At 43.8% G+C, this 144,179-nt stretch overlaps 1 protein-coding gene across 1 annotated transcript; it reads right to left on the bottom strand.

Moving 5' to 3' along the window:
* Positions 1-32,225: 32,225 nt before the first annotated feature.
* CACNG3 (calcium voltage-gated channel auxiliary subunit gamma 3) lies at positions 32,226-143,645 on the bottom strand. Its single transcript, XM_003418821.4, has 4 exons — positions 143,435-143,645; positions 46,071-46,154; positions 38,121-38,261; positions 32,226-32,771 (listed from the first exon to the last, which is right to left on the bottom strand). Exons 1-4 carry the CDS (start codon positions 143,643-143,645, stop codon positions 32,260-32,262), a joined length of 948 nt encoding a protein of 315 aa, XP_003418869.1. The 3' UTR covers positions 32,226-32,259.
* Positions 143,646-144,179: the final 534 nt, after the last annotated feature.

The following is a 144,179-nucleotide window of genomic DNA, read 5'->3' as shown; positions in this document are numbered from 1 at the left end:
TCATATAATAGTCGTCCTTTTGTGACTTATTTCACTCAGCATAATGTCTTCAAGTTTCATCTATATTATAGCATATAAAACCCACCATATATCTGGACTTAATTTCTCTTTATGGCTGAATAATATTTATTGTATGAATATACCACATTTTGTTTATCCATTTATTTATCTGTCGATAGACACTTGGGTTGTTTGTACCTTTTGGCTATTGTGAATAATGCTGCAATGAACAGCGGTGTACAAGGATCAGTTTGATTTCCTGCTTTCGATTCTTTTGGATGTATACCTGGGTCATATGGTGTAAAATGGCAGTAGTAGTCACGTCAGTACTGTCTCAATTTGGGGGCGGGGGAGGTGATGAGAATCACCAAGAGCGCAAAGGTTAGACATAACTCCACTCCCCAACCTTTTTACCAATTCTGACACCAGCCGTCCCTCCACAGCACTATCTACTTCTCTTCTGGGTTCAATAATCTGTTGCAATGGGCATACAGAACTCACAGACCATACTTACAGTTAAGTGGTTTATTAAGGAACAGGGTGCAACTTGGGATCAGGATCTACAGGCTACAACTCAGATATTAGGATCTGGAATCAGGACGGCAAAGTCTCGCTTCTTTGATGTGGGGCAACTCTCTCAGCCCTTCTTGACCATTCAGGCCTTCTCTCAGCTTCCTGGGGACAGGCTCTTGGCTTTGCTGCTTGTTGCCACAGGCTCTGCCACTGGGCCCCTTCAAGGCCAGTCACTATCTTAAGTGTTACAGCTTTTAATCCGTGTTACAGCTCTTTTAGGAGGTTCCTTGTCTCCTCTCTCTCTCTCTCTCTCTGTGCTTCTCTTCCTGCTTCATTTTATCTCAAAAACCTCTATGGGGCTAGCTGCTTAAATATACAAACTCCTTGTCAATTTCAAGGCATGGCACGTCCACCAGGGCCACAAAATGACCAATCACCTTTGGATAGGCCACAGACACTTCATTGCATAGTAGGTTACAACTCACCTCATTTGCATAACTATTGACCAATCTCTGCACAGTGCATACCAATCACAGGCAGGCTGCAGCCCAGGACCAGACAAAAAGTATCAAACCAAGTTGTTTACAGCTTACCCAAGAAATGTCAGTCGACATGGACAAAAGTAACAAACCCTCTGGGGTAGAAAACTAAAGCAAAGGTAACTCCCCAGGGCTTAGGGAAAAAAATTTTCTAAAGTTGTTTTTTCAACGAACCAGGGCAAAAGGCCACATAAAGGAACCTATTTCACCACAATCCACTTCTGGCTTCTTGCCATGAGTCCTTACACATATGTTTTACTAGTCAAAATAAGTCATTAACCATTAGTCCATCAGTCGGGCAAAAACCCTCAGGGTGACGTCACTCACGTGCCAGCCACTCAGGACTGCTCCAGGTATCCATCTGATCTGGTCAGGTTCTCCAAAAGGTCATCACGGCTTCACCCTTTCTGGCCTTTGATAAAATTTAACTTAGAGAATATTATTCCTTACTCTGACCCTCTCAAGGTATTAGCATAGTAAAACCTTCAAGTAACATTAGGTTTGGTCACTGTACTCCAGTCCAGCAGTGCCTCTCCCTTAGCCCACTCTCTCACATTTACTGCTTCTACAGTTATAGCTTTTAAATCACAATTAACCCTGTTAACAGTCAACACTCATGAGTGAATCATATAATTCTATCAACACCTGCCCCCACCCTCTCTTCCCCAGACCCATCAAGAAAAGAGGAAACTATTCAGTGGGGATCTTCTCTTGTTCCTGTCATTCTGAGTGTAAGCACACCCATGAAATTGTATAAGGCAGCCACTTTGTGCCTTTATCTTCCTCCATTTTAGACAGCCACTGTTTAAATTGCCCATCCTTATCAAACCTATACTCTGAGTAGACAAGCATGTTCCTTGGTCTGAAGAATCTTCTGTTCTGGTTGTAACTTTGAGTATCTGCAACCCAACCTGGGTGTCAAACATCTCTCTCTTCTCCTTTTTCCCAGGGCCAGGTCACCTCATCCCCATTCAGTTGGGGTCAGCTCATCCTTAGCCATCCAAGCAAGGTGAATAGTACCAGTTGTAGGCTTAGGAGTCCACTCACCTTTCTGCACTTTGGAAAAGCGAGCCCCTTCTCTCTCTCTCATCCTTAACCCTCATGGGGTAGGTCAATGTGTGCCAAAGGAACATGTCCAAACTTAGCCCATCTCTTCATCACTACATCTCCCTCACCTCCACTCATCTTATGAATCCAGGTGGTCACCTCAAATAAGCATACCGAGCTATCTACTTGCCGGCTCCCATTAACCTCCAGTCGTGGAAGGGGGTTCTTCTGCTTTCCGGCTCCCATTAACTTTCAGTCCTGGAATGGGTACTGACATGTCCTATTCAACAAACCCTTCAGATTCCATAGGGCTGTGCCCCACATGAACATCCTTTTACTGTTCATTCACAGAGCAGCTCTTTGGTCAATTGAGCCTTCAATGATTGTGGTACTCTCAATCAAAGTCCAATATAATTGTCTCTCAGATACAAATCTCCTGATATCACAGGCTTTTGGCATTAGCCCCATTTATTATTTCCCCTTTTAGCATATCCAATCAAGTATTGCCTGAGGGGTGGAGTTACACACTGCTTTTTACAGTGCCAAATATTCACATCTGTTTTACAATACCAGGTAGGGAAAACATCCCTTTAGTCAGACTAATATAGTACATTCACATAAACACATAATCTTTTTAAACATTCCTGTTTCATCTTCTGTTTTCCATCCTCTGATTATCTCACCCATTTGTAAGAATTTGGCCTTAGGTGTCTAGCTGGGCTGAACCAAAAGACCCTGGCCACCTATTATTCATCTTGCTTAACCTGTTGGGCTTTCACCCCAGGCCACTCCAGATGCAGCTTTCCTAGCCACTCCTGCAGCATAACATCTCTTACTTTCCTTTTAGCCATTACAGGTAGCAGCAACCAGAATTACCACCCAAGAATCAAAAGTTTCTCATCCCATGCCTGTTCATCTTTTATCCTCTGTCTTGGTCATCTAGTGCTGCTATAACAGAAATACCACAAGTGCATGGCTTTAACAAAGAGAAGTTTATTCTCTCACAGTGCAGTAGGCTAGAAGTCCGAATTCAGGGTGCCGGCTCCAGGGGAAAGCTTTCTCTCTCTGTTGGTTCTGGAGGAAGGTCCTTGTCATCAGTCTTCCCGTGGTCTGGGAGCATCTCAGCACAGGAACCTCAGCTCCAAAGGACACACTTTGCTCCTGGCACTGTTCTCTTGGTGGTATGAAGTCCCCATGTCTCTTGGCTCACTTCTTTCTTTTATATCTCAAAAGAAGTTGGCTTAAGACACTATCTAATCTTGTAGATCTCGTCAACATAACTGCCACTAATCCATCTCATTATATCGTAGTGATAGGATTTAAAACACACAGGGAAATCACATCAGATGACAAAATGGTAGACAATCATACAATACTGGGAATCATGACCTAGCCAGGTTGACAGATACTTTTGGAGGACACGATTCAATCCATGACATCCTCCAAAACCTCATGTTTCCATGAGTCAGGAGCCATTGCAATGAATCCCACCTCTGTCACCAATTATAAAATGGTGGGAGTAGTAGTAGTAGTATGATCAGTACCTGTCTAACTTCAGGGGGAATACTGTGAATCAAGATCAGCCCAAGGCTGATCCCTATGAAGGAGAGGTCAGACATATCTCCACTCTCCAACGTTTTTACCAATTCTGACACCAGCCATCCCTCCCATGGCACTCTCTACATCTCTTTTGGGTTCAATAATCCATTGCAATGGCCACACAGAACTCACAGACCATACTAACAACTAAGTGGTTTATTAAGGAACAGGTTACAACTCCGGATCAGGATCAACAGGCTACAATCAGGATCAGGATCAGGAAGCATGTATGCAAAGCCTCCCTTCTTCAGTGCAGGACAGCTCTCTCAGCTCCTGTCAGTCATGCAGGCCTCCTGTCAGCCCCCTGAGGACAGGTTCCTCTTGGCCATCTCAGGACAGGCTCCTCTCAGCCCCCTCAGGACAGGCTCCTCTTTGCCCTACCACCTGTTGCTGCTGGCTGTGCCACTGGGCCCCTTCCAGGCCTGTTGCCGTCATCAGTGTTATAGTCCTTGACACGTGTCACAGCTGTTTTAGGAGTTTCCTTGCCTTCCCCCCCTCTCTCTCTGCTTCTCTTCTGCTTCTTGTTTCTGTCTCACAAAAACCTCTGTGGGACTGGCTACTTAAATACATAAACTCCTGGTCAGTTTCAAGGCACGGTACTCCCACCAGAGCCATGAACTGACCACCATGGCACTCCCACCAGAGCCATGAACTGTGTAGGCCACAGACTGTTCATTTGCGTAGTAGTCTACAACTCACCTCATCTGCATGGTTTATTGACGAATCTCTGCAAGGCGCATACCAATCACAGGACAGGCTGCAGCCCAGGGCCAGACAAAAAGTCAAGTTGTTTACAGCCTGCCCAGGAAATGTCAATCAACCTGGACAAAAGTAACAAACAGCTCTGGAGTAGAAAATTGGGACAAAGGTAACTCCTCAGGGCTTAGGGGAAAAATCTCTCAAGCCATTTTTCCAAAGAACAAAGGTAAAAGGTCACATAAAGAAACTAATTTTACCACGTATGGTAATTCTGTGTTTAACCTATTTACATTCCCACTAGCAATGTACAAGTGTTTCAATTTCTCCACATCCTCTCCAACTGGAAGAGATCCATATCTATGCCTATTCCAAAGAAAGGTGATCCAACAGAATGTGGAAATTATCTAAAATATCACTAATATCACACACAAGTAAAATTTTGCTGAAGATCATTCAAACATGGTTACAACAGTACATCAACAGAGAACTGCCAGAAATTCAAGCTGGATTCAAAAGAGGATGTAGAATGAGGGATATCATTGCTGATGTTAGATGGATCCTGGCTGAAAGCAGAGAATACCATAAAGGTGTTTACCTGTGTCGTATTGACTATGCAAAGGCATTCGGCTGTGTGGATCATAACAAATTATGAATAACATTGGCAAGAATGGGAATTCCAGAACACTTAATTGTGCTCCTGAGGAACTTGTAACAGATCAGAGGCAGCTGTTCAAACAGAGCAAGGGGATATTGTGTGGTTTAAAGTCAGAAATTGTGTGCGTCAGGGTTGTATCCTTTCACCATACTTATTCAATCTGTTTGCTGAGCAAATAATCTGAGAAACTGTACCATATGAAGAACATGGCATAAGAATTTGAGGAAGACTCATTAACAACCTACCATGTGCAGCTGACTCAAACTTGCTTGCTGAAAGTGAAGAGGACTTGAAGTACTTACTGACGAAGATCAAAGACTAAAGCCTTCGGTATCGATTACACTTCAACATAAAGAAAATAAAAATTTTCACAACTAGACCAATAAGCAACGTCATGATAAATGGAGAAAATATTGAAGTTGTCAAGGATTTCATTTTACTTGGATCCGCAATCGATGCCCATGGAAGCAGCAGTCAAGAAATCAAAAGACCCATTGCATTGGGCAAATCTGCTGCAAAAGATCTCTTTAAAGTGTTAAAAAGCAAAGATGTCACCTTGAAGCCTAATGTGTACCTGACCCAAGGCATGGTGTTTTCAGTTGCCTCATATGAATGCAAAAGGTGGACAATGAATAAGGGAGAAAGAAGAATTGATGCATTTGGATTGTGGTGTTGGTGAGGAGTATTGAATATACCATGGACTGCCAAAAGAACAAAGAAATCTGTCTTGGAAGAAGTACAGCCCGAATGCTCCTTAGAAGCAAGGATGGTGAGACTAAGTCTCACATACTTTGGACATGTTGTCAGGAGGGATCAGTCCCTGGAGAAGGATGCCATGCTTGGCAAAGTAGAGGATCGGCGAGAAAAAGGAAGACCCTCAATGAGATGGCTCGACACAATGGCTGCAACAATGGGCTCAAGAATAAAAATGATTGTGAGGATGGCACAGGACTGGACAGTGTTTCTTTCTGTTGTACATAAGGTCTCTATGAATTGGAACCTACTTGACTGCACCTAAGAACAACAACAACACTCTCCAACACTTATTTTTCTTTTTTTTGAGTGAGTGTGAAATGGTATCCCATTGCATCTTATATCTTTAACCTCTCTTTGTAATTCAAAATCTAGAGTTTCTATTTAAAAAAAAAAAAAGATGGGAAGAAGATAAAACCAACCCTGTTGCCATCAAGTTGACTCTGACTCATGGCGACCCTGTGTGTGTCAGAGTAGAATTTTGCTTGAAAAGGTTTTCGGTGGCTGATTTTTCAGAAGTAGATTGCCAGGCCTTTCTTCCGAGGCTTTGGGTGGACTCGAGCCCCCAACATTTCAGTTAGCAATCAAGGATGTTAAGCATTTTTGCCTTCGATAAGTGCCAGTTATTGCAGGTGACACTTTTTCTTCTCTCTGGACATATTTTAGGGCTTTTTGGAGCCTGGTTTTGCAGTGATTAAGAGCTCAGCTGCTAAGCAAAAGGTTGGCAGTTTGAAGTCACCAGTTGCTCCTCAGAAACCCTATGAGGCAATTCTACTCCTACGTATAGGGTTGCTATGAGTTGGAATAGACTCCACAGCAACAAGTTTGTTTTTCTTTTTTTTTTTGGATTCTTGATGTTAACAATTTTTCCGATGAGGCATCTGGGTGTGGGATTCTTATATTGATCTTATCAATAATTTAGCCTGTGAGCAAACACAACAGCTTCTCACTGGCTACCAAAAGGCCTGGCTTAGTTGTCCTATAAAAAAAGCCCACTGCCGTCGAGTCGATTCCGACTCATAGCGGTTCTACATCCCCAATCAGTTACTTTGACTAGTACTCCCGGCCCGACCCTGGCTCTTTTCTCCATTGACTCTGAGCTGGGCACTCCCCTGACAAATCCCTACTCTTTTGGCAGATCTTCCTGCATGTTTTGAGGTGATGGTTCCTCCAGTTTTGTTGCTCTGTAGCTTGTACCCCGTCTGCTTCCCAGATTTCAGCTTTGACTTAGGTTTTCTGGCTCTCTGATGGTATTATCTTGTTTTGCCATGCTGATATAGATTTGGTTCGATGGGATCTAGGGTAAGAAGGATATGGGTGTTTATGCTCAGTTCGTCATGTGAGCCAGTCTCCAAGGGGACTTTCTAATATGCCACTTATGAATTTAGTACAGAGTATGGTACTTGGTTCATTGTAGGTACTCAGAAAGTTATTTGCAGAATAAATCGAGGAAGCCATGTGTGGTAGCAAATCTTCCAGACACTGTAGAGCTCGTCATTGACCACTGTAATATAGTGTTCAGAAGTATGTGCTGTGGAAATAAATGGACTTTGGTATGAACCTGGCTCAGCCACTTGTGAGCTAGGTGACTCTGAGCAAATTACTTGACCCCTCTAGGCCTCAGTTTCCTCATTCATAAAATGGGGATGTTGATAATTCCCACCTCATGGAATTGTTATGAAGATTAAATGCAATAATGCACACACAGGGCTTAGAATAGCACCCATTTCAGATCCAAAACATTTCTGAGTCGCGTGATCTGGGGTACTTACACTCCTACCAGCTGTCCTCCCTCCCTCAGCATCTGTTTCCTCATTCACCTGTACCTGTCTGCACTGTATACCACCCCCTCTCAGCCTCTATGTGCAAAGTCTCTCCCTTCCAAGCAACCCAGAAGCTCACCACACAGTATTCCCTTTAATGGGCCTTAATAAAAACCCTTAACCAAGCCTGTCATCACTGTCAGTAGGAGGTGAGCAAGCAATTAGTATTCCTTACTTAATGGGCCAGTATTTTTCTCAGGGCGCCAGTACCAATTAGAAGATGGAAATAAAGTTTTAATCTTATTTCCTGATGGACATGCACAGTGCATGTGTGGTAAACACCCTCTCTCCAGGAGACCATGTAGAGGTATTTGGGAACACCTTTATCTGGGGTGGTCCTGGGTCAGTAACATAGTGGTCATCATCCTATAAGCCGGGCTTTAGAAACACAAATGCTTATTGTGCTCTAAGAGGGGCCAACTGAGCCTATCTGGGCGAGGTTTGGCCACCTGGAGATATGATTCTAGAGAGATATGATTTCTAGAGAAAAGAAATACTTTGTTGTGTGACATTGAGTCGATTCTGACTCTTAGTGACCCTATAGGACAGAGTAGAGCTGCCCCAGAGTGTTTCCTAGGCTGTAATATTTCCCGTGCAAACCCTGGTGGTGTAGTGGTTAAGAGCTACAGCTGCTAACCAAAAGGTCGGCAGTTAGAATCCACCAGGTGCTACTTGGAAACTCTATGGGGGCAGTTCTGCTCTGTCCTATGGGGTCGCTATGAGTCGCAGTTGACTTGATGGCAATGGGTTTTTGTTTGTTTGTTTGTTTTTAATTAAATCTTTACAGTACCAGATTGCCAGGCCTTTTTTCTCTGAGAAGTAGCTGGTGGGTACAAACCGCCAACCTTTCAATTAGCAGCCGAGCACTTCATCACTATGCCAGCAGGGCTCCTTAAGAAGAAATATAGAAGATGCATTTCCAGCAATTTAGAAAGCATCACATACTAGAAGATGTCTAAAAATAGAGAAGATGTATTTCTGATTAGATGAAAGAAAGCTTTTTGCAAATATTTATTTAGCACCTACTATGTGTTTTTTGTGTGTGTGTTGGTCACTCATCTAGGTGCCAGGATTACAGCAAGAAATAAAAGAGATCAAAATCTCTCCCCTCATGAAACTTGTATTCCAGGTTAAGGATAGCAGGAAACCAAGAGGCCAGAGGAGTTTGTTTGGGGTTGAAGAACTGTGGAGATGAGCAATGAAGATGATTAGTATTTTATTTTTTAGATATGAATTTGCACAAAAAGATAAAAGACCTTGGATTCCAGAACTTGATTGGGGAAGAGAGTTGCAAAATATGGTGAGCTCATTCTCAGAGAGCGTGGGGAGGAGGGGCTGAGAGATTCTCCCCAGCTCCTAGGCAGAAGTTGGGGAGGGATAAGGTTGAGCAGGAGTTGTTGAACAAGAGGAACAAGAGGAGTTTGGTGACCGGAAGTAGGTTCTGAAGGAAGACTTAATGAAAAGTTGATGGAAGTGGGTTGGTATGAGCTCGCAAGTGCACTTGCCTTGCTGGGGTCGTGGAAGCCAGAGGAATACAGGGCTTTAGGATGAAGGGAGACACAGAATAATATATTGTTTATGGGCATGCGCTTTGAAATCAAGTAGACCAGGGTTCAAGGTGGGTCTGCCACTTGCTGTGTGTGTGACCTTGAGAAATTTTTCCACTTCTCCGATGAAGACCTCAGTTTCTTCATTTCAAAGTGGTGACCGTACTGTAGCTTTTTGTACAGATTTAATAGGGTAATGTATGTATGTATGTTTTAGTTACATGTCATAGCGACCCTATAGGGCAGAGTAGAACTGCCCCCTTAGAGTTTCCAAGGAGCACCTGGCGGATTTGAACTGCCGACTCTTTGGTTAGCAGCTGTGGCATTTAACCACTAAGCCACCAGCGTTTCCGTTAGTAACATGTACTTGGTATTATTATTATTATCCTTATCCACTGTTTGCAAAATGTCTCTCTCCTAAATTGCCTCTCCGCAGACTGAGTCACAGCTGTGTCTGGAGAGTGAGGAGAAATTCCCCTCTTCCTCCTCAGACTGTGGGGGCCACGGTCCAAGGGGTGAGCTGTCCAGACATCCTGGGTCACTAAGAGTCCACTCCAGCTGGTCAGGGGTCCTGGCTGCCTCGCTGTGTCCTTGCACCACGAGGCCTTTTCTCACTTTGTTTTTAAATATTTCCCGAAGCTCTAATTGCTACACTTCCTCAAATGTTTTTAATCCAGGCAATCAGTGACTACTGCAATTAAAAAAAAGAGGGCCTAATTACCATCGGCATTCTTCTCTCAGAAACCACCATTGGAAGAGTCACAAATAAACCTTAATGAAGACCAAAGATCTTTCTCTAGTCTAAAGCCATTTGTAATCATGATCTCTTATTGTCAAAGCCAGCAGGCAGAGGAGTCCTTTGAAGGACTGTTACATATTCAGCAGCAACAGCAGCAGCAGCAGTAGCAGAGGCACTGTGGCTCGGAAGGCTGGAAGCAGGCAGGCTTGGGGCTGGGAGGCTGTGGCCCGTGCTGGTGGCTGCAGAGTTTGCCCTCAACCTCTTGGTGTTGTTGTGCTTTATTTATTTGGTTGATAAAGTCTTTTAAGTCACTTTAAAAAAAAAAAAGTTATTGAGATGTAGCATAGGAATTGGTGAAATGCACATATCTGAAGCATTAAATTTGGTGAATTTTAAAATATAGATAGACCCCGTGTAACCATCACCTAGATTCAGATATAGAGCTTTTCCAACATCATGGAAGGCTCCTTCATGCCTTTCTATGGTGCATCGGTCAGGGTTGAATTAGAATCTCCGTGAGTGTTATGGAGTAAGGGATCCTTACAATGGTGATGCAGTGGTAGATACCTCTCCTTCCATGCGAGAGACCTGGGTTCGATTCCCAGCCAATGTACCCCATGCACAGCCACCATTCATCTGTTAGTGGAGGCTTATGTGTTGCTATGATGCTGAACAGGTTTAGGCTGAGCTTCTAGACAAAGACAGACTAGGAAGAAAGGCCTGGTGATTTACTTCTGAAAATCGGCCAATGAAACCCTATGGATCACAGTGGTCTGATCCAGCACTGATTATGGGGATGGTGCAGGTTCAGGCAGCATTTCATTCTATTGTGTAGGAGATTACCACGAGTCGGGGTTCACTCAACAGCAGCTAAAACAACAACACAATTATGGGAGGATCTGGGGGGAAAAAAAGGTCCATAAAGGTCCAAAAAAGAGAGTAGGGGGATTGGGAAAGGTACTCACTAGCTGTTCTGAAGCACTGGTATGTGTCAATGAGTCAGAGGATGCAGGGTAGCCAGGAAGTTGGTCACATCCAGCTGTAGAAGTGGGACCACAAAGAGGGCTAGTGTAGAAGCTCATGGAAAGTTGTTGGCTCTTGGTAGTTCCTACCTCTGCAAATTCACAGCAAAGCATCTGGTGGTGGATTGGGGTCTGGGGTCACTGTTGGTCATCAGGGCCAGCATTCAGAAAGAACAGCTGGAGGCAGCATGGGAAGAATAAAGACAAATTGGAACCTGCCAGCACCTCTGCACCTCTCACTGCTTGAAACCAATGGCGACCTTCAAAGCACACTGGCTGCTGCTTCGCTTCCACCTCCCATATCTCACACAACTTCTTACTGGCAACTATAACCTGGAACCACACAGAGAAGGGGATTCTGGGAAGCATAACTCCAAGTGTAACAAGGTGACAGAACAGTTCAGCACATATGGAACAATGCTTATGTCCACTAAATGTGGCTCATGGGGTTGTATTCTCTAGCTGTGGGGTTGTCACCCTCTTGAGAAAGTCTTTATATTCTGGCTCCATGACACCTACTATAGTATATTTCACAGAGTTGGTCAAGGGAGGAGACCTCTAGCTGCTCCTCATCCCCGTCGCCATGTCTCTTCAAGATAATAAAATATTACTTGAATTAGTCAGATTCCAGGATACTGGGCCACATTTACGAGTGATGAAGCCTGCTTTTGTGTTGTAAGGCCTAAGATTTCAAGTACTACCTTGACATCTTTGAGCTTTGCAGGGCTCCAAAGACCTAACTGTGAATTCCCTTGATCTTGCCAGATATGTCCCCCACCCAGCGGGAAGGGCTTTACCTGGATTATTTCCCTATTAGCTGGACCAGTGCATTTCACTCAGCCCTCAGTCTAACCGGGTTCAGTTCCCTACCAGCCCACAGAATCGTTCAAACAAACCAAGCACAATCTCCTGTGGGAACCAGGGGGCATCCTACCTTCTTGTTACTACAGTTCACCTCTTGCAGCCCCTGCTGGTTCACTCTCTTCCTGAGTGCAATCCCTGTGTAGACCTACAAGGTATGCACTGTCCTTCTCCTCTAGGCTGTGAGCTTAAAGGAGAGAATAACTCTTGGGTGAATCTTTGGGCAGAAAAAAGGATGTGGCCATGGGTTGGCAAGGGATGACTACCTGAACCAAATCAGCCACAGAACTTCTCTGGTATCTTCCAGTGGGATGGTGGTAGTGCTGATGGAGTGTGACAATCTTGGTTGAGCTCAGCTCTGGTGGAGTGGGGTTCTCCGTAGAACTGTCATCCCTGAAGTTGAAGGGTTATCCTGACTCTTACAGGGAGCTAGGCCACTGAGACACCATGGCAGCTGGGGTCAGATGAAGGCCAACAATGTGTGACACCAAGGAGGAATGTCAACAGTGGGTAGGTGGACACCAAGGCATGGAAGCTGTTTATTCTCAATACTCTCCTTATCCCCCAACTCCTTGAAGCCTGCCCACTGACCCCACATTTCCTTTCTTTCAAATCTGCTACTCCTCCTCAACAGACAACAAAGCCCCAGCCCCAAGCTAATCTCACATGTTGTAGAATCTGCCATCTCATGTGTCTACTGAATAAGAAAAGATTTCTTCTCTGCTCTTTTCTGCTGGTGGGAAGGGACAAGCTCTGGTCTTCATTTTTACTGGCTTCATGAGGGTGTGGGGAAACCAACAAAAAAAACCCAAACCCAGTGCCGTCGAGTCGATTCCGACTCATAGAGGAGGGAGTATTTCTACTTCAGATGTGGTTTCTTTTCTTCTAAAGTAATTGAAATCAGGCACTACTCTCTACCCTGAGGATTCATTTCCTGTTAAAGACCACCCCCATTTAGTTAACCTAAAAAAAGCTATACAGAGGAGACCTGCGAAAAAGGAGGTAAGTGTGGGCTCAAGCTAGCTCTAAGTTATTTGGAGAATTAAAAGACTTATTACTGTACTTGTTGTTAGTTGCCATTGAGTGGTCTCTGACTCTTGGCGATCTTATCCGTAACATAACAAAACATTGCCTAATCCTGCGCCAGCCATCTTCACTGTTGTTGATAGTTTGAGTCCATTGTTGCAGCCGCTGTGTATTTTGAGCGTGTTCCAACCCTAGGGGGCTCTTCTTCCAACACTGTATTGGACAATATTTTGTTGTAATCCATGTGCTTGGTAAAGTAGAGGGTCAACGAAAAAGAGCAAGACCATCAATGAGATGGATTGACACACTGGGTGCAACAATGGGCTCAAACATAGCAACGATTGTGAGAATGGCGCAGGACCGGGCAGTGTTTCATTCTGTTGTACATAGTCACTATGAGTCCGAACTAACTCGAGGGCACCTAACAACAACAACAGTCCATAAGGTGTACTTATTATGGTCCAATGTTAGGAAATATTTCAAATTGTTCATAGCTAACACTAACAGAATTATTGCAGAATATGAAAGTGTTAACATTTCAGAGGCCTGATGCTATCAGGGCCTAATAGAAGTTATGAGGAAGCTTCATAGTCAGATAGACGTGGAATGAACTGGGAAGCTTTAAACTCTTTCCTATGTGTTCAAAGCAGATGCTGACATTATCTTCTCAAGGTGGAACAGCCTCTATTTGCATAATGTCTTTCCTTTTTTTTCCTTCTGTTGTCCTAACTAATTGCTTTCAAATATTCAGCCTCTGCTATTTCCCTTATCTTTCTTGCCAATAATGATTTATGGCTCTCTTCTCTTTTGATATGTAAAATGTAGGTAGGCTGAAATGCTTCAAAGGCACTCAAAACTGGGAGGGCAAAATTGACTGTGTGCAATGCTAGAGAGTGAATCAGGATCGGGAAGAGAGAAGCCGGTTTCCTCTGGCTCCCTCCTTAATGTTTCATTCTGTGATGGGAGGGGTGAGTTTGAAAAAAAAAAAAAGATTCTGATATTTGGGTTTTAAAAATGCACATGGAAGTTCCTCTTGGACTGGAGATTGACTGCTTCCTTGTGGTTAATAATATCATCTAAGTGTCTGTGATTCAGCTGTTCTGCCTTCTCTAAATTTTCCTGGAACCTTAAAGGGCAAGGATACTGGGAAGAAGAAGCATAGGACTAGTATTGATAAGCATGTAACAAGTTTCATTTACTAAACACTGACTAAGGGCACTGACTATGTGTGAAGTACATCATGATGCAGGCCACACCCTAAATAAGTCATTGTAATCTCGGGCTATTGTTAAGTTTTCTTCACAAAGGTAGGCATATTTCTAAGTTCATATTATGAATGCTTATATGTATGTATTTTAAAAGCAGATTAGTGACATACCTTATGGGATTTAAGAGCATTATAGAAACATAAAGAACAAGGGTCATAACTTCATTGGTGTCTCATTCCTCAGGGATCACAAACAGATGGTGCAGGGCAATGGATTTTCTTTATATATAGTCTTTCTGGCCCTGAGTTTGTAGTTCTGCCAAGATGATTTTCTAGACCATAACCTTGCAAAGGGATTGGACAATTCGCCATGCAAATAAGGTATGTAAAACTCTTGTGGGGACTGGCCAATTACCACACAACTAAGTGACCATGGCCTACCTAGGAGATTGGTCAGCTTTGCCATCTTTCTAGGCTTAAAAGGACCAATTCCACAGAGGTTGACGGTGACCTCACCACCATCAAGAACAGCTGGGAGAGGAGCATGTCCTTTGGGCTTGGAGTCCCTGTACTGAGAACATCCTAGACTTAGGAGACAGAGCTGTAACACTGGAGAAGGTAAGAAACAGCTGCAGTGGGCTTCCTGGCCCATGAAACAAGTTGGCTGTGATGGGCTCACCAACCCACAGAGTGAGAGAGCTGAGCATGTTCGGGTCAGAGGCTTGCTGGTGGAGTGGGGTGCCTCTGGGCACTTCACTGTGAGCCAAAAGGGCTGTAACATTTGCTAGAGGGAGGCCTGATTGCAGGCATGGCTGAGATGGAGCTGAGAACTGTCTTGGTTGGAAGCTTATCGACAAACTGTATACTGTCTCCCGAGTTGTTCCTGTTACTTCTAAGTTCATCCTGATTCTGGATTGTAACCTGTTACTTCCCTAATAAACTCCATAATCATAAGAATTGTCTGTGAGTTCTGTGTGGCCATTGCAACAAATTATCAAACCTAGCAGAGAAGTAGAAACTGCCACGGGAGGGACGGCTGGTGTCAGAAGTGATAAAAAGGGTTGGAGTATGGAGGTATGTCTGCCCTTACTTCAGGGGCATCAGCCTTGGGCTGATGGTGATTCTCTCTTCTCCCCCTGGAGTAAGGTGAGTCCTGAAGCTACTACTATTACCACTACTACACTTTTACAGATGGTTTAGCATCATCCTGTAACACACCACCAATATGGGACCCCAGGATTCTCCTTTCCTACACACTTTTCCCTACCACCTGTCTGTCAGGTTGTCATACTGTGGTGGCTTGCATGTTGCTATGATATTAGAAGCTATGCCACTGGCATTTCAAATACCAGGAGGGGTAGGCGGAGCCAAGATGGCGGACTAGGCAGACGCTACCTCGGATCCCTCTTACAACAAAGACACGGAAAAACAAGTAAATCGATCACATACATAACAATCTACGAACCCTAAACAACAAACACAGATTTAGAGACGGAGAACGAACTAATACGGGGAAGCAGTGATTGTTTCCAGAGCCTGGAGCCAGCGTACCAGTCAGGTACGGCACAAGCACAGAGAGCTGCTCCACCCCCCTGAACTAACCCCGGGAGGGAGACCAGCCGGGTCGCGTGGGCGGCGTGGGACGCAGCCGGTAGGAGAAGTCCCCGGGAGGCAGTGACTGGTCTTGGAGCAGAAAGAGCAGCGTCCGAGCCGGGGAACCGTCCCGCAGGGATTTGGACTGGATGCAGGTACGGCATAAACACGGAGAGTTGCTCCACCCCCCTAAACTAACCCCGGGAAGGGGACCAGCCGGGTCGCGCGGGCGGCGTGGGCCGCAGCCGGTAGGAGAAGTCCCTGGGAGGCAGCAACTGGTATTGGAGCGGGGAGAACAGCGTCCCAGCCAGGACACTCGGTCACGGCACAAGCACGGGGAGCTGCTCCACCCATCTGAACTAACCCTGGGAGGAGGCCTAACTGGTTCTCAGGGGCGGCACTGCCACGCGGCTGTAGGGACGAGAAGTCCCCGGGAGGCAGCGACTGATTTTGGAGTCGAGAGTGCACCGTCCCAGTAGGGGAGCCTTGACGCTGGGCGTGGGGCTGGAAGCGGAGGATCTGACCGTGACTCCAGTGGGCCAGACCCCCCGGGGGCAATCTCCACACAGCCAGCACACATAGGCAACGCGCCCCGCGGGAATCTCAGATATAATAGTCATTCCAAGCAAGACAAGCAACTCTGGCTATATTCTGAGGTGCTACTCTCCTATCTCTCTGTTCCCTCCCTCACCCTCCCCAGGCGGCTTCATTAACATCTGAATAGCCTGAGCCAGAGGGAGAACTCTGATAGGGATCTGACTGCATTTTTTTTTTAGCGGATTTTCTGGAAAAACTAGTTTCCCAGTGTTGGCTCGGAGACAACAATCCATATCAAACCACTTAAAGAAGCAGACCATGACAGCTTCTCCAACCCCCCAAACAAAAGAATCAAAATCTTTCCCAAATGAAGATACAATCTTGGAATTATCAGATACAGAATATAAAAAACTAATTTACAGAATGCTTAATGATATCACAAATGAAATTAGGATAACTGCAGAAAAAGCCAAGGAACACACTGATAAAACTGTTGAAGAACTCAAAAAGATTATTCAAGAACATAGTGGAAAAATTAATAAGTTGCAAGAATCCATAGAGAGACAGCATGTAGAAATCCAAAAGATTAACAATAAAATAACAGAATTAGACAATGCACTAGGAAGTCAGAGGAACAGACTCGAGCAATTAGAACGCAGACTGGGACATCTGGAGGACCAGGGAATCAACACCAACATAGCTGAAAAAAAATCAGATAAAAGAATTAAAAAAAATGAAGAAACCCTAAGACTTATGTGGGACTCTATCAAGAAAGATAACCTGCGGGTGATTGGAGTCCCAGAACAGGGAGGGGGGACAGAAAATACAGAGAAAATAGTTGAAGAACTCCTGACAGAAAACTTCCCTGACATCATGAAAGACGAAAGGATATCTATCCAAGATGCTCATCGAACCCCATTTAAGATTGATCCAAAAAGAAAAACACCAAGACATATTATCATCAAACTCACCAAAACCAAAGATAAACAGAAAATTTTAAAAGCAGCCAGGGAGAAAAGAAAGGTTCCCTTCAAGGCAGAATCAGTAAGAATATGTTCTGACTACTCAGCAGAAACCATGCAGGCAAGAAGGGAATGGGACGACATATACAGAACACTGAAGGAGAAAAACTGCCAGCCAAGGATCATATATCCAGCAAAACTCTCTCTGAAATATGAAGGCGAAATTAAGATATTTACAGACAAACACAAGTTTAGAGAATTTGCAAAAACCAAACCAAAGCTACAAGAAATACTAAAGGATATTGTTTGGTCACAGAACCAATAATATCAGATATCAGCACAACACAAGGTCACAAAACAGAACGTCCTGATATCAACTCAAATAGGGAAATCACAAAAACAAACAAATTAAGATTAATCAAATACCAGGAGGGTCCTGCATGGTGAACAGGTGTCAGAAGAGCTTCCAGGCTAAGATAGACTAGGAAGAAGGTCCTGGTAATCTACTTCCAAAAATCAGCCAGTGAAAACCCTGCGGATCACAACAGAATATTGTCTGATATAGTGCTGCAAGATGAGCCCCCACGGTTGGACCAAACCAAAACTCAGTGCTGTCCAGTCGATTCCAACTCATAGCGACCCTATAGCACAGAGTAGGACTGCCGCATAGAGTTTCCAAGGAGCGCCTGGCAGATTCGAACTGCTGACCTCTTGGTTAGCAGCCGTAGCACTTAACCACTATGCTACCAGGATTTCCCCTAGGTTGGAAGGCACTCAAAATACACAGTGACCACAATATTGAAGTCAGGCATATCAATTATCATGCAGATAGTGCAGGATAGGACAATGTTTTATTTTATCATCCACGAAAGGCCATGAATTGGAGCCAACTCGACGGCAACTAACGACAAAAACAACACACCCTTTCCTCTTGCTCTCTGTTTGACCACTTCGGACTTGATCGGTTCTTTTAGATAGCCAAAATTCAGTAGAATGTGAGCTCCATGAGAGCAGGCACATTGTTCAATTTGTTCACCAAGTCTAGAATGCTACCTTGTTGTTGTTGTTAGGTGCCATCGAGCCAGTTCCGACTCTATGTGCTACAGAATGAAACGCTGCCTGGTCCTGTGCCACGCTCACAATTGTCGTTATGCTTGAGCCCATTGTTGCAGCCACTGTGTCAATCCATCTCATTGAGGGTCTTCCTCTTTTTCTCTGACCCTGTACTGTACCAAGCATAGAATGCTGCCTAGATCGTGATAAATGCTCAATTGATATTTGTTGAATGAGTGAATGCAATGAGCCAAGAGTCCATCTTCCCTATTTTGGATTCAGGATTTGGCTTTTAGAACTTCTCTCGTGTCGACTCCCATTTTGGTTGCCTGTCAATCAAGGAGCCTTCCTTCAATCAAGGTGTGAGCACATGACCCAAATGGCCCATCCAGAGGCTTTCTCCCAGGAATTTCAATATCTAGTGGAGTTACCGAAGACTGAAATTGACTGAAGATCATCCTGGTCTGGCTCTCTGATCTCATTTCCTCCTAGTGTCCCTCCTGCTTACTCTACTCTGGCCACACTAGCTTTCTTCTTGTCCTCAAACACACTAAGCCCCTCTCCTGCCTTTGGACATTTGTGTTTGGTGTTGCCTCAACCTGGAATGCTTTTTCTTCAGTTATCAGCATGATTTTATCCCTCATTTCCTTCAGCACTCTAATCAAAGCTCAGCTTATCAGAGATTCCTTTCCTAGCCGCCTTAAAACAGAAAATCTTCAACACTAGCACTCCCCAGCCCACTTACCGTGCCTTATTTTTCTTTACAGCACTCATCCCCATCTCACATACTAGATACGTTTACTCAATTGTCTGTTTGCCCACTAGAATGTGAATTCCACAAGGGGCAAGGATTTGTTTGGTTTACTGCTGCATATTCAGTGCCTGAAATATAGTAGGCACTTATATCAATCAGGGTTCCACCAGAGAAATTGAAAGATATATAGATAACAAAGAGTTGGCTTATATGAATGTGAAGGGTGTCTAGGTAAGTATGGAATCTGCAGGGCAGGCTGTCAGGAAGGACAGGCTGGAAACTTGGGCAGGAGCTGAAGCTTCATTTTGCAGGCAGAATTTCTTCTTCCTCAGGGAAAACTCAGTTCTGATCTTAAAGCTTTTCAACTGATTGGATCAGGCCAACATCATCAAGGATAACCTCCTTTACTTAAAGTCAACAGTTTGTAGATATCCTTCATGTCTTAAAAATACTTACATTTACACCTGGATTAGTGCCAGATTGAATAACCGAGAGCCATGGTGGTGCAGGGGTTCAGAGCTCGGTTGCTAACCCAAAGGTCAGCAATTCAAATCCACCAGTCACTCCTTGGAAACCCCATGAGGCAGGCCTACTCTATCCTGTAGGTCGCTATGAGTCGTAATTGACTCAATGGCAATGGATTTGGTTTTCGTCATTTTTTTTTTTTAACAGCCTAGCCACATTGACACATAAAACTGACCATCATAGTCCTTAAGAAACACTTGGTGAATAAATGAATAACAATAAGTTAATATTTGTTGAGCAGTTAATATGTATCAGGCACTGTTCTAAGAACTATTTATGTATTAATTAGTTTACCTTTTCCAATATACTTATGAAGTCAGTATTATTATTGTTTGTGTCAGACATTAGTGTTGTTTATCGATGGTTCCTTCTCACCTCCTTCCCCGAGTGTGGTAAGTTATTACTTTAACATCCCCTTCAAATTGGACATGGCCACATGACTTGTTTGGGTCACTGAATTATAAGCAGGAAGGATGAGAATCACTTATAGGTAGAAACGTTGCAGAGCCCACTTAACACTTCCTTTTCTTTTCTCCTTGCCATTTTGACTAGTAATATTTAGATGATGGAGCCCCTATCAGCTTGAGTCCCCTGAAGTGAACAACGGAAGCAGAGCCCCAGACGATCATGTGGGACACATAGCATGTGTTTTAAATCTGCTGATATTTTGGCGTTGTTTGCTCCTACTGTATGAAAAAAAAAAAAAAAAGTTGCTGTGGAGTTAATTTTGACTCATAGTGACCCTAAAGGACAGGGTTAAACTGCCCCATAGGGTTTTCAAGGAGTGCCTGGCGGATTCGAACTGCCGACCTTTTTTGGTTAGTAGCCATAGCTCTTAACCATCATGCCACAAGGGTTTCCATACTGTATAACCCAACCTATCCTAATTATCCCATTTTATAGATGAGGAAACAGAGCTGCAGGGAGGCTAAATAACTTATCTAAAGTCACACAAGTAAATGGTGGAAAATGGTGGAGCCAGGGTTATGAGTCCTTGCTGTCTAGAACCCTAGGATGACTCAGGTTGCCATACTTTCTAAGTCTCTGTTCTTCAGATTCTCCTTAGTTACACCAGTGGTTCTCAGTTGAGATTGGCTCCTTCCCACCCCCACCCCCACCCCCTGCTCCCCTGGGACATTTGGCAACTGGAAGACTTTTTGGTTGTCGCAACTGGGGGAGGGGGGGACTGTGCTGCTGGTATCTGGTGGGTAGAAGCCAGGGATGCTGCTAAACATCACAGAAAAGCCCTGCTCAACAAGGAATTCTCTGGCTCCAAATGTCAGTAGTGCTGCTGTTGAGAAACCCTGACTTATGCTAAATTCCTCTGTTGCTCACGTTAGCCGCACAGTTGGTTTCTTTTGCTTGCAACCAGAAGCTTTGATTGGGTTGTTATGAGTTAGTTCATTAATTAATTGAAAACAGTGGGGTGTCAGTGCTGGGAGTGGTCTTGTTTGACATTAGCCTAACTGATCTGGAAGGGTAAGTGGCGATAGCTCCACATTTGCTGACGACACTTAGCTGTGCCAGGCAGTGCAATGCCAAGCCGCTGGTGATAAGCCGCAGGAAGATATCTCACCATGCTGTGTGAGTGGGCAGAGAAGTTGCCAAGGATGAGCTTCAGTGTGGGCAAGTGCAAGGTGCTGTATTTGGCAAAAAATAATTCAGGCTATACTTAGAGATTGGAAGAGGCTGGAACAGGATAGAAGCAAAATGAATAAAACTTTAGGGGACACCAAAGAGTGATTCCCAAGCCTACACATGGGGTCGCCATGGATCAGCATTGACTCGATGGCAGCTGACAATCATCATTATCACCACCTGATTAGACTCCAGCTAACAATGCAGATTCCTAGGCCCCTGCCCTAGAAAGTCTTGATTGAAGATTTGGGCATCAGCTACTCAGTCCTGCTATTTACTGCCTACAGGATAATAGATCCAGTTTTGCTGGATTTTCTGATTTTTTCAAGAGAAGCAAGGATACTAGATTTTATGTGTAAGTTCCCATTTCTCCTTTTTTTTTAACTTTTAATTTTGATATAATTTCAAACTTATAGGAGAAAAATAAGAGGAGTATAGAGAGCCCTTTGTACGCTTTATCCAGATTCGCCACTTGCTAACATTTTGCACTTTATAGTGATAAGTTTCCGAGTTTTCAAAACACCCTATGGATCAAGCTAAACGAGTATGTGAACGGAATCTGGTTCTTAAACTGTCGGTTGTGGTTTCTGATACCTGACGCCACCTACCAATTAAGTAGGACTCACTGGGGCGGGGCCTAGGTGTTTGTATTTTTAAAAATTTCCTCTAGGTGGTGCTCACGTGCAGGGAGGGCTGAGGACCACTGGGCTGGTTCTTCAGGGTAATTCCATTTCCCTTACTGGTGATTGGCTTGGGGGTGGACACGTGACCCAATTCCAGCCAGTGAGAATAAGAGCAGAGTCTGACAAAGCCCTTCTGAGAAAGCTTTCTTCACTCTTAAGGAGATACAAGAAAGGGGCAGCTATTCTTCTGCTGGGTGTTGTTTGGATATGGTGGGAAATTGGCCTAAGCATACAAAAAAAAAAACGAAAACCCATTACCATCGTGTCGATTCCAACTCATAGTGACCCTGAATATGGCAGTGTGAAAATATAGAAAGACCTTGAGTCCTTGAATTTAATCTTTGAGCTGCTAAATTAACTAACTTTGGAGCCCCTTTACCTTGAAAGACTTCCTCTTGGGGATACCTTTTTCCTAAGCCAGAGATGGCTAGTGACCTGCCAAAGATTCATGGACACCTCATAGAATATAAAGTTATTGCTTGGAAGGAACTCTGCAGCCATGGATGACATTTTTCAGCATCCCTTCCCCTGGCATCTAAATGGAACCATGTGATTAATTATCACGAATGGAATGTGACATAAAGTGTATTATTTCTGGGCCAGGGTGATTAAGTTTAGGTGCAATATTCCTCACCTTCTTATCATCACCCCTTTTCATTCCCCTCATCTACTAGGTGGATGACACTAGGACAACTGTGAAGCCACAAAATGGCAGAGATATAAGACAGAAACAGCTTGGGTCCCTGAGTCACTGCTTGGAGGAGAGCCATCCAGGAGTGACACTCAGTCAGGTACACCTACATTGGACTTTATGTGAGCAAGAAATAAATGTTTATTGTGTTAACCCCTGAGATTTGGGGCTTTATTTCTTATGACAGCATAATCACCTCTCCATTAATTAATTAGAAACTAGTTAAGATAGAGTTGTCTGTTACTTGTAAGCAAAAGCATCTTACCTGAAGGACCAATTAAGTCTAGATAACCATCTTAAAGCTGGTTTTTTTGTTTGCTTTTGTTATGTATTTACGAAGAAGCAATTAGCACTGCATGAATTTAATCTAGCATTCAGGAGTTGCTTGCTTTCATCCTGGTGACTTGGCCTTGACAGGGCTTTTATGGTGGTTTTGAGGTAGCTTTGGTTTGAGACTAATGATTTCCTAAGGTTCAGACCCTGCTGCTTAGCTTCTGGTTCCTGGTTCTCTCTGTCTTCCAGCTCTTTCTGAACTGAACTTGCTTTGAGATTCGGATCTCCTTTCTATAAACATCCTGTCTAAATTCCACTCTAGCCAGAAGTCCTACTTCCCTAAAAGGGACTCTCAGCTGCCACCCTACAGCTGGGTGTTCCCCAGTTCTGGAGGCACAGATTCTAGTCAGTGTTATTTGGTAACTGGAAACAGACACTCACACAGGCTTGCTCAAGGAAAGGAGATATTGTTGAAGGGATGCAGAAAAAATGTGCCAGGGATTAGAGGACTGCAACTCAAATACAGCTGGCCTTGAGAAAATGGGACAGGGAAGCTATTAGAAACCAACGAAACCACTGTCTTCATCTCCCCTGTGATGGGTCTGCTTTCCTCGAAATAGTTCTTAACGCAGCCTCATTCTTTCCTTCCTTCATTCAGGTGTTTGAGCAGCTACTAGGTGAATAGTGCTGTCCTAGGCATGGAGGATTATTTACTCAGCCAAGAAGCTGGACTATATGAAGAAGCATGTGATACCAGAATTGGAGGAAGACACATTAACAACCTGTGAAATGCAGATGACACAACCTTGCTTGCTGAAGGTGAAGAGGACTTGAAGCACTTATTGATGAAGATCAAAGACGAGAGCCTTCAGTATGGATTACACCTCAACATACGGTAAACAAAAATCCTCACAGTGGGACCGGTAAGTAACATCATGATAAATGGAGAAAAGACTGAAGTTCTCAAGGACTTCATTTTACTTGGATCCACAATTAATGCCCATGGAAACAACATTCGAGAAATCAAACAGTGTATCATATTGGGGAAACCTGCTGCAAAAGACCCCTTTCAAGTGTTGAACAGCAAAGATGTCACTTTGAAGACTAAGGTGCGCCTGACCCAAGCCATGGTATTTTCAATTGCCTCATATGCATGGGAAAGTTGGACAAGGAATAAGGAAGACTGAAGAATTGATGCCTTTGAATTATAGTGTTGGTGAAGAATATTAAATATACCATGGACTGCCAGAAGAACAAAAAAATCTATCTTGGAAAAAGTACAGGCAGAATGCTCCTTAGAAGCAAGGATGGCGAGATTCGTCTCACGTATTTTGGACATGTTATGCCAGAAAAAAAACCCAGTGCCGTCGAGTCGATTCCGACTCATAGCGACCCTATAGGACAGAGTAGAACTGCCCCATAGAGTTTCCATGTTATCAGGAGGGACTAATTCCTGGAGAAGAACATCACGCTTGGTAAAGTAGAGGGTCAGCAAAAAAGAGGAAGACCCTCAATGAGAGAGACTGACACAGTGGCTCTAACTATAGGCTCAAACATAGCAACGATTGTGAGGATGGCACAGAACCAGGCAGTATTTGGTTCTGTTGTACATAGGGTCACTATGAGTTGGAACCGACTTGATGGCGCCTAACAGCAACAACAATAATATGCATAGAGGACAAAGTGGAGAACAAAACGGTCAAGGACTCTCCTCTCACAGAATTTATGTTCTAGTGGGGAAACTTAGAATAAATAAACAAACAAATAGCCCCCCCAAATAAAATATTATAGATTTTTGAGCTATCAAGGAAATAAGTATAAACTATAGGGTTGCTGAGGATCTACCACCCGTCTGTCAGTTTATTGTCCTATGGTGGCTCATGTGTTGCTATCATGCTGGAAACTATGCCACTGGTATTTCAGATATCAACATGGTCACCTCATGGACAGGTTTCAGCAGAGCTTCCAGACTAAGACAGACTAGGAAGAAAGGCCTGGTGATCTCCTTCTGAAAGCCAACGAAAATCCTATATATCACAACAGAAGATAGTATGATATACTGCTCAAGGATGAAGATAAGCCCATTCCTCCCCCCATCCCCAGGTTGGAAGGCACTGAAAATACACTGTGGCTACAACAATGGGCTCAAACATAGCAAAGATTGTGAGGTTGGCACAGGACCCGGCAAAGTTTCATTCTGTTGTACATGGGGTTGCCATGAGTCGCAGCTGGCTCCAAAGCGACGGACAGTAGCATACTAGAGACTATCAGGGGGGTGTACTTTAGACAGTTAGTGAAGGAAAGCTTCTCTGAAGAGGTGATTTGTCAGCTCAGTCCTGAGGGAGGAGAAGAAGCCAGCTTTGTGAAGAGTGGAAGAAATTTTAAGCTGAAGCAACAGCAGGTACAAAGGCCTCGAGGCAGAAATGTGTTTGGTTTATTCAAGGAAATGAAAAGGGAGGAAAGTGTGACTGGAGGGTAGATAGCAAGATGAAAAATGGCGTGGAACAAGGTTGGATAGGTCATTACTTGATAACACAGGGCCGTGAAGACCATGGCAAAAATCTGCATTTTACTCTAAGCGCAATGGGAAGCCATTCCAGGGATGTTTTTTCTTTACCAAACAATTCCTCATAACTTCAGCTTGCATTTGGCCCACTGTGGCTGCATGAGTCCCAAGAGTTCCTTATATCTTATCTGTTCTGCCAACCAGCAATTTCCTCTGTGTCTCTTAGTTAAAATTCCCAGTAGAGACCATCTAGCTGACTTAGTTTACCTTTTTGGGTGCAGTCACAAATCTCAGGCCACCAGCCACCCTGTGAATAAATTGGCTAACCTTATATCAGGTTCAGTCTTGTGATTCAGCCAACTGTGGCTGGAACAGGGCCATGTCCAGAATATGGCCAAGTCCATCTACTAGGGACTGTAGAGAAAGCATGCAGTGATACAAGCCTTTAAGGAACAATTTCCAGAGATAAGATTTAGGAAATGAGTAGTTAACAGGATGCATAATTTAGTAAACTTCTGAAGTTGTATGTTAGATTATGTCGCTTCCCTGATTGAAGCATGTCAATGGCTTCTAAAGGCGCAGGGTCAAAATTCAAAATCCTTAACATGCCTGTAACACTCTGCTCTGGCCCCATCTTTCCTCTTGAGTCTCATCTGATGCCACTCTTGCTCTCTGTGCTCCAGACTTACTGACCTTCTTTTGGTCACTCTCGCCTCAGGGCCTTGGCACATGCTGTTTGTTCCTCCACACTGCCCTCCCTTTACTTGGATATCTCCAACTCTTCCGTTAGGTATGATCTTAAATGGCACATCCTTAGATAAGCCTTCCATCAAAATTATGGACCCCTGTTTATATTCCTTTGTACTTTTTGAACTGTATTTTCCCTTGATGATATTGATCACAACTTTTTTTTCCTCTGTCTCTTTCTCCCTCCCTCTGTGTGTATATATATCTTACATATATACACACATATATATACGTATATATATACACACACACATATATACATATAAAACTTTTAATAATGCTTAGGGTATCATTTAAACACTTTCTTACATCTGAAAAAAAATATTTGGGATCTATAACTTTTCATATTACTCTCCCATCATTTTTTAAAGAGAATATTCAGGAATTCTTTTCCCCTGAAATAATCCTTCTCCCAGTACAATTTTTCTTTCTTTTTTAAATTGTACTTTAGATAAAGGTTTACAGAACGAACTAGCTTCTCATTAAACAATTAGTACCCATATTGTTTTGTGACATTGGTTACCAATCCCACGACATGTCAACACTCTCCCTTCTCCACCCTATTGCCAGCTTTCCTGTCTCCTCCTGCCTTCTAGTCCTTACCCCTAGGCTGGTGTGCCCCTTTAGTCTCATTTTGTTTTATGAGCTAGTCTAATCTTTGGCTGAAGGATGAACTTGATCACAATTATAAATGATGTTGATTTATGTGTTTACTTGTTTAGTGTTCATCTCCCAGGCTGGACTGAGAGTTCCGTGAGGGCAGTGGTCATTCTATCAAGTTTATAGTTGTTTCTAGATGTTCAATAATAAGTGCTAGGTGAATAAATGGATGAATGACTGAATGAATGCCAAGATGTGAGAGATTATGTGGCCTGAGGACGCAATAAAGACTTTGTGGAAGGCACGAGGCCTGATCTTGGCCTTGAAAGATGGATAGGTTTTGGAAAGGATGAGGGAAATTATTTCAGGCAGGGATAACATTTGTCAGCAAAGGCAGGAATTAGGAGTAATTATAGCGCCCATATGGAGTTCTGGTGGAGCAGTGGTTAAAGAGCTCGGCTGCTAACCGAAAGGTCAGCCATTTTGAATCCGCCAGCTGCCCTTGGAAACCCTAGGGGGCAGCTCTGCTCTGTCCTATAGGGTCACTATGAGGTATAATCAACTTGTTGACAACGGGTGTTACCCGTATGTGTATGAAAGTTGGATAATGAAAAAGGAAGACAGAAGAATTGATGCATTCAAAATGTATGGTGTTGGTGAGGAATACTGAATATACCGTGAGCTGCCAAAAGAGTGAAGAAGTACAGCCAGAATGTTCCTTAGAAGTGACAATTGGCAAGACTTCAACTCACTTACTTTGGACACATTATCAGGAAAGATGAATTGCTAGAAAAAGGCATCATATTTGGTAAGTTAGTTAGGTTCCCTTGAGTTGTCTCTGACCCATATCGACCCCATGTATAACAGAATGAAATGTTGCCCAGTCCTGTGCATCCTCACACTCATTGCTATATTTGAGCCCATTGTTGAGGCCACTGTGTCAATCCATCTTGTTGAGGGTCTTCATCTTTTTCACTGGCCCTCTTCTTTACCAAGCATGATGTCCTTCTCCAGGAATTGGTCCCTCCTGATAACACGTTCAAAGTAAAGTAGAGGACTGACAAAAACTAGGGAAACCCTCAATGAGATGGATTGACACAACAGTGGACTCAAACATACCAATGACCATGATGATGGTGCAGGACTGGAGAGTGTTTTTTTCTGCTATGTATGAGGTTGCCAAGAGTTGGAGCTGACTCAGTGGCAACTAACAATAACAATGGTACTTTCAGGGGAGTGTGTGGACACTGGCTTGGTTAGAGGAGAGATGTCTGTTGATAAGATCTGGAAAGTAAGATAGCCTAAGTGGGAAAGAGCCCAAATACGAAAAATGTGAGTATAAGAAATGTATTGAATAATAGCTAACATTTACGTTTCATGTACTGTTCCAAGTGCTTTATGTCTATAAACTCACTTAATCTTTACAATAAACCTATGTAGTAAGTACTATTTTTATGCCCATTTTATAGGTGGAGAAGCTGAGACTCAGGGGAATTGTCTTATCCAAAGTCTCATGGCTGGTAGATGTGGAGCAGGTATCCATACCCAGGCAGATACAGCCGCAGAGTCTGTGTGCTTGAATGTTATGCCAAACTACCTCCCTTTTCCCCAAAATACGAACAGAGAGATGACATGGGAAAAGGTCCACTCCAGGGACCGCACAGTAGGGAGTCATGAAAGAGATACCTGGAGTTGTGGTCTTGGAGATTGGTGATAGAAGGCTGTTGGCCAAAAAATGAGTGAGCTGGGAAAGAGAGTTGCATTTGGGAGAGAAGGAGATGGAGAACTCAGGGACAGTGCTCCATGTTTGAGAATTGTGACTGGGAAAGCTTAGTGAGTGGCTGTTATGTAGGAGTCAGGCAGGCATTGGTTGGAGTACCTGCTTTGCCGCTGCAAAGTTTCAACATCTGTACAATGGGTTTAACAATGGTACCAACCTCAATGGTTAGGATTCAATGAGACAAAATTAGTAAAATTCATGGCACAGAGCTAGGCACACAGGGTGAGGGCCTAGTGAATGTGAATACTCTTCCCTTTAAATGACAGGGATTGGCCACGATCCTGGCTGTGATCTGGGAGTAGTTAGATTACTATTTATGTGATACCAGCCAGCTGAGTCCACTTGAGTAGTTCTCCAGCATAGGCATTCTGAGGGCTCACATTCCAAAGCTTTGTGGGGAGCAGACCAGATGGTGCAGGGAGTCATCCCAGGGGCCGGGGGCCCATTTCTTTCCACCAGCTTTTTGGCTTTTGCAGAGGGGGCCAAAAATACTTACTTGGCCTCCAGAGCAGGCACTCAGCTAATGAAGCCCCTGGGACGGTTCTCTCCATCCCAGGTCAGCCCCCCAGATGCCACAGTTTTTACAACCTTCTAGGTCCCTGGGTGGCAGGCTGCTGCTTCTTCCTCTTCACAGTATGTGCGACCTATTTGCTCCAGCTTGCAGATCCTTCTTCCCTCTCCAAGGGTGTCTGGAGCAGCTTTCCCCCAAGAGTGGGGCAAGATGATTTGACATGATGCTCAACCACAGCATTGCAGGGCATCGAATCGCACACTGAGAAAGTTATTCCCCTTCCAGTTCTCCTTTGATTCTTCTTCTTCTTCTTTTTAAATTTACTTATTGTGCTTTAGGTGAAAGTTTACAAATCAAGTCAGTCTCTCATACAAAAAGCCATACACACCCCACCGTGTACTCCCAGCTGCTCTCTTAATGAGACAGCACAGTCCTCCTCTCTACCCTGTATTCCCCATGTCCATTCAACCAGCTGCTGTCCCCCTCTTCTTTCTCATCTCGCCATCAGACAGGAGTTGCCCACATAGTCTCTTGTGTCTACTTTAGCCACAAAGTTCACTCCTCATCAGCATCATTGTCTATCTTATCTGTCTGGGCCAATCCCTGTAGAGTTGGTTTCGGGAATGGTTCCAATCTTGGGCTATCAAAGGATCTGGGGACCATGACCGTCAGGGTCCCTCTGGTCTCAGTCAGACCATTAAGCCTGGTCTTTTTATGAGAATTTGAGATCTGCATCCCATTGTTCTCCTGCTCCATCAGGGATTCTCTGTTGGGTTCCCTGGCAGAGCAGTGACCTTGGATCCTTCTGAGTAAGTTAAGGAAAATCTCTTCTTTGGTGCTAAAATATCTTTAACACCTCTTAACACTTTGGGAATATCCTTTATTACAAAAAGTGGGTGGGCAGCCTTCAATGCAGGACAGGTAACAGTTAGAATGCAGTGTGATCACTGTGTTTTTATTCTATTTCTTTCCCCAGGCAAGTAATACTAGCTTTCTTTTAATGGTGGTGATACAAAGTTTCCTTTAAAAATATATCTACTGAAGTAAAAAGTGAGTGACTTTAAAGAAAAAACATTAGGTAATTAGATGTCTGTGAGGTATGTGGATATGAAAAACTTCACCCTTACTGTACTCAAATGACTGAGGTTTGGAAAATGCTAGAATAGAGGGGAACTCACTCAACTTAGGAAGCAGAAGCCTTGGATATAAATGCTGGCTCTGCTCACTAGCTACCTAATACACTCTCTCTGAGCCTCTATTTCCTCATCTGTCAAATGGGAATGATAATTCTTACTCCATGTGGTAATTTTGAGGGTTAATTGAGATTATTTGATGTACATACGTACATAAGAATGAAATGAATTCTCACTAGTCTGCGCTGTACTATGAAATTCACTGTGATAAGTGTGGAGAAGTTACTAGATTTCCAGGACTTCCATCCCTTAACCAAAAAACCAAACCCATTGCTGTGGAGTTGATTCCACTCATAGTGACCTCATAGAACAAAGTAGAACTGTCCCATAGGGTTTCCAAAGTAGGAGCCCTGGTGGCTCAGTGATTAAGCGCTCGACTGCTAACCAAAAGGTCGGCAGTTAGATCCACCAACAGTGCCTTGGAAACCCTGTGGGGGCAGTTCTACTCTGTCCTATAGGGTCACTATGAGTTGGAATGGACTCGATGGCAACAGGTGATCTATATGGAAGCAGACTGCCATATCTTTTTCCTTCAGAGCAGCTAATGGGTTTGAACTGGTTAGCAGCCGAGTGTTTAACCACTGCACCACCAGGGCTCCTTCCATCCCGTAAAAAACCGAAAACTAAACTCACTGCATCGAGTGGATTCTGACTCATAGCAACCCTATAGGACAGAGTAGAACTGCCCCATAGAGTTTCCAAGGAGCACCTGGTGGATTTGAACTGCCCACCTTTTGGTTAGCAGCTGTAGCTCTTAACCTCTACGCCGCTAGTGGGAATAAGATGTGAGCAAGTCACATAACCTCTCTTGCCTCAGTTTTCTCATTGGCATATCTTCTTCATGGGTTTACTGGGAGGATTAAACAAATTAATATGTGTATGACACTAGAACACAGCCTAGCCTATAGCAGCATTAGATAGCAACATTAGACAGGTGTTAGCTCTTATGACCATAGCTCTGTGCCCCCTCCTGAGGCGCTGGAGTTCTAAGTGGAAAAGCTCTTTGGAAGTGTGAAGTGCTGGGTGTGTGCCAAAAACACTCCTGGAAGTAAATATTAGCAGGGGTGACACCTATTTCTCATGCTCCCCCTGGAGCCCTCAGATCTTGTGCAAAGCAGAGTCCCCCCAGTACAAAATAGCCGACGCTTGGCTTTTATCTTTCCAAAATAATGCTCACTCTGCTTAGAATACTTCCAAAAATAAGCACATCGTTGAAAGCGTCCATACACATACATAGCCATAGTTTACAACATGCTAATCCTTTTACATGTGATATGTGTTTAAACTTCACAACTCTATGGCGGTGCGCACTATTATATTGTCCCATTCTATAGATGAGGAGACTGAGGCTTAAACTTTAGGTGACTTGCCCAAGACCCCAGAGCTACTGAGTGCTACATCCAGATTTTGAACACCAGTGAGCCTCCAGAGATTCAAGTAGTGGACCATACTGACTCTGACATTTGTGAGGAATACCTTGCTTGGTTTCAAGGGGTGAGGGGGGACCCCTCCTAGTGGTAGAGTGTGGCTGAGCAAAGCTCAGCTTCCAAGAGAGAGATGAGGCAGTTCATTGGCAGGAGAGTGAGCCTGTGTAGGAAATAGCCGGAAGAAACAAAACACTCCCAGCTCAGTTGGTTACAACAAGGCAAAACCTTTAATAACGTGTTTATTACATTAGCTGCTTTGGGGCTTGGACATCTTTGATTTCTGCTCATGTTTTTCTAACATGTAAAGGTGAATGCCTCCCTCAGGGCCACCTGGGTGGTTGGTTTCCTGAGGATTTATGTGGGTGGACAATGGGGCTAACTATGACTCACCTGATGGGCATTTAGGAATACCACCCCTGGCCACCACCCATGACTTTTAGTAAAGTCTTCTTCCAAGGAGGGAAGAATGTGGAGGTCCTCCCAGTAAAGAAGGAAGAAAGGAAAACATCTGGCACAGATACACACAGAGAATAATGACATTATGGGGTTGGCTTGAAAAGTTAGAGAGGAACAGAGGGGCTAGGGCTTGGAGGGGAGGGGGCAAAGAGTGGGAGAGGGCTGAGTCCATTTGGTTTCATTCTTTATAAAAAGTAATACCATCACTAGGACCATGCCATGCAACCTCAGAGACATCTCTGTACACTTCCCCCAAGGTTGTGCTGGGCACGGGGCAGAGGTCAGAGGTCAGAGGTCAGTTCAGACGGGCGTGGTGCGCCTGTTGGCCGGATTATTATGCAGCGACTCTTTGAACTCTTTGGGAGTGGAGTTGTGGAACTGTAGAAAAGCATGGTCCCGGTCGGAGTTGAGGAGGGTCCCCATGGTGATCTTTGAGGGGTCCCGGGAGAGGGTAAACATTGAGATGTCGGTGGAAGGGATGGTGTGGAAACCTTTGCTGATGGGGGACAGGTCTCGGGATCTGGGCTCTGTGGAGCGGGAGCTTGACCGCCTCCGGAATCTATACCTATAGGGTGGAAGGCGGGCAAAAGTAGATTTCTTCAGGAGCTCCGAGTGGGATTTGGCACGTAACTGCTGATGTTTTTCAATGTAGATGTGTACAGCGACCACCCCCACAATCTCCGCGATGATGAAAGAGAAGGCTCCAAAATAGAAGGACCAGCCATAGGAGTAGCTTTTTTTGGAGTCACGCTGCCCGGGGTCTCCAGCATTTGCTGATATATAAACAATGATGCCGATGATGTTGCTTAACCCTAAGAGAGCAGAAAAGAAAAACATATTGTTTACAAGCCTCAGCGATAACTCTCCCTGTTCATCTTGAAATATTTATAGAAAATGAAAGGAAATGGGGAGAAAGGAGAACAGATGATGGCTGGGAAATCCAGCTGCAGAGCTCTTCTTGCATGGTCTGACTCTTGAGAAATAAAGAATTCTGCTGTTCAGTCCTAGGCGATATGCACGCAACAAAAGAATACATCCTCCTCCTCCAGTAAGTGTGGCCAGAACTCAATGGATTTGTTTTCCCTGAGAAGCAATTTATCCCATCAATGCTTCATCTTCAGCCGTAAGTCACGAGGATGGTAAAATGAACAAGATACAGGTTCCTGCTCTTGAGGTTCTCACCGTTAGTAGGGGAGATGGGCATGTAAATGCAATAACAGAAGTCAGTGAGGGCTCTCCCAGAGACATATATAAAATGGTTCAGGGGCAAAAGGGGAGACAATGACTAAGCCACCTCACTTTGTAGATGAGAGGATGTTTGAGCTGCATCCTGAAAGTTGAGTGGCGGTGATCCAGGAGATGAAAGGCTATTGGCTGTGGAGTGTGAGAAAGGGAATAGAGAGTCACATACCAGAGTTCTTCTAGCTTGGGTGATTGGGAGGGTGGTGGCATCTTGAACTAAAATAAGAGAGGCAGCAGAGTGACAGGTTTAGAGAAAAGGAAAGATTTGGATATATTGGGTTGGAAGTGCTTATGGAGAGTCCAAATGGATCTGGAACTGCAGTTTGAGGAGCTAACGAACCCATGAGAAAGAAACAGTAGCTTATCAAGTCTCTCTTATTTGCACAGGATAAGATAATGCTTTAGATTAGCTGTTGTTTGAGAATTAGGAATTGGGGAACATACAGCTGTTGTCCCCAGGGGGTAAAGACTGCGTACGCAGCTTCTCCAAGGGGCAACAGAAGAGCATTGGAAATAGCTGCTCAGCCAACTGGAGAGGCATTGATTCCCCAGGGAGTGATAAGAAGACACCATAGAATCTGAGGGCCTAGGGGCTGTTCTCATCTCTGGCCACTTTTCTCACATTATTCCTCCAAAGGGGAAATGCCTTTTTGGGACCCTTTGCTTAAGGGCTTCAGCCAGAGTTTTGTGCCAACAATGACTCATGGAAGTTGGTATACCAGCTAACATCTCCTTGCCTCCAAATTTAGGGTACCTGTAGAGTGGTGCTAAATGGAGGCTATTGCTCTTGACAATTTCCAACACCAGTTGATAAATAACTATTTCTAGGAGTCTCCTGAGTCCACTCTCTTAGTGGCCCAGACTCTTCCTGGGGATCCTAAAGACGTCCCCACAGTCCAGCAACTAAAGATCGAACCTTTGCATAGCAGGGGTTGCGGGATTCTGCCCTAGTTCTACCATTCCAGTTGACTGGTGCACATGCATTGTTGGTGTTGGGTGCCCTCGAGGAGATTCTGACTCAAACAATTATGACTCAGTGACCCCCCATGTGACAAAGTAGAACTGCCCTGTAGAGTTTTCTTGGCTGTAATATTTATGGAAGCAGATCACCAGGTCTTTTCTCCTGTGGCGTCACTGAGTAGATTCAAACTGCCAACATTTCAGTTAGCAACCAAGTGTTTAACCATTGTGCCACTGGGTCTCCTTGCACATGCATTAAGGGTTGCTAATATTTTGAATATGATATTTGAGCATACACCAACTAGGACTTGCTTCTAGAAGGCAGGGCTAGGGTCTGGTTCAGCCCTTTCTCCTCTGGGCATTACCCAGCACAGGCATTCATCGGGTGGGCAAAAACCAAAACCCATTGCTGGAGAGTTGATTCCAACTCCTAGTGACCCCAGAGGACAGAGTAGAACTGTCCCATAGGGTTTCCAAGGAGCGGCTCGTGGATTTGAACTGCCAACCTTTTGGTTAGCAGCCAAACACTTAACCACTGCGCCACCAGGGCTTCTAGCAGGTGGGTGGCAGGTTTTAATTACAAAGTCAGAATATGGGCATTGACATAGGCAGCCCTGTGTCAGGCTGCAGGAAACCACAGGATGGAAAATGGCTCCTTTTCCTGGAGTGTCAATTTGGCTTGAAGATTAGTAGGGAAGACACATTCTTTTATATTGAAATGAACATGGATATAATAAGGAGGAGAAAGTGGAATTCACATGAATTTTTAACTTTCAGTGGGAGACTGACTTCAAAGACATTTCAGCTTGCTGAAGGGTGCTTCTGGCAATGCCCCCTGACCTTCTAAAGGCATGTTTTCTCACTCCTCTGCCGGCAGAGAAATCTTGGTGGCAAAGTTAGGGAAGCCCCAAAAGGAAGTCTTGCTAGAAAACCCAAAAATCTTCAAAGAGAGGCTCAGATGTCGGACCAGGTTATAGGAGGGAAGAAGCCAAGCCAGCTACCTTTTGTTGTTGTCGAGTGCTGTCAAGTCGATTTCAACTCATAGCAACCCTATAGGACAGAGTAGAACTGCCCCATAGGGTTCCTAGGCTATAACCTTTAGCTGCCATTCATAGGAGGCTTACTATGTGCAGAGGAGCCCTGGTAGTGCAGTGGGTAAGCGCTGGGCCGCTAACGTAAAGGTTAGCAGTTCGAATCCACCAGCTGCTCCTTGGAAACCCTATGGGGCAGTTCTACTCTGTCCTATAGGGTCGCTATGAGTTGGAATCGACTCGACAATAGGTTTACTATGTACCAGGCACTGTACAAAGTGTTTGTGTGCATCCTCTCAATTAATGATCACAACAAGCCCACTTTTTAAAAAATCACCCCCACTTTACAGATAAAGAACCTGAGACACAGAGAAGATGAGTAACTTCCCAAGTCTACACAGTTAGGAAACAGTGGAGGTGGGATTGGAAGGCAGGACTGTCTCTTAGCCACAGGAGAATTTAGATTTCAGTAGGAAGGCACTGATTTAGATTTCAAGAATAAGATGTGAGTGGGCAATTCCTTTCTCCCAGTCTCCAGACTGTAAGCTCCCTGAGGGACAGACTAAGTTCTTTTAATTCACCTTCTATGGCCCCAGCTCCTAGCCCAGAGCCTGACCCATAGCAACGGTGCAGTGCAAATCTGTTGAATGAGTGAATGAATTGGGTTGTCATGAAAACTAAGTGGGGCAACATATATTATAATAGCTGCTGTGTATTGTGTACTTACTCTGTGCCAGGCACTGCTCTAGGCATTTTATATATTCCAACTCGTTTAATTCTCATAACAGCCTTAAGAGGTGGGCCATTATTATCCCCATTTTTCAGATGAGAAAACCAAGGCACAGAGAGGTTAAGTGATTTATTGGCTCAAGGTTGCACATGTAGGAAGTAGTTAAGACAAGATTTGCGCTGGGCAGCCTGTTTTCAGAGCCTAGACTCTGTGCCTGGCACATAAATGGTTGTTGATGACTTGCCTGAAACCACAGAACCTTAGGTGGCTGAGCAACAAGGAACCTAAAAGGGTCTCAAAGCCGCCAATATTTCATTTTACAGGTGGAAGAACTAAGGCTCTCGGGTCTCTCAGGGATATCAGAGTGAAGGGTCTAGAGTTGGATCCCAAGCTTCTGGCTTCTTCTAAGGCTCTCTCCACTGCCCCAATGCTTTGCAGTTTCCATGTGTCTAATCTACCTGTCATTTTCAGAATATCCCTTGTGAGAAGAAAGTTGATAGTGACACACTCTTCCCTAACAACCTTCTTCAGAGACAAAATAATGACCCTCTCCTGTTACTAGAAAACCCTTATGTCCACAACACCTCATCATCCGGGTCAGTCAGAGCCCAGGAAGTCTGGACACGGCCACCAGTGACTGGAATGTGCCTCAAAGCAAAACAAGTCCCTGGGATGGCCAGCTGTTACCATCTGTCCACAGATTATGACCATAATTGCCATTGAGCTGACTGTATCGCCCTGTGGCAAGATGGAAACCTTCTCCCTGATCTGTTGCTTAAGTTGGTTCCCAGAGACTTGGAGCTCGGAAGAGTCCAATTTTCTTATTTTATAGAAGGGGAAGCAGAGTAGGGAAGGAGCCTGACCAAGGTCTCACAAGGAGCCAGGACACCAGGCTCCAGATTTCTCAACTATATTGTTATTGCTTTTACAGTGTTAGAATGTAATGTCGTGCTTTCTCTGTGCCTGGCATTCAGTCTCTTCACAACAACCCTAGGAAGTAGGTGATCGTCGTTGTTAGGTGCAGTCAAATTGATTCCAACTCATAGCAACCCTGTGTGATAGAGTAGAAGTGCCCCATAGAATTTTCTAGTCTGTAATTTTTATGGGTGCAGATTGCCAGGCCTTTCTCCCACAGAGCCACCGAGTGGGTTCAAACCACCAACCTTATGGTTAGCAGCCAGCTCAACTATTTGCGACAAGTAGGTACTGTTATTATTTCCCATTTTATGGTCAAGTAAGCCACAGTGTAAGGAGTTAGTAACTTGCCCAAGGCTGCACAGGTGGAGCCAGGATTCAAACCTAGGAGGTCTGGCTGCAGCCCCAGACTCTTACCCGCCATTTATACTCTCACCATTGTTCCCATCCCAATAAATATTTTGCCATCATGGTACAGAATTTGAATGTCTTCACCCAAAAGAGTTAAGCCCCTCCCTGCCCCTGCCGTGTTCTTTGTGCCCCTGAAGCTTTTCCTCCAGACTGCACTGATCTACCTGAAAGGGATTGGGAGAGATGGCAAAGAGATGAAAGGAGGGATGGGAACCCAGAGGAAAGAGAGGAAGAGGAGGAAAGTAGAGGGGGGACAGAGATGAGGGGTGGAGAAGGAAGGCAGAGAACAGGACCCTGTTCCCAAAGATTGTCTCTCATCCGCCTTGCCACCCTGTGCCTTCTGGTCAGGGCTGCTGTGGATTGAAAGGTCTTCCCCGAGAGCCTCTGGGGCTGCTGGCCTTTACCTTGTTCCCAGCAATGCTTTGAATGACAGGAGGATTTGAGCACTTGAAAAGCTGTAAGCAGTGGTTGACCAGCAAACACATGTCTCAAGGGCCAGAGACAATATATGAAAATGTCCACGTGAACAGAAAGTTGGACCCCTTTAAAACACTGTATCAGGCTTTCAGGCTTAATACACACACACACTGCGCTGTCCACCTTCCTATGTGCGAATACATCCTTGCATGTGCTTTTTTTAGCCAATCTCTCTTTCTCTCATTCTCTCAATTTACCCTACCACTCTGTCTCCTCCCTCTCTTGTCTCATGCTACCCTTAGCTGGAGTTTCAGCATCTTTCGTTCAAATTAAAGTCTTTGGGTCCTTACTGTTCACACAAACAGGTGGAACATTTTATTGCTTTCCTGGAGGGAATAGCATTGCCTTATCCATTTGGCCCTGGCTTTGGCTGGGTGTCTGTGCTAGATGCTCACCTGCAGAGACAAAAAAGATGCCCGCGCTGAGAATGACGTTGTGCCTGCTGCGATGGAACTCACTGGCTGCCACGCATAGCCCACCAAAGAACAGCAGTGTGACGCTGAGGATGGGGAAGACACTGGAGGCCCTCACAGCCCCTGCGGAGAGAAGGAGAAAGGGTTCTGCCTGCACCCCATCCAGCCCCCAGGATTCACCCTCCCCAGCAGGGAGCTGCTGAGGGGAAATCACACATAAATAAGTAGGAGCACAGAGCCCACACCAGCCATTGGCACGGTGCTGCCACCAGTGCAGTTGCTCAAGGCCTGTGCTTAGAAGGGAGGGGCTTAGGGTTTAAGGCTCTGCAGTCGCAGTCTGGAAATTAACTTGTGTTATTGCATGCTTGGAACCCCGATTCACTGGGACCCCCATCTCCTGCCACTCCCCACCTCTCCGCCTCCCCAGGATGGATTTTCAGCCGCCCATCCCCCTGCCTTTGCCCAGTGACCACTGCCACCATCTGCCCTTGGCCAGAGCCTGGGCATGGACACAGGAGAGTCTGGGTGGGGCCAAGCCTGGGACCCTGTGAGCATCTGTACTTACCTGTGAGTATTGCTGGGCTCAAGGAAGTATGACATGAATAACAAGCCAAAACTACCATGACAGGTCAACAGAGAGATGGCAAAAGAAAGGAAAAAGCTTTTTTTCCTGCTTTTCAAACAAGGGGCCAGGGATTTTCATTCTGTGCTGGGCCCCTCAAATGAAGTAGCCAACCCCACGTACAAGGACTCTCGTCAGACTACATGCTGTTCACCAAAACACAGACTCTTTCCTCACACACACCTAGATTTGAGTAATATGGAGTCTGGCACTCAATAGGAGTCTAATACCTGCCGTGGATTAAACTGTGTCCCTCCAAAATATGTGTTGAAACCCTATTCCTATATCCTTGAGTATAATCCCATCTGGGAGTAGAGCTTTTCTTTGTTATATTAATGAGGCCATATCAGTATGTTGTTGTGTGCCATCGAGTCAATTCCAACTCATAGTGACTCCATAGGACAGGATAGAACTACCTCTGTAGGGTTTCTGTGATGGTTAAGACTGTGTGTCAACTTGGCTGGGCCATGATTCTCAGTGATTTGGCAATTGTATAATGTTGTGATCACTTTCCTGTTGAAATCTGATATGTGATCACCCCCATGATGGAATCTGCTGAGCCGTACCGGCAGGGGCGGGTCCTGTGGTGGCTCACCGCCCCCTCAGCCTTCATCTCTCTGCCTTCTGCTGCCTACTTCCTTCCTGTTCACCTTGCAGAGGTTGTTGGCTTGTTCTGGATCCAGCAGCTGTCTCCTGTTTGATCTCTGGTTCTTGGGACTTGAGCTAGCAGCTTACCTGTCCATCTTGAGATTTGCCGATCTTCACAGCCTATGAGCCAGAGTCCTGCTCTCCAACCTGCCTATCTTGGGTTCGCCAGCCCCTGCAGCTAAGCGGCTCAGGAGAAACCTTGTGGTCTTGCCTGCCAGCCTTGGGCATTCCTTGACCATCACAACCTGTAAGCAGGCTCCCTGCTCTCCAACCTGCTCATCTTGGGTTAACCAGCTTCTGCAGCCTTGTGACTTGGGAAAGGACTCTATCCTGATCCAAGGACTTGGGATGTTCCAACCCCTACAATCGCGTGAGCTGTTTCCTCAATATAAATCTCTCTCTATATATTTATACGCATTACTGGTTTTGCTTCTCTAGAGAACCCAGCCTAAGACAGTTTCCTAGGCTGTAACCTTTATGGAAGCACATATCCAGGTCTTTCTTCCCATGGAGCCACTGGTGGGTTCGAACCACCGACCTTTCAGTTAGCAGCTCGACACTTAACCACTGCACCACCAGGGTTCCTACAGGGTCACTTTGAGTCAGAATCAACTCAATGGCAATGGGTTTTATATCAGTATAGGTGTGTCTTCAGCCAATAGCTTGTGAATATAAAAGAAGCAGGTTGGGCACAGAAGCAAGCTAGTACAAATGGGGAAAGATAGACGCCATGGAAAGATCTCCACGGGATGCTGAGGAGAATGCCAGAGAAGCTCAGACAAGGGTTCTCCCTCTGAGTGGACAGACAGAACCTTTCCCCAAGAGCCAGAGCCCTGAATTCAGACTTCTATCCTTCTAAACTCAGTGAAAATAAGTTTCTTTTTTTCATTTAGGCCACCCACTTGTGGTATTTCTGTGACAGCAGCACTAAAAAGCTAAGACAATACCTAGTTAGTCACTGAATAAACAAATGAATTTATTCATTGAACAAATATTTATTGAGTAGATGACAGGCTGGGTTCTGGGAATACAGCCTGAGGTTCCAGCCGAGATATTTAATGACCAAAGGGCACGGGCACTGCCCTCCAGAATGGATAGGGGCTATGGGCTGGCACGGGGTCCCAGGGGCTCCTGCCTTAACTCTTTAGTTGCTGGATCATGGCAATGACTGAAGGTTCCGGCGGAGGGGCCTCAAGGAGAGGGCTTATGTATTTGCAAACCAGTGTAAGAGTATTTTGGAGTCCCTGGGTGGTGCAAATAGTTTACATGCTCAGCTGCTAACTGAAAGGTTGGAGGTTCGAGTCACCAAGAGACACCTCAGAAGAAAGGCATGGCAATTTACTTCTGAAAAACCAGCCATTGAAAACTCTATGGAGCACAGTTCTACTCTGACACACAAAGGGCCACCATGAGTCGGAGTCAACTTGAGGGCAACCGCTTTATGAGAGTGTTTCACTATTTTAAAATCCAGTATGTCCAGGCCAAGTACATCAGTTGAATATTAATTCTGTATTCAGTGGTATACAGAAGAGCTGGGGTCCCTGTCCTCATGAAGTGTACCTTCTAGTAGAGACGACAGGCTGGACCAGTAGTACTGGTTGCTCTGCACCCCACATTCACTGAGTGGTTCTCTGCTGATCTCACCCTGGCTGATTCCATTTGCTACTACTGCCAGTGCTCAGACTCCAACTGCAAAGCTCTTTCCTCAAAGCCAGGCTCTTGTTTCTCTTGGTCTCAAGAAAAAGTTTTCTGAGAGTTTGGTAACCGATTTAGCCAATGGGGAAGTATGTAGGAGGGATGCAGGAGGTGAACTGAGGTGAGGTGCTCAGGGCACAGAGGTGTGAGGTGGGGTGAAGTGGGGTTGCCTCAAATTACTCAAATATGGGGCCTGGGCAGACCAGGATCCCAGATAATGGCTGTCTCTCCCACCCATGCTGTGGTGGGGAAGTTTTGGGAGGTGCTTGAGGGAGCTCTGGTGGCTCAGTGATTAAGAGCTTGGCTGCTAACCAAAAGGTAGGCTGTTCAAATCCACTAACCGCTGCTTGGAAACCCTACGAGGCAGTTCTACTCTGTCCAATACAGTAGCTGTGAGTCAGAATCGACTCCTCCATAGCAACAGGTTAACAGAGCCTAGAAATACCCTAAGGGGAGAAGCGAAGTATGGGGGAGGGAATCTAGCTGCCCTGGCTCCCTGGCGCATGGCCAGAACAGTCCCCCTCCTGGCTTCATGCCTGTTCAGTTACTCACTGCCCAGAAGTCCTCGGCCCAGGCTAGGCTTCTGGCCTGCCCTACCCTGCAGATCTCTGCTACCACACTGGCTAGCAGGAGGCAGGGCTGGCTCCATGGCTCCTTTAGTCTCCAGGTCTCTAGGGGTGGTCACATGGGCCCAGTAAAGAGCATAGATTATTTATAACTTCTAAATATTTCCACATATGGCCTGTAGATTTTCATTTGGACCCTTGGCCCAGGCTCTACAAATATTAGGGGTGAGTCTGCCTTTGGTCATTTCCAGCACCCATTTGGAGCTTATAAATAAATCTTTCAAGTGCTTGTTTGAATTATTGACAGAAAGTATTTGAATCTACAACATAAAGAGTTTAATTGATTGAAAGAAGGTGCCTCTTTTTTTTTTTATTTCAAACGATGCTTAGCCTCTGAAATGTGCTGGAAGAAAATGATCTAAACATTTAAAGCAATTCAGTTGTCTTGGTTATAAAAGTGTGTATTCAAATGCGTGGATCTGAGATATGTACAAGTGGTTGCTTCCCATGGGGTGTAGTGATCATTTGGCAACAGATTAGTGGTCAGACCCCATCCCTCACCCCACAAAAGAGACAGGAGCAGATCCTGTCAATTCTGACTACAGGTGTCCCCCACAGACAGGATGTTTCTACTGCCAACCTTTCCTAAGCGAGGCGGAGTCTACCCTGCATCCGTTTTAACCCAGCAGACATGTGGTGGCTTCAGACCAAAGAAGGTTTTATTGTCTTCCTCCTCCGTTTCTCCTCCCCAAATTCTCTGGGACTAAGTGGGGGCTCAAGGGGTGGGAACAGGAAAGCTTGTTGGCGTGTAATTCCGCCATTGGTGTCTGAGCAGGGGTTTGACCAGTCCGAACTATTTCACGGGGTGTCTCTATTCAATAGAACTTGTGGATTATCAACTCTTCTGCTACAGTCTGAGCTGTAGCTCACCCCAAAGTGCACAGGAGAAAGAGGAAATGGTAGAAAAATCAATGAGAACTGGCAGCAGGTGCATTAGAAGGGTCGGGAGGGTGCTACAGAATGTCCCCCTGGCCCTACAAGGTTGGATCAAGGACTTCAAAATTCCCAGCAGGAAACTTATGTAGTCCTTAAGGCGCCCCCTTAACCATGCCTGATTCTGTGGTCGCTAGTGAAGCATAGGCAGAAGGTAGGATAGGGGTGAGGTAGGAATGAAGGAACTGAGGCACCCCCACATTCCCAGAGGGAAGAAAAACATTCTATTGGGAAAGCAGTTGACCTCTCCAAAGAACATACTATTAGCTTTACTTTTGGGGAAATAGAAGTCACAGTTCTGTTGAGTCTCCAATGGAGCAAACTTCGAAATGTTTCATCAATGTAGAAAAAGAAAAACAAAGACCACGGACACTTTGGAAAGAAAAAAACACCATTGGCGATGACTTTGAAATCATTCTCTTTTGAGGAAGTCCAAGTAACCTGTGTCATCCCCCAAATTTTGGTCAAGCTTGGTTTATAAATGTGGTCTTTGCCCCTTTTTGAGCTGCTGGCATGAGAAATTTGTACAAACTAGGGACATGGATAAGAACTGAAAGAGAGAAGTGGTATGTTTATGCTTAAAAAGTTAGTTTAAAAAAATAACTATTCCTTTCAAGTTGGCCTCACACCATTTACATTATTATGTGACCATTGTTGTTTAGCCCTAAGTTGCCTTCGAGTAAGGTCTGTCTCTTGGTAATCTTATTTATAACAGAACAAAACATTGCCAGGTCCTGTGCCATCCTCACAATCATTGGTATGTTTGTGCCCATTGTTGCAGCTACCGTGTCAGTCCATCTCAGGGAGGGTTTTCCTTGTTTTTGCTCACCTTCTACTGTACCAACCGTGATATCTTTTTCTAGTGACTGGCCTTTCCTGATGATGTGTCCAAAGTAAGCAAAGTCAAAGTTTGGGTTATGTGATTGTTGTTGTTGTTAGGTGCTGTCAAGTCGATTCTGACTCCTAGTGACCCTGTGTGACAGAGTAGAGCTGCCCCATAGGGCTTCCCAGACTGTAATCTTTACGGGAGCAGATCGCCAAGTCTTTTCTCCCACAGAGCAGCTGGTGGGTTCAAACCACCGACCTTTTGGTTAGCAGCCAAGTGCTTTACCACTGTGCCACCAGGGCTCCTCGGATTATATGATTAGAGGTTCAAAGATGTAACCCTCCCTCCCATCTGCAGACCAGCAGGTATGAGCTGCCCAAGAGTAGAGCTAAAATGATTGTAATTTTAAAAATACTCTTCGTGAGCTCTGGGTTACAAACATAATATGAATTTGATGACTTCTTTGGGTTTTAATTTATAATCCCTAGCAGCTTAAAAAGACTTAAGTTTAACACTCTGTAATATTAAATTAGTCAGTTACTTAAAACTTTCCTTTTGAGTGAACTTGATGCTAATTGTTCTTGAAGAAATAGCTTTTAAATCTGAAACCAAGTTTTTTCTGTACTTGGATCTATGTAAGGCCCGTGTCTCCATTTGGGCTATAGGGTAGCCCTGAGTCTCAGTGGCAACAGGATTTTTTGGGTTTGGTGCTAATCATATGTAACAAATAAGAGCTAAAGTGTATTGTTTCATTATTATGTGTTGGGCCCAGGGCTGAGTGCAATGTAATTGTTGTTGTTGTTGTTAGGTGCCATCCAGTCAGTTCTGACTCATAGCAACCCTATGTACCACAGAACAAAACACTGCCGAATCCTACACCATGCTCACAATCATTGTTATACGTGAGCCCATTGTTGCAGCCACTGTGTCAATCCATCTCATTGCGGGTTTTCCTCTTTTCTGCTGACCTTGCACTTTACCAAGGATTATGTCCTTCTCCAGGGACTGATACCTTCCGACAACATGTCCAAAGCATGTAAGTCTCGCCCTCCTTGCTTCTAAGGAGCATTCTGGTTGTACTTCTTCCAAGACAGATTAGCTCATTCTTTTGGCAGTCTATTCTTTCACTATTCTTCTTCAACACTGTAATTTAAAGGCATCAATTCTTCTTCAGTCTTCCTTATCATTGTCCAGCTTTCACATGAATATAATGTGATTGAAAATATCATGGCTTGGGTCAGGCACACCTTAGTCTTCAAGGTGACATCTTTGCTTTTCAACACTTTAAAGAGGTCCTTTGCAGCAGATTTGCCCAATGCAACGCATCTTTTGATTTCTTGACTGATGCTTCCATGGGTGTTGATTTTGGATCCAAGTACAATGAAATCCTTGACAACTTCAATCTTTTTTCTCTTTATCATGATGTTGCTTATTGGTCCAGTCGTGAGGATTTTTGTTTTCTTTATGTTGAGCTGTAATCCCTACGGAAGGCTGTCGTCTGTGATCTTCATCAGCAAGTGCTTTAAGCCCTCTTCACTTTCAGCAAGCAAGCTTGTGTCATCTGCATAATGCAGGTTGTTAATGAGTCTTCCTCCAATCCTGATGCCCCGTTCTTCTTCATATAGTCCAGATTTCAGATTATTTGCTCAGCATACAGATTGAATAGGTATGGTGAAAGGATACAACCCTGACGCACACCTTTTCTGACTTTAAACCATCCAGTATCCCCTTGTTCTGTTGGAACAACTGTCTCTTGATCTATATACTGGTTCCTCATGAGCACAATTAAGTGTTCTGGAATTCCCATTCTTCTCAATGTTATCCATAATTTGCTATGATCCACACAGTAATGTAATTAGCTTATTTAATTTTCATAAAACTGTCAAATAGATAACATTATAATCTCTATTTTGGACCCAAATGAAGATAGTTAAGAGATAGAGAGGGAAAGCAGCTTGCTCAAGATCCAACCCAGGGAGCAGGGAGTCAAAGCAGACTGACCAGGTTCCAGAGCCCTTGCTTGAAGCCACCACACTCTACTGCCTCCCACGTTCCACAGTTGTGGCAGTCCGTGCCATATCCAGGTTATTACCTCAGGAAAGTCCTAAGGGGACAATGGCTCTGCCCCAATAGGACTGAAACCAAAGGAAAGTCAAACTAGGGGTGAACTTTGGTTTGTTTTTATTCTCCCAGGTCTTGTCCCTTAGGACCTTGCCTATTAGCACCTCACCCATTAGCACTTGGCCCATTAGCACCTCAAATCAACCTTCTGAGGAATGTGAAAGCTTGTATTCAAGTTGAAGAAAATTCCTTAGATTTCTCCCACGGAGACTAAAAAGAACCTTTCAGTTTTGACACTTTTTTTTTTTTGGTTTCCATTTCTGGTTCACTGAAATTAAAGAGACTTAGATATTAGATACTTGAATGTCTCTGTCTAGTAGCAAAGGTTACCCAAGCTCCTTTCTACTTTCCCGTTTCTAGGGATGGCTACTGAGGAACCTTAAATTCAGAGGCACTGGGGTGATGGCAGGGTACCCTCCCTCCCCTCACCCCAAGGGAGATCTGAGAATCAGGGAGCTTACTCAGTAAATATTCTGCTGTATCCTGTTCGTAGTCAGCATCTTCAGGGAAGTGATCAATTTTCTTGCACACTCCTCGGAAAGCCCCTGTGGAAACAAGTATGGTCCTGAGCTGGGATAGGGGACAGAGTCCCCGGGCCCAGCCTGGGTCCTCACTCCCACAATGAAGATCCTTTCCCTGGTTGTTGGGGTTGTGAATAGATGGGTCCACCAGCTGTTTTCTCTAGGGTACAAGAAAGAGACCAGTAAAGACAAAAAAAAAAGAAGACAAATTTTCTTCTTCCTAGATTTTGCATGACATTGGCATCTGCTTAGAAGGATGAAGATCTATGAAGCATAAACACTCACTGTGAGAACTGTCTCAACTTATCTTCCCCTGCCTCCAGTCGATAAAGGGCAAAGGAGGTGGAATTTAAGTATATTAATTTATCTTCCCATTTTACAGATGAGGAAACTGGGCACAAGCATTTTGCTTGAAATAGACAAATATAGAGAGACCCAGTGGTGGGAGGGAGGGGGAAAGGGAAACTCATTGCTTAGGGGGCACTGAGTTTCTCTTAATGGTGGTGAAATGATTTGGAAAAGGATGGTTGTACAACATGACAAACATAATCAATGTCACCGAATTGTACATGTAAAAACTGTTGAATTGGCTAATGTTTATACATACTTTTTTTTTTTTACCACAATTAAAAAAAAAAAAAAAAGGATCTTGCTTGAAATCACACAGGTAAATGGGAGAGCCAGAATTCCAATCAAAGCTGGCCTGAATCCTAAGTGCAGATTCCTGGCATTCAGGAGTAGCCTACTCTCTCCAGTAATGGTCATATCTGACAACAGGACCCCCTTATGTCTCTCTGCTCACCCAGGATCACAGCTCACAGTCCCTTGCTGTGTGACTCAGCCCTTCGGGAGCCACAAAATTGCTGCCGGTGCATCTTGGAGGGGACTGTCAGCATTTTGCTTCTTTTTCTTTCTTCTACATCAGCTTATCTTAACTCGTTCCAGGTGTTTGATAATCAGTAGGTGTTTGTTAACTGAAGTGGCGCAGTGGTTAAAGAACTTGGCTGCTAACTGGAAGTTCGGCGGTTTGAGTCCATCAGCCGCTTCAAGACAGAAAGATGTGCCCGTCTGCTTCCATCAAGATTTATAGCCTTGGAAATCCTTTGGGGCAGTTCTACTCTGTTCTATGTATGGTTGGATTCCACTCAATGGCAGTAGGTTTGGTGTTTTTGGTTTGGCCCTTTAAGAAAAAATTTGCTGACCCCTGGTCTAAAGGTGTCTCTGTCCTGTGCAGTAGCACAAACATCGGGAGGGCAAGGTGGAAAGCAAAGAAAAGTTTGGGTCTTCCTGGGACTGGAGGACATAATCTAGGTTGATACTTCTAACGCAGAAAATGTCGGGCTTTTAGGGCAAATCTGGGCAGCAGGATGTTCTGATTTTATGTTTTTCACCTGCGGTGTTTCATTGTCTATTTCTGCTGTATTTTTAAAAACTAAAGATGTTGCCAAAATTGAAAAATCAGAATATTTCACATGTAAACCTAGATTTTCAGTTTCTCTTGAAAAATGAGGAGCTTCTTCCCATACTTCCCTCTACACCTGAACATGAATGAGTCCCTCAAGACTGGCGTGAGCTCTCCGGTTGGCCAAAGTCCCCACCCAGCTCTCCATTACTTGCCTGGCCCTGTAGATATTAGAGCTTGTGACCCCTGACCCAGTCTTTGGAGTCATATTTCGGTGAGAATTCTGACTCAGCCACTTACTAGTGGTGGGAGCGACAGCGAATTACCTCTCCGAACCTTCATTTCTTTGTTTGCAGAATGGAGATAATAATAGTAACTTCATGGAGTTGTCATGAGGATTAATGGAGGCAGTAATAGTTACAGCACCAGCCAATATTCTAAGTACTTTATACATAACTCTTTTAATCAGGCAATGACGTGAAGCATTGAGTACAGTTCCTGGCACATAGTAAGAACTCAATAAATTGTAGCTATTACTACTGTTGTTTGGGGTAGATATTTTAGGGCCAGAAGAGACACATTGGTGCCATGGTGAGATCAAGAAAGCAATATAAAAGGAAAGGGAATTAAGAATTTCCCTGAGGAAGACTCCACACTGAAAATGAAGCTGCTGGCACTATAAGTCAAGGACTCATCACTTCACAAAGTGAACTTGGACGTTCATATAAGAAGCATATTGCTATCTCCCAGAAATAACCACTGTTTAGCATTTCTGTATATTTCCTTCCAGGCTCCCACCCTCCCCCACCACCCCACCCCCTGCTCTCACATTCAAATGGTTTTACAAAATTGGGACCATGCTGTTCTTCTTCTCACTTACATTTTTTCATGAGTATTTCCCCATAGCAGTAAATCTAAAAATATACCATGGGGTCGGACTTGCTCACAAACTGCAGAGGATAGAGCCAAAAAAGAGTTGAAAACATACATCCTGCAAGGACAAAGTCGGGATACAGAGGCAAGCACCATCCTACCACAGCTTTAAGCTAAGGCACCGAGGCAGAGAGAGAAGCAGAAACCAGGAATGAGGCCAACCAGGAAGAGGATCAGTGGTGGGTAGAGCCAGTGGTTACAGGTGAGAGGTGATTGGCACCGGAGGTAGGACAGGTATGAGAACTGGGCCGTGATGATTGGTTGATTCGGCCTTTGTTCAGCCTACTCCTTCCTTCCTGCCTGCCTTCTTTCCTTCTGAAAAATGAGGAACTCGGTCCACATTTCCCTATGGCAACAATCTTCTACAGCTGAACATGAATGATTCTTCCGTCTTTCCAGTATCAAACACCCACGGTGTGCCCAGGGCTATTTTAGGTACTGGGGCTTCACAGGGATGATCCTGGTCCTGGTCCTCAGTTGGGGTGACCGACTACAGACTATGAGTGAACATGATAACCATGCTTTGAAGGAGACAGAGCAGGGCGATGTGATGATGCCTGTGCACTGGGTGGACCAGGTGGGCAGGGAAGGCATTCCTGAGGAGGGACATTTGACATCAGACCTGAATAAGGAGAAGGAGTCAGCTATGTGATGAGCCAGGGAAAGGGCTTACCAGACAAAGGGAGCTGCTGTGCAGAGACTCTAAAGTGGGAGTGAGCCTGGTGAGTTCGAGGAAGAGGACAGAGCCAGTGTGGGGAATGAGGGCATGCCCTGGGTCCATCAAATGCCCTTCTAGCTGTTCCTTCAGCACTAGGATTCTGGAATATCTAGGAGGTTGGGTTGCACGTGGACCAAGGTCAACTCTACCTCTTGCTTGGGGCTGGGGGCATCCTGGAGGCAGCCAGGGTTACAGCAGTCTACAAGATCTACATCATACTGAATAGCTTCCAGAATGTTCAGAGAGGCAGCAAAGTGGGGAAGAAGTCGGAAAAAGGGGATTTTTGTGTTTTTAACTCTTAAAGTTCTTGTCATATCTCCGAGAGAAGTGGGGCTAATAGCAGTGCTTCCAAGTTAATTGAGCTGAGTATGGGGCTCAGTAACTCCATTCTGGGTATTTCCTTTCAGATCCCATCAGTGTGGGCCACCAGCCTGACCCCAATGCCCACCAACACTCACAAAGGGGAGGTAAGGCTGCTCGGCTGAGAATTTTTACAAACAAGTCAGATTCTTACAATCTGGAGAAGACTTAGGCTGCCTCTTCACTAGACATCCATTTGACCTCTAGAGGGATAGTGTGGTGTAGCTGTAGGAACACCAGCTTTGGAGCCACCAGATCTTAGTTCAAATCCTTCCTCCACCACTTATTTACTTAGTAGTTGGATAATCTTGGGTGAGTTACTTAGCCCCGGAGCTTTAATCTCCTCGTCTGTAAAATGTAGGTAATCTCCAGGTTGTTGGGAGTACCAAAAGAAATAATTGCAATAAATGTTGTTTATTTAGATATACTCTGTGCCAGGCATGGCCTAAAGGTTTTTGAGGGTAGGGTGAGGAGCATGGGTTCCGAAGCCATGGGTTTGAATCCCAGCTCTGCCATGTATTAGCTGTAAGACTTCGGACAAATGACTCCATTTGTGCGCCTCACCTTCTTCAACTGTAAACTAAGATATTATCCACCTTATATGAGGATTAAGGGGCCCTGGTGGCACAGTGGTTAAGCACTTGGCTGCTAACTGAAAGGTTGGAGGTTTGGACCCACCAGCCACTCTGCAGGAAAAAGATGTTACAGACTGCTTCTGTAAGATTACAGCCTTGAAAACCCCATGGGGAAGTTTTTCTCTGTCCTATAGGATTGCTATGAGTCAAAATTGGCTCGATGGCACACAACAATACAAGAATATATGAAAATCAGCAGAGTTAATATTTGTCATGTGCTTCAGAGTGATGCTTGGCACATGGTATATAAATGAATGTTAATTGAATAAATACAGTTATAGATACAGAAACTTAGGCCTAAGATCAGTCTGACTCAGAGCCTGAGCTCTTAACAAAATTACTCTTAGTATTATAGTAGTGCTGGACACCAAGAAGATGGTTAACAGAGGGCAGCTGTTGATGCCATTATTATTGCTATTTTGGGAGTTAGAGTAAGAGAAAATCAGTAGGAAGCTAGAGACCGTGTTCTCCTTTATTCCACCCTCACATAAACATATATATACATGGGCTGACCTATATATGTGGGTGCATACACATGTAGGGTCAACCTAGGTGTGGAGCTGAAGGAACCATCACCGTCCAGAGGGAATGGACCTAGACCACCCTCTATGCAAAGTTTGCCCAAGAGCCAGACCCAGCTTTTCTGGCTCATCTTGAAGACAGTTCAGCATTTAGTGGTTTTGGGTTCAAGTCAAGAAATATTGGGCCCAGAGCAGAGACGCCTGGGAAAGTGAGACTGTCATCTAAAGCTCAGTCTTTCAGGGAAATCTTGAATTGGGGGCAACTGCTCCCAGATGTCCCAGAAAGAGGGTTTTTTCCTTTCCCACCAGCTACTTCCAGCTCTGATGGGAGGGGAGGTCATCAACCAAGCCATTCAGTGGGTTTTCTAGGAGGAACCTGTCACATCCACCTTCTGTGGGTTGTGAGCAACCCACGTTGATGGGGCTGGGGCAGACTTGGTGGCTATGGATCCACTCATCTTAACAAGGGACATTGCTTCTGAGCTGCCTCTGAGCAGTTGCCGTGTGCTCGGTGTGAGGGTGGGTGCTCTAAACCAGCCCACCTAGGCCAGCTTCAGTGCCCAGAACATGCTTCGGCCCAGAAACATCTAGACACCCTTTACAGCTGTGAGTCCAGCCCTTGCAACCAAATTCCAGGCCCAAAAGCCCAGCTCAGAGCCCAAAACTACAGCCAACAAGAGACCAGGGCTCTGGGTCCAGTTACATAGGTCCTCTTTGTGATTAACTTACCTTGTTAATCATGGGAGTATTGGGTTAAGAATGTTTGGGTTTCTGGTGTTACAGCATGTCTTTCTTATCTGAACATAAGGATTCAAACTCAAAACCAAACCCGTTGCCCTGACTCATAGCAACCCTAACGGACAGAGTAGAACTGCCCCATAGGGTTTCCAAGGAGCAGCTGGTGGATTCAAACTGCTGATCTTTTGGTTAGCAGCCTTAGCTCTTAACCACTGTGCCACCAGGGCTCCTTAAACCAGTGGTCTCAATCTCAGCTGCACATTGAAATTACCTGGCAAGGGAAGGGGAGTTTGAAAAATAGTGATGCTTGAGTTTCACCCCCAGGGATTCTTATTTGATTAGTTTGGGCATCTAGGTTTTTCAAAGCTCCCCAGGTGATTCTAACATGTTGGGAGCCACAGGTTTAAGGTGAGTCTATTTAAAATAAGGACTATTAAAAACCAGTTGCCACCAAGTTGATTGCCAGGCCCTTCTTCTGAGATGTCTCTTGGTGAATTTGAATCTCTGACATTTTGGTTAGCAGCCAAACAAGTTAACCATCTGTACCACCCAGGGGCAGGAATTATTTGATTTATAGTAAATAATGAAATCCAAAGATGCACTTGCAACTTTATCTCAAAAATGAAACATTGATATATGAAAATATGTTCATTTTTTCTTATCTTTCCTAATTATGCACTGATAAAATCCCATGATGGTTCAATAGGAAATCCTTCGCTTCCCATTTGACTTTCAGGGCAGGATCATAAAGTGGGTCATATCTGCAAAAAATATTTGACCACGTCATCAGTTTTCCCAAGGGCCTCTGTAGTCCTTTGATATTCAAATGGTTTGATGTTCCTATCATGTCATCGCTCTTGTTGATTTTCTCTTCTGCCATTGTTAGCTTGTCTCCCACTGCCAGGCTCTTGTTTGCCTTGGTGTGCCAGCACTCCATCAGTTTTCCAACGCCCCTCCAGCATCCCTTTCATAAAGTCCTGCATCTTTTGCTAGATACACAATCTCATTTTGCAATCGTTTTGCCTCATATTTGCATTGTCTTGTCACATGTTGACAACAGCTGACAATTAGAAGCTGCCAGACAAAGACACCTCTACGAGCAGATCCGAAGCGTAGGGGGTGGGGTGGTATCCGATGGTAGGGACTGGTTTTGTAAATGAGCAGGTCATTAAGGCACATCTCCATATGAAGACAGTTTGCTTGTCCATGCAACCTTGCCCATCAGGGATTTGGGTAATGAATTCACAGGTAATGAGGACCCTGAACTAAACTTGGTCTCTCTGAGCAAGAAGAAACACTTGGGATATATAGCCATGATAGATCACCGCTTCTAGTAAGAGAGTCCTAGGAATGAGAGAGTTAATGAGAAATTAGCATCCTCTTCTGATGACAGAACTGTGGTGGTGGATACCCTGACTCATTCTTTGGTTCAACATATGTCTGCTAAGGTTGGCACTGCCTTGGGCACTTGGGATTCACCAGCGAACAAAACAGACTAGTTTCTGGATCTCAAGGCTGTTACATTCTACAGGGAGAGACCAGGAGTAAAGAAATCAATGAAACAAATGTATCAGTAAAGCGAAAAGGATGATTTCACATAGTCACACCAGCACCAGTTGTCCTTGAGTTGATACCAACTCATAGCAATCCCATATGTGTCAGCATAGGACTGTGCTCCATAGGGTTTTTGATGGCTGATTTTCCCGAACTAGGTTCCCAGGCCTTTCTTCTGACAGATAGTGATAAGTGTTGTGAAAATAATACAACCTGGAGATTGACTGGGTGTGGGGGAGTGGTGGACATTATGAGACTGGGTGGACAGGGAAGGTCTCTCTGAGAAGGTGGCCTGAATAACCAAAGGAAACCATACATGGGGCAACTTAGGAAGAGCATTCTGGGCAGAGGGAACCACATGTGCAAAGTTCCTGAGGAAGGATGAATCTTAGTGTATTTCAGGAACCAAAAGAAGACCAGGGCAACTGGAGCAGAGAGACTGGAATAAGATCAGGTCCGTGAATGGCAGGTACAGGGTCATGGAGGGCCTTACAGGCCATGGTCAGAAGTTGAAAAGGTGTGTACTCTATGCTTTTGGAGGGTTTTAAGCATATGAAAAACACAACTTGATTTAGAGTTTAACAAGATGTCTTTTGGATGCATGGGGCTTGCAAAGGGTCATGAATGGAAGTGCCTCTTCAAAGGGATCCTTGAAAGCCACCTTAAGCCCTTTGAGGAAACAACTGCGGGGTGGGAGCATAACATCAGTTAAGCCAGACTCCAGCCACATCCGTCCAGAAGGAGTTGCCCAGTCAAGAGAGTGTCCTGACATATGACCAAGAATGAATAAATAGGCCTGCTCTGCTTCTGAAGCACTTAGAGTTGAACATTTTGTTTGACCTGACCATTGGGTGAGTTTGGGAGGTCTGGGATAAAATGCTTTGCTGGTCTTTATTTTGGTTAATTGAGGAATGACTGGAACACTCACCCAGACCAGAGCCCAGATCCCGGCCAGTGGCGGCGAACAGAGCTAAGAGCCCAGCCAAGAGCCTGTCCATTCCAAAGATCAGCCTCCAGCCTGGGCCAGAGCCCAGAGCCCAGCCTATCAGCCTAGAAGGCAGGGCATCTTCTACTTCACCTTTAAGCCCTGACACCCCAAACAGTACCTGGTGCCTCATAGGCACTGGTGTACGATTAACCAATTAGGCAGAATAATCATGCGCTTGGGGGTACCAGCCAAGCAGGGGAAGAGAGAGAATGAATGGGAGTTGAAAATTATTTGATATTGAGAATACTTGATATTTGAATTACTTGAAAAAATTAAAAGTTTGTTGCTCTGCCTTATTTAATAGGTTGGTATTATTATTTTGGAAACCCTGTTGGTGTAGTGGTTCAGTGCTACAGCTGCTAACCAAAAGGTCAGCAGTTCGAATCCACCAGGCACTCCTTGGAAACTCTATGGGGTAGTTCTACTCTATCCTATAGGCTGGCTATGAATTGGAATCGACTCAATAGCAATGGGCTTCACTTTTTTTTTTTTTTTGAGGAGGTTTATTATTATTTTAATGTTGGATTATCTATGAGGGTGGGGTGATCACATGATCTTTTTAGGTTTTAGAGCTTTTAAGAGTCTTCTTATTCCTGCATTGGTAGGCATTAAAAGAAGTTGAGAACTCATTCCATTTCCAGCCCATGGAGGCTTCTGTGGCTGTGGAGGAGCTCCAGGGAGAGGGTTAGGGGAGAGCAAGGGCCATGTCTGTGGCCCCTTCATCTCTGCCGCTTTTACCTCCAGAGGTGCCTGCAAAAGTTGGACCCACCTATGTAAGAATTACCTGGGTCACTATGAGTTGGAATCGACTCCATGGCCTACAATGACGACAATTGTTAAACAAAAAATGTGCATTCCTGGAGCCCAAACAAAACGTGGCTAATTAGAGTCTCTGGGGATGGAGCCCTAAGGACCTCTACTTTCGAGGGATTCTAATGCACGCCAGAGTTTGTGAGCCATGCTCTGAGTGCCGGCAGGTTCTCCCACCTCTGTGTTAAGGATGCCTTTATAACTTTGGACAGCAGTTGGACACACCGTGCCACCATCACATCCACAAAGGACTTGACCTCTGTGAGTTTTGGAGACCTTAGAGGGATGACAGGCTAGGCGGCTTTGGGGGTTTGAAGGTTTTGTTATTCCCTCTAAAAACATGTGGGGCTGAGGCTTTAGGAGACTTGCTTGAGATCGTCCAACATCTCAGCCAGAAAGAGTCCTCAACCCCAGGCCCACCTGGTGAGTGCAGAGTGGGCCCACCACTTGGCCGTGGTCTGCACATAGAAGGTACAGACTTTGACATTGTTTCCAGATGTGGCTCCCTAGGCAGGCAGTGACATACCCATGAAACAGGAGGACACCCATCATGCATCTTTCAACCTAGGCCTGACTAGTGGCCCCCATTTGTTTTCTAACTCCCATGAGTCGCATGTCTTTAGCCAATGATAATGTAACATGTGGCGCTTGGGTGTTCAAAAGGTTATTTTTGTAAACCCTAGCTTGGCACGTTTTTGATTTAAAAAATTAATCCAGAAGAGTAAAATTTGAAAAACCTGGCATCTCTTAACTCTGGAGAGACCGGGGTTCAGATTTCTGTCCATTGTAAGCTCCATAAATATGCGTCGACTCAACCCACAAACCTGAGCCTGTGCCTAACGGTCTGCAGAGAGAGCCACACTTTGTGATATTTTGTGCTCCTCTGACTGTGCTGACTTGAGAAAGGGGAGACAGAGGTCCCTGGATCTGCTCCCAACTACCCTGGGCTGCTCATTTCAACCTTCATTGGTCAGCTCAGCCCGGCACTAACAGGTTTGCTCCCAAGCAAATCCATCCCAGCACTGACATTTATCCAGCGTCTTTTACTCTCTTCTATTCATTAAGCATGGGCGGTTGCCACGGCAACCATTAACTGCACCTGACACCCAGGAATAGTTCTGCTGTTTTGAGCCAACACCACAATGGGGCTTCATTCTGTGAGGTAAACGGTCTGTTGCCTTCCTCTAACTGCATGCTGTCCCCCTGGCGGCTGAGTGGCCCTCCAGGCCCCCTCCCTGGACTCAGGGCAAGGGCAGAGAAAGGTGCTGGGGTCTCTTCCCCCAGATCCTCACTCTCCTTGCCCACGGAGCCACCAGAATCTTTGCTGGTTGTGAAATGATGGTGGGTGTGGCAGGGCGTGCCTCTGGGTGGGGTGTGTCTCGGGGAGGAGTGTGCGTGACAGCTGGGGGCAAGGGTAGGGGTGTACCTACTGGGTTATCAGAGGCGGATACAAATGTCTTTCAGAATAACAGAGGATGTATATAGATCTGTGGTGGCCGTGTGTGAATGTGGCTCTATGCAAGTTTGCTGGTGAGTGTGTGTGTTCTTGTGTTTGTACAGGTGTGTGGTACGTTCATGTTTGTGTAGCACTCGGAATAAAACCATGGCCTAATGGCCCTCTGGAGTCCCTCGGTGGTGCGAACAGTTAATGTGCATTGGAAGAAAGGCCTGGTGAGTGATCTACTTCTGAAAAGTCAGCCACTGAAAACCCCTCGGAGCACAGTTCTACTATGACATACGTGGTGTCGCTGTGAGTCGGAGTCAACTCCGTGACTCCACTGATACAGGCCCTCTAGCATTTGGCCTCTTCACATCTCTCTGCTTGCACCTTTGTTCCACTCATACCCCTCACTGTGGGTGATGCTCTGAATTAGCTGTTCTCGAACTTTCACAGGCACACGAATAACCTGGGCACCTTGTTAAAATGCAGATTCTAAACCTGTAAGTCTGGGGCACAGCCTGAGAGTCTGCCTTTTCTGAGATTTCTAACCAGCTCTCAGGTGAGGCTGCTGCTGCTGCTGGTCCTCAGATCAGGCTTGGAGCAGTCAGGCCTTGCCCAGTGGTTCTCAGTCCTGGCTGACCGCAGGCTCCCCACTGACCAGGGCCCCACCCCAGAGCAGCTGAATCAGAATTTCTGGATGTGGGCACAGGCATCGGTCTTTTTCAGAAAAGCTCCGCTGGTGACTCCGACGTGCAGGCAGTTGACAACCACAGCTCTGGGTGCACTGGCCTCCTTTCAGTTCCTCCGACACACCTTGTTTTATGGCTCTCAGGCCTTTGTTTTTGCTGCACTCGCTGCCTGGAACACTCCCGGCCCTTCATGGAGCTGGCTCTTTCTTAGCATTCAGGTCTCCACCTCCCTTGAACACATCCAGTCACTGTCTTCATAAGAGTTCATGATTCTAGGTGAGTGTGCAAATGATCTTATTTATATTTATTGCCTTGCTTATTTTCTGATTTTTTTTTTTTCACTAGAACGTAAGCGCCACAGTATCTCAGACATCTTGCACAATGCTTGGTATGTGTTGTTGCTGTTGTTATCTTCCATCGAGTTGGCCCCCCGACTGAAGGTGACACCATTCACAGTAGAACAAAATGCCGTCTGGTCCTATGCCATTCCTATGATCGGTTGCAGAGTGGGCTATTTTGATCAGAGGGTTTTCTCTGGCTGATTTTTGGGAAGTAGATCGCCAGGCCTGTTTTCCTAGTCTGTCTTAGTCTGGAAGATTCACTGAAACTTGTTCGGCATCATAGCAGCACACTGTTCTCCATGGACAGGTGGGTGGTGGCTGCACATGAGGTGTGTTGGCTGAGAATCACACCTGGGTCTCCCACATGGAAGGTGAGGATTCGTTCAATAAGTATTTATTGTATGTCTGTTAGGTGTGATGCATTTGAGGGAATCTAAGACAAGGTGGCTTCCCATTGGATAAGGGCAGAAATCCTTGACCTAACTAGCCCTGGGCAATCTGGCCCCTGCCAGTCTTCAGAGTCTTCTTGTCAAACTCACCCTGCATAGGCTTTGTTTTTCTGTCCTGCCTCAGGGCCTTTGCACATGCATCTGTGCTGCCTCCTACATCTCTCCCTATGCATTCTCCTTTTGATGTATTCCTTCCTGTCCTTAGGATCTCACCATAAGTATGTCCTTGGGCTGATTCTGTCCAATTATTTGCTCCCATAAGACTCTGTGCTTCCAGCCTATAGGGTCACCGTGAGTCAGAATCGACTTGATGGTAACGGGTTTTTTTATTATAAAAAATTAATTATGGGTTTAATCATATGCATATTTATTCCACTCTATTCTGAATTCTAAGAGCATATTTCTTTCTTGCTCACTGCTGTCTTCCCAGTGCCTGGTACATAGTAAGCTGAATGATACGTAGGTTGTTAAATAAACAAATGAACGAATAAAGGGGTGAGTATTCAGTATTTCCTCCAAGGCTATGTTCTTCTCTAAGCTTCCTTTGTTGCCATCTCTTCACTGTTGGAGACCCTCCTTTTGTTCCAGAGCCTTCCTGAGGCCTGGGCCCTCAGCTTGCCATTTTACCTCTTCCCTCTCCCAGGTCTGTGGCTATTTTGCTTGGGGTCTATGAGCCCAGCCCACTCTTTAGAGACGTGCCTCAGTCTCCATGAGAAGGATGCTCAAGCTCACAGTACATTCACCACCACTATCCCCTTCACCTGGTAGCTCTGGCCCTAAGCCTGGAGCCTACAGTTAGAGGTCATTACTGAGGCAGGTTCAGGATCAGGTGGCAGTGGCGAAGATCAGGGCATGTTCCTCTCTGATGGACAGGCAGGCAGAGGTCATTGGTGGGTACTAGGACTCTGGAGGAGACATCCATTCTTTCTGCCTGAGGAGTACCCATTCTCCTTCCTTCTGGAAACAGTACCCTGATTCCACTGTAGAGAATGACTTCCCCAATTCAGCTAGTGTTTTAGGAGCTGACCCCATTCTCAGCTTCACTAGTGGGCATGTGATTCAGTCATAGCCAATCAGAATTCCTAGTCAGCCAGGTATAGTGCTGCCTAACGGGTTGCAGATGACCTAGATTTGGACAGTCAACATACTCTACTTTCTGACCAGATTGATTGGTGCAGGGATGACAAGCAACCAAATTGGTTGGGTGAGGATAGCCCTGGAACCTTGGCTACAACTCTTGAGAAAGAAAAAATGGTTTTTTCTATTGGGTTGCTAAGCTGGTAGGCTGGAACTAGAGCTGTCTGGGGCCACCTCTTGGACAGGAAAAGCTTGAAGGGGAAAACAACACAGAGGATGTAGAGCTAAGAGATGTCGAAGGTCTGAATCTTGATGACATCATTTGATCCCCTGGATCTAGCCACTTCTGGATTAGATAAGCCCCTGGATGTTTCAGGTACATAAGCCAATAACCTCTTTGGCTGTTAAACTGATGTTTAAGAGATGGGTTTCTAAGTGTTTTCACAAATATAGGATCACCTCCTTGGAACAGAAGTGTCTACCACTTATTAAGCTCTAACTATATAATATTCACTAGTAATAATAGTTAAAGTCTTGTTCTGTGGCAAGCCCAGTTCTAAATACTTTAGATCTAACACAATGAGGTAAGTACTATTATACTCATTTTATTAAGGTGGAAACTGAGTCATAGAGAAGTAAGTAGCTTGCTCAAGATTACACACCCAGTATATGGCAGAACCAGGATTCAAACCCAGAAGTCTGGTTCCATAGGACATGGATTTACCACCATCCTACCCTGCCTCAACCTATTCTATACTTACTGTACTAAGTGTTTGACTCATATTATCCTATTTCATTCTTATACCATACTTTGGAAATAGACCAGATGTGTAAATTGAAGCTCAGAGAAGTTAGCTCAGAATCTTGCTGAATTCACACACCTAGTGAGTTTTTTTTTTTTTTTTTTTTTTTTAGTGAGTAGCAGGTTCAGAATCTAAGGCTTTCAGAGACTTGTTTGAAGTCTTCCAACAAGTGAGCACCTCAGCCAGGAAGAGTCCCAAGCCCCTGGCTCAGCATTTTTTTCTGACTCCAAAGCCTGAGTCTTGTTCCCAGTTTCCAAATAAGCAGTGATCCATTGAGCAGCCCTCTCCCAGGCCTTCACAGACTCCAGTTCTCCACAGGCGTGTCTGTGGGCATGAGAGTTCTCAACCTTGTCATGGCCTCAGCCTATTCTCTTCTTCTTCATTTTTTTTTATCTTCAACAATTTTATTCTTCCACTTTCAAAACTTCTCCTTTGTTTTTGTTTTAAAACTTGATTTAATTTTAATTTTTTTTATTTTAATAATATTTTATTTTATTTGGTGAAAGTTTACACAGAAAATTAGGTTCCCATCTGAAAACTTCTACACAAATTGTTCAGTGACATTAGTTACATCTTTTACTATGTGTCAACATCCTCTTTAATTGCCTTCTGGCTGTTCTTTTTCCAGTACTGTAGTGTCCCTGCCCCCTTATCTTCTAATCTTTGCTTTAGAGTAACTGTTGACCTTTTGGTCTCATATAGATGGTTTTTTAATGAAGCACCATATTCGTGGGTAATATCCTTTATTTTGTGTGTGCCAATCTGTCATTTCACTAAAAGGTGACCTCAGGAAATAGTTTTGGTTCAAGGTTTAAAGAGTATCTCCTGGGAGATAGTCTCAGGGAGTCCTCTAGTGCTGATGTCCTTCTTGTATCCTTTCCTTTCACCAAGTATGGTGTCATCCATCAGAATCCAGAGCTTCTACGCCTTTCACTCAATAAATATTTCTTACATAAATGAATGAGTGTGCCCCCTGTTGAAAGGACCAGATTGACAATCAGCACCTCAAGGCAGTTACTGAAATGTCCAGGAAGCAATCTGATTCAGGCATGACTGGATCCAGGGTCTCAAATGATGTCATCAGATTTGGTCTCTCACTACCAATTCCAGCAATTATCTGAAAAAATTGCCCATTGGAGAGAACTGACAGACTCTAGAGCAAAGAAATCTTTGCCCCAAGCCCTCTCTGCAAGACTAGGCAATGCACCTAACCATTCCAGGTCCTGGTTTTCACATTTGTGAAGTAAGTATCAACAGCTCTACCTTTCCTACCTTAAGCTTGCTGTGGGCATCAGACAAGATAATGGGTATGAGGTGAATAGTAAGTGGTGAATCGCTGGCCCACAGCACAGGGACAGCACCAAGTATCACTCTCCAGGAGCAGGACTTACTGGTATGGGCAAGGCTCATGCTCAGCAAAACATTCCCAACCTGCCCCACCCCGCTTCTGGGGTCTGGCATCTGGGACTCAGGATGGGGGAAACCTGAGCTACTGAGTGAGAAGGGTCTCAAGTGTTTTGAGGAATAAAATGGAAGAAAGATATGTGGTGGGTGAATATTCCGATATATTAACTGATGTTCCTCCCAATCATTGGTCCCATGTACCTCATGTCCTTTCCTTTGCCCCAGGGGATAAGAATATCTCAGCAAGATAGCAGCATGAATGCAAGATGACCCAGATCAGATACACCCCCTTGTGGTAGTTAATTTCATGTGTCACCTTGGCTAGGTTATAGTTCCCAGTGATTTGGTCAAACACTAGACTAGTTGCTGATCCGTAATGTAATAAAATGTAATGTAATATAATCACTTTCTATAATGTAATCAATCGATCTGTTGAAACGGGAATTTTCTTAGGGTGTGGTCTGCCCTCAGACTATAAATAGGTACTTTATCAGAGGTCTTTCTCTCTGTCTTTCTTTCTCAGCTCTGCATTCTTCCCATCATCTGACCTATGGATCTGGGGATACAATTCTGCAGAAGTCTCTAGCCTTCTGTCAGCCCACAGATTTTGAACTGACCAGCCCCCACATCCCATAAGCTACCAGAAGTCTGTAGCTGCTACCTGACCTATGGATTTTGGACTGGCCATCCCCCACTGATTTTGATTTTGGACTGAGCCAATCCCTTGAAATAAATCTCTCTCTGTTTATATATATATCAGTGTCTCACTGGTTCTGTTTCTCTAGAGAACCCTCACTAAGACACTCCTCCTGCCTCTCAGATCTAAGGTGTTCCTTAAGGAAAGAAATTGGCTGAGGTTAAAGAGTTGTCCGAGATCATATTCCAGCCTTCCCACTGAAAACAAGGCTCATCATAAAAATTTATTCACTTCACTCAATAAATAGCTACTAGCCACTGTTATGGATTGAATTGTGTCCATCAAATTATGTGGTGGGCTCCTAACCCCTATACCTGTGGCTGTAATCCTATTCAGACACAGGGTTTTCCTTTTTATGTTAATGAGAGAATACAGTGTAAGGTGTGTCCTAGACCTAATCACCTCTGAGGGAGATAAAGAGCAGCATGGACACAGAGATGTATGAGCACAGACTAGGGAAGACACGTGAGGATAGCCAAGAACCCAGGAAGACGGGGGTCACAGAAACGGAGACAAGAATCTTTCTCCAGGACCATCAGAGGCAGAGAACATTTCCCTAGAGCCAGTGCCCTGAATTTGGACTTCTAGCCCACTAAAAAAAAAAGAAAAAAAAACCTGTTGCCGTTGAGTCGATTCTGACTCATAGTGACCCTATAGGACAGAGTAGAACTGCTCCATATAGTTTCCAAGGAGCACCTGGTAGATTCGAACTGCCCACCTTTTGGTTAGCAGCTGTAGCTCTTGACCACTATGCTACCAGGGTTTCATTGTGAGAAAATAAATTCCTGTTCTTGAAAGCCACCACTTGTGGTATTTCTGTTATAGCAGCGACCCAGGTAGGGTCACTATGAGTCGGAATTGACTCAACAGCAATGAGTTTGGTTTTGGTTACTACGTGTCAGGCACTGTTCTAGGCACTGGGACTACTGTTGTATAACACAGAGAACATCTCTTAGATCGTCCTAGGCAAGGGAGGGGACAATAAGCAGGTGATTTCAGACAGTGATCAGAGCTATGAAGAATTTAAAGCAGAATAGGGGCTCAGGAATGACGCCCGGTGATAACCCAAAAGGATATCTCTGAGGGAACAGAGGGGAAGAACCAGTCCCATTTTAAATCGGGGCAAACAGAGGTACTCCAGGCAGAGGGAAGAGACAGTACTGGGCCCTGTGGCAGATTCCAACGAGAGGGTGTGGCGAGGAACAGAAGGACCCAATGAGGCACGGGAGAGTAGAGGCAAAGGCCAAGAGGTGGGCTGAGGCCACGTGAGGGAGCTCGTGGGCCACGGAATGGCTTTGAGGTCTTATTCCAAGCATGATGGGAGCATGTGGGGGATTTTAAGTAGGACAGTGGTATGATCAAATGTACAGTTTTTAAATGACCCCTCAGACTACCTGAAGCTGGGGCAGTGAGGAGACCATGTAGGCGCCCCCTCGAGAGTGACGGTGACAACTCCAGAGGTGGGTGATGTGGCTGTGTTCATTTAGTATGGTATTTTGAAGGCAGAGCTGACCAGACTTGGTGTGTTGGGCGTAGGGTGTGGGAGAAAAAAGAGGATGTGAGAGTGTCTAGATTTCTGGCCTATATGACTATGTAAATGGTGGCACCAGGAAATGAGATGGGGAAACTGGGAAAAGAGCAGGTTTAGGGAGAAAAATAGGAGATAAAGTCCACTGGTAGAAGAATAAACTTATATTTCACACACACTTGGGTTTGTGGGCTGAGATCTGTGTCCTTGGGAAATATAAGCAAAGACAATGTGGGTTCAAATCCCAGCTCCACCAATTTCTGTGTACCATGAGCAGTTGCAGATCAACATGGAAGGCCTCATCCAATATTTAAAAATTTTTTTATTGTGGTGAAATACATGTAACAGAACATTTCAACCTTTATTACGTGTACAATTCAGTGACTTTAAGTACATTCACGATGTTGTACAGCCATCACCGCTATCTGTTTCCAAATATTTCATCTCCCTTAACAAAATACTCACTGCTTGAGCAGGACTCCCTCATTCCTCCTCCCACTGCCCCTGGTAACCACTAATGAGCTTTGGTCTTTATGCATTTGCCTGTTCTGAATATTTCATACGAATGGGACCAGACGATGTTTGTCCTTTTGTATCTGACTCACTTCACTCATTTTATGTTGTCAAAGTTTATCCATGTTGTAACACGTGTCAGGATGTCATTTCTCTTTATGGCCAAATAATATCCCATTGTATGGATGTACCACAATTTGTTTGTCCATGCATCTTTTGGTGGATGCTTGCGATATTTTCACCTTTTGGCGGTTGTGAATAATGCTGAGATGAATACGGGTGTCCTCATCTCATTTTTTTGTAAGGCAAAAAATACGTGTAAGCAGTTTATAAAGCCATTTATGTGAATGTTGGCCCCAGGCATTGAGCAATGTACCACCTGAGCAACTGTACATAGGTTACACATAGACTGATAGTAAAATAGGTGGATACAGATTTAGATGTAGACATAGTCATGGATATAGATATGGACGCAGATAGGTCTCTCTAAGCACAGAAAAAGGTTGGGCAGGTTATTTTCAACAGTGGTTACCTTTGCGGGTAGGGGTGGAATTAGTGTGGCAGATTGGGCGGGGGGGCTTTTGCCTTTTACTCAGTCTTTTTTAAAGTAGATTATGAGTGAGGTTTACTTTTTGGCTCTATTTTCCTGTATGTTTCAAATTTGAAAATGTTCTAAAAACAGAAGTAGAATATAAGAAATTATATATTTTCATATATGTGTATGTATATATGAAAATGATTAGCTCCTTGCTGCCTGGCATGGGGTTTGCATGCTCAATAAGAATGGCAGCTAAAGGGAAAAAAGAGGCCATCAAGAGTGTGTTTGGGATGGGGAGGAGGCAAGTCAGAAGGCTAAAAGAAACTGTAGCCTCCGCATTCACAGCTTGGCTTGGCAGTTGCTGGCACGTACCCAAGGGTGACCCGGGATTCCTGTGAAGTGCTAATGAGATCACAGAGCTGTTCACAGGTAACTTCTCAGCTGTGTTTCACTGGGGCATCCGAAGACTGTGTCCCCTCTGTCTCACCTAAGAAATGATGCTGATGGGAGAGTTTCAATCCAAGTAGGAGAGGGGGAAGGAGCCCTGGTGGCACAATGGTTAAGCACTCAGCTGCTAACCCAAAGGTTGGGGGTTTGAACCCACCAGCAGCTCCGCAGGAGGAAAGACTTGGCGATCCGCTCCTGTAAATATTACAGCCTAGGGAACCCTATGGGACAGTTCTACTTTGTCACATGGGGTCACTATGAGTTGGACTTGATTTGATGGCACAACAGCAGCAGGAGAGTGGGAGTCCTCATCCGAGCATGCAGTGGCTATGTCTGATTCTAGGCCCTTCCTCTGATACATGGGAGCTGCAGCCAGCCTGTGCTTTGAATCCAGACTCTACCAATGTGCCAGCTTTGTAACCTTGGAAAGTGACTTAACCACTTGAAGCCTCAGTTTCCTTGTCTGGAAAATGGGGATAATCATTGTACTTACCTCTCAATGTAGTTGTGAGGATTCAATAAAATTGAATAAATTAAGCATGTAGATGATGCCTGGCTCATTGAAGCACTCACTAACCCTCATGGTTTGCATTCAACTGCTAACCTGAAGGTTGGTGCTTCGAACCCACCCGCCGGTATCACGGAAGAAAAGGCCTGGCGATCTGCTTCCATTAAGATTACATCCAAGAAAACACTATGTCGCCGCGAGTCGGAATTGACTTGATGGCACCTGACAACAACAACATATTAGTACTAGTATTATTTCTAAAGCCCATAGTCCCTTATCCAAAATTCTGAAATCCAAAGGGCTCTGGAAAAAAAAAAAAAAAAAGTTTCCTGTCGCTTATTTGGCAGCAAAACTGTGAGGTCATTCCGTGAACTCATTTGGCAGCAAAACGTGAACGGAGCTGACTTGATAAACTACGCAGTCTTTACTTATCTTACTTGTTGTGACTATAAGTTTTGCTACAGAGTGATTAATGCATTTGATTACAGGGCGCTGCCCCACAGCTATAAGTCATAGATGGTAAATGTGCCCTATTGCCCTTCTAAAAGCCAAAACATCCTGAGTTCTGAAACACATCTGAGTACAAGTACCTTCCAAGTTGTATAGGGATGGTGGGTCTATGCCACCATGACTACAGCCACCACGTATTCCCCAACCTGCACACCTTTCTCTGTGTTTTCGATCACATGTTTTGGTATTTTTCCAGTATTTCTCTTTGAATCAATTCATTTTTCTTTAACTTAAATTTATTTGAAATGGAAACTTTATAACCCAACTGTAAATGGAAAGCTGGTACCGCTGGCCATAAATAGAAGGCCACTGTAAAAATAAATACAATGAAAACAAAATGATGTTATTAAATTCCAGCAAGATGCTGTGAATTGAAAAGGAAATAGCTTTCTCACCACGTGGTGAGATGTTATGTAATGTCGTGTCCGGATACCACGCACCAGTCATGGTAGGTGCCACCCAAAGCTTTGGGAGCCCCCTGCTGTTGGGGCTGTTCTGTACTGGCCTGGTAGAAGAAGGGGCTAATTAACCCCCACACCCCTTCAAGCTTGGGTGGGTGGCACAGATTTTTCCATGGCTCACAGGGCAGTATTAACAGCAGTCCTTCAGGTGATCAGAGCAGCCAGCATGTGTCCAAAGCCAGCCTGCCCCCACCTGTAACAGGAAAATTCCTCCTGAGCAGTAAAACCTCAGACCAGTGTTACTGGGAGACTTTGACTCCATAGTGTAACCAGGAGGCAGTGGTGCTTCAGTGGTAGAATTCTCACCTTCCATGGAGGAGACCTAGGTTTGGTTCCAGCTAACACACCTCATGCATAGCCACCACCCATCTGTCAGTGGAGGCTTGCATGTTGCTATGATGCTGAACAGGTTTCAGTGGAACTTCCAGACTAAAGCAGACTAGGAAGAAAGGCCTGGCAATCTACTTCCCAAAAAACCCAGCCAACAAAAACTCTATTGATACCAATAGTCCAGTCTGCAATGATCATGGGGATGGTGCAAGACTGGGCAACATTTTATCACACTGTGCATGGGGTCACCACGAAATGGGCCAGCTCCACTGCAGCTAACAATAACCACAGTTTAACCAGGAGAGGTGAGCCTACTAGTTGGTTCAGGCAGAGGGCAGGGATTTCTGGGTTGGGCACTAGGCAGGAAGCTGGCATTTGCTCATTCATTCATTTCAAAAGTATACACTCCCATTATAATGGCAACAATAAAAAACAAAACAAAACAAAAAAAACAAAACTAGAGGTGTTGGTGAGGTTGTGGAGAAATTGCAACCGTCAACCATTGCTGGTGGGAATGTAAAACTGTGCAGCCCCTGTGGAAAATAATTTGGAAGTTCCTCAAAAAGTTGAACGTAGAACCACCACACGACTCACCAATCCGAATCCTAGGTATATATGCAGAAGAAGTGAAGGCTGGAATGCAACAGAAATCTGTACACCAATGTTCACGGCAGCACTGTTCACGATAGCCAAAAGGTGGAACCAGCCAAAATGCCCATCATCGGATGAATGGATAAACAAAATGCGATACGCATATACGATGGAAAGCATTTACTCAGTGTAAACAGAAATGAAGTTCTGATGCATGCCACGACATGGGTGAACCTTGGAAACCTCGGGCTGAGCAAAACAAGTCAGTTGCAAAAGGACAAATACTGTGTGATCTCATTTACATAAGTCAATATATAGAAACCAAAGACTACTAATAGTTACCTCAGCTGCTAACCAAAACGTTGGCAGTTTGAATCCACCAGCCGCTCTTTGGAAACCCTATGGTGCAGTTCTGCTCTCTCCTATAGGGTCACTATGATTTGGAATTGACTCGACTGCACTGGGTTTTTGGTTTTTACCAGGCAAGGAAGGGAGGGGAAAAGGGGAAGTTTTTGTTTGGGGGGGGCATTTATTAATGGTGGTGGAATATTTTGGAAAAGGATAACAATAATGATGTCACAACATGCAAAATGTAATCAGTGTCACTGAATGGTAAATGTGGAAGTTGTATCAGCATGTTTTCACCACACACACACACACACACACACAAAATATACACTGAGTGCTTAGCATGTGCTAAGCATCCTGGGAGGCAGAGGAATGTTAGATGGACAATATCCCTGCTTTTGTGGCTATGGGAGAGAGAGAGAAGGAGCAAGATCATTACCTTGTGCTGTAAAGGAAATAAACAAGACGCCAAGACAGTCACAGGGCGAGGTTAGGGAAGGCTCTCAGAGAAACGGGCATCTGAGCTGAGACCAGGTGCTGAACACGAGTCAGCCACATTAAAAAGAAGCAAGCATCCTGGGCAGGGTGGCCAACAATTGCAAAAGCCCAGAGGCTGGAATCCCATCTCATGAGCCCTCCTTGAGGGCAAAAACCAAACCAAACCCATTGCCATTGAGTCAATTCTGATTCATAGTGACCCTGTAGGACAGGGTAGAACTGCCCCATGTAGTTTCTGAGGCTGTAATCTTTACAGAAGCAGACTGCCACATCTTTCTTCCCTTGGAGCGGCTGGTAGGTTCAAACCACCAACCTTTTGGTTAGCAGCCAAGTGCTTTAACCGCTGCACCGCCAGGGCTCCTTTCCTCGAGGTCAGTGCTTCTCAAACTTAGGGGGCGTGATTGTTAAGGTTGTGTGTTAACTTGGCTGGGCCGTGATTCTCAGTGGTTTGGCAGGTATGATGTAGTTTGCTCTCTCTAGATCCTACACTTGGCTCCTGTTCAGCTGACCTCCAGTTCTTGGCACTTGAACTAGCAGCTTACCTGCTGATGTTGGGATTTGTCGGCCTCTGCAGCCTGTGAGCCAGAGGCCTGTTGTCTATCCTTGGGTTCACCAGCCCCTGCAACTACATGAGTCAGGAAAAGCCTCCAGCCTGACCCATAGACTTGGGACTTGCCAGCCTCCACAACCACGTGAGCCATTTCCTGGACATAAATCTCTCTCCATATATGTATACATAAATGCTTCACTGGTTTTGCCTCTCTAGCAACCCCAGCCTAAGACAGGGAACATAGACTCACCTGCAGGGCTTCTTAAATGGAGATTCCTGGGCCACAGCCCCAGAGATTCTGACTCAGCAGGTCTGGGATGGGGCCTGAGACTCTACATTTCCACCTAGTTCCCAGGAGATGCTGCTGCTGCTGGTTCAGGGCCTTTCTTTCTGCACACCCCACCCTGTTGTTGTTAGGTACCATTGAATCAGTTCTGACTCACAGAAACCCTATGTTCCACAGAATGACACTGCCAGGTCCTGTGCCATCCTCACAATCACTACTATGTTGGAGCCCACTGTTGCAGCCACTGTGTCAATCCATCTCGTCGAGAGTCTTCCTCTTTTTCACTGACCCTCTGCCTTATCAATCGTGATGTCCCTCTCCAGGGACTGGTCCATCCTGATAACATGTCCAAAGTACGTGAGATGATTTCTTTCCATCCTTATTTCTAAGGAGCATTCTAGCTGTACTTCCAAGACAGATTTGTTCACTCCACCCTACCCCACCTTGTTTACAAAGCTGGCTCTCCAAGAGGTACTTGAGGGACGCTCTCCACCTTCTTCCAGCCACTGGTGCCACCTACGCAAACACAGACTTCCCCTGCCCAGGGTGGAGGAGGAGGTGTAGTCTCTCCAGGCTTCAAAACCTGCCAACTCTCAAGATGCGAAAACAACACTGTGTTCTCTCCAGACCTCCCTTTGCTGGAGCCTCCCCCTCCACAGCCTAAGCAGAAAGGAGAGATTCACCCTCCAAAGCAGCCTGCTTGGGCCCCACGTCTCACAATCCCTGTGGACAGTGGCTCCTGCGGTCCCTGGAGCTGACTGAAGGGTACAATCACCCTTCCTCTCCACCCGCCTCTCTCTGAGATGCAGAGGTGTCTGACGGGCTTAGGGAAAACCAGCCCAGCAGGAGAAGTAGGTGGTTAAGAGCCTTTTTTTTTTCCCCCTTTGCCACTGAGTCGACTCTAACTCATGGCAACCCCGTGTGTGTCAGAGTAGAACTGTTCTCTATAGGGTTTTCAATGACTGATTTTTCGGGTACATCTGGGTAGACTCAAACCTCCAACTTTCTGGTTAGCAGCTGTACAAGTTAACTGTTTGCACCACCCAGGACTGTGGCTAAGAGCTTAGGCACAGGAATCAGCCAACCTCAAGTTCAAACCTGCCTCTGCCTCTTCTTCCCTATGTAACCTCGGTCAAATTAGTCAACATGTTTAAGTTTGAGTTTCCTCAATGGGAAAATTGGAATGGCTAATTAAATGAGAAAATTTCAGTAAAGCACTTAGCATGTGTGATGGTTGTACGTCAGCTTGGCTGGGCCATGATCCTCAGTGGTTTGGCAATTATGATGTAGTTTGGCAGCTTTTTAATGAGGTAATCACCTCCATAATGAGATAGATATAATGTGATCACCTCCACGATGAGATCTGTTGTGAACAGCCAATCAACTGAAAGGCAGTTTCCTTGGGGATGTGGCCTGCATCCAATATAGGTGGAGTTTCTGGCAAGTCTTGCAGGCTTTTGCTTGCTCTGGATCCTGTAGCTGGCTTCTGTTCATCTACCCTCTGGTTCCTGGGACTTGACTAACGCTTACCTGTTATCTTACCTGCTGATCTTGGGATTCATCAACTTCCACAGCCTGTGAGCCAGAGGCCTGCTATCTGACCTTCCAGTCTTGGGTTTACCAGCCTCTGCAACTACATGAGTCAGGAGAAGCCTCCAGCCTGACCCACAGACTTGGGACTTTGCAGTCTCTAAAACCGAGTGAGCCATTTCCTTGACATAAATCTCTCTCTATATATATTTATACACTGCACTGGTTTTGCTTCTCTAGAGAACCCAGCCTAAGACAGTATGTCCTTGGGACATAAGATGTGTGGGCAGTCATGATGAAGATGGTTATTATGCAGGCTGGTGGGCACTGGTGGGACTGCTTATTCACAGGAGTCCATGGTTCCAGTCTAGAAAGCTGACTCTACTTGTCGTGACATCCATGTCCTGGGTATTGTAGTAGGCACTTCCCCATTATGTTATTTCTTACCTGTTTTTATCCATATTTCACTGGTGAGGATACAGCAGCTCAGGGAAGGGTGAGCCAGCCAAGTAGCCCAGCTGGAATTTGAACTCAGGTCTGTTTTCACTTCATACGGGGCCTCCATACCTTGGGGTGGGGGTATCCCTGCGTGATGCAAATGGTTAAGTGCTGGACTACTAACCAAAAGGTTGGTGGTTTGAATCCACTCAGAGGTACTTGGGAAGAAAGCCGTGGGAATCTACTTCAGAAAGTTCAAAGCCATTGAAAACCCTGTGGAGCACAGTTCTACTCCGACACACATTGGATTACCATGAGTCAGAACTGACTCGGAAACAATTGGTTGGGTATACCTTGAGGACTGCCAGACAAACTAAGCAGAACTATGTCACTTACTCCCCAGGAGCCAAGGGCTGCCAAGGCACAACCTTGATTGAGGCGAGGGCTCGGGGGCTGCTGGTGGTGGCGTGGAGCCTCGGGGTGCCTCAGGTGGAGCACTGCGGGGAGGTCTGTGTAGATGCCCAGAGCACAGTGCAGCCACAGATGGATCAATCAGTTGACGCCCCAGTGAGCAACATGGCCTCCCACTCCGTGCAGGCTCTGTGGGGATGCGGAGAAGCAGGACATGACCTTCCCGAGGGAGCTTTTGTCTCACGGGAGACAGAACACAGACTCGAAGAGTGAATCCACTTTCAGAGCCAGAGAGAACACTCAGATTCTAAGGGCTCCCAGAGGGCTGGTGCATTTGGGCTGGGTCTTGAAAGAGAGGCTGAGCCCAGTCCTCAGCCAGGAGCTTGATGTGAGGGGACACAGGGCAGGTTTCAGGAGCTGGCAGAGCCCAGACCTACTATGCCAGGTCTAGGGCTCCTGCAGGGATTGGGAGAGGAGGTGAGAAAGGAAGCCTGTGCTTGCTCTTAATACCCTGCCGGATGGGTTTGGTCAAAAGTGTTCCTGGGGTCCTCCAAATGGAGACAACCCCAAGATTATTGCCCCAGCCAGGCTCCCAGGCTACGGTACCTTGGGCAAGTTACTTGCACTCTTTGAACTTCAGTTTCCTCCTCTGTAGATTATGGATAATAATAGTAACCCCCTAGGTCTGGCATAGGATTAAATGAAACGATGCCTGTGAAGCATATAGCACATTGCCTAGCACATAGTATATGCTCAGAAAACCAAACCAGCTCCTACTGAGTCAGTCCCAACTCACGGCAACCCTACGTGTTTCAGAGTAGAACTGCACTCCATGAATTTTCAATGGCTGATTTTTCAGAAGCAAATCGCCAGTCTTTTCTTCAGAGGCACCTCTGGTGGACTCAAATTGCCAATCTCTTGGTTAGCAGCTGAGCACTTAGCTGTTTTTGCTACCCAGAGATGCCACATGCTCAATACCAAAAAACAAAACAAGAGTTGCTGAGTCATTACCGACTCATGGTGGCCCCATGTGTGCAGAGTAGAACTGCTCCATAGAGTTTTAGGTCTGTGACCATTTAGAAGCAGGTCGGCAGGCCTTTCTTCCAAAGTGCCTCTAGATGGACTTGAACCCCCAACCTCTCAGTCAGCAGTGGAACGCCTTAACTGTTTGCACCACCCAGGGACACCATATGCTCAGTAAATGCTATCAACGAAGATGATGATGATGACAACGGTGAGGGTGACGATTAGTGTAGAAAGAACTGAGGGGATAGGTGTGTTCTGACAGCCGAGCAAGTACACCTGTGAAAGCCAGAAATACGTCCCTTTCTTGGACTCAGAAAAAAACCCTTTGTCTCAGGATGAGTAGGTGAGATACAGAGATGGGTAAATTTTGACTAAAGATTCAAAGCAACTCAGCAGTATGACGGTGTTGCCTGGCCCAGGTTAAGGACTCAATGAATACTTGTTGAATTAATGGATTTCCAAAAATAATTCTGAGAGTCGTTGAGCAGGGACTGGGGATGCTGAGTTAGACAGGCAGTAGTGCCGGCAGGTGCATGGGAGGCTCCCTCCTGAAGACATCTCCTTTGGACCTTGGGGTGAGCAAGGCCACTGCCATGTTCTAGAGCTTCCCTAAGAATTCAGGCAGAAGATAAAAATACCCTTCATGCCTAGGACCAAGGAACTCATAGCCTTGCAAACTTGAGGCGTCTGGCTTCTCAAGCACCATGATGCTCAAAGCCTACAGCTCCTATTCTCTACTCCCATTACCTTTGTGGTTTTCCTGATTGTAGGGGGCTCCAGGAAGGCATGGAAATGAGGGCGTGTGGTTGGGGGGCGGTGGAGGAGGAGGCTCAAGTCCTCAGAGAGCTTGCAGTTTCAGAAGGAAGCTGCCACATGTCTGCTGGGGAGTCGGTGGGAACACGGGGACATATATATCTATACCGTGAAGGCTGTGGCAGCCCACACGCACAGAACATCTTGACGGCTAATAAGTCCTGGGGAAAAGAACAGGGCTTCATCTCAGATGTACTAGAGGCTGAGGAAGAGCCTGCTCTCTAGATTCATCCACGGGGACAGGACTTCCTATCTTTTTTGCATCATGGTGCACTGGGGCAAAAGGTCAGGGCTGCTCCCAGCCCCAGGCAACAGGCATGGGGCTCAGGTTTCCTGATCACTGGGCTGAGGGCTGAGTGGATCCATACCTCAGCATCAGGGCTGGCTTCGTGGGAGGATGACCTATGCAGTCACACAGGGCCCCACACCTAGAAGGGCCTTGGGCTTGGTTTAAGGCTCAGCTGTTCTCTCACTGTCTTGAAATTCTTAATCATTTTTAAACAAGGGTGCCATGGATTGAATCGTGTCCCTCCAAAATATGTGTCAACTTGGTTAGGCCATGATTCCCGGTACCGTGTGGTTGTCCTCATTTTGTGATTTTCTTATGTGTTATAAATCATAATGTCTGCCAGTGGTTAAAGAGAATTAGGGTGGGATGTAACACCCTTCCTCAGGTCACATCTCTGATCCAATGTAAGGGGAGTTTCCCTGGGATGTGGCCTGTACCACCTTTTATCTTACAAGAAATAAAAGGAAAGGGAAGCAGGCAGAGAGTTGGGGACCTCATACCACCAAGGAAGCAGTGCCAGGAGAGAGCACATCCTTTGCACCCGGGGCTCCTGGGAGGAGAAGCTCCTAGTCCAGGGGAAGATAGATGACAAGGACCTTCCTCCAGAGCTGACAGAGAGAGAAAGCCTTCCCCTGGAGCTGATGCCCTGAATTTGGACTTCTAGCCTACTAGACTGTGAGAAAATAAATTTCTCTTTGTTAAAGCCATCCACTTGTGGTATTTCTGTTATAGCAGCTCTAGATGACTAAGGCAAAGGGTCTCTGCATTTTTATTTTGTGTTGGACCCCATAAATTATGTTGCTGGTCCTGCTCGGGGTGCCAGTAACCCACACGAGGCATGTTTGGAAAGAAGCTAAAGAGTATTATGAGACATAATAACTATACCTTTCAGGTCAGTTCACCTTTTTTACTGATCTTGAAAGGGGTAGAAAAGTAAAGGTTTTAAAAATATAAAAGTGCTAAAACATTCTTGAAAAAACTTAAGTATAGGGACCATGAACCTTGAGTCTGGAGCCAGAGTGCCTGGGTTCAAAATCCCAGCCCTGTTGCTTCAAGCTGCGTGACCTTGGGTGAGTCACTTCACCTCTCTGAGACTCATTTTCCATACTGCAAAACTGGAGATAATATCTCCAAAGGGCTGTCGTGGGAAATAAATGAGTTTATATATGTAAGTTCTTAGAATAGTAGATGTTTCAGCAATTGCTCTTTAAAAATGAACAAATTATCATACACACTGTGATTGCTAATATTTATTGAGTGCTTATGGGTGCCAGAAGCATAATTTCATCTGATCCTCACAGCACCATAAGATACACATTATTATTATTATTGCCCAATTTTTTACAGACTATGATTCCCAGTAGTGGGAATCATAACTGAGGTACAGAGAGGGTAAGTAACTTGTACAAGGAAGCACAGCTAACAGGTAGCAGAGCTGGGCTGAGAACCCAGGTAGTCTGGCTTTGAACTTTGCACTCCTAGCATTATGTTATTTTGTGCCATCAAGTCAATTCCAACTCATGGTGACCCCATGTGTTACAGAGTAGAACTGCTCCATAGGGTTTTCTTGGCTGTAATCTTTACAGAAGCCAATCACCAGATCTTTTCTTGTGCAGTGTCTCTAGGTGGGTTCGAATCACCAACCTTTCAGTTATCAGTCCAGTGTAAACTGTTTGCACCACTCAGGGACCTCCTAGCACTATTTAAAAAAAAACCCAAACCCATTGCCATCAAGTCAATTCCGACTCATAGCAACCCTATAGGACAGAGTAGAACTGCCTCACAGGGTTTCCGAGGAGCGCTTGGTGGATTTGAACTGCCAGCGTTTTGGTTAGCAGCTGTAGCTCTTAACCACTATGCCACCCTAGCACTATACTCCTCTTTATTATGCAATTCACCAAGGCAGGGGAGGGACGTAGGAAAGGGAGGAGACACTGAGCTCAATTATGGATGAGTAGAGCTGGAGGGGCTTCTGGGACATCTGACTAGAGACTTCCAGTAGGCTGGGTTCACACTCAGATTCTTTTAAACCTGCAGCCTCCCAGCCAGGAGGCCATGGCTCCCAGTACAAACCACAGCAGGTTGCATTTCTTTACTGACTAATACAGCACAACACAGCCACAAATGTTTAGCTCCATCACTCCCTCTTGTCGGCTCTGATTTCATATTTAGAGCAAATTGGTGAAGGCTGACTTAAACATTTCTCCAAATCAACCCCAAAAGGTTCTGGTCCACGGACAGACAGATGATTGGTTATGGCCAGAAACACCCTGGTCTATGGATAGTAGTCCTGGCTTGGAGAAGCATTGCCTCCCCCTGCATCGTCATCATTTTGTTTATTTTGCAAACACTTAGAAGCTGCTTAGAATGTGCTAGCCACCTTTTAAAAGCACTTTCCATATATTAACTCATAATAACCCCATTGGTTAGATACTATCATTGTACCCATTTCACAAACGGGTAAATTGAGACTCGGAGAGGCCAAGTAACCCGCCACACATCACAGAGTTAGTAAGTGGCAGAGTGAGGATTCAAATCCAGGTGGTCTAGCTGTAGAGTGTTTGCTGGTAACTTCTGCCCAATATTGCAGCTGAAAGTAGCAACCCAAGAGCCCTGCAGCTGGTTCCCTGCTTCCCGACATAGAAAATGAGAACAGCTGGAGAAAGCCCCAAGGATCAGGCTCCTCTCTGCCCATGCTGGAGAGCTGGCCCAGAAAGCAGGACCCTAAGGAGTCCCTGGCATTTGTTCTCTTCAAGGTTACTTCCTGGAGGAGCCTGCTTCCCGTAGAGCCCAAACACCCTTAGGAAAGTAGCCCATTGAGCTGATCTGCATAATCAAGGCTGTGCATTCTGACCTCACAGCTCTGGGCAGGAGGAGGGGCAATCCAGTGCAGGGACTCTGGAGCCAGACTGCCAAGGTTCAAATCCCAAAAACCACCACCTGCTAGCTGTGTGACCTTGGGCAAATTACTTAACCTCTTTGTGCCTCATTTTCCCCCATCTGGACAATGGGACAACAATACTTAGAGGGTTGTTATGAGATCAAATGAGGTAATGTATGTTCAGTAATTAGAGCAGTGCCAGGCACAGAGTAAACACTGTCAAATCATAACTATTTTCATTCTTGGGTCTTCCCCGGTGGTGCAGTGGTTAACAGCTCGGCTGCTAACCAAAAAGCCCACAGTTCAAACCCACCAGCCACTCCTTGGAAACCCTATGGGGAAGTTCTTCTCTGTTCTAATAGGGTTGCTATGAGTTGGAATTGACTCAATGGCAATGAGTTTGGTTTTTTACCTCAGAAAAGTTGACTTTTTGACATTTTTCCCCTCACTCTTCAACATCCAATTTGCCAGCAGATTCTGTCAACTCAATCTCCAGATATGCTCCTGTTTGGAACACTTTTCTTCCTCACACTGGTCCAAGCCACCATCACCTCTTACCTGAATGGTGTCAGTAACCTTCTACATGGTTTCCCTGTTTCCATTCTTGCTTGTTCCTTTTCCAAAGTGATATTTTACAAAGAAAGTCATCCACATCACTCCCTGCTTTGAAAGCTTCAATGACTTTCCATCATATTTAGAACAACATCCTAAGTCCCCAGCAAGTACCATGAGGCTGTCCATGATCTGACCCCTGTCTATCTTCTGGCCTTTGTCTCCTACCGCTCTGCTTCCTTGGTCACACTAGCTGCCAACACACAATCTCTTCCTTGCCTCAGGCCCTTAGCACATGCTGTTCACTCTGCCTGGCACGCAATTCCTCCATATTCTCACATGGCTGGCTTTGTCTTTCTAGTCAAGTCTCGGCTCAAGTGTCACCTCCTCAGAGAGGCCCTCCTTGCCTTCCCATGATGGGGCATGATCTGATTTACTCTTTAAGAAGATTATTCTTTCTGCTTTGTGGAGAAATCATTACTTACGCAGTATGTTCTTGCACTGTTTCTACCCAGTCCCAACAGCCATCAGGCACCCCAGTGGGAAAGTACGTGAACCATGATTCATCTGCTCACTCAGTAGGCATTGTGCTAGGAACTGCATGCAAAACCAGGATGAATGAATAATGGTGCTGCCTGCCAGGAGGTCACAACCCAAGCTAGAAACTCATCTGGTGGTTTCCTCATGCTGAAAACATTTCATGGCTCATAGTTCTCTGTAAGAGTAAAGTTGCTCTAAAAGGCATCAGAATGCCTGAGTTTGAATCCCAGCTCTGACATTTACTTGCTGGGGTGACCTTGGGCAAGTTACTTAACTTCTCTGAGCCTCCCTATCTCACAGAGTTTCTTTTGGTAGTAAAAGACATTCTTTCTTCTTCCTGTTGCCATTGAGTCGATTCCAACTCATAGTGACCCTGTAGGACAGAGCAGAGCTGCCCCACAGGGTGTCCAAGGTTGTAAATCTTTATGCAAGCAGGTTACCATGTCTTTCTCCAGCAGAGCAGCTGGTGGGTTAGAACCACAGAACTTTTGGTTAGAAGGTGGGCACTTAACCACTGTACCACCAGGGCTCCTTAGTAAAAGACATAAAGTACGGGAAAGTATAAAGTATGGGAAAGCATGTTATTAGCGACCATTGAGTTGGCCTTCAACTCATGGATTGAACAGTTGTGATCCCTAGGGTTTTCATTGGTTGATTTTCAGAAGTAGATCAGCAGGCCTTTCTTTCTAGTCTGTCTTAGTCTGGAAACTCCAGTGAAACCTGTTCAGCATCTCAGCAACATGCAGGCCTCCCCTGACAGAGGGGTGGTGGCTGCAACGAGGTGTATTGATGGGGACTCAAACCTGAGTCTCCCACATGAAAGGCAAGAACACTACTGCCGAATCACCAATGCCTTCTAGTACATTTTAGGTGCTAAATACTATCTGTGTTTATTTTTTGGTTCTTTTTTCTTTATTCAAGTGCCTTAACTTTGCACATTTGGGAGGTACAGAGAATGGTTTAGTGTCTGCACTCAGAGCTGACTCCACCACTTTCCTAGCTGTGTGATCAGCCATTGGGTGTGGATGTAGGTGGGAAAGGCATGTGATCTTGGTCAAGTCAGCTCCTTTCTGCAGTCCCTCAATTTCCAGACAGGGACTCAGCTGTGAGTCACCAGCAGGCAGAGTCCCAGCAGCCAGTAGAATGAGGGCTAACGGGGTACACCCCACCCTTTACCACCCATGTCAAACAGACCAAGGTGCCAGTCCTGGCTCTGCCACTTACTAGCTGAGGTTCCTTAGGTAAGTTCAGAGGATTACTCTGAAGCCTCCTTCCCTTTGTCTTTCAAATGGGGATGAGGCCAGGAGGGGCTTCATAGGACTGGGGTGAGGCCTCACTAAGGGGGTGCAGATAAAGGCCTCGCACAGCACTTGACAGTGTTATAAGAGGCCATTATTTATGATTACTCTCTATAATAGAGCAGAGCTGTGGTGGCGCAGTGGTTAAGAGCTATGGTAAGCTACGGCTGCTAACTAAAACATCATCAGTTCGAATCCACCAGCCACTCCTTGGAAACTCTATGGGGCAGTTCTACTCTGTCCCATAGAGTCACTATGAGTTGGAATAGACTTGATGGCAACAGTTTTTTTTGTTTTATGTGTGTGTGTGTGTGTGATAGCGTAGAGCATCATGACTCATGCAAACTAAGGTATTTGTGTGGGGGGCCAGGGTTAGGAGTGGGTGGGGAGTGTCAGGAAAATTCACAGTTGGATTTTGAAGGAGCTGTCGGTACTGGTCATATAGGCAAAGGAAGGGGGCGAGACAGGTGCAAAATGGAGAAGAAATAGTTAATAGTTCAGTGGGTAGAAAGAGTCTGCAGACTGCCAGGTGGTCCTGTCTTTTGGGGCCAGTGCCCAAACACCCTCCTTCCTTATCCCACTCTCCTGCTGCACAGGAAACCATGGCCTCATAGCTTTCTGCTGGCGAAACTGCCATTCAGTGTCCTCACCTTGCTCAGCACGGCAAACTAATCAGCCAGGGGGGAAAAAAAGAAAAGCCCAGAAAGAATAGGAACCCTGGGGCTAAATATAAGCCCCAGTCAAGCTCTAAGAAACCCAAAGGGCAGTGACCACACAGTAGCTCCAAGAAAAGGCCATGGTGCGGCAATTCCTGCTAACGCTGGGAGAGCTGTGACCCAGCTGGATGAATAACACCAGGGGCAGAGACCAAAGAAAGCATGCTTGGGTGGTGCCATCAAAAGGCTCATGCCAACCAGACCTGGTAAATGCGCTCACCAACTGCCTTGGATCTGAAAGGAGGCTGAGGTCAGCTCGAAGCCAATCTCGTCTTTTTTTTTTTTCCTTTTGCTCGAATTTGACAGTTCAACCTCTGAGAGCCACAATCTCTGGATTTTCCAGAAAGGACGTGCATGGAGATTATTGGAGGAGATTAATTCATTAATTAACCAATTCTTTTATTCAACAAGCATGAATTGAGCATCTAGTATTTGCTGGGCACAGCTCTAATCACTGGTCTATAGAGAGGACAGTGTTAGATTAAAACCTTTAAAAAAAAGAGTCTAGAACATTAGAAGTCAGGTTAGTGCACTGTCAGGTCTGGTTGTGATGGGAAGGAAGCACAAGAGAGGCTTCTGGAGGCTTGTCAGGTGCTGCTTCTTGACCGGGTGCCAGTTACACAGGGGAATTCCTTTTATGAAATTTCATTGAGCTGTATGCCTATGAGTTGTCCATTTCTCAGTATGTATGTTACACTTTAATTAAAAAAGTTAAAACATTGTTTAAAGCTCTAAGTGTTAAAAGGAGCCCTGATGGCACAGTGGTTAAGAGCTACCGCAAGCTATGGCTGCTAACCAGAAGGTCAGCAGTTCAAATCCACCAGCCGCTCCTTGGAAACTCTATGGGGCAATTCTACTCTGTCTTATAAGGTCACTATGAGTCTACATCGACTTGACAGCAACAGGTTAGGTTTAAGTGTTAAAAGGGAGTCCCTGGGTGGCATAAACCTTTAAGTGCTCAACTATTAACCAAAAGGTTGGTAGGCTCAATCCAGCTGGGAGCACCCTGGAAGAAAGGCCTAGCTATCTGCTTCTGAAAGGCCACAGCCATTGAAAACCCTGTGGAGCAAAACCAAGATGAACGAGTAATGGGACTGCCTGGGTAGTAGAAAATCTGAAATACATGGGGTCGCCATGAGTCAGAACCGACTCAATGGCAACTGGTGTTGGTAAGTGTTAAAAAGATGATGATACACTTTGCTATGTGTAAAACAAACAAACAACAAAAACAAAAAAACACTACCCTTGTTATTGTTGTTGTTAGGCGCTATCAAGTTGGTTCCGACTCATAGTGACCCTGTGCACAACAGAACGAAACACTGCCCGGCCCTGCGCCATCCTTACAATCGTTGTTATGCTTGAGCTCATCCTTGCAGCCACTGTGTCAATCCACCTCATTAAGGGTCTTCCTCTTTTCCGCTGACCCTGTACTCTGCCAAGCATGATGTCCTTCCCCAGGGACTGATCCCTCCTGACAACATGTCCAAAGTGTGTAAGACGCAGTCTCGCCATCCTTGCCTCTAAGGAGCGTTCAGGCTGTACTTCTTCTAAGACAGGTTTGTTTGTTTTTGTGACATCTTTGCTCTTCAACACTTTAAAGAGGTCCTTTGCAGCAGATTTAGCCAAAGCAATGCATCTTTTGATTTCCTGACTCCTGCTTCCATGGCTGTTGATTTTGGATCCAAGTAAAATGAAATCCTTGACGATGTTAATCTTTTCTCTGTTTATCATGATGTTGTTTATTGGTCCAGCTGTGAGGATTTTTGTTTTCTTTATGTTGAGTTGTTATCCATACTGAAGACTGCAATTTTTGATCTTCATCAGTAAGTGCTTCAAGCCCTCTTCACTTCCAGCAAGCAAGGTTGTGTCATCTGCATAACGCAGGTTTTTAGTGAGTCTTCTTTCAATCCTGATGCTGTGTTCTTAATATAGTCCCGCTTCTCAGATTACTTGCTCAGCATACAGATTGAATAGGTATAGTGAAAGGATACAAACCTAACTCACAGCTTTGCTGACTTTAAACCACGTAGTATCCCCATGTTCTGTTCAAACTACCTTGGGTCTATGTGCAGATTCCCCATGGGCACAATTAAGAGTTCTGGAATTCCCATTCTTTGCAGTGTATCCATAATTTGTTATGATCCACACAGTCAAATGCCTTTGCATAATCAATAAAACACAGGTAAACATTTTTTCTGGTATTTTCTGCTTTCAGCCAGGATCCATCTTACAGCAACGATGATATCCCTTGTTCCACAAGCTCTTCTGAATCTGACTTGAATTTCCGGCAGTCCCTTGTCCATGAACTGCTGCAACCACTTTTGAAAGATCTTCAGCAAAATTTAACTTGTTTGTGATACAAATGATATTGTTCGATAATTTCCACATTCCATTCAATCAGCTTTGTTTGTGATGGGCACAAATATGGTTCCCTTCCAGTCAGTTGGCCAGGTAGCTGTCATCCAAATTTCTTGGTATAGATGAGTGAGCATTTCCAGTGCTGCCTCCGTTTATTGAAATATCTCAACTGAGATTCCGTCCATTCCTGGAGCCTTGTATTTCACCAATGCCTTCAGTGCAGCTGGAGCTTCCTTCAGTTCTGTTGGTTCTTGATCATACGCTACCTCCTGAAATGGTTGAACATGAACCAATTCTTCTTGGTAGAATGACTCTGTGTGTTCCTTCCATCTCCTTTTGATGCTTCCTGCATCATGTAATACTTTCCCCATAGAACCCTTCAATGTTGCAACCCGAGGCTTGAATTTCTTTCAGCTTGAGAAATGCCAAGAGTGTTCTTCCCTTTTGGTTTTCTAACTGTAGGTCTTTGCACATTTCATTACAATATAAAACACCTGTGTTCAGCCTCAGGTGCACCCGACAACCACCTGGGTAGCTTTTAAAAAGCCTGCCATCACCGGCTAGGGCCTAGGTATCAGCATATTTTAAAACTTCCAGACTTCCAGATAATTAAATGTGCAGCTGGGGGTGAGAACCCCTGGTATGGAGCCTTGTAGCCCAGAGTTTCATAAACTTTCATCGGCATCCAAATCTCCAGAGGATTTTATTAAAACACAGATCCTGATTCATTAGGTTGGATTCAGAACCTGCAATTCTAACAAGTTCCTAGGTAATGCCAATACTGCTGGTCCAAGGGGCACACTTGAAGTAGCAAATGTTTTGGCTGTGACAAGGAAGACTTTTTTTTTTAAGAGCCATTAGAAACCATTGGAGAATTTCAAGCAGAAGGACAGCACGATCTTATAGATGTTTTCAAAAGATTACACAGAATACAATGTGCAAAATAAATCAGAGAAAAGAGCCAAAACCAAAAGACCAGTGATGTGGAATAAAAAGGGAGGACTGAGTAACCTCTCCTGCTTTCTATATTTCCTGAGGCCCTGGGGACTCTGAGTAGTGGCATAGCAGGAGGGGGACTGGAAGCTTACAGGGTCCAAGGCCTTGATCTAGACCCCCTACATATGTCATCTCACTAGATACTCAGAACTATCCCATGAGAAATAAGTCACCCAAGTACCAGTGAAACCAGTTGCCCTTAAGTCGATTCCAATTCATGGCGACCCTGTGTGTGTCAGAGTAGAACTGTGCTCCATAGGGTTTTCAGTGGCTGGTTTTTCAGAAGTAGATCACCAGGACTTTCTTCCAAGGTGTCTTTGGGTAGACTCAAACCTCCAACCTTTCAGTCAGCAGCTGGGCGTGTAAACCATTTACACCACTCAAGGACTCCACGTGATCACCCACATAATAACCTTCAAACCCAGGTCTATCTCTGAGAGCAGAGATCTCTGAGAGCAGAAAGCAGGTGCAGATAGGGGGAAGCACAGAGAACCAGAAAAACAGACAGTTGTTTTAAACTATCAGAAAATGGTCATTAATGCCTTCATTCTTTTGTTGCCAATTAATACTAGTCTCTTGGGAGAGAGTACAGGCTGTGTGCCAGGATAAACGTAGGAAGTATGAGTTTTGTTTGGAGGCCTAATACTGCTGGATAGATAGCAATTTTCCCAGCCCCATTTCCTGCCTTGGAAGATGACTCTAGCCAATCCCCACAGCCCTGAGAAATAGAGTCATAAATCAGAAAAGCAAAGGAAGCTCTGAAGATTGCAGAGGTTGAGAGACGCACCTTCGTTGGGCAGGCAGAGCCCTCTCCTGCCTACAATCTTTCTGTGACCGTTTGAACTGTGGGACATCACACTTCTCCCAACGCTGCATAGAGAAATTGACTGACTTTGGTTGTCTAGCCTCTAATGGTTTGCTAAATTCCAGTGTTAATTCCTCATACTCCAGGTAATCTAGGTTCCAGCTTCATCAACCCAAGAAAGAAATAAAAGTGAGTGTTTTTCCCAGACAAAACGACCCAATGCTACCCAAACTTTCTAGTGTGCAGGACCTCTTTTTAGCATGAGAAGATGTACATGGATCCTCTATCGTTTAGTTATTATGTTTTCTCTACCAGTGAGAGAGTACAGACACCAGGGTTCCAAGTTGGCCTTCTGAAGGTTGTGTCCTGCCAGAGGATACATTTTGTTTGGCTCTTACAGTGCTTTAGAAAGATTGACAGTCATAGCCAAAATTGCAGGCATTCATAGAAAAAAAATCTGGATTTCTGGCTTCCTCTGAAAAAGCAGAAGGGCTGGCAACAATAGGCCCACACCCCTATAACAAGGCATGCAATTTCCAGTTTGCCACAGTCCCCACCTACCCACTTCTCTATTTGTAACCCACCTGGCCCCTGTAGGCACCTGCATTTGTGACCCCTGTCTACAGATTGCATACCCCACGAAGTCCATGGCTCACAAGTTGGGAACAGAAGGCTAACTCTTTTATCTGGGACTTAAAAAAACACTTTGGAAGCAATTCAGATCAAAAGGCCTCAGTTGTAGCTCGAAAGAGGACTCTATGAAGCAAGAAATAAACATATAGAAATAACCATGGCACTCCACCTGGAGTTCTTTGAAGTTAGTGGTCTCTGGTTCTCAGAGTGGGTGAGTTGTGCATACAAGTACCCTTGGTTTTGATCTCTTCAGGCAAAAGGGACTTCGAGTACTCTCAGCTAGCAGTGAGAGATGTCCTGGTATGTATCATTCTATTCTGTGTGTGTGTGCAACCAATTTGATTAAAGTCTGATCGATTACAAACGGTTCAGGGCAACTTTCCCCCCAAAATAAAAGAAAAAGCTCATGTAAGGCAATATGGCATCATAAATCAAAAGCCTTTAAAATATGTTTATCTTCAAGGAGTGGGAAAGCTGGAATAAAACCATGAGATACTGGGTTAGAGTTGGAGCCATCAGTATGAATACAGGTTTAGCTTAATATAAGTACAGATGAATAAATATAGAGATAATTATAGATATATCTATACACATGGGTTTGTGTATACACATACATTTCTAAGCTCTGACCTCTGAGAGGACCTAGACATAACAACACCCCAGTAGCAATAAGCACCCTTGGTACCCAGATCTTGATTTCTAAAACCATTCTCCAATAAAAGGAACCAGGAATCCTTGGAGAAATGACAGCTTCTAGGGTGGGGCAGAGAATATACAAGATGAGCCTGTCGCATCTTGTAGCACCAGAAGGCAAGAACACATTCCAAACACAAACCAAAGGGGGAGTATGTCAAAGGGACACAGGAGCCAACTGGAAGAGCTCCCAATGGCCAACGCTGGAACAGTTTAAGCAAAAAAATAATGTGGTATTAGATTGGAGTTCCTGGGTGATGCAGACAGTTAATGTGATCGGCTGCTAACTGAAAGATTGGAGGTTCAAGTCCACCCTTGGACTTTCAAGGCACCGTGGAAGAAAGGTTTGGCAACCTACTTCCAAATAATCTGTAGCATACAGTTCTACTTTGACTCGCATGGGATCACCATGAGTCAGAATCAACTCAGTAGCAACCGATTTTACTGGTTGATATTGAATTATAACCCAAAGTATAAAATAAATATCTATATCCATGCTGATCTAAGTCAATGATTGAATAAGTAAGTAAATGGAAGAAGAAAGACAAATCTCATGTACATAAAAAATCAAAATAATTTATGTAGATAGCCCTCAAGGAGGTGGAGCACACCTCCCCGCTCCTTCAGTGAGCGGTGCGTATAGTGACTTCAGCCACATATTACATATGCTATGGAAACCTGGCAAATATAACCTCAGCTAGGCAATCAAGGTCAACACCAACAGTGACAAGTCGTGTTGAGAGTGTGTACCTTTGATAAGAATGACACTTCACCTCTGCAGTCTTCCTCCCATAACCCCAATCTAACAAAAACAAAACAAAACAAACAAACCCCATTGCTACTGAGTCAACTCCAAGTCATAGCAACCCTGTAGGATAGAGTAGAACTGCCCCAGAGTGTTTCTAAGAAGCGGCTGGTGGATTTGAACTGCTGACCTTTTGGTTAGCAGCTGTCATGGATTGAATTATGCCCTCCCAGATATGTGTATATCAACTTGTTTAGGCCATGGTTCACAGTATTGTGTGGTTGTCCTCCATTTTGTGATTGTAATTTTATGTTAAGAGGATTAGGGTAGGATTGTAATGCCACCCTTACTCAGGTCACATCCCTGATCCAATGTAAAGGGAGTTTCCCTGGGGTGTGGCTAAAAGGAAAGGGAAGCAAGCAGAGAGTTGGGGACCTGATACCAACAAGAAAGCAGTGCTGGGAGCAGAGCACGTCCTTTAGTCCCGGGGTGCTTGCGCTGAGCTCCTAGTCATGGGGTAGAAGATTGATGAGAAGGCTGACAGAGAGAGAAAACCTTCCCCTGGAGCTGACACCCTGAATTTGGACATTTAGCCTACTTTACTGTGAGAAAATAAACTTTCCTTTGTTAAAGCCATCCACTTGTGGTATTTCCGTTACAGCAGCACTAGATGACTATGACAGCAGCCGAGCTCTTAACTACTGGCCACGAGGGCTCCTAACCCCATTGTAATCATGAGCAAATCATCAACCAAACCCAGATTCAGGGGCATTCTACCAAACACCTGGCCAGTAGTTCTCTAACCTGTCAAGGTCATCAAAAACAAGGAAAGACTGAGAAACTGTTGAAGTCTAGAGGAGCCTGTGGGGACATGACATGAGAACTAAATGTGATATGGTATCCTGGATGCGATCCTGGATCAGAAAAAAGGACACTGGAGAAAAACAAAGGAAATCTAAATAAAGTATGCACTTCACTTAAAAATAATGTATCAATTGGTTCATTAAACCAAAAAAACCCAAACATGTTGCCATCGAGTCGACTCTAACTCTTAGCGACCCTAAAGGACAGAGTAGAACAGCCCTATAGGATTTCCAAGGAGCAACTGGTGGATTCCAACTGCCAACCTTTTTGGTTAGCAGCCATAGCTCTTACCACTAAGCCACCAGGGACAAATGTATCATACTAATGTAAGATCTTAACAACAGGGGAAACTGGGTTCAGGATAAACGACAACTCTCTTTGTACCGTTTCTGTAAACCTAGAACTATTCTCAAATAAAAAGTTTATATGGTTATCTTCTGACTCAGTAATTTCCAATTTAGAAATCTCATCCTAAGGAAGTTATTATGAATGTATGCAAGGATTTATTTACAAGGATATGTGTGTGTGTGTGTGTGTGTTATGTGTGTGTGCGTCAATTGTTCTTAATCGGAAGCAACCGAAATACCCAATAGCAGCGGATTAACTAAATAAACTATGGTACAATTGAAATACTATCCAATTGTTAAATACTGTGGTGTACTACTTAGTGATGTAGAGAGGATAAGCATAACGTCTAGCAGACGAAAAAGGAAAAAAAATGCACAGTCTAATCTCATTTTGATTAAAATAAGGGACAGCTACATTTTTTTTTTTTTACATAGAGTAGAAAATGTCAGTATATGTACTTGGTGGAAATTACCTCCGAGCTAAGAGAATACGAGAGTAATTGTTACTTTCCAATGAATTTTTATTTTCTAAGTGTTCTACAGTGAATCATGTATTGCTTCTGTAGAAAAAAAATTCCTTATTCCTGCCGACCACTAGAATCCCATAAATTATTTGTTTTTGTTTTTTAAACAAGAAAAGACAACAGGCCTCCATGCTCGGCCTGTGGGCCCCGACTTGGCCCACCATGACAAGCAGCTTTGGGGTAGGATCCAGCCTCCTCCCTTTTTTAAAAAAATCTATTTATTGTACTTTAAGTGAAAGTTTACAAATCAAGTCAGCCTCTCATACAAAAACTTATACATGCCTTGCTATGTACTCCTAGCTGCTCTCCCCCTAATGAGACAGCGCACTCCTTCTCTCCACCCTGTATTCCCCGTGTCCATTTAACCAGCTCCTGTCCCCCTATGCCTTCTCATCTCTCCTGCAGACAGGAGTTGCCCACATAGTCTCATGTATCTACTTGAACCAAGAAGCCCACTCTTCACCAGTATCATTTTCTGTCTTGCAGTCCTGTCCAATCCCTGTCTGAAGAGTTGGCTTCAGGAATGGTTCCAGTCTTGGGCTAACAGAAGGTCTGGGGACCATGACCTCCAAGGTTCCTCCAGTCTCATTCAGACCTTTAAGTCTGGTCTTTTTACATCTTCTCCCTTTCTAAGGCCACTAGAAAAAAGCCAGGAAATCCTTTTCAGTGCAAGGGTTCTGTTGCTGACCACCTCCTGGAGATGGAGAACAAAGTGGCTCACCTGAGAGTGGAGAGATTCTGGAAACTCACAGAGCCTTCTCCCCCCTGTGCCTCCCTGTCCCTCTCTCCCTGCTCCCTTCCTAAGCTAAGCTGCCTAAGCTCTATCCCGAGAGAGGCTCTGTATTGGTTTGCTCAGGCTGCTGAGTCCGCAGGGCACCGAGACCTGCATGGTATGTAGTCAATCCTTAATAACACTTGTGAGTGAGGGAGTGAGTGGATGGGTCCTCTGCTTGGCCTGCTCTATGTTGTCTCTCACTCACAGGTTCAAGTTGAGAGATCTTTGTTTTGATTATGATTCTTACGGTATAAAGAGACCCTGGCTAGTGCAAAAGGTTGGCACTTAATGCCTAACCTACAGGTTGGCAGTTCAAAACCACCTGGCAGTAACCACAGAAGAAAAGGCCTGGTGAACTGCTTCCACAAAGATTACAGCCAAGAAAACCCTATGGAGCAGTTCTATTCTGCACTCACGGGGTAACCATGAGTAGAAATCAACTTGACGGCAACTAAGAATAACAACAAGCTCTCTGTATGACAGCATCTCTCATCCATACTGCCCACTGGAATCCCATACCCATTGTTGTCAAGTCGATTCCGACTCATAGAGACCCTGTAGGTCAGAGTAGCACTGCCCCACAGAGTTTCCAAGGAGCATCTGGTGAATTCGAACTGGTGTTACTTTGGTTGCACCCATAGCTCTTAACCACTGTGCCACTAGGATTTCCAGAATCCCTAAAGCAGCTTCAGAGCAAGCTGTTGCCCAGGATTCTGGTTTAAGTGGGTCTGCAGGAGGAGGGCAGACATCAGCATTTTAAAGCACTCTCCAGGTAAGCCCCTGTGTGGCCAGGACTGAGGATCACTGCTGTCACTGGGCTGCCTGCTCAGATCTTGTCACAGGCCAGACTGAAGGGCAGCTCCTCCTGGCCCAGGGCATCATGTCTCTGGGATTTCTGTGGTTCACTTAGGTGCAAAGCAGCCTGCTTTTTCTCCCCTTGATGATGTTTTGAGCATCTTTGTTTCATAATAGAAAGCTAATTTAATTATTTAGACCCAGTAGTAGTTGTCACATACACCAAGGGATGGAGAGGGTTAATTCATTTAATACCTTCACTTGAGAGAAGAGGGGAGGGAAGGGGGGAAGAAAAGCATTTCAGAGGAGCCCATAGATCTTGAAACATCCCCCAAGATGAGCTCACATCCCCGGCAAGTCCAGAGCTTCCTTTCCAGAGAATGGTTCAGGAGTGTCTTCAGAGATAACAGCAGCCTCGCCACAGCCCCTGAGCTTCTCCTTTGCAGCTCTTATCGCAATGGTAATTGATTAATTTTTGGTGCACAGCTGGGTATCTAGTGAGGAAGAGGTTTAATTTTGTTTTCTGCAACTGAAAGAGTTGATACGTAGTTCTGGAAGAACTGTGGACTCGGAAGACAAACGTACAGAAAGAGACCAAGATGCAGAGCTATGAGAACCTGTCAGGGCAAACTGGCTCAGCCAATGGTGCAGGATGGCAATGTGGACCCTTAAATGGAAGTCACCATGAAGGTGGCCCCAGCCAGGTCCATGAGAGGGAATGACTATTGGGGATTGGTGGATACTGGTAGCTCTCCTGACCATGCCATCCTGGGGGCAGATATGGGCATGAATCAGATCTGTCAGGACCCAGTATTATTTGGTGTGCTGCACCTCATGCAAAATTGTCCTTCCCTTAGAGAGGCACTAAACTAAAAAAAAAAAAAACTAAACCCACTGCCATCGAGTTGATTCTGACTTATAGTGATCCTATAGGACAAAGTAGAACCATCCCATAGAGTTTCCAAGGAGTGCCTGGTGGATTCGAACTGCTGACCTTTTGGTCAACAGCCATAGCACTTAACCACTACTCTACCAGGGTTTCCTTAGAGGCACTACCCAGAAACCCAGTGCTAGAACATGGCATCTGGAGCCAGATGGTCTGTGTTCAAATCCTGTCTCTGTTACTGTCTGTGACCAAAAGTTTACTCAACCTCTCTGAGCCTCAGTTTCCTCATCTGTAAAATGGAACTATCTGAATACTTACCTCTTAAAGTTGTTTTAAGGATTAAAGGAATTAATGTATAAAATAAGCTTGGAACAATACCACTCAATAAATGTCAGTTGTTTTTATTGTTCATACTTTAAGGGATCACAGAAGCCTGGTGGAAATTGCACTCACTCTGGAGACTGAGAGATAGCCTACATCAGCTCCAGTAACAGCAAGTTGGGGATCTGTTTGGGGTTTCTCTGATCCCACTGGGGACGCCAGGTGGCTTGGTGAAGAGGAGGCTTGTTCTGAAGCTAGCATCTAAGTGGCTGCTGTGACATACCGTAGCCTCTAGGGGGTGCATCTAGGCTCCAATTCAGGCTGCAAGTCTGGAGAAAGCAGGACTGATCAATTGGACCCCAAGGAGGAACCTGGAGACTTGGGAAGAGGACCTGAGGAAAGATTGGACTTCATGCTAAACAGGCAGGTGGAGGTCTAGGATTTGGCCTTTGGAGGGCGCTCCTGAGAAGCCTCTGCAGTGGCACACCTGTCTTCGCCCACATACACATGAGGGCAGTTACCACGCCTACCTAACTCACTGTTGTATCCAAAACAAAACAAAACCCTTTGCCATCAAGTCGATTCTGACTCTTAGTGACCCTATAGGACAGAGTAGAACTGCCCCACAGAGTTTCCAAGGAGCAACTGGTGGATTCGAACTGCCAGCCTTTTGGTTAGCAGCCAAGCTCTTGATCACTGCACCATCAGGGCTCCTAGTGAACACTTAATAACAATCACTTGAATGAATAAATGAATGAAGTGCATTATAGTTCTCAAAGTCCTTTTATACATAGTATTTCATTTAATTCTCATTAAAAATAAAAAGTTGTCATTGAGTAGATTCCAACTCATGGTGACCCCATGTATTACAAATAGAACTGCTCCATAGGATTCTCTCTGTTTTTTGTTTTTACAATTTGATAAGTTTTTATGTATGTAAAAACCCATGAAACTATCACCAGAATCAAGACGTTGAATACATTAATCGCCTCCAAAGTTTCCATAGGGTTTTCTTGGCTATAAGCTTTATGGAAGCGGACCATCAGGCCTTTCTTTCGTGGCACTGCTGGGTGGGTTCAAACTTCAAACCACTAACCTTTATGTTAGTAGATGAACATAAACCATTTGCACTACCCAGGGATCTTTTAATTCTCATAATAGCTGAGCAAAAATATACAGGGCAAGAATTTTTTTTTTCTTCTAATTTTACCAAATAAACTGTTCCAGGCCTTGTAACTAGCAGGACGAGGGTGCAATTCCAGGTCTCCTTTCCCCTGAAGCACCCATTCTTCTTTCTACTGTAGCATGCTGCTTCTAAAGTACTCTTTTGTTTGTTTGCTTTACCAAGGGTTAAGAAGACTATGGCTCTATCATCAGCATCCGCCTAGAATTTCTGGAGTGTAGGAAGTCGCTTGACCTCCTTGCCAAGCCTCCCCTGGCTATAAAGACAATTATCTCCTCCAGTGCCCTGGAACCCAGACCTTCTGCCCCGCAGGAACAGACAGACTTCTCCCTCAGCCTGTGGGCAGCATTAATGAACGGTGGCTAGGAACCCTGCGGCTTTGGCACAAGGCAGCTCTGCAGCCAGCAGGGATGGTGTCACATCCCTTGGCACCGGCCAATTCAGGGGATTTCTCATTCCCAAACCAAGAGGATGCTTGCCCAGCTGCCTGGAGGGGAGACTGTCTGGTGCCTTCTTCCAATGTCCTCTCTAAACTCTCTAGGGGCTCGTAGGTGAGCAAAGGGAAGCAGTTTTGCTCCCTAGATTTACCTGTGATAAGGTGCAGGACACCAGGCTTGTGGGAAGAAGACATCTTTTGAGAAGCAGCAAAGTTTCTCAGAAGGGAGGATAAGGCAAGGGCAGTTTTCTATGCAAACACATTCCTGCAGCTGAGGGAGAGGATGGAGGTCAGATTTATGGGCACAAGAGGCAAGAGGGTTGGAAAGTTCTTGACTCGAGGTTGTTTTTCCAACCATATTGTTTCCAGTTTGGATCCCAGAACCAGAAGTGTGGTCCAGGAGTGAGTGAGGACTTCCCCTCTCTAGATCTGCCTTGACACTTTCATCAGGAACTGAGAAACACATGTTGACTGATGTTGGGCCGGTGATCTTGCCTCTTTGATCTTCAGCATCCTCAAGCTGAAACTGAAACGGAACCAGATAAAAGCAACAACCGCATTTCAGTTGCTGAATATTTCACTGTCAGTTGAAAATGGTGTCACAAGATGATTATTGTAAGTTCTGAAGTGTGCAGATGTAGTACCTTTTATATTTATAAATTAGGGAAGGTTCTAGTCTCAGTTGCATTCTGATATACTTTCTTAAGTGGCAGGGCTAAAAATAGAGTGAACTGCCCTATTGTTATCCATTTTACAGATGAGGAAATTGAGGACCCTGAGAACTCAAAGGAACTTGCTCAGCTATGTCACAGTTGTCGGGTATGGAGCCAAGATTCAAACACAGGCAGTGTGGCTCCAAAGTCCACACTCCTAACTGCCCGTCAAGTAGAGCAGCAAGGTTAAAGGGAACCGGAGACTGAACATTGGAGCTGGAGGGCCTTTGAGGTCATCCAGAGTCCTTGAATAGTGCAAACGGTTAATACAGTTGGCTGTTAACCAAAAGGTTGGAGGTTTGAGTCCACCCAGAGATGCCTTGGAAGAAAGTCTTGGTGATCTATTTCCAAAAATCAGCCATTGAGAACCCTGTGAAGCACAGTTCACCTCTGACACGTATGGGGTTGCCATGAGTTGGAATCAACTTGACAACAACTGGTGCTGGAGGAAGTCGTCTAGTTCAATCCTCTCGTTCTGTAAAGAAGGAAACTGGGGCCCCAAAGGGCACAGAGTAAATTAGAGGCAGAGCTGAGACTAAAGCTAAGATTCTGGCTCTTCCAGATACTTCAGATACTTTCTTGACAGCTCCAGGATCTTTAAATCCAAGGGACAAGTACCTCTTGACTTGGGCAGGAGCCCGGGTCCAGAGTAGCTAAGATCTGAAAGACCACGTCTACACAAGGAATCATCCAGACATTCCCCATAGCCAGATGTAGGGCAGGGAATAGACTCAAGAGCCAAAGGATTGAATAAATGTTTTGCTTTCTTCCTGCTGGTTTTCAAGTCTTCTAATCATATACTTTTCTTTCTCTTTCCAATACACCCGACCTCCACATCCCCTGTGCTGCTTCCTATTCCCCATTCCATATGGGCAGTTTAAGTTTTTCTCCCTAATCTATTTTTTTAGGATTATTATTGCTTCATCCTGGCTTAGATTTTCCCCAAATTTCTTAGGACTGACTCAAAGGAAAAAGCATTTTGTTAAAATAGCTGTGTTGCTTTTAAACAATTTGTCCTCCTACTCACTTTTTCTTTTTGGAAGACAGAAACTGAATATAGATTTGTGGGAGAGAAATAAAGAGGAACCGGAGAAGAGGAGTGGAGAGGAAAAAGAGAAAGGAGAGAGAGGCAGGGGAGGGGAGGGGAGAGAGATGAGGAGAGGAGGGCGGGGCAGGAAGGAGTGAGCTCCAGGGATGATGCAAGGAAATTAGACTGGAGTCCTTTCCCTTTCTGGTTGTCTACAAGCTATGACTGAAGACCTGGCCTTGTTTATGTCAGAATGGAATAAAAGCTCAGCTCCCCGCTGACACACTGTTCCTAAGCACGTAGTTGCATCTAACAAAGGGAAGGAAGGCCACTCTCTGGTCCTCTTCAGAGGACCTGAGGAAGCCAGTGGCCTGAACCCAGAAGGAACAGGTACAGATTGAACTCATGGCCAGGATTCCTGCTCACTCTGTTTCTCCATTCATGACTCCTCATGAGGAAGCGGGAGGGCAGTACATGCATATTCAAAGGTCTTCTTCCCAGCTCTAAACTTAGCTGCCACCTTGCTCATCCTGAAGGCCTTCCTCCCCCAGTGGCCCGGTTATCTGCTCCACCTGTGCCCAGGAGCCCATCTTGCCTGTCACCCCCTTGTCCTTACCTCGTCAATAACCATCCCTCATTTTCCTCCAGTCTCATTCTCCCCATTGGCTCATCCTCAAACAAACTTATTCCATTCTGCCTCCCCTCCAGATTACATCCTTACAGCCTCCTTAACCCTTTCCTCCACCCCCATCCTGTCTTCAGTTTCTTACTTGCCATTCACTCCTCGAGAATAAGAGGCAGCATCCGGTTCGGCTTTTCTGTGTGTCTCTGCTCAGCAAACCTTACATGCACCAATTCATTGTTTCTTTCTTTTTTTTTAACAGATGAGGAAACCGAGGCACAGAGAGGTCAGGTAACTTTTCTAAGGTCACACAGCTAGTGAGTAGTAGAAGCAGAACTTGAACGCTGAGTGATCTGACTCCTTATGTGATTAGTGTTAGTTGCCATCGAGTTGGCTCCAACTCATGGTGTCTTTATGTACAACAGGACAAAATGTTGCCCTGTCCTGCACCATTTTCATGACCTTTGTTATGTTTGAGTCCATTGCTTTGGCTACCATGTCAATCCCGCTTACCGAAAGCCTCCCTCACCTTCACTGGCCCCCTACTTTACCAACCATGATGCCATTTTCTAGCCATTGGCCTTTCCTGATGACATGTCCAAAGTAGGCAAACTGGAATCTCACCATCCTCACTTCTAAGGAGCATTCTGGTTGTATCTTTTCCAAGACTGATTTGTTCTTTATTTTGGCAGTCCATGCTGTGTTCAATATTCTTCGCTAGTATCACGAGTCGAATGCTTCAATCCTTCTTCCCTATGACTCCCTATGCATGAGTCCCTCTGTACACCCTTAAGCCATAACTCAGTTCTGTGCATATGGCCTTCACCAACACAATCCTTTCCTTACAAGGCTCCTTGTCTTCTTCTAAAGGATTGGCTTCTACTCCTCACTTGATTGTTCAGGCTCGTGGGTTTATACTGAACTGACAAGATAAAATATCTTTACTTGAATGTTTGCAGGAGAGTGTGCATTGTCATCAATAGTTATCAGAAATGTGGATGAGAGGAGCAATATCTGGGAAGGGTTGCAAGACAGACCACGCACTCTCCCAGTGTTCTGAAGTGTATCTCTGGCTCAAGCCTGACCAACACAAAACCAAATCCACTGCTGTCAAGTCAATTCTGGCTCATAGCATCCTCATAGGCTTTCCAAGGCTGTACATCTCTACGGGTTGCTATGAGTCGGAATCGAGTTGACGGCAGTGGGAGTGGTTTACATCTCTACAGAAGCAGACTGCCACATCTTTCTCCAGCAGACTGGCTGTCGGTTTCAAATCACCAGCCTTTTGGTTAGCAGTCGATCACTTTAACTGCTGTGCCACCACGGCTCCTTCAAGCTGGACCAGCAGGGATAAATTACAGTGCTAACAACAACAACAAAAATAACCACATGGCTATGAACTGAGTGCTAACTGTGTGCCAAGAACTATGCTAAGTGCTTTACCAGTTATTAACTCATCTAATACCCATAACAACCCTAGGAAAAAAAAAGAAAAAGGTAGGTACAATTATTTTGCCCATTTACAGAGAAAGAACCCAATTCCCAGGAAAGTGAAGTGGCTTGCCCGAGGTCACACAGCTAATAAGTGGCAGAGCTGGACTCAAACCCAGGTCTGTCTACTTCTGTCACGCACCTAACTACTGTGTGGCATTGCTTTGGGGATTTTGCCACCAGCCCATGTTGAGGACACCAGGTCTTGCTATACGAAACATTATCCTCTTGGGATGGGATGCCTTCCTATCTGAGGAACGTGGTGTGCATCTGTTAATTCTAAAATTTATTTACTTATTTTTACTATTATTGAACACTTACAAAGTAGCTGGTGCTATGATAAACATTTAAATACTTTACTTCATTTTATCCTCAAAATAACGTCATAACTACAGTTACTATCGCCACTATAGGTGAAGAAACTCAGATTCAGAGAGAGTAAGAAATTGCTCAGGGGCACATCACAGAGCCCGTCTGAGAGCTCAGGCCCACCTGACTGCAGGTCCATGGAGCCACTGTTTTTTCCAACGTTCCGAGAACTGTGGATGCGCCACTGACCAGGTTTCCCCTTAGACTATGGGCTGCTAGGAAGCTTGGCCTACAACCAGCCTTGTGAACCAGGAATGTCGTTCATAATGATAGGCGTGCTTAGACTTGCTCTTGGCTTTACTCTGCTCCCTTTTTTTTCTTCTTTGTTGTTGTTAGCTGCCATCTAGTCGGCGCTCAACACCTGGCACAACAGGATGGAACTATTGTTATCTGTATGGTTTTCATTGGCTGATTTTTTTTTGGAAATAGATCACCAGGCTTTTCTTCCTAGTTCATCTTAGCCTGGAAAAGTTCTGCTGAAGCCAGTTCAGCATCACAGCAACACCCGAGCCTCCACTGACAGATGGCTGGTGGCTGTGCTTTCCTTGTTAGTCCAATTTAAAAATTAACCTATCTTGTCTTATTTTGTGCTCTTGGAAAGCCCCTTAAATCCTTTTTGGAACAAACCAAACCAAACCCATTGCTGTTGAGTCAATTCTAACTCATACCAACCCTGCAGAACAGAGTGGAACTGCCCCATAGGGTTTCTAAGGATAGACTGGTGGATTTGAACTGCCGACCTTTTAGTTAGCAACTTGAGCTCTTAACTACTGTACAACCAGGGCTCCTTTTTGAAACAAGATAGGCACAAATCAACAAATAGATGAAATACTATTTTTAAATCCCAGTAGAGTTTCTGGCATATAATAAACAGTTGTCATCAAGTCTATTCTGACTCATGGTGACCCCATGTGTATCAGAGTAGAACTGTGCTCCATAGCATTTTCACTAGCTAGGCCTTTCTTCCAAGATGCCTCTAAGTGGACTTGAACCTCCAACCTTTTGGTTAGCAGCCGAGCACGTTAACTGTTTGTATTGCCCAGGGACTTTGACACAGAGTGGTTCTCACTGTGTCTGTGATGGTCTTTGTCCTAACCTCATCTCTGCCCTATTAAATTCCAAACCTTTTTTATTCTCCCAAGACTGGGCTTCCCACCCTTCTTAGTCACTACCTCAAATCTTTCTTTTGAATTATGTTTTCCCTGTTAACAAATAGTAGACAAAGTATCGAGTAGCTTCCAAGTTCTTGGTACTATTCTAAGCACCTTAAAGAATTAACTCATTTGATCCCCACAGGAACTGTGCCAGGTAGTTATTGTCCCCATTTTTCAGATGAGAAAACTGAGGTACAGAGGAATTAAGCAACGTGAACAAGGTCCTATGGTTTAAAAGTAGTGGAACTGAGATTACAGACCTAGGCAGTCTGATTCCAGAGCCTGAATTCTTAACCAATATGCTATGCTACCACCAGCTAGGAGAGCAATTGGGCAGACTTCATGGCTGAACCCTGGGGTGATTCTGAGGAGTGAGCTCTTCAGGCAGCTAGAAGGGAGGCCGAGACCCAGGCCAGAAGGGCTCCATGTGCGTGGGTGGCCACCCATTGTGCTGATGGCGCAGGCCCACAGGCTCATCAAAACCCTCAAAAATGCAAGGCTCCCACTCTTGTCAAATTGAACTGGCTTTGCAGATTCCAGTTTCAATCTTGCCAACTTGAAAGTTTTAGCATTTCAGCTGTTTCAGAATTATAAAAGCCTACAAATGCTAAGGTGCTTTTTTTAGAGTTAAAAAAAAATGTCTTTTCCCCACCGTCATATAACAATCTGAAGGGATTTTTTTTTTTTTCAGATTCTTGCCAAATGTGTCTTTTTAAAGATCGCTTTTGGCCCAAGACCAGAAGTGGAAAATCTAAGGGGAACGTTGAGGAAGTTCTTGGGCACGTCATAGAGGGGCGGGGGGAAGCCCGTGCCTTTCTGCAGAGTCCTGGCTCTGCTGGGGTGGATGCTGGTTCATTTCAGCCCTCTTGCTGCATTTGTTGTCAGATGCTTCCTTGGGACACTAACACTTCAGCTGGTTGGGTGTCTCAGAAGACATGTGGTCTGCAACCCTATCCAGGGAAGACCATCATGGCTGCCTGAAAATCTCCCGGCTCAGCCCCTGCTACCATGAGCCAGATGGCCCTTTGGTGGACTTCATTACTGCACCCACTGGATCAGATGTCAGATTAATCCTCGCTAATTAAGTGCTGGAGTGTGAGTGTGCGTGTGTGTGTGTGTGTTTATTTGTCACAGGCTCTCCCCCAGTGTGAATCAGCTCAATCATCGTTTTGCAGTGTTTCAGCTTCAGACTGCAAACAACCACCAACAAATAGGAGCCTTGCTTTCTAACGAGCTAAGGATGTGTGGAAAATAGAATCAGTCACAGTAGTAGTGAGCCACAGATGTTCCATGAAGACAGCAGGCTGTGCCAAGCGCAGACGGGATCTGCGGCCATGGGACAGGATGCAGAGGCTTGCTGGGAAAGAGCTGCCCACAGAGCCCTCAGGGATGAAGGCAGGTAGGGATAGACTCTGGTGTCTTCTCCCAGAGGCCTGACCTTCTATACAGCTGCATGACACTACGTTTGGAAGTGGTCCAGGCAGCTTGATGCTTAAGTTTGAGTAACTTGCGGCCAAGGCCTTCACTTCCAAAACAAGGAGAAGAAGTGCTTCTAGGGAATCAGGCAGACCTAGGCTCACATCCTAGCTCTATAGTTTACTAATTGGGTGCCCTTGAACAAGTCACTTAATCTTTTAGATCCTTGGTTTTTCATCTGTATAAGGGGATGACACCCAGAAGTTCCATGGAAGAAAGTCTTGATGATCTGCTCCCATAAAAATTACAGCCAAGAAAACCCTATGGAGCAGTTCTACTCTGTAACACATGGGTCGTCATGAGGCAGAATCAACTCAACAACGATTATTATTATTATTTTTTTTAGTTACCTCTTGGGTTTTTCTGAGGGTTAAATTGGAAAGTGCAAGTAAAGCTCTTAGCATGGTGCCTGCTCAAAGCAAATGTTCAATAAACAGTAGCTATCATGACTATGGAGTCCTGGTGACACAGTTGTTAAGAGCTTGACTGCTAACCAAAAGGTTGGCAGTTTGAATCCACCAGCCGCTCCTTGGAAACCCGATGGGACAGTTCTACTCCGTCCTATAGAGTCACTGTGAGTCAGAACAGACTCAACAGCAATGGGTTTGGTTTTGGTGTATCATAATTATAGGGAGCCCTGGCAGTGTAGTGGTTAAAGCCCTCAGCTTCTAACCAAAAGGTCGGCGGTTCGAACCTGCCAGCTGCTCCATGGGGGAAAGATGTGGTGGTGTACTTCTGTAAAGATTACAGCCTTGAATGACCGCCCTGACAGGGAGAACAACAGAGCCCCTGACAGAGCTGGAGAAAAGTGTGGAGCAGAACTCAGATTCTAGGAGAAAGACCAGACTTAATGGTCTGACTGGGACTAGAGAAACCCTCAAAGCCATGACCCCTGGATGCTCTGTTAACCCAAAACTAAAACTATGCCCAAAGCCCACTCTTCAGACAAAGATTAGACTGATCTATAAAACATAAAATAATACTCATGAAGAGTGTGCTTCTTAGTTCAAGCAGATACACTAGACCTAATGGGCGGCTCCTGTCCAGAGGCAGGGTGAGAAGGCAGGAAGGGACAGGGGCTGATTGGATGGACATGGGGAACCGGGGTGGAAAGGGGGAGTGAGCTGTCACATTATAGAGATTGCAACTAGTGTCACATAACAACATGTGTATAAATTTTTGTATGAGAAGTTAACATGAGCAGTGAACTTTCACTTAAAGCACACACACAAAAAAAAGATTTACAGGCTTAGAAACTCTATATGGCAGTTCTACTCTGTCCTATAGGGTCGCTATGAGTCAGAATCGACTTAATGGCGGCAGTTTGGTTTTGATTAATCTTTACAACAGCAGACTGCCACGTCTTTCTCCTGAGGAACACCTGGTGGGTTCAAACCACCAACCTTCCAGTTAGCAGCCAAGTGCTTAACCCCTGTACCACCAGGGCTCCTCAGGGTGGGATTAGAGCAGGGTATATTATTACTTCTTTTTCTGTATTTGAACAGTTTCACTGATTTTGGTAAATGAGTGACCCTTATAATCTTTGAAGAGGGAACTTAAGGAATCTGTATTTGCAGATTAAAAAATAATAATGGTGTAGGGTAACCTCACGATATAGATAAACAGATTCATGGTGACCTTATGTACAATAGAATGAAACATTGCCTGGTCCTGCTTCATCCTCATGATCACGGATATGTTTGAGTCCATCATTGTGGCTATCTTGCCCATCCATCTCACTGAAATTCTCCCTTGCCCTCATTGGCAACATCATGTCTTTCTCCAGCAATTGATCCCTCCTGATGAAGTTTCCAAAGCAAACGAGTCAAACAATGTTTTGTTGTATTCATTAACTAATTTTTGAAGTTGGTTGCCAGGCATTTCTTCCTAGTCTTCCTTAGTCTGGGAGCTCTGCTGAAACTTGTCTACCGTAAATGGTCTTGCTGGTATTTGAAATACTGGTGGCGTAGATTTCAGCATCACAGCAACATGCAAGCCACCATAGTACAACTAACTAAAATAACAAAGGATTTTCCCCATCTTCTAAGCCCTTGAGAAAAAGGGCCACATTTTTTCAACTTTGCATCTCTAAGATCACCAGCAATGAATGCCGAGTACATGAGTGAATAACATTTACCCAGCCAGTACTAGAGAATCTGGCTTTTCAGCAAGCTCAGTGAACCTGAAGCAAGTTTACACTTGGATGAATCTTCTGATGATGATCAGGCTTAGCTATTTCTTCACCACCAAGCTATATCCTTGGACTTTTCCTGTTCAATGCTTTTATCATTGGCTTGGTGAGACTCGAAGTGGCAACCTAGTCAATCATATTGACATATGACACATAGCTGGGAGGTCTGCTGTCTTTGTTGGATGGCAGTTCAGATTCCGAGCAGGACCTTTTCACATTAGAACATGCCAAGCTCAACAAGATGAAATTTAAAATCTGGGTTAAAAAATCCCAAGAGCAAAAATCTCTTGCTGAAAATGGCATTTGGCTAGCTGCCTTCAAACAGCTCTTCCCCACTTCTTTAAAAAAAAAAATACAAAAAATCACAGAAAGAGATGAAAACTCACAGCCTAAAAACTGAAGACTGAAAAACAAATAACTTAATGGCACAATCTTGGAGGAAATGACAGCAATTATAAATGCAGTTGGAAACTATATGAGAAAATAGAGGGAAAAAAAAAGCAGATTTGAAGAAAATTGCAAACTATAAGCAATCACACTGTTGAACTATACACTAAAACATCTATGCATTTCTATGAAGTGAATGATTTTCTAGGAAACAAAAATGACTTTAGAAGCAGGCCTGATATAGACTAATAGCTATGAAAAAAATGAAAGAAGTTGTCAAAGAGCTTTCAAAAAGGCCCCAGGCCCAGAGGGTTTTATAGGTAATTTTCCATGCTGTTTAACCTGTTTCAGAATATAGGAAATAATTTTATCTACTACAACTCTGATATCAGAACCTAAGCAAACAAAGAAATAAAGAAAAACCACAGTGAATGAACTACAGACAAATTTTAATGACAAATATATAGAAAACATACCAGATTATATATTAGTAAATCTACTTCAGCATTATAGTATCAAAAATAAAATATATTCAAAAAGAATTTATTAGAAGAATAAAAACAGTTTGCTAACATGAAAGATATTATCTAATTAATAAGCCAAAGAAGAAAAAGCTTGTAATCTCAATAGATACCCCAAAACTTAAACCTCCACACTAGAATAAAAATTTTAGTTAGCTAGACACTGATAGAAACAGTTAAAGCATTAAAAAAAAAAAAAACTAAACCAATCAAAATTGCCATGCCTCTTCATGATACCCTGGAATACTTGTTCACTTTAGGGGGAGCAGAAATAACCTCAGGAGTTTGCTAAAATGCAGATCACTGGGTTTGTATAAATTCTGGGATTTACGCAAGCATGCTACTGTTTCTAACGGAGCTGATCTGGAACTAGGCTGAGAAAGACTGCCCTATGGGGCATTAATTACCATTATAAAAAAAATTATAGTTAAGAGTAAAGCAGGACCGTCTTTGACTACCATCATATTTTAACATTGTTCTCTGAGCCTCGGGCAAGGAAACAAGAATGGGGTGGGGGGGGGTTCTACTTATTAATTGCAGATGATATAATTAAACAATCTGAAAAACCAAAGGACACTAACCAAAATACAAGTTGAAAATACAAGAAAGTTCAAGCAGCTTACAACCTGATAACTACAAATCAATAGCTTCCTCAATTACCAGTAATAATTAACCACTTGGAAAATATTCTGGAAAACACCACCCATTAACATTATAACTAAAAATATAAAAAACTTTCTAGAAATATCATACCCAATAAATGCACAGGCTCGAATGAAGGAAATGTCAAAACTTCTCAAAGATATAAAAGAATGTGTTAATGAATGGGAGATATGATGTTTTTACATGGGAAGTTCCAATGTTCTAAAGATATCAATCGTGCCCAAATAAGTCTATTAATTACATTTTTATTAAATCCCAGGTTTTCTGGCAACTTGACAGAATGGTGAGAAAATTCACCGGGAAAATCAAAATATAAGAACGGTGTTGATAAAGAAGCGTAACAAGGAAGAACATGGCATTCTTTTATTAAGAGTTTTATAAAGCTAAAGCTACATAAGATGGTGTGGTAGGATCTCAGAAATAGAAATACAGATTAATAGAAAGTTCAGAAACAGACATATACACACATTTATACATATACGTGTGTGTGAATTTAATAAAAGAAAGTCATAATTTAATGTGGATGAATTATTTCATAAGTAGCTTAATTTACAGTTTAAATCTTAGAAGGCAACTTTGTATCCAAGTTCTTGGGATTCCCATATACAGTACTGCCTACAACAAACAAAGAAAGTAACAAGGAGGCAGCAGCATAGGGTTAGAGTGTTGAGGATTAATCTAAAACAAGCTAACATGTGTCTCCAGGCCTCTGTGGCTTCTTAAACATTTATTGATCCTAGGCCGGAAACCCTGGTGGCGTAGTGGTTAAGTGCTATGGTTGCTAATTAAAAGGTCGGCAGTTCAAATCCACCAGGCACTCCTTGGAAACTCTGTGGGGCAGTTCTACTCTGTCCTATAAAGTCACTATGAGTTGGTTTTGACTCAATGGCAATGGGTTATTTTGAATCCTAGGCTACATTATTGCAGGAATATTATATATCAGAAATGATGGCCAGTCCCTGTTCTATTTACTTAATGTTAGACCTTGAACAAATCATTCAATTAACCTGAACCTCATTTTCCTCACTGGAAAATGAGGACAAGGTTCCCAGGTCTTGTACCATTCTTTACATTGTTGGGAGGAAAAACAAAGTCATATATGAAAGCCCTCTCTGACTATAAACTGTGGAGTTACAATGGGCATCTGGTAACCCTTTCCTAATTTTAGAGGTATCATGGCATAGTGGTTAAGAGCACAGGCTTTGGTGAGAAAACTAGACCAGTTGCCACTGAATCGATTCTGACTCATGGTGACCCCATGGGGTCATTTGGTGAGAGGCTTCCTGAATTTGCACTGCAGTTCCAGCACGTAAATCGTAACAGATATGAGTCATTGGGAAAGTTATATCACCTCCCTGTAACTTGCTTTTTGTCATTTACCAGCTGTGGGTCCTTGGGCAGGTTACTTAACCTCACTGTACCTCAGTTTTCCCCCATTATTTAAAAGGGTGATAATAATAGTGCTTAACTGATAGGGTTGTTATGAAGATCAAGTGAATTAAGCATGCATACTGCTTAGAACAGTGTCTGACATATAGTAATTGGTCAATAATGCTTGCTGTTTATTATCATAATTATCTATGGGGGTCTATGCCTCTCTCACTCCAAGGCTGGGCCACATGACTTAGACCTAAGCCAATCAGTTTTTCAAGCCCCTTGTCTACAGTGATTGGTTCAATAATAGGCATATGACCTGATCAGAGCCAATACAATGCAATGAGATTTTTGCTTGCTGGGAAAGAAACTCATATTCTTATTCTGGATTTAAGCTTAGAAAAATATGGCCCTAAGGATGAAGAACACCAAAGACACAAGGTAAATATAAGCCCAAGAGACAGAAAGGACCACATAACCCAGAGACTACAACAGCCTGAGACTGGAAGAACTAGATGGTGTCTCGCTACTACCAATGAGTGCCCTGACAGGGAACCCAACACAGAATTCCTGATGGAGTGGGAGAACAGTGGGGTGCAGATCTCAAGTTCTTGTAAAAAGACCAGACTTAATGGTCTGACTGAGACTGGAGAGAACCCAGAGGTCATGGTCCCCAGACCCTCTGTTTGCCCAAGACTAGAACCATTCCTGAAGCCAAACAGGGATTGGCCTGGACTATAAGACATAAAATGATACTGATGAGGAATGAGCTTCTTGGCTCAAGTAGACACATGAAACTATGTGGGCAGCTCCTGTCCAGAGGCAAGATGAGAAGGCAGTACGGCACAGGAGCTGGCTGAATGGACATGGAGAATCCAGGGTGGAGAGGAGGAGTGTGCTGTCACATTAGCGGGAGAGCAGCTAGGGTTACATAGCAAGGTGTGTATAAGTTTTTGTATGAGAGACTGACTTGATTTGTAAACTTTCATTTAAAGCACATAAACACAAAAAGAATATAGCCCTGAAAGCTGCTGTCAGCCATCTTGTATCATGAGCCTCCCAGCCATTACTCTGGAATGAAGTCAATAGAGAGGAAGCAGAGAAGAAAATGATGAGAGAAACTGTACTGATAAATTTGATCCCTGAATCAAGTCACACCTTGACTATTCATCAGAAAGGGTATCCTCTTTCTCTTTTTCACTCTTTCTCTTGCCCTCACTCTCTCCTTAAGTCAATTAAAATTGAGTTTTCTGTCACTTACAATTGAATGGATTTTAGGTGGGATTCAACAGTATTATTGTACTATTATGACCTCAGACAAAATATTCCCAAATTCTTCAAAACAGATTCACTCTTGTTATTAACATAAACTTAGCACCTTATATACTTCTCATCCTCAAACAGTGTGTGGGCACACAATTATGAATGACCATTCTTCATCTGGGGAAACCCTGGTGGCATAGTGGTTAAGCGCTACTGCTGCTCACCAAAAGGTCAGCAGTTCAAACCTACCAGATGCTCCTTGGAAACTCTATAAGGCAGTTCTACTGTGTCCTTTAGGGCCACTATGAGTCAGAATCAACTTGATTGGCAATGGGTTTGGTTTTTTGGGGTTTATCCTTCATCTGAATGATGAGCATTTTAAGGATGAAAACAACACTGCTCTTTTCCAAATTCTGGATGAGAGCCCAGGGCTAAAGACAAGTCAGGAGTTTCAAGCCCATGACCTTCAAGCAGCAGCCCCAGGGCTGGAATGAACATTAACCAGAAACCATCATTTCAGATTTCAAAAGGTCACCATTATGAAAAAATTCTTTAAATGTTCACCCAAAAACCAGATAATATGGTGGAAGGAGAAGGGGCTGAAATGATGGTTCCTCACAGCTTGTGTTCCATGACCCGGGAAACTCTGTGCCCACTTGGATTGGAAGCGACCTCCTGTTTTCATTTAGACTTTTAACATCAGTAACCTGTCATACAGAACCTCTTCTAAAGACCTTTTGCCAGTAGCCTCTGTTAGAATTAGCAGAGGTTGGGGTGCACGTGTTTGACTGTTTCGTAATTAAAGAATATAGCTGTGCATATGAGAAAGTAATTAGACAAGATGTTCCTTACGAGTTCTGACCCACAGATCCAGTGGTCCTTTTGATACCTCCACTAGAGAGTTAGATAGGAAACTTCAAGCTCAACATGTTCAAAATGAACTCACTATTTCCCTCCACAAACTTTCCATTACTAAAAGGCATCTCTATCCATCCAACAGTTAAAGCCAGAAACCTGGGGATGCACTGACCTCATTTTCCCCAACTCCTCAACATACAAAAATCAAGAAATTCTCATTCTGTTAATCCCAGCTTTTATCACTGTTATTTCCCTAGTATGGGAATTCATCATTGCTCTTGGATTACAGCATTGGCCTTCTTCTACTTCTTCTACTCTCCAGTCTATTCTCCACACTCCAAGCAAAATGAGTCTCAAAAATGAAAATCTGATCTTGTCATATTTTCAAGCTCCTGTCTTCAACCTTCCAAAGGATCCCTGTTGTCCCCAATAATCTGCATGTTTTCCCATAATCTGCATGATATGACCCCTGTCTACTTCTCCATTCCCAAATCTTGCCATTCTCTGCGCTTGCTCTCTGCAATGTACACCTTGTTCCAGCCATTACTGAATGTTTTGGTTTCTCCATTATGCCACACTCTCCCTAACCTCCAGACAGTTGTATATGCTGTTCCCTCTTCTGGAACACTACCTATCTCTTCTAACTCCTGTTCATCCTTTAGCTTTTGAGAGAGTTGTAGTTTCTCTTTTGGAAGGTTTTCTCAGTCCAGGAAGGTGGCTTGGTGGTTAAGTGGGAAGGCCATAGAGTCAGATATTTTGAGTTTAAATTCTGTCTTGGATAATAGCTTGGTGTGTTCCCATTGCCCAGCTACTTAACCTCTCTGTTGGTAAGTTTTCTTACCTGTAAAAAGGGGATGTAAAAGAGTTGTGATCACATAAATTACTTAGTATAGTAGCTGGGACATAAACTCTCAAAAGGTTTTAGAAGATATTATTATTATTGCTACACACAGATGCTCCAGAGGCTCTCACTTAGGTCTCATTTTCGTTTTTCACACCCTTATTGGGGGCTCTTATTCACATCCAAGTCTTTACTTTTTTACCATTGACAGTTTCCATTGACAGTTACGTTGCTAGGTCAGATCTCCTTCCAGATTTATAGAGCCTTCTCTTACCAAGGTTATTGTCACAGCCCCCTGGCTTCTCTCCCTGACCCACTCTTACATCTCTAAAGCCTGTTTCCACACTGCACCGACTATCATTTTTAAAAACATCAATTCAGGTCACATCACTCCTCTGCTTAAAATCCTTCAGTGGCTTCCCATTACCTTTAGATCAGGGTTTCTCAATCTCAGCACTATTGACATTTGGGGCCAGATAGCTCTTTGTTGTGGGAGGCTTCTTATGCATCGCAGGATATTTAGCAGCACCCACTAGATGTCAATAGCACTCCCTCTCTATTTGTGACCACCAAAAATGTCCCCAGACATTGCCAGATGTTCTTAGGGAACAAAGTTGTCCTCTGTTGAGAACCACTTCCTAAGAAGAAACTCCAGGTGCCTTATGATAACCTTCAAGGTCATTCCTAGGTCACATGCCTATCCTTAGAGTCAGCACTAGGGCCAGTTCCACACAATCCACACGGACTGAAGATAAGAAGACGTGGTAACCCCAAAAGAAAATCAGGAAGCTATTACCAGAAGAGGGAATGGATGTGGGGCTGGCAAAACAACAAAGAAAAACAGACATTGGTGGCAGCATACCCAAGCATTCCTTCTATGTCCCATTTCTCTTTCTATCCCAGTACCTAGCATTGGGACTGGCCAAGAGAAATGTTTGTTCAATGACTGCCCATAGTTCCTTCCATTCCTCAAACTCTCCATCTTCACAAGCAGTCTATTTTAATTATAGGTTAGAAGGTGGCCAATTTCTAAATTTAAACCCCCATCCACCAAAAACCTGAGGAATCGTAGCTCAGTTATCATGCACCTTGCTTTGTCTCACAAGTATGGAGGCTCACCACAGATTCTAAGCTTTCACCCCTTTGTTGAGTCATGGCTAAGCTTTGCTGGTGTTCGGAAACAAAGACACAGGGCACGTTGAATCCTCCAGACCCTGTCAAACTCTATACCAGCAGGGTTGCATTTTAATCAAAGACAGCTTTTCAGTGCCTGCTGAAGTCTTAGGTTGCCTCTTCTATCCCAGCAATGGCCACAATGGCTTAGCTTAGCTGCAACTAAAGCGAACGCAAAAACAGAGCAACCAGAACCCACCAAAGGATGGCGTTTCAACACCCACTGGAGGAGCAAAGGCAGCAAAAGAAGGAAATCTTCTGACAAAAGTATAAAAATGGCTTCTTCACTTTCCTCAACCATTTGAAATTTGTCAACAGAAGTAAAATATATCTGTAGCACCAGTTCTCAAGGTTTTTGGTCCCAGGACTCCTTGAACTTGTAGAAATTATTGAGCTTTTGTTTACATGGGTAACATCAATCAGTATTTCCTGTATCAGAAATTAAAATTGAAAAAAAATTATCTGTCAATTCATTTGAAAATAATAAACGTAATTGTGCATTGCTGTTGTTAGGCGCTGTCCAGTTGGTTCCAACTTATAGCAACCTTATGAACAACAGAACAAAACACTGCCTGGTCCTGTGCCATCCTCACAATCATTGCTACGTTTGAGTCTGTTGTTGCAGCCACTGTGTCAACCCATCTCATCAAGGGTCTTCCTCTTTTTTACTAACCCTCTACCTTAACAAGCATGATACCCTTCTTCAGGGACTACTCCCTCCTGATAACATGTCCGAAGTACATGAGACAAAGTCTCACCATCCTTCTTCTGTGGAGCGCTCTGGCTGTACTTCTTCCAAGATGGACTTGTTGGTTCTTCTGGCATTCCAAGGTATATTCAATATTCTTTCCCAACACCATAATTTAAAGGCTTCAACTCTTCTTCAGTCTTCCTTATTCTTTTCCAGCTTTCACATGCATATGAGGCAATTGAAAATACTATAGCTTCAGTCTGGCTTAGCCCTCAAAGTGACATCTTTACTTTTTAACACTTGAAAGAGGTCTTTTGCACCAGATTTGCCCAATGCAATACGTCATTTGATTTCTTGACTGCTGCCTCCATGGGCCTTGATTGTGGATCCAAGTAAAGTGAAATCCTTGACAACTTTAATCTTTTCTCCTTGTGTCATAATGTTGCTTACTGGTCCAGTTGTGAGGATTTTTGTTTTCTTTATGTTGAAGTATAATCCATACTGAAAGAGGCCGTTTTTTATCTTCTTCAAGAAGTGCTTCAAGTCCTCTTCGCTTTCAGCAAGCAAGGTTGTGTCATCTGCATATTGCAGGTTGTTAATGAGTCTTGCTCTAATCCTGATGCCACGTTCTTCTTCACATAGTCCAGCTTCCTGGATTATTTGCTCAGCATACAGATTGAATAAGTATGGTGAAGGGATACAACCCTGAGGCACACCTTTCCTGATTTTAAACCACACAGTATCCCCTCGTCCCACTCAAACGACTGCCTCTTGGTCTACGAAGAGGTTCGGCATGAGCACAATTAAGTGTTCTAGAATTCCCATTCTTTGCAATGTTATCCATAATTTGCTATGATCCACACAGCCTAACACCTTTGCTTAGTCAATAAAACATAGGTAAACATCTTTCTGGTATTCTCTGCTTTCAGCCAGGATCCATCTGACATCAGCCATGATATACCTAGTTCCACATCCTCTTCTGAGTCCAGCTTGAATTTCTGGCAGTTTCCCTGTCAATATACTGCTGCAACTCCTTTTGAATTATCTTCAGCAAAATTTTACTTGTGTTTGATATTAATGATATTGTTGGATAATTTCTACATTCTGTTCAATCACCTTTCTTTGGAATGGGTGCAAATATGCACCTGTTCCGGTCAGTTAGCCAGGTAGTTGTCTTCCAAATTTCTTGGCATAGATGAGTGAGTGCTTCCAGGGTTGCATCTATTTGTTGAAACGTCTCAGCTGGTATTCAGTCAGTTCCTGGAGCCTTGTTTTTTGCCAATGCCTTCAGTGCAGCTTGGACTTCTTCCTTCAATACCATCGGTTCTTGATCATATGCTACCTCTTGAAATGGCTGAACCTCGACCAATTCTTTTTGGTACATGATCCTGTGTATTTCTTCCATATTATATTGATGGTACCTCTGTCATTCAATATTTTGCCCGTAGAATCCTTCAAAACTGCAACTCAAGGCTTAAATTTCTTCTTCGGTTCTTTCATCTTGAGAAATGCTGAGCATGTTCTCTCCTTCCCTTTTTTTCCCCTAACTCCAGGTCTTCGCACATTTAATTACAGTCTTTTATCTTCTTGAGCCTCCCCTTGAAATCTTCTGTTCAGCTCTTTTATTTTATCTTTCTTCCATTTGCTTTAGCTACTCTATGTTCAAGAGCAAGTTTCAGAGTCTCTTCTGACCTCCTTTTTGGTCTTTTCTTTCTTTCCTGTTTTTTAAAATGACCTTTTGCTTCTTCATATATGTTGTCCTTCATGTCAATCAACAACTCATCTCATCTCCGGTTATTAATGTTCAGTGTGTCTCATTCTTGAGATGGTCTCCAGATTCAGATGGGATATACTCAAGGTTGTATTTTGGTTCTTGTCGACTGGTTTTGATTTTCTTCGGCCTTGGCTTAAACTTGCATATGAGCAATTGATGGTTTGTTCTGCAGTCCGCCCCTGGCCTTGTTCTGACTGATGATATTGAGCTTTTCCATCATGTCTTTCTGCAAATGTAGTCGATTTGATCCCTGTTTTTCATCTGATGAGGTCAATGTATATAGTCACCATTTATGTTGTTGGAAAAAAGGTACTTTCAATGAATAAATTGTTGGTCTTGTAAAATTCTGTCATACAATCTCCAGTGTCGTTTCTATCACCAAGGTCATATTTTCCAACTACATATCCTTTTTTGTTTCCAACTTTTGTATTTCAATCACCAGTAATTATAAATATATCTTGATTGCGTGTTTGATCAATTTTAGACTGCAGAAGTTGGTAAAAATCTTCAATTTGCTCATCATTAGCATTAGTGGTTGGTGTGTTAATTTGAATAATTGTCTTATTAACAGGTTTTCCTTGTAGGAGTATGGATATTATCCTACCACTGACAGCATTGTACTTCAGGATAGATCTTGAAAAAAAATTTTTTTTTTTTGACAATGAATGCGTTGCCATGCCACTTCAATTTGTCATTCCTGGTATAGTTGACCATATGATTCTCTGATTCAAAATGGCCAATACCAGTCCATTTCAGTGTAGAATATCAATCTTTATGCATTCCATTTTATTTTTGATGACATCCATTTTTCCTAGATTCATACATCATACATTCCACATTCTGATTATTAATGGATGTTTGCAGCTATTTCTCCTCATTTTGAGTCTTGCCACATCAGCAAATGAAGATCCCAAAAGCTTGACTCCATCCACATCATTAAGATTGACTCTACTTTGAGGAGGCAGCTCTTCCTCAGTTGTATTTTGAGTGCCTTCCAACCTGAGGGGCTCATCTTCCAGCACTACATCAGACAATGCTCTGCTGCTATTCATAAGGTTTTCACTGGCTAATTTTTTTCAGAAGTAGACCACCAGGTCCTTCTTTCTAGTCTGTCGTAGGCTAGAATCTCTGCTGAAACCTATCTACCCTGGGTGACCCTGCTGGTATTTGAAATACCAGTGGCATAGCTTCCAGCATCATAGCAACCCAAGAGCCACCACAGTAAGACAAGCTGACAGACAAGTGGTGGAACTACATATTAAACTACATTTTTCAAAACAAAAAAAATTGAGAAGAGTGGCCCTTGTTTTTACATTTTTGCATATCTCTTTTATGTCTGGTTTAATAGAAGATAGATTCTCATAACTGCTTCTGCATTTGACTTTCTATGAAACGTTGTTTTGGTTGAAACATATGAAGAAAATCTAGCCTAACACACAGATGTGGTTGGCAAAGGAAGGAGTATTTTAATAGCCTTTTCAGATAATTGTGGATGGTCTTTGATAAAATCAGGTGCTGTCAAGTTGATTCCAAGTCATGGTGACCTGTCATGGATTGAATTATGTCCCCCCAAAAATGTGTGTATCAATTTGCTTGGGCCATGATTCCCAGTATTGTGTGATTTTCCTGTATGTAGTTAATCCTGCCTCTATGATGTTAATGAGGGAGGATGGGCGGCAGTTGTGTTAGTGAGGCAGGACTCAAACTACAGGATTGGACTGTGTCTTGAGGCAATCTATTGAGAGATAAAAGAGAGAAGCAAGCAGAGAGACAGGGGACCTCATACCACCAAGAAAGAAGCACCAGGAGCACAGCGCATCCTTTGGACCCGGGGTTCCTGAACAGAGATAAGCTCCTAGTCAGGGGGAACACTGATGAGAAGGCCAACAGAGAGTGAATTCCTTTCCTCTGGAGCTGACACCTTGAATTTGGACTTTTAACCTACTTTACTGTGAGGAAATAAATTTTTCTTTGTTAAAGCCATCCACTGTGGTATTTCTGTTATAGCAGCACTAGATAACGAAGACAGTGACCCCGTGTGTGTCAAAGTAGAACTTTGCTCCATAAAAAAAAAAAAAAAAAAAATTTTTTTTTTTTTTAAACGGCAGGGCAAGGGTGACTGACCTCCTCATCTAACTTTACAGGGGGGAAGGAGAATCAAGATCAACAGCCCAAGGCTGATTCCTTTGAGACAGAGGTCAGACATACCTCCTTGTCTCCAGTCTTTTTTTTTTTTTTTTCCTAACCAATTCTGACACAAATTGTCTCTCCCATGGCACTCTCTACTTCTCTGTTGGGTTCAGTAATTTGTTGCAATGGCCACAGAGAACTCACAGACCATATTCACGAATATAGGGTTTATTAGAGAAGTAACAGGTTATAATTCAGGTTCAGAAATGCTCAGGATACAGTTCTTTGACCAGGATAGCTACTTTTCAGCTGTGCCTACAGGCACACCTCTCTCTGGCCTCTTGTCCTCTGCCCTGCTGAGTCAAGTGTTATGAAATTCTTTTAGCTCTGCCGATAATGCCAGAAGTCTCCCCACTCTGCCAGTGAACCTCAGCCTGAAGGTGCTCAGCTCTCTCGCCAGAGGTCCCCCACTCCGCCAGGAAACACCCTGCCTGAAGAGGCTAAGCTTTCTAACTTCCTGTGCTGGGAAACCCAGTGTGCCATCTCCTTCCAGTTTCCTGGTTCTGCTGCAGCCATTTCTTTGCCACTGTTTCTCACCATCTCTCGCCATCTCCGGTGTTAAAGCTCTCTCCCTCTGTCTCCTGGATCTGGGAGGTTCTCAGTGCAGGGATCCCTGGCTCAAAGGACACACTCTACTCCTGGGTCTTCTTTCTTGGTGGTAGTGAGATCCTCCCTTCCTGCCTCTACAATGGCTCAGCTCAAGCCTAGTGGGATGGCAAAACTGACCAATCCCCTCGTTAGGGTTCTATACACCTTATTTGCAGGGTTCCACTCCCACAAGGGTGCCATGCACCTTATTTCCATTATTAGCAAGCTATCCAATCCCCTTGGTGGGCCACAAGCACCTCATTTGCATAGTCCCACCCAATCATTTGGTGGGGGTTACCAGACCAAGGCCAAAAAGGCAATATAAAAGCGATCCCTTCACACCACAGGCCACCTCCAGGCTTTTATAGTCATGGTTCTTTCGTACTTTGTGGATAACTTCCCCCTCCCAATCATTTTACCAGTCCAAAACAGTCAGTAACAATTAGTCCTTCGATAAGGCAAAGAGTTCTCAGGGTGAGGTTACTCAGGTATGAGCCATTCAGTTCTGCTGCAAGTGCCTATCTGATCTTGTAGGGTTCTCCAAACGTTGGTCTTGTCTTGACCCTTTCTAGCCTCTGATACAATTTAAATGAGAGATTATTCCATTGCTCTGAGCCTCATGAAGTATCAGTATAGCAAAACATTTAAGGGACTTTCAGTTTGGTCACTGTACTCCAGTTCAGCAGTGCCTCTTACAATTACAGTTTTTATAATCACAATTAACCCTGTTAATAATCAACACTCACAACTGAGTCATATAATCCTGTTAACATCTTCCCCCACCTTTTCTTCCCCAGGCCCATCAGGAAAAGAGGAAACTATTCAGTGGGGATCCCTCCTAGCCCCTTTCATTTTGAGTGTAAGCACACCCATGAAAGTGTGTATGCCAGCCACTTCATGGTTTTTCTCCCCCCATCTTAGATAGCCAATGTTTAAATTGCTTGTCCCTACCAAAACAGGACTCTGAGTAGACAAGCATGTTCCTTGGTCTTGAAGGATTTGCAGTTCCAGCTGGAAATTTGAGCACCTGCATTCATAAGCAAAATCCACTCCAGAGCAAGCCATCAAATTGGAGCAATCTACACCAGCTCACGGTGCCAAACTCCTTTCTCTTCATTTGGTTGGGTTCTGGTCAGCTCGCCCCTAGCCATCCAAGCTAGGTCACAATGGGTACCAGCCGTAGGCTCAAGAGTCCACATACCTTCCAGCACTTCAGACCAGCAAGCCTCTTTTCTCTTTCTCATCCCTAGCACCCATGGGCTAGGTCAATGGGTGCCAATGGAACATGTCCAAACTCAACCCATCTCTTCATTGCTGCCCCTCCCCTACTTTCATTCATGACCCAGGTAGTCACCACAAGCAAGCATATCAAGCTGTCTACTTGCCAGCTCCCTTTAATTTTCAGCCTTACAAGAGGGTTCTTCTGATAGGCACTGAATTTTCTTGCCTCAATGTACCCAAAGGGAAATTACTTCCTCAAAATTCAAAATGCAAAGCAGTCATTTTTTTTTCCTGCTGATTCTTCCTACAAATGCAAATCTCCTGTTCACTCAGCAGTTCTGGGAGGGTCTGCATGTCTCTTCAAATGCAAATTTTCTGACTCTGAAGGTTTTGGGTGGAGATCAGGCTTTCAACCTCAACTCACAATACTCTATACACAGGGCTACTGTATTCAAACAGCTTGTGTTTCCTTTGGGTAAATCCTAGTTCCCCTTTTAGCATATCCAATCGAATATTGGCTGAAGTCTCTGATATTTATAATACTCAGTATTCATTTCTATCATACATTTAGGTCTGCTTTACAACACTAGATAGAAGAAACATTCAATATCCTTAGTACATTCAAATAAACACATAACCCTTTTAAAAACATTCCAGTTTCATCTTCTATTCTCCACATTTTGACTACCTTTCCATTCATATGCATATGGTCTCAGGTCTCTGGCTGTGTGGAACCAGTAGACACTGGCCCTCTATCAATCATCTTGCTTATCTGGCCTGGCTTTTGCCCCAAGCTATTCCAGATGCAGTTTTTCTTCCCTCAGATGCAGTATAACATCTCTTACTTTTCTTTCAGCCATTACAGATAGCAACAAGTGAAGTAACCATCTAAGAATCAGAAGTTTCACTTCCCAAGCCTCTTTGCCCTTTCTTTTCCTAAGTCCCTTGCTTCTAGGAGTCTGGAGCTAGTGCTATGATCCCACTTCTGACACCAATTGTAAACATTGCATGGCAGGGGTGTCTGAACTTCTAGTCTAACTTCAGCAGGTAGGGAAGGAGAATCAAGACCAACAGCCCAAGGATGATTACTATGAGGCAGAGGTCAGACATACCTCCTCTCTCCAATCTTTTTAACAATTCTGACACCAAACATCCCTCCCAAGGCACTCTCTAATTCTCTGATGGTTCAATAATTCATTGCAATGACCACACAGAACTTGCAAACCTATAATACTCATGATTATAGGGTTTACTAGGAAAGTAACAGGTTACAATTCAGGTTTAGAAATGCTCAGGATACAGTTCTTCGATCAGGGCAGCCTATTCTCAACCATGCCCGCAGGCATGCTTATCTCTGACACCTTGGGCTCTGGCCCCTTGGCCTCTGTTAAAAAGCTTTTTTAGCTCTGCTGATAAGTGCCTGGAGGTACCCCAATCCAACAGTAAGCCTCAGCTTAAAGGTGCTCAGCTCTCTTGCTGGAGGCACCCCATTCCACCACGAAGCCTCCTTCCCAAAGGCTCTCAGCTTTTTTGCTCCATGGGCTGGGAAGCCTACTCCACCATCTCTTCAGTCTCCTGGTTCTGTGCCTCTGGTATCACTGTTTATCTACCACTGCTTCTCACCATCTCCAGTGTTAGAGCTCTCTCCCTTTGTCTCCTGGATCTAGGAGGTTCTCAGAGCAGGAATCCTGGGTCCAAAGGACACACTCCACTCCTGGCTCTTCTTTCTTGGTGTTGGTGAGATCCTCCCTTCTTGCCTCTGGAATGGCTCATTTTAAGCCTAGTGGGATAGCAAAACTGACCAATCCTCTCATCAAGGTTTCGTGGTTTCAGGCTCACTCCCAGTAGGGTGCCATGCACTTTATTTACATTATTAGCAAGCTATCCAATCTTCTTTGTGTGCCGCAAGCACCTCATTTGCATATCCCCACTCAATCACTTGGTGGCAGTTACAAAACCATGACAAGAAAGGCCATACATAAGTGATCCCATCACACCACTGTGTTTTCAATGACTGAGTTTTTTGGAAGTAGATCACCAGACATTTCTTCCACAGTGCCTATAGGTGGACTCAAACCTCCAACCTTTTGATTAGCAGCTGAGCACGTTAATCGTTTTCACCACCCAGGGTCTCCTTTCCTTTGATACTACACCAAAAATTAACAAGTGGTAGTTTCTGAAAGGCTAGTTGCAGTATGAAATCTGAAATCATATTAATTATCTTTTTCTGCTTTAGTACATTAAAATCCGTTGTTGCAATCCTGCCACTTTGAGTGGATTTTTTTACCCATGCATCCTTTTGTAGCATCATGCAATGGTCATTTAAAAAGTATTGGTTCACTGACGTCCCAAATGTTTGGCACATTTCATTACACAATATCAAAAACTCACATTCCCTCAAGGGGGAAGATACAAGTTTTCCAAAATTGTAATTTTCATTTGAAACCTTGAATTTTATCATTGGCAACAAATACTGTCAGTTGCTTTCCTTGAAGTGACAGGCTCACTTAGCTCACTTTTGAGAAAATGTCTGCCAAATACCCAAGTTTGAATAACCATAATTTGCCTGTCAGTCTTTCTTTCAAGTAAATATGGTGTTTCAGAAAAAAAAGGTAGCTAGTTCAGCTCGCAACTCACTTGCAAACGTGCATTTTCTTGTGACCACCATGTACTTAGGTTTGCAGCAGAAGAGCTTTGTGTTCACTTCCCATTTCGTTATCTAGATTATTAAATGTCTTGTACTCAAAGTTCAAGATTTCATAAAATTAATGCTTTTTTAGTGCTTTATTAAGGACACATTAAAGTGAAACTAGCATTTTCTTTCACTGTGAGTGCGTGGTGGTGAGGAATACAATGACTCCGTGTACAGTTCCATGTCACTGCCTTGATTTGTGCTAAGGTGTCAGCAGGTTTATCCACCATTGCTTTTGGACCATCAGTGCACATAACAACATAGTGAAAAAGGTAAATAACACCTTGTTAATACTTTGAAAATAATTTTGAGCTTGTAGATCCTCTGAAAGGGTCTTGGGAATGCCACTCCCACCCCAGATGTTGACAGACCACACGTTGAAGATGCTGGGCTATAGAACCAGAGTTAAAGACATAGGCTTTCAGAATTAAAAGATCTGAGTTTGAATTCTAGCTCTACCCCTTAATAGCTATAAGAATTTGGGACAGTTAGTTCTCTGGTCTCCATTTGCTCATCAGTAAAATGGGCATAGTAGCTCTAATGGTGCAATGGTTAAGCACTCAGCTGCTAACTGAAGGTTGGTGGTTCGAACCCACCCAGCATCTCTGCAGGAGAAAGACCAGGTGATTTGCTCCCATAAAGTTTACAGCTTAGAAAACTCTGTGGGGCAGTTGTATTCTGTCACATGGGGTTGCTATGAGTCAAGATCGATTCAATAGCACCTAACAACAACAACAACAAGATTAGTATGACAACTGACAAGGCTTTTAAGAAGACTGAGATGATGCATGCAAGCACTCAATACGCATTTGCTGTTGTTTATCAGGTTTGTGCTCGACTATTAACCTAAAGTTTGGCAGTTCGAACCCACCCAGGGACACCCCAGAAGAAAGCCCTGATGATCCGCTTCCATAAAGATTACAGCCAGGAAAACCCTATGGAACAGTTCTAGTCTGTAACACATGGGGTTGCCATGACTCGGAATCCACTCGACAGCAAAGGGCTTGGTTTCTTATTTTAAGGAATCCCTGGGTGGTACAAATGGTTAGGTACTCAGCTACTGATCAAAAGGTTGGCAGTTTGAATCCAACCAGAGGACCTCAGAAGAAAGGCCTCGTGGTCTACTTCCAAAGATTACAGCCACTGAGAACTCCATGGAGCGCATTTCTACCTTGTCGTATATGGGTTCATCATGACCCAGAACAGACTTGGCAGCAAGGTTTTTTTTTTTTTTTAATGGATCCTCAATGCAGCTTATCTGACAGATATTCTGAAATACAGATTCCCTGAGGCTTTGACCAATCTCATCTGGTATGAAAAGAATCAGGTCAAAGATTTGTCACCGAAGACCACAAGTCTGGTTCCTTGGTAGGGTCTACATCTGTTGGGTCACTGGCTTTGCTTCAATCTTCCCTGGGGCTTGTGAAGATTCTTGGGGAACAGAGTCCCTGGGTGGTGCAAACAGTTAACATGCTCAGCTGCTAACTGAAAGGTTGAAAGTTGGACTCCACCCAGAGTCACTTCGGAAGAAAGTCCTGGTCATATACTTCTGGAAAATCATCTATTGACAGTGGTAACTATGCTCTGAATGGTTCCCTGGTATTGGTGGAACAGTGAAAACCGACAGATTCTATCCAACTTAATTCTTACAGGAAAACAATAATAAAAAAAAAAAACTGTGTGCCAGGCACTATTCTAAAAAAAAATAAGTGCTATTCAAATATTAACTCATTAAAAATACTCCAGGAGGTAGGTATGATGATACTTTCCATTTTATAGATGAGGAAACTGAGGCTCAGAGAGGTCAAGTAACTTGCCCAAAGCCACACAGTTATAGTGGTAGAAGTGGGAGTTGAGGCCAAACAACCTGTTTCTAGAGACTGAGTTCTTAACTATTACACTGTACCTGAAGAAACATAAAAAGTGTGTGTGTGTGTGTGTGCGTGTGTGTGTGTGTGATTTATCCAGAAATATCCTTTACACATCTCAGGGCTTGTGTTTTAAAGGCCTAATTTTGTACTGATAAGTCCTGTTAAAAAATCCTTTGAGTTAATCAGAAACGCCAGGAAAAATGAAAAACTGCACACCAAAAAGCCCAAATGTGATACCAACAAATATACAGCATGATTGAGCAACTGCTTCCATGTGAGAAAGGAGATCCCCATTTAGATATTTTTCTTTGAATGACCCAGAGATGGTGACATTGCAACCACAAAGGAAGAAATGTAATCCTAGAGAACAACTTACTTGGCATTGAACAATATCTAAACCATCAAAATATTCATTGGTTTTCAAACTTCAGAATCTAACCTATAACCCAAGTACAGAAGACTTTGTTACAGTTACAGAGTAGAGTACAAAAGAAATGAATCTTGACAATGAAAAGGTAAATGCAACTGACAGACATGGGTAGGTCAAAGTGGGGACATGGGACATCTTCATCCTATAAGGTGAGACGCTAAGCCATTATATCCGAGGTGTATGGAAAAAGAAATAATGATTTACGTTGTTATTTAAAATTAGAAAGGAAATCAAAACACAGGTGGAGTGAGTTAGCTAAATCCTCACCAATCACAACAGGAAGTCAATAGATAGTAAATCAAGAAATAGAGGGATAAACATACTATGTAGAGATGTGGATGTAACCACCAAAAGAAACGAATCAGAAATGGTTTTTAAAAAATAGACCAAAAAAGCTTGCTCCAGGGAGTAGTACTGGGGATGGGTATGGATAAGGAAAGGGTGGCTGCTTGTCATTACAAGCCCTTGTATATGATCTGATTTTTAAAACAGTGTGCATGATTAAATACCTTCATAAATTGTAACAGAATTTTTTAAAGGCATTTGAGTAAATTATGAGGAATTTGAACTTGAAGAGCAAACGAACCCTCTCTAACCTCTTAGGCTTAGTAGAGCCAAAAAATAGGGAAATGATATTTACCAAACTGGAAGTCGTAGTTGTTTTGGAGCAGAGGGATGAGATTACAGTGAAGGTACAAGGGAAACCTTGCCTTGTTACTTTGTTTAAAGTTTTACATTGAGAATGTGTTCTTGCATTTCTTTTTTTTTTTTTTAATTTAAAAAGTGTTTTAATTATATAAGACAACAGGAAAAATAATGCCACTCAAAAGAACTTGACACAAATAAGATATCTAGCATTTTTTAAGTTCAAAAATGAAATCAGAGATAAATGCGTAATTACTGAATTTTTCTTCATGGATTTCTAAGGGTAGACCATTTGCCTGTTCTCTTTCTTCTCTGCTTAAGAACAAGAAACCAGGAGATCTGAATTCATTTCTACTCTAGCCCCCAGCACTTAGGAGAGGTCAGTTCTCCTCTGTGTACCCTTCAAGAGTCTTCCCTGCATTCATCAAATACATTTTGAACACCTACTGCATGCCAGGCATCCCGCAGCCCTAAGGGAACATTCCTGTGACAAGCCCCACCCTATCCTGATGCATCCAGGACCCCCTCTTCCATGCCCAAGGGGCATCCTGCATGCTTACCTGGGTGCACTCACTCAACATCTTCCCTACATAATTGTGAGCTCACCAAAGACAGGAACTTTGTCTGCCTTACCCCAGGTGAATTTTCACCACCTAGGACAGTGTCTGACTCAAAGTACGTGCTCAGTACATACTTGTAGGGCAAGGAATCCAGGCTGGAGGTCCCCCACAATGCACATCACTCACTTCCCATCCCCTAAGGGATCTCCAGACTGAGAAGATGTCAGTATGAGCTGGAGAAGGGTGAAAATGTGTGAGTTAGGAAGGGCTTCTGAGCAGGAAAGATGACTCTAGGAGGTTTGCAAGACACAGTGAGCGTTTGTAACTTCCACACTGCTGTCATTTGGTTTTTACCCTGTCTCCCCAAAACACTGAAAGCAAAAAGTAACCATGGGTTTGTCTTCTGGGGAAGAAGGAAGACAATGCCGAAGAGATGCTGTCTCCCTTGCCCAGTCTTAGAAAAGGACGGGGGTGGGGTGGGGTGAAAATTTTACAGACTAGCAAGCAAAATGGGCAGGATCACAGGACAAATCACTCCTTCCCTCAAGCAGCCAGTAATGCTATTGAGAAGAAGACTCAGACATGGAAAATGTCCTGGGTTTAAACTCTTCCAATGGCTTGCAGTTTACTTGGAGAAAAGTAAGTCCTTATAACTTCCTACCAGGTCCTATACAATCTGGTGCCAGGACCCTTGGCTGATCTGTGCCTCTCCTCCTCAATTCGCCTCTTCAGTCACCTGGCTTCCTTACTACCTGAACACCCCAGGCACTTTCCTACCTCCAAGTCTTTACACTTGCTTTTCTTTCTGCCTGGGATGCTATTCCCCCAGATAGCCACTGACTTGGTTCTTCACCTCCTTCATATTTTAGATTAAATGTCACCTTCTTCAAAACCACAGGCAGATACTGCTTCACTCCCACTAGGATGGCTAAGGTATCAAAACAAAACAAATACAAAAATCAGAAAATAACAAATGTTGGCAAAGATGTGGGGAAATTGGGACCCTTACCCTTTGGCTAGAGGGAATGCAAAATGGTACAGCCATTGTGGAAAAATAGTTTGGTGGTTCCTCAAAAAATTAAACATAGAACTGCCACATGACTCAACAATTTCACCCCTAGGTACATACCCAAGAGACTTGAAAGCAACAGCACAAACACACTCATATACACCAATGTTCATTGCAGCACTATTCAGAATTGACAAAAGGTGGAAACAACCTAAATGATCATCAGCAAAGGACTGGATAAATAAAATGTGGTACATACATACAGTGGAATACTATTCAGCCATGAAGAGAAATGAAGCCATGATACATGCTATAACATGGATGAACCTTGAAGATACTATGCTGAGTGAAATAAGTCAATCACAAAAAGACAAATGTTGTATGAGCTTACATATATGAAATGATAACAATAGGCAATGTATACAGACCAAAGTTATTAGTGGTTACTGGGGCAGGAGGGAGGGGGAGTGGAGGATCCATTGTCCAGGAAGCAGTGAGTTTCTGTTTCTGATCATGGGAAATTTGGCATCAATTAAGGGCAATGTTTGCACAATATGATTAATGTTAACATGGCTAAGTTGTATACCTGAAAAATGTTGAACTGGCAAATTTTGTGTTATATATACATTTTTTACAACAATAAAATATCTCCAAGAGCTTAACTAAATACAGCATTCACTTAAAAAAAAAAAGTCACCTTCTCAGGGAAGCCTACTGCTATGGATTGAATTGTATGCCCCCAAAATACGTGTTGAAATCCTAATCCCTATACTTGTAGGTGTAACCTTGTTTAGCAATAGGGTTTGCTTTGCTATGCTGTTGTTGTTTGTCCTCTAGTAACCCCATACCAGCTCATAGTAACCCTATACCAAGAAACCAAACCCGCTGCCATTGAGTCGATTCTGACTCATAGCAACCCTATATAGGACAGACTAAAACTTCTCCATAGGGTTTCTTAGGCTGAAATCTTTACAGGAGCAGATCACTGGATCTTTTCTCCCTTGGAGTGACTGGTGGGTTCGAACTGCTGATCTTTCAGTTAGCAGGCAAGCACTTAACCATTGCACCACCATATCCGTGTATGGTGTGTCCTAAACCTAATTACTACTGAGTTATAAGGAGCAGCCTAGACATAGGAGAAAGACAGATACTATCTAATGACAGTGGAGGCAGAAGAATCTACAAGTCCAGGAACTCCAAGGATTGCTGGCTACTAGAATAGGAAATAGAGAAGGACCTCTTCCTGGAGCCACAACCTGAATTCAACTTCTAGCCTCCTGAACTGTGAGAAAATAAATTTCTGTTCTTAAAGCCACCCATTTGTGGTATTTCTGTTACACTAGGAAACTAAGGCATCTACCTTGACCACAGTTCATCCTCTGCCCCGACCCCCGCATGTCCTCCCCACTTTAGGAGTTTAGATGTCTGTAGCACTGTGCTGGGACTCTCCATTTCCCAAGCCAATGGGATACCATTGCTGGTGAACCTCAGGGACTCTAACCAGAAAATCATCGTGAGGGGTGGCCCAGACCTGGTTTTCCTGGTGAGACCTCATCTGTTGGAAGGCAACCCCTACCTTCTCCCCACTGCTCAAGAGCAAAGCTGCCACTCAACAGAGTGAAGAAGCAGAAAAGAGCAATTATTATGCTGTGCAGGAGATCTCTGCCTCAGATTAACATCGTTGCCTCTTGATCTGATCTTTTTATTTTTCTTTCTACACCAAGAGCATTTTGATTGCATGCCAGACTCATCTTTGGTGAAAAGTAATCTTTTGAAAAATCAGGACTTACTTGGGAGTATATATTATAAGGCATTTTAAGCTGATAAATAACAAATTGGTTCTGCTGTCCTGTAATTCGCAAAGGATCAAAATGATTTTTTTTCTAAATCTGCGTCGAAATTAACGGCTCTAGGGCAAAACCAATTTCCACAGGTGACAGTAGAACTTCGTAATGGACGAGGTGCTAGGAGACACTTCAACAGTTACCCATGATTTTTTTGAGTAATTTTAACAGGTAGGTATTGCTGTATTCCAGAGAAGCTATGCACGAATACAGAGTAGTGGAAATTCCACTTCCTGAACATGCAGGGGAGGAACATTGGTGGCACAGTGGTTAAGCAGTTGGCTCTTAATCCAAGGGTTGCAGATTCGAACCCACCAGCTGCTCCTCGAAAGACAGATGTGGCAGCCTGCTTCTGCAAAGATTACAGCCTTGGAAACCCTATGGGGCAGTTCTACTCTGTCCTATATGGTCACTATGAATTGAAATCGACTTGACAGCAATGGGTTGGTTTGGGGTTAAACATGAAGGTGACGAAATATTTATAGAATCTTAGGCACAAGGAATGGAACAGTGTCTGCTGGATTTGTGCACAGTATGTCTACGTAACATGCATTTTCTTTTTTCTTTCTCTAAGTTTAGACCCAGCATGTTGAAAACCAAACCAAGAAAACCAAACCCATTGCCGTTGAGTTGATTCGCACTTATAGCAGCCCTATAGGATTGAGTAGAGCTGCTCCGTAGGGTTCCCAAGGATCGGCTGGTGGTTCCAGCTGCCGACTGTTTAGTTAGCAGCCGACTTCTTAACCACTGCTCACAGTATTCAGGAAACTTTTAAATCAGACTGTTGAACTTCTCTGGGTGATTTTGAGAAAAAAAAATGAGAAGTAAGGGATGGACAAATAACATTTAGATTTTTAAGACTGGAAAGTCAAATTCCTTCAAACTGCAGGCTGCTGAATGACAAACCATTGTGGCCAGGGTGCTAGAATATATTATTAAAACAGTGGTTTGTAAGCACTTAAAAAGCAGAACAGTGCTCACTAGGGATTAGTACGGGTTCTTCAGGAGCAGCTCAAGGTAATTAAATTACCTTCCCTCCAGCGACAAATTCAATATTTATTGAGAATCTAGTATGCGCCAGCCTCTGGGTCTGGACGGACGTTCAGGGAGCTGTGGTGGATAAAGAGTATTTGGATGGCAACGTGATAATTGATAACGTTTCTTACAACATTCACATTAAATGATGGAGAAGGTGTCAGGTCCTGCCTGCCCCAATCTCATCCCAGCTGCCAATTTCTGACCTGACTCTGCTCAAGTCTAAGGTCAATAAGAACTAGGCCTGGGGGTACATTAGTCTCTTGAACATCTGGCAGTTGTGTAGTGCTCTTCAAAGATGGCTTTAACCCTCTGAGTACCGCGTGAGAATCAGGCTGCAAATACCCTATGTGACAGTTATCCAAGCCAGAACCCAGAGTTGGGGATCCTTGACTCCTTCCCGATACAGAGTCTAAAGCTCAAAGAAGTCAAATAACATGGCCAAATTTACTCAGAAAGAGGGACAGTCATGAATCTAACAGCAGTCCAAAGTTCGCAAACACCCTAACTCCAATGTAGAAGTTGCTAGAATCTCGAATTGTTTGCTTACGTGCTTCCAGTCAGACTCCTTGGAAAAGACCCTCTGTCCTCAGTCCCAAATGATTGGTGGTGCCTTTTTTTTTTTTTTTTTGTCTTTTGTTACACTTTTCTCCAGAAGTGGGGTTTCTTTGCACCCTAGTGCTACAGTGCCTAAATCTTGTTGGCTTTACCATTTCTCTTCTTTCACCTTGCCTTCTGGGTTTAGGATAAAAATTGGTAAATGTTGGGTTAATTTTTTTCACCATATTTCCAATCATTGAATGGTCCAGAGATAGCACCTGATACCAAGCTCTCCTTGGTATGGGATTTGTCAGGTCCTTTTTTTTAGGAGACCCACTCACCAGGCTTGAGCTCTTAAAAGGTAGTGCAGCGTGATAGGGTAAGGCTTGTAGTTCAAGTCCCAGCCCTGCCACCACCTACTGGTGTGATCGTGTGCAAGCTACTTTGCCTCTCTGAGCCTCCATTTTCTTATTGGTGTAACAAGAGTGCTAATAAACAGAGATATTATGATAGTTGGGTGAGTACCCCATGAACCCCATGCACAGTCAATGAAAGGTGGCCCCGGGTAGAGGTAAGACGGATGGATTCTGGAGTTTTGGTTTGAATCCCAGCTCTGCCTCTGGATCTTTGTTCCCCTCTGGATCCTTGTTCCCTCATTTGTATAACAGGGAGAGTTGTAGTCTTTACTCCCCCTGGAGGAAGTCATGAGCTTTAAATAATATTTGTAAAGCAATTAGTTAGAATAGTGCCTAGGATATAATATGTGTTTGTTAGATAAATAAGTAAAAGTTCAGGGGCCAGCCCAGAAGTGAGTTTTGAATCTGCCACCATAACTAAAGCCTGGCATAGAGTTAGTGCTCATTAAATGTTTATTTTTACCATTAAATTTTTTTTTCCTTTTTTCAATTTTTATCGTGCTTTAAGTGAAAGTTTACAAATCCCATTTTTTTAATTTACTATTTGTTATTTTTACTCTTTCTTTGGAATCTCTTTCGGAGATTCTCATGGCCCTTCCTCCTCCTCTCCAGCTGCTTTGGGAGCAGCAGCCACTATCCATATCAGCATTGCACTTGCTTACTGATAATTCCAGGAAGCGGGCAGGCTTAAACTGGAAGTGGGGCCCCTAGGCAAACTCAGGAAGTAGGTCACTGGGGAGCCTCCTGCCTTGCAGGGAGCTCTCCTAGGCTAGGCTGAAGAGTTTCTAATACTAGATTTGGCTGTAGTTCATCTGCATGATTTGGGAGCAAGCCTCAGTAGACCCTCGAAATGTTGGTAAAATCCTGAATCCTTCTTCTCTTCCTTCATCTCTGCTTTTCTCAATTTCCACTGGCTCCTCTTCTCCTTGCCCCATATATGTTGATGTTACTTAGGGTTCTGTCATTTTCCCACTTTGTATGCTTTGGGTTTTCTCTGGCATTTCTCATGTACTTTCATGTTTTCTATTGCAGGCAATCCCCAGGCTATAACGTCCAACTTACGTCCAACTGGCGAACCAACCCCTGTAAAACCTATTATATTAAAAATTCAAGGTACGTACCATGGTCTGTAATAACAAACAGGAGAGCTACTTTGAGGTGCACATCAAAGCATTGTTATTATTATTACTGTATTGTGTTAAAGATGTTTTAGTGCATCTGGAAGAGTTTCTTTAATGTTTTTAATGCATAGAAAGGCACACCATATACTATATACTAAGGCAAGCATTTGATTAATTGATGTTAGACACGAACTGTAACTAACAAATTCTACTTAAAGAAAGATTTAGGAACAGAACTCATTCGTAATCTGGGGACTGCCTGTACCATCTATGCTTGAATGATACTAAATGTCATTCCAGGTTTCATCTTTGTCCTAAGTCCTGTATTAGTGATTCTTAACATTTTTGGAGTATGAGATTCTTTCCAGAAAATAGCCTATTCACACAATATTTTTCATGAAGTTTTTTTATTAGGGGGTATCATTAGCATACTGAACCTCATCTATGGAAAAATATTGATGAGTACCCCTCTCTAGACTCCCAATACCACTGACTACTGCATACCTCATCTACTTCACCCTCACTGTATATAATTGCTGAGTCGATTCTGACTCATAGTGACCCTAGAGGACAGAGTAGAACTGCCCCATAGGATTCCCAAGGAGCACCTGGTGGGTTAGAACTGCTGACCTTTTGGTTAGCAGCTATAGCTCTTAACCACTCTGCCACTAGGGTTTCCAATATAATCAGTATATATCTATAATTGAGTCTATCTTCAAATCTCTTTCTAGTCCCCTTGCTTTTCATAGCCAGGAGAAACACTAGCTTTCAAGGTTTCTTCTCTTGGCAGTCCTAACAGATACTGTTCTCTATATACCTTGTAGGGGTTACATTTTCCTGGAGAACATCAGAAAGGGGAGGATCTCATGATTCTCAGTTTCTCCATGTCTTAGGAAGAAGGTGAGAACTACTTGGGTAAAGGATAAGTGACAGTTCTCTAGGAAAGAAAGAGCACTCAACAGAACATCTGATTGGACGAAGAGCCTACGATGAAGGCAAATAGTATAAGAACAAAGAAAAACAAGTTGATAACTCTTGGGAAAACAAAGCACATTTCTAGAAATGAAATCTCATTTTAGTATCCTATGTATCTCTGCAGTGAGATGTTACAGAGGTTGGAAAACTTTTTCTCTAAAGGGCCAGATATTAAATATTTTAGGCTTTATGGCCCAAGTAGCAGTATCAAAGATGCTATATACATATATAACAAGAGAAAATAAATTTTCATTCTAATTTATTGAAGAAAAAAACTTCATAATTTTATTTATGGACGCTGAAACTTGAATTTCATATCATTTTTATGTCACAATATAATATCCTTCTTTTGATTTTTTAAAAAGCAGTTAAAAATGTGGAAACCATTCTTAGGAAAATCTTAATAAATGAAAGATATTCCATGTCATGCTTAGGAAGCCTCAGTATCACCAAGATGTCAGTTCTGTCCAACTTGCCCTATAGATTCAATGCAATCCCAACCAAAACCTCAGCAAGTTATTTTGGGGATGTCAGCAAACTAATTCTAAAGTTTATATGGAAAGGCAAAAGACCCAAGATAGCTAACATGATACTAAAGAACTAAGTCAGAGGGCTGACACTACCCTACATTAAGACTTACTGCAAAGTTACAATAATCAAAGCAGTGTAGTATTGGAAAAATAATAGACAAATAGATCCAATCCAAAAACCAAACACGTTGCTGTAGAGTCAATTCCAACTAACAGTGACCCTATAGGACAGAGTAGAACTGCCCCCAGAAGGTTTCCAAGGAATGGCTGGTGGATTTGAACTGCTGACCTTTTGGTTACCAGCTGAGCTATTAACCACTATGCCACAGATCACTGGGATAAAATAGAGAGTTCATAAATAGATCCACACAAATATAGGCAACTGATCTTTGACAAAGGAGCAAAGACAATTTGATGGAGAAAGGTTAGTCTTTTCAACAAATGGTATTGGAACAACTGGACATCCACATTAAAAAAAAAAAGAATCTAAATACTAACCTTACAGGTTTCAAAAACTAACACAAAATGGATCATAAATCTAAATGTACAGTACAAAACTGTAAAACTTCTAGAAGATTATGTAGGACAAAATCTACATGACCTTGGATTTGGCAATGACTTTATATACAACACTAAAATCTTGATCCATGAAAGGAAAAACTTATAGGTTGGTCTTCTTTAAAACATAAAATTCTGCCCTGTGAAAGACATCGTTAGGAGAATGAAAAGACAAGCCACAGGCTAGACAAATATATTTGCAAAACACATAAGCAACAAAGGACTTGTATCCAAAATATAAAGAACCCTTTAAACTCAACAATAGGAAAACAAACAACCTAGTTAAAAAATGGGCAAAAGATCTGAGCAGACACCTCTCCAAAGAAGACATACAGATAGCAAATATGCATATGAAAAAAATGCTCAACATCATATGTCATTGGGAAATTGCAGATTAAACAACAATGACGCACCACTAGCCAATTGCAGTTGAGTCAATTCCAACTCATGGTGACAACGTTTGTGAGAGTAGAACTGTGTTCCACAGGAATTTTTTTTTTTAATTATGTTGGAAATATACACATCAAAACATACAACAACACAACAACTTCCACATTTACAATTCATTGACCTTGGTTACATTTTTTATGTTGTGCCACCATTATTGCTATCCCTTTCTAAAATATTTTACCACCATTAACATAAAATCAGTGTCTCCCAAACAAAACCCTCCTCTCCCTCCCTCCCATGGCTGGTAATCATTAATAATTTTTGGTTTCTATATATTTGATTATTTCATTTAAGGGAGATCATACAGTATTTGTTCTTTTGCAATCAACTTGTTTTGCTCAGCATAAAAGTTTTCAGGGTTCATCTCTTTATGGCTGCATAATATACATTGTGTGAATATACAGCAAAATCTGTTAGAGCAGGAACACAATGGGATTGCCTCTTTTATCTAGGTCTTGCAAGGTTTCCACCTTTGACAAGGTGCAGTCTTACACTTTTCTATCACTCGTTGTAGTGGAGAATATTTGAGTTTCCTGTCTCAAACAGGTTTTCACTTACACAGGTTCTGGCTTTCACAGATTTTACTGTATTACATTTTGTTTATTGATTCATCTGTTGATGGACCTTTTGGTTGTTCCCACCTTTTGGCTCTTGTGAAAAGTGTTGCACTGAACATCGACATACAGGTTTCTGTTTGCATTCCCACCTTCACTTCTCCTGGGTGTACGCCTTCCATAGGATTTTTCGTGACTGGTTTTTCAGAAGTAGATCCCCAGGCCTTTCTTCTGAGCCTCTTCTGGGTAGACTGAATCCTCCAGCCTTTCAGTTAGTAACTGCGACTGTTAACTCTGCACCATCCAGAGACTCCACACTCCTATTAGAATTGCTAAAATCCAAAACACTGACAGCATCACATGTTGGTAAGAATGCGGAGCAACAGGAACTCTTATTCATCGCCGGTGGGAATGCAAGACGATACAGCCACTTTGGAAGACAGGCTGGCGGTTTCTTATAAAGCTAAACATAGGCTTAACACATGACCCAGCAATTGCACTCCAAGGTATTTACCCAAATGAGTTGCAAATTTATGCCCACATAAAAACTTGCATGCAAATGTTTATAGCAGCTTTATTCATAATTGCCAAAAGTTGGAAGCAGCCAAGATGTCCTTCAGTATATGAATGGATAAGCTGTGGTACATCCATACAGTGGAGTATTATTCAGTGATAAAAAGAAATGAGCTACCAAGCTATAAAAAGACATGGAGGAACCTTAAATGCAGACTGCTAAGTGAAAGGAGCCAGTTTGAAAGGCTACATACTTTGTGATTCAAATTCTATGACTTTCTGGAAAAAGCAAAAACTGTAGAGGCAGTAAAAAGATCAGTGGTTGCCAGGAGTTTGGAGTGGGGATGGGGGAAAGGAGCAGAATGAATAGGTAGAACACAGGGCATTTTTAAGGCACTAAAACTATACTGTATGATACAGTAACGGTATCACATATATCCCCTGACATTATGCATTTGTCAAAACCCATAGGTTTTGTACTCTTTGTTAAATTTTCTGTAAATCTAAAACTGCTTAAAAAAAAAAAACTATTAATTCGGAAAAAAGAAAAATTCTTAGCCCATGGACCATTCAAAAATAGGCAGCAGGCCAGATTTGGCCCGTGGAGTGCAGTTTGCCCACTCCTGTGATATAGTTACACATCATAGCAATATATACACCATTGAGTCTTTCCACTTCTAGAACCTTAGAGACAAAGCATGGGTGACATATATCCTCTTTATTGATCTCAACTTAGTGACGTATAAACATGCAACAGTTCATTTTGGCTTTTGACTGTCTTCTATCAAGCCATCATTTCCTTGATGATATTTTGGGGAAGGCTTCCTAACTTTCCACTCACTCTTGGTTGTTAAAGCTTCCAGTTGTGTTTAAAACTTCCAATTGCATATCCGAATCAAAGCTCTATCCCTCCTTCTCCTCTTTTAGGTTCTAGCTCGTCTGTTACGTTGTAGCAGGGAGCAGCAAAAAAGAAAAAGCCAAAATGCCACTTCATTTAACTGAGTGAGGTTGCAAACCTTTCTGTTCCTTGTTACTGTTTCTCCAGCTAACACTGATTGTCAGTTCTCTCTGTGTGGTGAGCATCTGCATGTCAACTCTCTTGTGCAGGCACATACATGGGTTATTGGAGGGTCCTGTGGGGCCTTCCAGGTCCCTGGGTGGCACAAATGCTTTGCACTCAACTATTAACCTAAAGGTTGGTGGTTTGAACCCAGCCAGTGGCACCAAGGAAGAAACGCCTGGTGATCTGCTTTCATAAAGATTACAGCCAAGAAAATCCTACAGATCAGTTCTACCCTGTAATACATGAGGTCACCATGAAGTTGGAATCAACTCAATGGCAATGGTTTTGGTGGGTGGGGCCTTCCCACTGCATGCTTCCCTGATGTGGAACATCCATCTATGGTCCAGCTTTTCTCATCCTCCCTGGACTCCCACCATTGGCATCTCATTGCCTCATGCTACCAGGGACTGCACCTTGTTGACATTTATAAAACGCCATCCTTTCTTTGGATGGACACAGTTCTGGACTAATGAGTGGGGTGTTGGTGAGTGAAACACAGGTTGATTTTCAGCCCCCTGCTTTACTCCTAGGCTAGGCACCAATGTAGGGCAACATCAATGCAAACATAACGCAGCCCTGGCTAGGGTTTTTTTTTTTTTTTTTGCTTAATGAGCTGCTCTCTCAGCTATCTTCTTTTTTTTTTTTTTTTTTTTAACATTTTATTGTGCTTTAGGTGAAAGTTTGCATAGTAAGTTGGTTTCCCGTTCAATAATTCATACACAGATTGTTCTGTGACATTGTTCTCCCGGCAATGTGCCAGCACTCTCCCCATTTTCACTCTGGCTTCCCGGTTTCAGTCCCTCCAGTTTCCCTGCTCCTCCTTGCCGTCTCATCTTTGCTTTTGGGCAAATGTTGCCTGTTTGGTCTCGTATAGTTGATTGTTGTAAGGAGCACGTTGCTCACGGGTGTTATTCATTTTATAGGCCAATCTATTATCTGACTGAAAGGTGACCTCTGGGAGTGGCTTCAGTTCCAGGTTAAAAGGGTATCTTAGGGCAATAGTCTTGGGGGTTCCTCCAGTCTCTATCATTCCACTACATCTGGCCTTTTTTATGAATTTGAGTTTTGTTCTACATTTTTCTCACATTCTAACTAGAACCTTCTATCATGTCCCTGGTCAGAGCGGTCGGTAGTGGTAGCCAGGCACCATCAAGTTCTTCTGGTCTCAGGTTAGAGGAGGCTGTGGTTCGTGTGGGCCATTAGTCTTTTGGATTGGCTGCTTCCTTGAGCCTTTTGTTTCCTTCACTCTTCTTTACTCCAGATGGGAAGACATCAATACTTGTATCTTAGATGCCACTAGCAAGCTTTTAAGACCCCGGATGCTACTCGCCACACCAGGATGTAGAACATTATCTCTATGAACAATATTATGCCAATCGACCTAGATGTCCCCTGAGACTACAGTCCTTAGCCTTCAAACTCAGTAGCTCAGTGCCATGAGGTGTTTGGGTATGTCTAAGAAGTTTCCATAGCTGTGCCCACTATGTGTTCTGTTATACGTATGAATATACATGCAACATACAAATATGTATATACAAATACCCACAGCTATAGTCATATATGCACTCACATGCCCTCCCATATACCCTCCTCCATCTATATTGCATACCTATGTAACCACTCAAAATTTTATTTATTGCTATTACTGTTGTTGAAGAACTGTATATGGTCTAGTAGTTACCGTCATTGTCCTTTATTCTTACATACCTCACAGTGTCTTCATTTGCCTTGGTCACCTTGCCCTGACTTTCCCCGTACTGAGTACTGAGTATTGCCTTTCCCATCACCAGAATTAATACATGTCTATTATCTAGTAAGCAGTTCTACTTCCCTTCCCTTCCCATCCCAGATAACCAACAAAGAATGTTGCTTTCTGTGTGTAAACCTATTTTTAACTTTTTATAAAAGTGGTATCATACAGTATTTGTCCTTTTGTTATTGACTTGTTTCACTCAGCATAATGTCCTCTGATTCATCCATGTTATATTTTTCAGACTCCTCGTTACACTCTGTAAAACCCAAAGCAAACCAGACCCATTGCTGTTGAGTTGATTTTGACACACGGCGACTATATAGGACGGAGTAGAATTGCCTCGTGGGGTTTTCAAGGAACAGCTGGTGGATTCAAACTGCTGATATTTTCATTGGCAGCAAAGATCTTATAATTGCGTATTATTCCATTGTACATATGTACCACAGTTTGCTTATCCTTTTATTCCTTGATAGACACTTAGGTTGTTTCCATCTTTTTGCTATTATGAGTAAAGCTGCAATGAACATGGGTGTGCATATGTCTACTGGTGTCACTACTCTTTTTTCTCTAGAATATATATCTAATAGTAGGATTGCTGGATCATATGGTATTTCTATTTCTAGGTTTTTGAGGAAGCACCGTACCATTTTCCACAGTGGTTGTACCGTGTTACAATCCCACCAGCAGTGTATAAGGGTTCTGATCGCTCCACAACCTCCCACACACACATTTATTGTTTCCTCTTTTTTTGATCAGTGCCGTTTTTGCAGGGGTGAGATGGTATCTCGTTGCAGTTTTGATTTGCATTTCTCTAATGGCTAATGATTGGGAACGTCTCTTCATGTGTTTGTTAGCTGCCTGAATGTCATCTTTGGTGAAGTGTTTCCTAATGTCCTTTGCTCATTTTTTTTTTAATGGATTTGTTGTTGTTGTTTTTGAGGTGTTGTAGTTTTCTATATATTTTAGAGATTAGACCCTTGTCAGATATGTTTTTGCCAAAAATATTTTCCCAGTCTGTAGGTTCTTTTTTTACTCATTTGGTGAAGCCTTTTGATGAGCATACATATTTAATTTTTGGGATGCCCCAGTTTTCTAGTTTATCTTCTGTTGTTTGTGCATTTTTACTTAAGATTGATAGTCTATTTATGCCATAAATTAGGACTCCTAGCTTTGTTCTTATGTTATCTTCCAGGAACTTTATAGTGTTAAGTTTAACATTCTTTGTTCCATTTTGAGTTAGTTTTTGTGTATGGTGTGAGGTATGGATCCTGTTTCATTTTTTTGCAAATGGATATCTAGTTTTGCCAGCACTATTTGTTAAAGAGACCACTTTTTCCCCCACTGAATGGACTTCAAAACTTTGTCAAAGATCAGCTGTCCATAGCTGGATGGACAGTAAGTTCTGAGATTGGGAAGAGTGAGGCCTCCTGCTTTGTTCTTCTTCTTCAATAATACTTTACCTATTCTGGACCTCTTTCCATATGAAGTTGGAGATTAGTTTTTCCATTTCATTAAAGACTGCTATTCGGATTTGGTTTGAGATTGCATTATACCTATTGATTGCTTTAGGTAGTATTGATATTTTCACTATGTTAAGCCTTGCAATCTATGAGCATGGTATGCTTTTCTTTTGATTTCTTGCAGTAGCATTTTGTAGTTTTCTTTGTATAAGTCTTTTATGCCCCTGGTTAGGTTTATTCCTAGGCATTTTATCCTTTCAAGAGTTACTGTAAATGGTAATTTTCTTGATTTCCTTTTCTGAGTTTTCTTTGTTAGTGTAGAGGAATCCAACTGATTTTTGTATGTTGATCTTGTACCCTGTCACTTTGTTGAACCCTTCTGTTAGTGCCAGTAACTTTCTTGTGGAATCTCTGGTGTTTTCTATGTATAGGATCATGTCATCTGAGAACAGGGATAGTTTTACTTCTTTCTTACCAATTCGGATGCTCTTTATTTCCCTTTCTTGCCTTGTTGCTCTGGCTGGGATTTCCAATACAATATTGAATAGGAGTGGTGATAATGGCCATTCTTGTCTGGTTCCCGTTCTCAGGGGGAATGCTTTCAATCTCTCTTTGTTGAGAATAACATTGGCTCTTCACTCAGCTATCTTCTACCAGGTCCACTCAACTCACAAAACCTTGCCATTTCAAACAGGCTTCCCTGTTGCCATTCCCTCTCTCAGCCCTGCCATTTCTTTCCAGTTCCTCTGCTGAGGTAGGCACATGAACAGATGAGCTGCCTAAGCAAACGCCCAACCCAGGAATAAGATGTCAGTCTTCGATCTTCTTGAATGACTCTTCTTGGAGCCACAGGTAACTCACTGAGGAGCTAGGAGGAAATGGAGGAGAGGAGGCAGAAGTGGTGTAAGAATGCTAACTTGTCATTTGTCTAGGCAGGAAGTCAATGAATATTGTTTAGAATGAATGAATCAAGAATTCATGGTCAGGGAGGATGTGGAGATTGCTAGTGGGATTGTAAAATGGTACAGCTGCTGTGGAAAACTGGCAGTTCCTCGAAAAGTTAAATATAGAATTACCATATGATCCAGCAATTCCACTCCTAGCTATATACCCAAAAGAATTGAAAGTAGGGACTCAAACAGGTAGTTGTTCTTGTTCTGGTGTTCCAGCTTGCTCCAATGTTCATGGCAGCATTATTCACAACAGCCAAAAGGAAACAACTCAAGCTTCTAGGGCCCGTCTTTTAAAAAGTAGACTCTGACGTGATCAGAGGTGGAGCCAGGGAGGAGGGGAGAAAAACAACCTGGGAGCTTTCCAGGCTTCTCTTTAACCTCAGAAGAACTGGCTTCATTGGAGAGCCCTGGTGGCAAAGTGGTTAAGTATTCAGCTGCCGACTGGTGGTTGGTGGTTTGAACCCACTACCTACTCCAAGGGAGAAAGATGTGGCAACCTGCTCCCTTAAAGATTTATACCCTTGGAAACTGTGTGGGGCAGTTCTACTCTGTCCTATAGTGTTGCTATGAGGTGGAATCGACTCGATGGCAATGGGTTTATATACACACACAGTAAAAGAAATTCTGAAATAAGATTATTAAATTAGAAATAAAACTGATTCATGTCCTAGAGGGTAGTCAGTCCACAACATTTGGGGTTATCACCTCTAATGAACAGAAATCTTTGCACCTCTACTGAATAAAACATTCATGAGCATCTTCCCAGTTTTCTACGAAGTAACATCTAACTATACGGCAACTGGACTTGAATCTATAATAAAAGCAAATTCAAACAAAGTTACATTCCCCCCAGAGAATCAGATGCCCCTAAGGTAAGCTTGTTAGACACTGCTGTATGAGAACATTAAAAGGACATAGTTCTCTTTCTGCCTTATATCCTTGTTTTGTTTTTTCTTGAGGAGCCCTGGTTAAGTGCTTGGCTGCTAACTAAAATGTCAGTGGTTCGAATCCGCCAGCCACTCTGCAGGAGAAAGATGTGGCAGTCTGCTCCCATAAAGATTACAGCCTTGGCAACCCTATGGGGCAGTTCTACTCTGCCCTGTAGGGTCACTATGAGTCAGAATAGTCTTGACTCCAACTGGTGATTTTTTCTCCACACATTACTAATTCACACTACTAACCCATGCTAATAACCCACACTGGTCTTCCCCACCTTGGAATTCAGATCACTTGCCTCTATTCTAATCCAGAAAATAAAATTTCAAGTGATGAAATAAATAGGGGTATTTTAAGAGCATCTGCCTCCTAAGATAGGTAGAATCCTAGAATCAGAAAGTAGAGGCCTGGGCTTGAGAAAGAAAGAAGAGGTGTAGGTCCATTCCAATAACAATGATGCAACTAGTAGTAAGAGTCAAAACATTTGACAATCAGTCCGGCACAAGACCAGCCAGTCAGCATGGATCTTGGGGAGGTCTGGGATGTCCCAAGAAAAGCTAGGGTAGCTGCAGTGGTGGAGGTGGGTAGGTGGGGGACTTGGATCAGATGCTCTTTGCCAACATGTACTGAAGTATTTCAACATTTTAACAGCCAGGATGGCTACAGGGTCATGTTCTGGCTGAATGTTAGTCATATTCACACCCCAACCTATACATCTCCAATCCTGATCAACCCCACAACCATGCTCCCAAATATGGTCACTTACTGTAATGAATTGAATTGTGTCTGCCAAAAATAATATGGGTCATCTTGGTTAGGCCATGCATGGTTGTCCTCCATTTTGTGATTTTTCTATGTGTTATAAATCATAATCTCTGCCTGTGGCTAAAGAGGATTAGGGTGCCATGTAACACCCTTGCTCAGGCCACATCCCTGATCCAATGTAAAGGGATTTTCCCTGGGGTGTGGCCCGCACCACCTTTTATCTCTCAAGAGATGAAAGGAAAGGGAAGCAAGCAGAGAGTTGGGGACTTCATACCACCAAGAAAGCAGCACCAGGAACAGAGCACGTCCACTGGACCTGGAGTCCCTGCACCTGAGAAGCTCCTCTACCAGGGGAAGATTGATGAGAAGGCTGACAGAGAAAGAAAGCCTTCCCCCTTGGAGCTGACACCTTGAATTTGGACTTTTAGCCTACCTTACTGTGAAGAAATAAATTTCTCTTTGTTAAAGCCACTCTCTTGTGGTATTTCTGTTATAGCAGCACTAGTTGACTAAATCACTTACTCCCATCCTTCCCTAAGACTCCAGCTCACCTCTTTCTCCTCTCTGCCTCTTGGGCCTCAGGGGTTGGAATAAAGAGTGAAGTGAAAGGGTCAGGAGTAGGGAAGACAGTAAAAGTTCTGTTTCCTTCTGAGGGAATACAAGGGAAGATGCAACATTAAAGCCGGGACTAGATGGGCAGTAATAACTACTCGGCTCTGTTTCTGAGCTCTAGGGATATATCAGTCCCCCAAACAAACAAGAATCTTTGTCCTCATAGAGTTTATATTCTACTGGGGGAGATATGAGATACAAAACATATGTGAAAGCACCTGGCACAGAGCTTGGCACATAGAAAATGTTCAACAAACGTCATGTCCTTCTCTCAATCCTGTCCTCAACCATATCCTTGCAGCTTCCCCCAAAGGCTTCTGAACACATAAATAAAGCTGGAACCCCATCTGGTTGAAAAGAGTCAACCATCTGGAGATTTGGAAATATGGGGGAACGTCTAATGACTGACTAATTTTTTTTTTTTTCCAGGATTTTCAGCCAGATGTTTGGTGACATTCAGGCCCATCTGTGGCAGAAATATTATGTTAAGCCTCTTTTTCATAATTTTTAGTTTCTCATCCTAAAATTCTTCAGGGGCTTTCTTTTCTTAGTAGCTAATTTTTTAATGAGCCAGGAAAGTGATTATTGACTAATAAAGAGCAATTCAGGAATCAAATGTGAAAATATCAGAAATTTGGATTAAAAGTTTCTTTTAGATAATTTCCAGGGCTCCAAACTAGTGACCCATGGGTCAAATTCAACTACAAGGTGAGTGTGGTTTGGCTGGTGCTGTGTTTTTAAAAAGTTGAGCTAGTTGCCAACATTTTAAAAATCAAGAGATTTTACGTAAAAATATGGATGAGTATCTGGCTTTTATTTACTTGGAAGATTGGGCCATGTTTTGTGCACGTTTCCTCAGTGTAAAAATCAACTCAAGCCAAGTAATAGTTGCCTTTTAGATGGGGCTTGTGCTCTCTAATTTGCCACAGTCCCCACTACCCCCTATTGTTCTCATACTGAGACCAAGTTTCAGTTACCACTCATCTCCTTATATGTACTGATATCCCCCCTTCCCCTGCAACAGGATTGAGTTAAGGTGACTTTGAAATTCTTGTTTCACATATTACATTACCTACCTAGTCCTTGTGGACAACTGGGCTTGTTATTCCCTAATATTGTCCAAAGCTCTCATTTTAGAACTGAGTAAACTGGGGTCCCAAGGAGGAAAATAACATGCACAATTTACGTAACTGTTAGTGACAGAAATGTGATTAGGACCCAGGGTTCCTTGCTACTAGGCCAGAGGATTTTTCTACTATCTAAATACATTGCTTTGGTTTTATCTAGGACTTCAAGAGGTTTTCTTAATGAGAGAGTCACATACTGAACACGTTCTCATTCAAATTCACACGCTGCCATTGAAAGCACGCAGCAGGTTGGGGCCCTACTTTGTAAATGCCTCGCATGCCTTCCAGATAATGAGTCAGGCGTTCGTTTGGGTTTCTTAGCGTGGGTGTCTCTCTACATAGGTCGATTTTTTTCTCATTCAAAGCATGTCCCTTCCTGAGACATTCCTGTCTCATTTATTGGGTATTTACAATGGGCTCGGGGTGTCTATGTCTGTTAAGTTTGTGCCTGTCTGGTGGCTTCTGAACCCCTGCGGGTGCTGCACAGGCATGTTGAGTGATTTGAGATCTGAGCCTTTCGAATGGAAAATCCTGTGTGTGTCGACATTCTCAAGAGCTAATGCTTGTACCAGTAACAAACTGTCCACCAGAGCATGAATTGACATTCTCTAGCAAATGCTCAGAGAGGCAGTGTTGCCTGGGTTCAAACCCCAGCACTTTGCTGCTTTTGCATGTGTGACCTTGGGCAACTTATAAAACTTCTTCAGGCCTCAGTTTTCTCACCTGTACAATGAGGGTGATAATGGTACCTACATCACTGAGCTCCTTGGAAGATGAAAAGCTAATTTTTAAAAATTCTTAGAACAGTGCTACTGAAGTGACCGCTGAGGCTTCCCCCGCTCAGCTAGTTTCCACCCTAGCAGCCTGCCAAACCCGGGTTTCTAACTGGCCTGACAGTGCTGCCCCAACCTCGGTTTGAATTTGGCGCCAAAATCCCGCGCATGCGCAAACCGGTCGGAGCACGCGCAGAACCGGAGCGCCGGTGGATTGGAACTTGACCGCGACCTGAACTTCACCCTGAGAGGAAGAAGTTCTCTAGCACACAGCTCTGGCGAAGCCAGTTTGCAAAGTGAAAATTCCTTTCCTTTGCAAATGACTCAGCACCTGGATCTCCACATATGGGCATGGGAGGGACCGGGGTGTCGAATTTTGGGCGCCAATCCTGTCCCCTGGGGACTGGAAGGAATAAAAGATCCAAAGTTCCCTGGGGCTGGAAGCGTGTGGTCCTTCGACTGCTAAGCCCCACATTGCTCCTTGTTTGCGCAAACAATAAGTTTCCACTTTCTGTTTCCCTTGGTGTGGCGTCGGTCTTATTTAGATGGGCTAATAAGACAGGTCAAGAACCCTTGTTGGTTATACTACCATGCAGTAAGTGCTACATATGAATGACGTTCTTGTGGGTTATAGAAATGAAAATTGGAAACATCCTTTCTCTCACTTGAGGGATGTGCTTCTCCTTAGCACACATAGATATCCCTAGGCCCACTGTAAATATTCAATAAATGTTGGCTTTAACATCATAATTGCTTGGGGAACTTTTTTAAAAATTCAGGTTCTAGGCACCCTCCCCAGAGTTATGGGAGCAAAGAATCTAGGTGTGGGGCTTGAGAATTTTTTTTTTTTGAAGCTCCTTGTGTGATTCTGATGATTAGTCAAGTTTAGGGACAAGTGATATAATCTTCTTATATTTGAATATCTTCACTGTTGTAGAATTCATCACCTCCTAAAACTCCTCATTCCACATAGTTATTTATATTGAGGTAAAACCTGTTTTCCTCCAGCTCCTTCTTCTACCCCCTTGAGGCTACACAGAACATTTCAAATCTCTCTCTTCCGTATGACAGCCCTTCGGTATTTGCAGACAGCTGTCATGTCCCTTTTGAGCGTGATCTTCTTTTGGACAAAATAGCCACTTTCTCTTATGGCTCTTAAAAAGTATGGAAGACCCTGATGCATGCCACAACATGGATGAATCTTGACATCATGCTGAAGGAAATAAGTCAGTCACAAAAGGACAAATACTGTATGGTCTCAGTTACATGAAATAAGCAAATATATAGAAACTAAAGATTAGTAGTGGTTACCAGGAGTGGGAGAGAGAGGGAAAGGGGAATTTTTGTTTGGGGGGCATTGAGTTTGTGTTAATGGTGTGAGCATAGTTTGGAAAAGGATAGTAATAATCATTGCACAACATGAAGAATCTAATCAACGTCACTGAACTACACATATAGAAATTGCCCAGGAAAAAAAAAAAAAATGAAAGAACGGACTCTTTTAATTTGATCTCTAAGAAGATTGAGCTATAAGATTCCCCAGTTATCCTTTGACACTTAAAAAGCCAGAAAATGAGGGTGCTGAGGCTCTGGAATAGACAAGAAATGCCGAAAGGAGATGGCTGTAAACCTACATTCCAGCAGGGGATGAAAATGCCTAGGATGAATGTGGCCTACTGCATGTGTCTTCTCATGCAGAAACCAGAGGCTCCTGCAAATACCTTGATGTATTCAGCACACGAAGAAGAATCTTGCCTTCAAATTTCAATGAAACTCATCTAGGTGTTGATTATATGGGTGTATACATAGCTAAAAATTCATTGTGATTCATTCAAATTTGTGCATCTTACTGTATTTAATACTCCAATAAAGGTAACAACAACAACAAAAAAGCTGGGGCAAATTTTAGAGACAGCAACAAATGTTCTCAAAAGAATTCATTTGCTCAAGGACACATTTTAGATTTATTTAGTTCCTTCTTGATTCACATTCTCAGTTTTCCCACTATGGCCTAGAATGCCTAGGTGGAGTTCCAATTACTTGTACAAATTGTAGGTGTAAGATATGGTGTTGGATGTGAAATCAACCATCAGCTGAGAAATTCTGAACAAGGATTTAGGAATTTTAGGCCCCTCTACTTCTCTAGTAGATTTTTTTTTTTCCATACAGCATTATAAGGGAAGCCCAAATTGGTGTTTAATAGTGCATTCCGAGGTTTAGTCTCAAGAGGCAGAAGAATTGGAAATGACTGAGACATGGTATATACCTGTGCCATTTTGCTTGAGAAACACCTCAGGTTTTTTATGCCGTTCCTAGAACCATGTAGACATGAAAACATCCACCAAATCATAGCTTTAAGAGGATAATTCAATTCCTCATTGTCAACAAGAAAAGGGAATTCTGGAATTTCTCTAAGGCAATTGAATGACTTCACCATACCTGATCACAAATATTATGATTTTTGTCATGTTTAGAAAGGAATTATAGAATTTCTGTCAGTATGCTGGATACTGTATGAGTTTTGGATAGTACTAATTCAAGATCACTTATCCCAAACTAGTCTTTCCCCAAATTAATAAACTGAGGGTTTGAAAGAGTAAATGTCTTGGCCAAGGTCACACAGATAGTTTATAGCATTACCTACATCTTCTGACTTCAAGCACGGTGATCCTTGCTGCATTTAAAGCAATCTTTTCATACCTGGGCTTTCCACCAGTTGCAAATTTGCATTGGAAACAGAATCAATTGTAGTAGTGCTACAGTCCAGACAGCAGTTGTTCAGGGTGTCAGGACATGGGAAGAAGTCCAGCGAATGATGCAATATTACACTAGCAAGTGATGTCATAGCATGATTTCCTAAGCAATTTACATAAATGCAAGTTCCCAAGAAACCCTGACAAATGCCAGCCAGTGGGAATGCAGGCATGAAGAACCAATGGCAAGCAGGGAGAGGAGCATAGAGGAAACCCAGATCTCCTTGCCCATCACTGTGACAAGCTCCTCAGATGCCTCAGAAACCTAAGAAAACTCCCTATTGCTTCTCTAATCCAGTGACTTCCCTCAAGCTCCAACGAGCTTTGGTTTTCTTCTTTATCTTTCTGTTTACTTCCACTGAAATCCCAGACATAGCCCAATGATGCTGAGAGTGACTCCTGGTATGGGGAAAGCAAGTTTGCTAGTGAGACAGGCTACCCAAGGACTTTACATTCTAAAACCAGTCTGTCTTCTTCAGTATAATTTAGAATGAACCCTCTGATTTTTAGAATTAGAAGGTATAAATAAGCTTCAATTCTGGGAATATGAATCTTCTGGAAATGTCATAGAAATATATTTGTTGGGTTTGGGAATGATGCAAGAAAGAAGACAAGCAGATACCAAATACCAAGACTTCAGTTTTCTTTTGATCCAAAATAGTGAAATATGTACTAATAAGGAAGTTTTCCTAACATATGTGCGTGGGGGAGGGGATCTGGTATGTCACCCTGGAACTGGTTGGCAATGGAAGTTCATGAAAATATCAGACCAAACTCAGAAGAAACTGATAAGACTGTGTTGAGAAATAAGGAACTATCTCAGCATGCCAGGCCAGGTCAGGGAGTCTCTCCTCCTCCTTCCTCTCCTCTGCCTTTCTCTCTCATGACCACTGAAATTCAATTTAAGCAAAGCCAAAGACCCCATCACATGCCAGAGATCAAAGCAGTTCACAACACGCTTAGGGATTTGGGATTTGAAGATTTTAGATTTTAAGATTTTATCAACTGCAGAAGCTGCCTAGAGTGCCAAGAAATCTCATTCTCATGAAGCTTCTACCAAAAACAATCAACAAAATGCAACCCCTTCATCCCATACAGCATCAGTCTTACTGGGAACAGAGTCTGGACACCTGCACATTCTCAGCAACAGTCTGAACTATTCCTCTTTCCCCATCACTGCCTCCTTCTCCCCCAAACACCCACCAAAACATCAGAAACTAAATTATTTGGAGCTATTGAGAGGAATTTGTAAATACCTTCTAGGCAGCAGGTCCTCCACAGCCCGGAATGGGTCATTACTTCTTCATTCTTCCTGCTGGTTTCATTATCACTTGTAGATTTAGTCCTGCACACACCTCTGGAATATAACCAGTAGTCAGTGCCCACTGCAATGGTCATTAAACTAAAAGCTGCAAAGGCTCCCACAGTAGTGATCAACATCTGGATACCTCTGTCACACATCCTCATAATTCTTCATGGTACTCTGGACGGCTGGGAGTTGGAGGGGGAGGGTCAGTGACAGACGGGAAAATCACTCTGCAGCTGTGTAACCTAGTGCAGGCTCTTCCAACAATTCGGGTCTCCTTTTGTCAGTATCCAGGGGGACTTTGGGAGAGCTGGGATTTCCTGTCTGGAGCTTGCTCCAGTTCCCTGGGTTGCCTATGGCCCTCGGAAGGGTGCAGGCTTCAGAGGGTTGGTCCACATCGCTGCTGCCTTCTGTGTATCCCTCGGTTCCTTTCATTCCTCACGAGATTGGTAAGGATGAGGGTATATGCAGGGCATGGCTCCGGTGCCTGCAGCTGCCAGCTCGGTTTGAGATGCGCCTGGCTCCTCACAGCCCCGGGAGAGTCAAGGCAAAGAAATCCAGAGAGGTCTGTGTGTGTGTGCGTGCGTGCGTGTGTGTGCGAGCGCGTGTGCTGGGGGTGAGGGCGGATGGCAAAAAATAGCACTGCTGGGAGGCGAGTCGCTGAGAAGAGTGTTCACCGCTTCCCCAGCCTCCCA

The sequence above is a fragment of the Loxodonta africana genome, chromosome 12 (genome assembly GCF_030014295.1).
Source record: "Loxodonta africana isolate mLoxAfr1 chromosome 12, mLoxAfr1.hap2, whole genome shotgun sequence".
Taxonomy (NCBI): domain Eukaryota; kingdom Metazoa; phylum Chordata; class Mammalia; order Proboscidea; family Elephantidae; genus Loxodonta; species Loxodonta africana.
The sequence above is the reverse complement of the archived record's forward strand: the minus strand, read 5'-3'. Positions and strand labels throughout refer to the sequence as shown.

Coding starts and splice junctions, on each gene's coding strand:
- CACNG3 (XM_003418821.4), bottom strand. CDS start 143,645: ATGAGGATGTGTGACAGAGGTATCCAGATGTTGATCACTACTGTGGGA. Junction 46,155..143,434: donor GAGGACCTGCTGCCTAGAAG/GTATTTACAAAT, acceptor TTGTTTCCACAG/GGGCTTTCCGAGGAGTGTGC. Junction 38,262..46,070: donor TACAGCAGAATATTTACTGA/GTAAGCTCCCTG, acceptor TTCTCTCCGCAG/GGGCTGTGAGGGCCTCCAGT.